The sequence below is a fragment of the Miniopterus schreibersii genome (genome assembly GCF_964146895.1).
Source record: "Miniopterus schreibersii genome assembly, chromosome: 1".
NCBI classification, from domain to species: Eukaryota; Metazoa; Chordata; class Mammalia; order Chiroptera; family Miniopteridae; genus Miniopterus; species Miniopterus schreibersii.
In genome coordinates this window covers 105597094-105715499 of record NC_138101.1, presented here as the reverse complement: position 1 = coordinate 105715499, position 118406 = coordinate 105597094, and the positions used below count along the sequence as shown (strand labels likewise).

Here is a 118406-nt window from a genome sequence, read left to right as displayed (position 1 = left end):
ACTCTTGAGCTATGCCTCTCATGTAGAAGTCTTGCTGTCTTTAATCCTCTCAATTACCTAGAAAAATGGAGAGAACAAAAGGTACGTTAAAACTTAAATTAGCTAAATCATCAGACTTAAGTTCTCATGGCCTTAAGTACTATCCTTGGCTCTTAAAATTTTGTGTTCTTCTCCTTCAGGAACTCATAGATTGTCTTCTTATGAAGTGGTCACTGGCAAGACAGGCAGGCCCATATGACTAGGAATCTCTCCACCTATACTTAATTCTAACTTCTTACAGGCAGAGTTGGCTAAATGTTGTAAAGTCTTCACCTAGTATACTCAGCCTTATCACCAATAAGCACAGGCTGAATTCCCTTGCCAGCCACCTAAATGGCTTCTAAATGACCTTAGACAAGGTGATTGGGTATTTTCACAATATTAGAGAAACTCAGACCTTGTTAAGAAGAAAAATAAAGAAGAAAAAAAGGACCTTATCACAAACTCCAAAGGACTGATCTTTGGATTTATGTTACTTAGCTAAAGTGACATTATCCAGGGAACAGTAATAAAAATGAGAAAATTGCACTTACTGGAAATTTTAAACTGAAGTTACTAGAGAGCCACCCCAAAACAGTGATCCTTAGAAGTTGCTACTGAACACAGGAGCCTTGGTACAAGCTGATGACAGTATGAAGTAAGAAGCCTCTATCCAAGAGCCACTGACTGAACTGCCCTTTTTTTCATGCTTTTGTTCTTTGTCCTACTGGCCATAATTTCCCATTCTATATGCTTAAGTTTATATAATTAAAAAGTTATTTTGTAATAATTTAAGACTTATAGAAAAGTTGTAAAATAAATACAAAAAATTCCCATGAGCCAACATCATATTCAATGGGTAAAAACTAAAACTATTTCTCCTAAGAACAGGAGCAAAACAGGGGTGTCTACTTTCACCACTCTTACTCAACATAGTACTGGAAGTCCTAGCCACAGAGATCAGACAAGAAGAAAACTTAAAAGGCATCCAAATTGAAAGGAAGAAGTAAAACTGTCATTATTTGCAGATGACATGATATTGTACATAGAGAATCCTAAAGACTCCAAAAAACTACTAGATTTAATAAATGAACTCAGCAAGGAAGCGGGATACAAAATTAACACCCAGAAATTGATGGCATTTTTATACACCAATAATGAACTCTGAGAAAGAGAAACTAAGAAATCAATCCCGTTTACCATTGCAACTAAAAAAATAAGATACCTAGGAATAAACTTAACCGAATATGTAAAAGGCCTGTACTCGGAAAACTACAGGACACTGAAAAAAGAAATAGAAGAAGATATAAACAAATGGAAAAATATACTATGTTCATGGATTGGAAGATTTAACATCATTAAAATGTCCATACAACCCAAAGTAATCTATAAATTCAATGCAATCCCCATTAAAATACCAACAGCATATTTCACAGATTTAGAACGAACACTTTGAAAATTTATATGGAACCAAAAAAGACCCTGAATAGCCATGGCAATCTTGAGAAAGAAGAACAAAGTTTGAGGGATCACAATACCAGTTATCAAGTTATACTACAAAGCCACTGTAATCAAAACAGCCTGGTACTGGCACAAGAACAGACATATAGATCAGTGGAACAGAACAGAAAACCCAGAAATTGACCCATGCCATTATGGTCAATTAATATTTGACAAAGGAGGCAAGAACATACAATGGAGTAAAGACAGTCTTTTCAATAAATGGTGTTGGGAAAATTGGACAGGTACATGCAAAAAAATGAAACTAGACCACCAACTTACACCATACACAAAAGTAAACTCAAAATGGATAAAAGACTTAAGTGTAAGACATGAAACCATAAAAACCCTAGAGGAAAACATAGGCAGCAAAATCTCAGACATCTCTCATAGCAATATGTTTGTTGATACATCTCCTAGGGCAAGAGAAACTAAGGAGAAAATAAACAAATGGGACTGCATCAAAATAAAAAGCTTCTGCACAGCAAAAGAAACCACCAACAAAACAAAAAGGGAGCCTACTATATGGGAGAACATATTTGCCAATGACACATTGGATAAAGGGTTAATATAAAAAATCTATAAGGAACTCATACAACTTAACAAAAGGAAGACAAACAATCCAATTAAAAAATGGGCAAAGGACCTGAATAGACACTTCTCCAAAGAGGACATACAAATGGCTAAGAGACATATGAAAAAATGCTCAATGTCGCTAATCATCAGAGAGATACAAATTGAAACCACAATGAGGTATCACTTCACACCTGTCAGAATGGCTACCATCAACAAATCAACAAATGACAAGTGCTGGCGAGGGTGTGGAGAGAAAGGAATCTTAGTACACTGCTGGTGAGAATGCAGACTGGTGCAGCTACTGTGGGAAGCAGTATGGAGTTTCCTCAAAAGATTAAAAATTGACCTGCCATTTGACCCAGTGATCCCACTTCTAGGGATATATCCTAAGGAATCCGAAACACCAAGCACAAAGAACTTATGCACCGCTATGTTCCTAACAGCGCAATTTACAATAGCTAAGATCTGGAAATAGCCAAGTGTCAGTCAGTAGATGAGTGGATAAAAAAGCTGTGGCACATTTACACCATGGAATACTATGCAGCTGTAAAAAAGAAGGCTCTTTTATCCTTTGGCACAGCATAGAGAGAACTAGAAAGTATTATGCTAAATGAAATAAGCCAGTCTAAGGACAAGTACCACATGATCCCACTTATATGTGGAATATATTAAAATAAACTGATGAACAAAGTAGATCCAGAGACATGGAAGCATGGAACAGACTGAGGGATCTCAGAGGGAAGGCGGGGAAGGGGGAGTGGTTGGGGAGAGATTAATCAAAGAACTTATATATTTATAGGCATAACCCATGAACACAGACATTGGTATGGGGAAAGCCTGGGAGTGGGATGGATGCAGGGTGGAGGGGATCAATGGGGATAAAAAAGGGACATCTGTAATATTTTTAACAATAAAGAAAAAAAACAAACCCATTTGTCAGAATAATACCAAAAAAAAAAAATTTCCCATGAAACCTCCCCCAAACTCTACAAATGTTACCATTTTACCACATTTGCCTTATCATTCTTTTTTTGTGTTGATTTTTTTAAGAGAGAGAGAGAGAAAGGAAGGGTGAGGGAGAGAGAGAGAAACATCAATGTGAGAGTGAAGAACCGATGGGCTGTCTCCTGCACACTCCCTAACTGGGATCAAGGCTGAAACCTAGGTATGTGTCCTGACCGGGAATTGAATCAGGTACCTTTCAGTGCATGGGACAACACGCCACCAACTGAGCCACACTGGCCAAGGTGCTTTATCATTATCTCTCTGTATCCATATTGTTACCATATTCTGTTAACCATTTGAGAGTAATTTGTTGACCCAATGTCACATTATGCCTAAATATTTTAGTATGTATTTCATAAATACAAGTTCATTTGCCTACATAACCATAGTATAATGATCAAAATCTGGAAATTAACATCGATACAATACATTATCTAATTTATAGCTCATATTCCTATTTTTCCAAATGTCATCAAAATGTACTTCATATCAAAATAAAATAACTTTTTTTCTGGTTCAGATCACACATTGCTTATAAAATTGTCAAGTCTCTTTATTTTCCTTTAAGTCAATAATCTACAGTCTTTGTCTTCTATAACTTTCACATTTTTGAAGAGTACAGGCCTGTTATTTTATACAGTGTCCTTCCGCTTGAGTTTGCCTGATTAAATTGAGGATACACATTACTGGCAGGAAAAATACAGAAGTGGTGTCTTTTTTGTTTATTTTTTGCTTGGTGCATCATATCAGGAGGCATATGACGTCAATATTTATCATTACTGGTGATATTAACTTTGATCATTTGGTTAAAGTGGTGTCTGTGTTTCTCCATTACTCTTTTTCCCTTTGTAATTAATAAGTATTTTATGTGGAGAGATACTGAGACACTATAAAAAATATTTTGTTTCTCATCAACTCTTGTCAACTAGTGTTAGCATCCATTCATGCTTGTGGCCTAAAACAATTATTACTACATTGGTTGCCAAAAGGTAATTTTTCTAATTCAATTCCATAATTCTTTTTACATTTAATAAAATTAGTACAAAGAATTCCCATGAAACCTATCCCCAGACTCCACAAATGGGAATAGTTGGAATTCTACTGTAAGGAACAGTCCTCCCCACTATCTATTGTTATATATTCATTTCTTTCTTTATTTATAAATATGAACTAATGGATTCTTATTTTATTCCAATATAATTATTTTAATTCTCAAAATGGTTCAGATTTGGTTATTGGGAGCCTTTTCAAGCTGTCTTCTGTGTTATTTTGAGCACTTTCTGAAAGAACATCTTGTACCTTCTCTGGACTTACCCATTTCTACAAAAATCCCTGGTTCCTTTAGTGGAGAATAGTATATAAGAGGACAAGATCTGAATTATTCATGTGGTGTTATTGTGTTGTTGCTTTTAGGCCCTCTCAACAGATAGAGCCAGGAAATTATATATAGTATAATTAACATAATTATAAATTTAATATTTATTAATTTATATATAAAATGTATACATATATGTATGTATATATCTCTCCCTACCTATTAAAAACATGAATAAATATTGACGTCTCTAATTTTCAGTTCAACACCACTGGGTTAATACTTGTCTTTAATTTTCCCATGTTTGTAATGCTCTTGAGCAGTGAGAAACCTGGCTCTCATTCTCCACAATATATTTATTTGCTCAGTCCTAGAATACACATAAAGTAGCTTCAAAATTATAACCCATACCACTGTGAAAAACAAACACACTAACTAGAGTTCAATATTGCTTTCCAGTTTTTTCGGTAGGTTATTTTGGTCTTTAGCCTCAGAGTATATAGTCAACATACTATGTTCAAAAGTTAGGTTTCTCCCCTTCATTGTAGTTACTCATTTGAAAATGCAGATGCGTCACATGTTATATTCCATTTGGGGGCCCCACCCCCCCCAGCCTTAGTGATTTCCTTTTTTGAGTATTTGAGACACTAACGTGGTTCTAAAACTCTGAACTATACAAAAAGGTATGCGTATTCAGAGAGGTGCCCCTCTCTCCATCCCTTCCAGTCTGTTTCCATCTCCTTTTCTCTCCATCCCACTATCACCATCTCCTGTAGGCAACCAATCTCATTAGTTTTCAGTTTATCTATCTTGTTTTTTTCTGTACAAATAAATATATACATGTATATTTTTCTAATTTCTCCCCCTTTTATTTCTTTTTAAAATTTTTTATTGATTAATTTTTTAGAGAGAGAGAAAGAAAAAGAAACATTGTTTTGTTGTTCCATTCACTTATGCATTCATTGGTTGATTCTTGTATGTGCCCTGATCCAGGATCAAACCCCAAACCTTAATGTATCTGGATGATGCTTTAACTAACTGAGCTACTGGGACAGGGCTTTTATTTCTTACCCAGAAGGTAGGATACAATAAAACTACACAGCTTTTAATATGCTAAGGCTTCTTTCAACATGGGCTTTTTCTGTTTCTGTTGTTGGCACTCTTGCCTTTAGTGAACTCTATCCATCAAACAGTTGTGCACAATTAGGCCATAGTGTAGCTAGATCTAGTTGCTGGGCTCCACTCATTTTCCTTTAGATCATATAAGTCCCTTATAAATAATATCAATGAATTCATAAGCAATAAAGTCTTTTTAAAAAATTCTTGTTTTTCTTTCTTTCTTTTTAATCCTCACCCAAGGATATTTTTTCCATTGATTTTTAGAGATAGTGGAAGGGGGAAAGAAGGGGGGGAGAGAAAAAGAAACATCAATATGAGAGAAACACATTGATTGGTTGCCTGTATGTCCCAACCAGGGCCGGGGATAGAACCTGCAACCCAGGTAAGTGCTCTTGACTGAGAATTGAACCCTCAACCCTTTGGTGTGTGGGCAAATGCTCTAACCACTGAGCGCACTGGCCAGGGCAAACAATAAGCTCTTTTTAAAAATTATTGTTTATTTACTTTAAATATATCTTTATTGATTTCAGAGAGAGGAAGGGAGAGGGAGAGAATCATCAATGATGAGAGAGTCATCACTGATCGGCCGCCTCCTGCACGTTCCCTACTGGGAACTGAGCCCACAACCCAGGCATGTGCCCTGACCGGGAATCGAACTGTGATCTCCTGGATCTTACTTAGGTCAATGCTCAACAGCTGAGCCATGCCTGGCCGGGCAAGCAATAAACTCTTAATAACTGATAACCACCATCACAAATCTAACAATGCCAAGCTGCCAATACCATTGATTATCATGCCTAGAATAGGACAATTTTGTTTACACAAAAATCAAACTAAAGAGTCTAAGGCGGGGACCACTTTGTGTGATCAAACTTACAGAATTGACAGCCCAGTGGAAGAATCATTGGCATGGTTCGTCCAAAATATGCTTAATCTGTGGAGCTCTTATTACAGAGGCATACTAAAGCATTCTTTCAGACATTTTAAATTAGTTTAAAATGGAAATATTCTCAGGTCCACTAACCTTACCAGGATCCATAATGAGAATTCTGGATTATTCAGGCCTGAACCCAGTTCCAAGATAGCTCCTAATGAGTGGTACTTGATTTGTGGAATAAAGGCCTCCTGATTACTCCTTGCAAATTGGCAGTAAGTTTCTATTTATGGCACTGTTGGCTGCATTCATTCATACATCCATTTATTTATTTAGAATGTTCATGGCAACTTAATTTATTATAGCAATTGACTGACAGAAAACAAATATCCTTCAAAAAGAGTGATACAGTTGATCACCGTTATTCATGAATTCCACATTAGCAAATTCATCTACTCACTAAAATTTATTTCTAACCCCAAAATAAATATTTGTGGTGCTTTCAAGGTCATTCGCAGACAAGTACATGTATGCCCAAAGCAGTGAAAAATCTGAGTCACCCAGAGCACATGTTCCCAGCTGAGGTGGAAGCATATGCCTGCATTTAGAATAATTCAGGACTTCACTCAAAGACCCTTTTCCCTTCAGTCCTGATATATGTGAGCAAACCTTGCCATAATGGCTAAGGACATAGGTGTGAATTTAACTTGGAGACAGACTACTGAAAGAGAATTTGGAAAGTATTTTTTTACCCCGAGGCAACTTCACAGCATGCCTTGCAGGGAATAAAGTTTAGGAGAGTTCTTCAAGTGTATGGCTCCACAAATGACTGAAAGCTTAACAAAGACCTCTCAAGCTTTCCTTTTGTTATTGCAAGAAGTCACTAAAATAGAACAGGGAATAAGCCAAAATAGGGTGGCCTTAGACATCCCCCTTATCTCACAAAAAGGAACTTCTACTGCACTAAAGGTAAAATGTTACAGTTATAGTCCCAAAGATCTTTCAGAGAGATTTTCTATATCAAAAAAGTTAGGGAAACTATAAAATCTTTCACCCTGGAAGAGGTACCATAATCACATCTAGTCTAGATCTAGAGTTCTAAACCTGGGATTGGCAAACTGTGACCTATGGGTCAAATCTGGCCCACCACCTATTTTTGTAAATAAAGTTTTATTGCAACATAGTTGTTATACATTTACATATTGTCTATGCTGCTTCTGTGCTGCTCCAGCAGAGTTGAGTAATTATGACAGAGCCAGTATCTTTTACCAAGCATAAAACATTTACCCGCTAGTGCTTTACAGAAAACAACAACAAACCCATCCCTGTTTAGCCTCCCTTTCTTCCATGACTTATCAAAGAGGACCAAAAGGGAGATGAGAATGGAAAATTCCACTCTTGCCTGAAGGTAATTCTCTGCCCTCAGGTACTTAGACTGGACACTGTCAGATCAGTCAATATCAGTCTTGGGCTGAATTACCCAGACACCAAACCCTGCTCCCATAGATCTGCTCTTGAAACCCATCCAATCATGACTAACTCCACTTCACTTTGAGCCAATCAAAAGCAATCATTGATATTTAACCTATATCCCATATTTCCCCCAAGCCCCATATAAACCCTATCTTATATTTAGTTCACAGAGATTACGTGTCTCCTTGCAGTTCTCTCTTGCCTAGCAAGAAATAACCCTACCTTTGCTTTTTCAGATTTGAAAGATTTATGATTGCTTTAATACAAGCAAACTTAAAATTTAATGATTTAACAAAATAGAGTTTTCTTTCCTGCTCACATAGTAGTCTTGCACAGGTCTTTAGCTTGATGGGGTAGCTCTCATTCTTGCTGTCTTTCATGGACCCAGCTTCCTTCTGTTATCTTTTGTGCCCTGTCACCATCTGCATCCAGCTTTGGGCGGGGGTGGGGGTGGGGTGGTTACTAGGCCAGTGCTGGAAGTGGCACCCATCATATTAACCCTAACCCATGTCACATTCCATTGGAGAGAATTTAATCTAAAGGCTATATCAAATTGCAAGAAACACTGGGAAACATAGCTTAGCTTTGTGCCTAAAGGAGAGAAGGTCTATCAGTAGGGAACTTAGAGGTCTCCACTATAGGGTGGAAAGCACCTTAATTTTTGTCTTCCACTGGCCCATTAATTTATTCTCAGGTGCTAGTTTTCCTTTGCCCCTTAGATGAAACCTTTGTCAAACCCCTCAACTTTTCTGATCACTCATGTATTAAAAGTCCTCCTGTCACATTTGTCTTCCAAAGAGCATCAGTTAAGTAACAAAAATGCCTGGTCCCCTCTAATAGTCATCACTTAAAAATTTATTTAAAATGAAGGCTTTTCCCTCTCTCCCAGCTTGGGTCTCTATGAGGTGGGTCACCTCCTACAGAAAAGGATTGCTGACTAGTTCCACTCTCTCTTCATTCAGTGCTTCCCCTCCTCCTTCATCCTGCTAGCTACTGTCTCTGATCCCTTCAAGCTGGGTGGCTACTAGTCCATCTGGTATCTTTGTATACATCAAAGAAAGGTTCCCATTTTGGGTGGATGCAACCCTGTGGTGAGAGGGCTGAACCTCTGTGTCAGGTTGAAAAAAGCAACTCTTCCTCCAAGTGGACACAACCCTGCCAGGGCATATGGTTAGGAGAGTGAAAAGCAGGCTGGATTTCAGCCCTCATTTGCACCTGCATCCAGGCACCCTTTTCAGTGAATGACTTATACAACCATAAGGCCTGTTTAAGGTTGCATATGGAGGAAGTAATAGGAGAGACAGTAAAGTTTGTACTTGTCTAATACTGTCATGAGTGGCACCTGCATGCTTTGGGGTTTGCAGATGTTTAAGGCTTACTATTTTTTATGTGGAAGGGAAGCTGTATTCCTGAGTTCTTTAAAGCTCATTCCTCCCATCACAAGGGCCTTCATCTCTGCAGTTTCTTCCCCATAGATGAATGTTTTGCTTTTAGTCATTTGTTTACAACCCCTTCTCAGGACCCTGGCCATCTGGTGATATGCCTCCACCTTCCTTCTGCTGAAGTCCACTCACTTCTTAGGCAGCTTTCTTGAACAGTATCCAAGACAGTTCTTCTCCAGAGCTCATGCATGAGCTCATGCATACCATATTTAAGCTAGAGGAAATATCCCAAACCATAGCCTCATCTCTACCCCACAGGATGCCAGAACCAGCCATTCACCCTTCACTACATCCTGGGCATAATTCAGACATCGGCGGCTGTGTGTTTCAAATAGGAAGCAACACATGTTATATACTTCTGTGTGATCTCAGTAAAGTGTGAGGTGAGAGCATACACTTCTTATGGTGAAGTTATAGGTGGTGGCAATGACGCAGAACACCAATAGCTTTCTCTAAAAACCTTTAACCTCTTATCCTTTTCAATCTCTTCCAGATATTTTGTAGGCTGGAGATGGGTGGTGAACTAAGAGTGAAAAGCTGGTTTTCTACAATCTCTTGCTGCAAATCCTGTGTTGGTGGATTTGCATCTAACTTTATTTATTTTTTAATTTCATTTTTGTTAAAAATATTACAGATGTCCCTTTTTCTCCCCAATGACCCGTTCCACCCCGCCCCATCCCCCTCCCCAGTTCCTCTCCCCACCATTGTCCATGTCCTTGGATTGTGCATATATGCATATAAATTCTTTGGTTACTCTCTCCCCCTCCACCCACCCACCCACCCTCCTCCATCCCTCTGATATTGGTCAGTCTCATCTATGCTTCCATGTCATTGAATCTATTCTGTTCATCAGTTTATTAAGTTCTTTAGATTCCACGTATAAGCGAGATCATGTGATATTTGTCTTTCTCTGCCTGGCTTATTTCACTTAGCATAATATTCTCCAGGTCCATCCATACTGTCCCAAAGGGTATGAGATTCTTCTTCTTTACAGCTGCATAGTATTCCATGGTGTAAATGTCCCACAGCTTTTTTATCCACTCATCTACTGATGGGCGCTGGGCTGTTTCCAGATCTTAGCTATTGTAAACTGTGCTGCTATGAACATAGGGGTGCATATATTCTTTCTGATTAGTGTTTCAGGATTCTTAGGATACATTCCTAAGAGTGGAATGACTGGGTCAAAAGGCAGCTCCATTTTTAATTTTTTGAGGAAACTTCATACTGTTTTCCATAGTGGTTGCACCAGTCTGCATTCCCACCAGCAGTGTACTAGGGTTCCCCTTTCTCCACATCCTCCCCAGCACATGTCATTTGTTGATTTGTTGATGGTAGCCATGCTTACAAGTATGAAGTGATACCTCATTGTGGTTTTAATTTGCATCTCTCTGATGATTACTGATGCTGAGCATTTTCTCATATGTCTCTTGGCCATCTGTATGTCCTCTTTGGAGCAGTCTCTATTCAGGTTGCATGTAACTTTAAATATGACTTTACTGTTTTGGGGTGTCAGCCAAACCTGAGACTAATTGAGGTTCATTCAAGCACCTTATGTATAACGTATCTCTGGAACAGGAAATATTGGTTACTTTTGGTGGGAAGTATATTGGCTCAGGGAAGTTGTGGGAGGGAGAAGTTTCACATATAGTCTTTTGAACTGTTTTAGTTTTTAACTATATGTGTGTAGTACCTATTCAATAAATTTAAATGAATAAATATACCTTCTAAATATATTAAAGTACATTATACAATAGGGACTTTCCAAATCTTAAGGAGAATGAGCTATGCCTTTTTTTAAAAAAAGAATTTTAAAAATTGATTTTAGAGAGAGAGGAAGGGCAAGAGAGAGAGAGAGATATCGATTTGTTATTCCACTTATTTATGCATTCATTGGCTGATTCTTGTATGTGCCCTGACTGGGGATCAAAGCCACAACCTTGGTATAGCAGGATGATGCTCTAACCAACTGAGCTACCAAGGCAGAGTGAGCTATATATTATGATGTAGAAAAATATCAAAGATATTGTTAGGTAAGAAAAGGAAGATACAGAATATTGCATAATATATCTATATACAGCCAATAAAATTATGCTGAAAATACATATTTTTAATATGTGAGAAAAGTATTCCAGAAAATTTTTTTTAAAAAAAAATATCTTTATTGATTTCAGAGAGAGGAGAAGAGAGAGAGAGAGAGAGAGAGAGAGAGAGAGAGAGAGATAGAAACATCAATGATGAGAGAGTCATTGATCAAGCCCGCAACTGGGGATGTGCCCTGACCAGGAATCGAACCCCGATCGCCTGGATCCTAGGTCGATGCTCAACCGCTGAGCCACGCCCAGCCGGGCTCCAGAAAAATTTTATCAGGATAGGCTAAATCATGTTGTAGCAACACATTAAACTTGAAATATCAGTTGCTTACCACAGCAAAGACCTCTATTTCTTGTACATGCGTGTGTCCAGTGCAAGGTGGGATACTCTTTAGAGCAGCTGTTCTCTATGTGGTGACTCAGGGATCCAGGTTGTTTCTATCTTGTGGCTTCACCATCTAAAGGCAAGTCCTCCACAATTGCTGTAGCAAGGGAAGAGAGAGCTGGGGAGCCATACACTGGCTCTAAATGCTTTGACCCAGGAGGACACTTCTGTTCATGGCCCTTGAGCCAGATCTAGTCTTATGGGCCCAACCTCACTGCAAGGCAGCGTATGAAACATTGTCACCCTTCAGGCCCAGGAAGAAGAGAGTAAAGTGGATTTTAGTATCATGTGCCACAGCTCTGTGCCACTGGATACACAAACAACAGGAAACGGGAGGAGGGAGTCTGAGGATTTGATCTCAGAAGACTTACTTTTCACTGTACTGTTCAATATAGTCACTATGTTGTTTGGATCTTTTAACCACTGGGTCATATATATGTTTTCAATGAAAAAAATTAGTAATTTTAGCATCAATGAATACTAAAACTAGTGGGTGAAAGTTTTATGAGGAATAGGATATAGTATGAAAATGCCCCTCCAACACGGTATTTATTAATTACAAATGGACAAAAAATAAGTTTATAATAGAAAACTTGGCAGACACCACCTTAATCTAGGAATCAGTTAATTAGCATCTCCAGTAATGGTACAAATACCATCATGTGCCTCCTAATCTAATGAACCAAAAAGGACAGAGCATTGCTTTTGTGATATTCCTGCCCAAACGCATAGCCTAAATTTAAATTTAAGGACTTTGTACAAAATATCTGGCCTATACTCTTCAAGTGTCGAAGTAAAGGAAGTCAAAGAAAGACTGAGGAGTTATTCTAGATTCAAGGAAACTAGAGACTTGTCAGCTAAACGCAATATATGATCCTAGACGAGAATATTTTTTTTCTTTGCTATAAAGAACACTATTAAGACAATCGATGATATCTGAATAAGATCTGTAGTTAGATAGTATTATTGTATCAATGCTATTTTTTAATTTTATAATTTGATATTTATTTTTATGTAAAAGAATAAACTTGTTTTAGGATACACATACTCAAAGATTTAGGGGTAAAAGGGCATTATATCTGCATTTACTCTCAATTAGTTCAGGAAATAATTATATATTTATATTATATATTATACATTATATAATATATTACATACAATATATTACATACAATATACAATATATTATACAATACATATTATATTATATATGTGTTGGGGTGGGGTGCTGGCAGAAGATGGTGTGTGTGTAATTTGTGGCAAGCCCCAGAAGGGTCCTTTGGGTTCTGAGGCAAGCCCATGCAATTAGCAGCACAGAATTAAACACCCTTTGAAAAGTATATACACATACTATAATACTAAAAATCAATAAGGAAAACCAGACAGCTCAATTAAGAAAAGGACAAAAGACATGAGCCAGCACTTCACAAAAGAGAATATGCAATTGACCGATGAACATGAAAAATTTTCAACCTCATGTCATCAGGAAAATACAAATTAAAATCACATTGAGATGCCACTTTATACCAATGAGAATGGTTAAAATGAAAATGACTGATGGTATCAAGTGTTGTTGAGGATGTGAAACAAATGGGACATTTATTCAGTGTCCTGAGAGGGTAAATTGGTACAGCCAATTGAAAAACTATGTGGCAGTACCTAGTAAAACAAAATATACATAACAGCATTTAACTCCTAGGTGTATATAACCTCAGAAATGCATACATGTGGACACTAGAAGACACAAACAAAAATATTCATACCAGCAATATTCATAATAGCTAAAACCTGTAAACAACTTCAAGTGCCCATCAATGGTAGACTAGATAAGCAAATTGGGGTGTGATCATACAATGAAATACTATATATCAATGAGAAAGAATAAACTGTTGCTATATACAATAAGATGGATAAATTTTACAAACATAATGTAGGAAAGAAACTAGCCACAAAAGAATACACATGGTGAGAGGAAACAAGATGGTGGTGTAGGTAACAGCTGTGCCCGCCGCCTCCCACAACCACATCAAAATTACAACTAAAATACAGAACCGCCATTACTCAGAACCTCCTGAAATCTGGCTGAACAGAAGCCCCACAGCCAGGGACCTGAAGAAGCATCCAGAAGGGTAGGAGGGGTGGAGACGCGGGCGGACCAGGGCTGGTTCACCGAGAGTTGGTGGTGGTTTAAACCCCGGAGGGACATCTAGGTGGTGGACGTTTCCTGGAGGAGCGAGGGGTCCCAGCCCCACATCAGGTCCCCAGCCCAGGGCTCCAGGGCTGGGAAGAGAAGTCCCCACAACTTCAGGCTGTGAAAACCAGGGGGGACTGTGGCTGAGGGTCCCGGAGGCTGCGGGAGCCCCAGCAGCTCCTCTTAAAGGGCCTGCACATGGACTCACTTGGATGCCCTCCCTCTAAGCCCCAGCGCCGGGCAGCAGCAGCTTGAAAGGAACCTGAACACTTGGGGAGGAACTAACCTGCCTGAAATCGGGGTGAGAGGTGGAGGAGCAGCTTTCTCCCAGGCAGAAGAGCTGGCAGAAGCCATTGCTCCTTTGGCGAGTCCTCCTTCCATAGTGCCGGCAGGCAGGCACCATATTTGAGTCTCCAGCACCTGACTCATACCTTTCACCCTGGCCTGGTGATTCCCAGAGGCCCCGCCCCTCCCTACCTGCAAGCTCATCCAAGCCATTTACAGTGGCTTTTCTGTGCAAATGGCCTCTGGAGCCTTATGCTTAGGACTTCCCTAAAATCTCTCAAACAAGCAGCAGCGTGTCCCACACAGCCTGATAAGTGGCCCCAGGCACCAGCGGCAGCCTGCATTAGTTCTTAGCTTGGCCTCTCCTGGACACCGCCAAACCCAGCACAAGTACCAGCCAGCTATGGTTTGCTGTGTAGCTCATGCTGGGTGGCCCTGGGCAAGGCACTGGCAGAGGCTGACTTTGCACCTCCTGGGAGGCCCCAGAGACATTGCACTTGGTGGTCGGACTTGACCACGCTGGATTACAACCCTACCAGATCCACGAGTGACACACTCAAGTGGCACACTTGGTGAATACCAAAGCCCCACTGAAGTAAATCCTGCTCCATAGGGGTGTGTCCAGCACAGCAGCTCTTTGGCCGTAGTTGCAGCTGGTTCTCACAGCCAATTGGCCTGGGGTGTCAATTCCTCCCAGTGACACCAATAGCAACCAAGGCTCAACTACAACAGGACAGTGCACACAGCCCACACAGGGGAGCACCTAGAAGGCCCAGCTCAGGTGACTGGGGAGGCTGAGCCACTGGACCCTACAGGACACCTACTACACAAAGCCGCTCCACAAATTCCGGGAGATGTAGCAGCTCTACGTAATACATAAAAGCAAACACCAGGAAGCAGCCAAAATGCAGAGGCAAAGAAACATGTCACAAAGGAAAGAACAGAAGAAATCTCTAGAAGAGGGACTAAATGAAATAGATCCAAGTAAGCTAACAGATAGAGTTCAGAATCTTGTTTATAAGGATGCTCAAGTATATTATTACGAAAACAACTGAGAAAATTGATGACATAATAAAGTACCAAATTTGAGGCTACATGAACTGAAATGAAGAATAATTTACAGGGTATTAACAGTAGAGTAGAGGACGCTGAGAATCAAATCAGCAATTTGGAACATGAGGAAACAAAAAACACCCAACCAGAAGAGCAAAAAGGAAAAAGAATCCAGAAATATGAAGATAGTATAAGGAGCCTCTGGGACAACTTTAAGAGGCCCACCATTCATATTATTGGGGTGCCAGAAGTAGAAGAAAGAGAGCAAGAAATTGAAAACCTATTTGAAAAAATAATTACAGAAAACTTCCCCTACCTGGGGAAAGAAATAGACTTACAAGTCCAGGAAGCACAGAGGGTCCCAAACAAGAGGAACCCAAAGAAGCCCACAGCAAGACACATCATAATTAAAATGCCAAAGGTTAAAGACAAAGAGAGAATCTTAAAAGCAGCAAAAGAAAAGCAGTTAGTTACCTACAAGGGAGCACACATAAGACTGTCAGCTGATTTCTCAACAGAAACTTTGCAGGGTAGAAGGGAGTGGCAAAAATTTTCAAAGTGAGAAAAACAAGAACCTACAACCAATTGCTCTATCCAGCAAAGCTATCATTTAGAACTGAAGGTCAGATAAAGAGCTTCACAGATAAGAAAAAGCTAAAGGAGTTCATCACCACCAGTACTACATGAAATGTTGAAGGGTCTTCTTTAAGAATAAGCTAATGTCCTGGCCAGGCCTGGCTCAAGGGTTGAGCATTGACCTAGGATCCAGGAGACTGAGGTTCAATTTCCAGTTGACGAACATGCCCTGGTTGTGGGCTTGATCCCTGGTCAGGAGCCGGTCAGGGGCGTGTAGGAAGCAGCTGATCAATGACCCTCTCATCATTGATGTTTCTATTTCTCTCTCCCTCTCCCTTCCTCTCTCTGAAATCAATAAAGACATATTTAAAAAAAAAAAAAGAATAAGCTAATGAACAAAAAATGTGACGATCTAAATAGATCCAGACATTGACACATGCAACAGACGATCATATTTCAGAGGAAAGAGGGAAGTGAGGTGGAGGGTGGGAGGAGATTAACCAAAGAAGTTATATGCATATAACCCATGGACACAGTCAATAATGGGGTGAAGGCCTGGGGAGGGGGTGGGAGTGAAGTGGAGGGGGTCAATTGGGGGGGAAAAATGGGACACCTGTAATACTTTCAACAATAAAGATAAGTTAAAAAGAAAGAATACACATGGTATAATTTATTTCATTTATATAAAATTTCAAAGCAGGAAAACAAGTACACTCATATTTATAAATATTCATAATAGCCAAAAGGTGGAAGAAAAACAAGTGTCCATTAACAGATGAATGGATAAACAAAGTAAGGTAAACACATGCAGTGGAATACTATGCAGCTTTAAAAAAGAAGGGAATTCTGACCCATGCTGCAACATGGAACCTTTGAGGGCATTCTGCTAAGTGAACTAAGCATTTACAAAAATTCAAATACTTTATGATTCCACTTATATGAAGTATCTAGATTATTCACATTCATAGAGACAAGGTAGAATGGTGGCTACCAGGGGCTGGGGGGAAGAAGGAATGCAGAGTTGTTTAAAGAGTATAGTGGATCACTTTTGCAAAATGAAAAGAGTTCTGGAAATTGGTTGTGCAGCAATGTGAATGTACTTAACACTATCGAACTGTGTACTAAAATGGCTAAGATGGTAAATATTATGTTATGTGTATTTGACCACAGTTAAAAAAATTTTAAAGCAGGTAAATGAGTGTATGGTGATTTAAAAAAAAAGGATAGTTACGTTTGGGGAGATACACTGACTGAGAAAAGGGTAAATGGGGCTTCTGTGGTGCTGCTGGTAATGTCTATTTCTTGAGCTGGGGGATGGTTACCTGGGTGAGTGCACCAAACTATACACTCAGGATTTATGTACTTCCATGTTACTGTGAGACTCAGGGTGGCTGCTGCCCAGCTGCAGGGAGAGTGGTCAGCAGTCTCCAGCTGTCAGCTCCTTCAGAATCTTCAGAAGGCCATCTTGCCTGAGGTCATGTCCTTCCTAGGACAGCCTGAATCTGGTGACTGAACAAAGTAGAGATGTAAGGTCCAGCCATTTAGACTTGATGCTGGACAACTCTGATGGAACTTCCCACTCCAGAGTGACCTGCTGATTGCCCCGAACCTTTGTTGAGTTTTTGTTACAGATTGACTTCTTCACCATCCCACTGCCAGAGAAAAGCCCAATCCTGCTTTTGCTCCCTCTTTTCACAGGCGTGGGTCTCTAATAATTGTTTTGCATTTTAAACTCAATCTCTTTCATGAAAACCTGAACTAGATAGTTCATACCAGAGTAAATGAGAAAGCAGATGATAAGATGGGGTTTTTGGAGCTGGATCACTACCCATCTGACAATGAGGATTCCATTACTGGAGGAAGGTGGAAGCCAGACAACCAATGGTGAATTGGGAGAGTAGAGCAATAGAATGGAATGTTCTAGATAGAAAGCACAATGTATCAGATACTTGGGGTATATGGGGGGAATAGTAGCTATAAGGATGATGGAATTGGGTGGCTATTGCCAAGCTCCGTGGATGTGCTATAAGATAATTAACAACTTAGGGCCAGTAACAGACAATTGAAAACCAGGTGTGAAAATCTGAGGGCCACCTTTTCTATGCTACCCAGGGAGGGGCCCATATAGCATTGTTCTCGGTTCCCACATAACTTAGATGGAAACTTTCACAGTGTCTGGAGCCCTTGATGTCCTGTGAATAAAGGAGAAGGATGTCCTCAAATTTCGTGCAGCAGGAACCCACTCAGGTGGTATGAGCCTTGACTTCCAAATGGAACAGTACATCTACAAAAGGAAAAGTGATGGCATCTGCATCATAAATCTGAAGAGAACCTGGGAGAAGCTTCTGCTGGCAGCTCGTGCCATTGAAAACCCCATGATGTCAGTGTCATTATCAGCCAGCGAGCTGTGCTGAAGTTTGCGGCTGCTGCTGGAGCCACTCCTATTGCCGGCTGCTTCACTCCTGGAACCTTTACTAACCAGATCCAGGCAGCCTTCTGGGAGACAAGACTTCAATAGTTACTGATCCCAGGGCTGACCACCAGCCTCTCACAGAGGCATCTTACGTTTACCTGCTTACCATTGCTTTGTATAACACAGACTCTCCTCTGCACAGTGTGGACATTGCCATCTTCTGCAACAACAAGGGGGCTCACTCAGTAGGTCTGAGGTGGTGGATGTTGGCCCAGGAAGTACTGTGCATGCGTGGCACCATCTCCCATGAACACCCATGGGAAGTCATGCCTGATCTTTACTTCTATAGAGACACTGAAGAGATTGAAAAGAAAGAGCAGACCGCTGCTGAAAAGGCTGTGAGCAAGGAGGAAGTTTAGGGTGAATGGACTGCTCTGGCTCCCAAGGTCACTGCTGCTCAGCCTGAGGTGCAGATTGGTCTGAAGGCGCCGGTGCCCTCTGTGCCTGTCCAGCAATTCCTGACTGAAGCCTGGAGCGCTCAGCCTGCCACTGAAGACTGGTCTGCAGCCCTCAGTGCTCAGGCCACTGAGTGGTAAGGAACCACCACTGCTTGGTCTTAAGCTGTCCTTCCATAGACACTTAACAGAATGGAAATAAGGCTGGCAGAAATTAAATAGTTTCTAAAAGAAAAAAAAATCAGAGGGCCTTTTGGTTCACACAGGAAACCCACATCTCCTGCAGTGAGAGGATGGAGAAGCCAAGGACTTAATCGCCTGAGGGACAGACTTCAAAGACAGGCCAGTGCCAAATAAGGCAGATAGATCTCTTATGTTAAAGTTAGGGTTCTGGTTGAAAAAACCTGGGACCCTGACGCATGGAATGGATATATCAGGGTGGATGCCTGAAAATTTTGATGCCACAAATTCCTCTGAATCTCTGAGTCTGCTGAAGTTGCCCACAACTCCCTAGTAAGAGCCAGAACACCCTATCTTCTGGAAGACAATGCAGATGCCTCTACCTCACAAAGCAACAGCTACCCCACCTTCCCTCCTAGCTGCTAGGCCTATACTAGATTAGCTGCAGCATAACCCTAGGTTAGTGCTGGGCTTGGTAAGGGAGAAAAAGGAACTATATGCCATAGGAGTGGCAAGGCTTAACCAGAATGTACTGGCAGGAGCCAGAGATGACACACATGGAACTGAATTCTAAGGGTACTTTATGAAGGGAGAAAGAATATAAAATTGGAAAGGGAAGAGTCTAGCCCTGGCCAATGTGCTCAGTGGTTAGAGCATTGGCCTGCTCACCGAAGGGTCTTGGGTTTGATTCCCAGTCAAGGACACGCACCTGGTTATGGGTTCACTCCTTGCCCCTGGTCAGGACACTTGTGGGAGGCAACTGTCGATGTGTCTCTTTCTCATCTATGGTTCTCTCCCTCTCTCCCTTCTCTCCTTCTCTTCCACTCTTTCTGAAAAAGCAATGGAAAAAATATCCTCAAGTGAGGATTAACAACAACAACAACAAAATAATAAAAATAAAAAATAAAAGAAAGGGAAGAGTTAGGATCTCTCGAGTTACAGAATTCAATATCCAAGCAAGCACAAGGAGAGATGGTGTGAACTCACCACTAGGATGGCTCCTAGAAGCATGGAAAAAGCAATGACCCATGCTGAAGCAAGCTTAAATGCTAGAATTGCTATGGCTGATGGTGAAAGTGGGATGGAAAGACTCAAGTAAGTGGATATGCTGGAATGGACTATGGATAACCAGAAGATCTGTCAGATAAGTATGTTATGGAGAAGCCCAGAAGACACACTATTTACCAAGGCCATAAAGAATTTGCTGGTGAGAGGTACACAGAATCTCTAAAGAATTAAGTGGTAGCTGTCCTCTGTAGACCAAAGCTGACGGTAAAACAGACTGTTACAGAACTTGGCTCACTGACAGTAATGGAGACAACTGGGCCCTGAAATGATATAGGCCAGGTGGCACTGCTTAACTTCCAGAAGCTAGGGAATGACAATTATCTTAATGATAGTGAGGTTGGAGTGGCAGCCAGAAGGACCTGGCCCACAGAAAGTTATGGAGATGGTTAATAGAGCAAAGCATCTCTAGTGGCAAAATAGACAATTGTCAAGGGTACCACTTAGCTTGTACCAGCAGAAGAAATTCAAGATATGTGACTAGAAGACTGAAGGTAGTAGCCCCAATAAAAAGTCACAATCCCTTACCCAGTATCTAGACTTGAGCCAGTTTTTAGATCTGGAATTCCATGACTGAAGAGGTGGCCAGGTCCTTAGGTGGAGGAACACTCAACACTACAGCAAAAATACATGGTAATGTGGAACAGACTGAAGAATCTCAGAGGGAAGGATGGGGGGGTGAGGGGTAAGGAGAGATTAACCAAAGAACTTATATGCATGTATGCACAAGTCATGGACACAGACAATAGTATGGTGAAGGCCTGGAGAGGGAGCAGGGTGGAGGGGTTAAATGGGGAAAAAGTGGGGCATCTGTAATACTTTCAACAATAAAGACAAATTAAAAAAACACACATGGCAATGATTTCCCCAGTCCTTTCCCAAAGAACTCTCTGGCCATTTACTTGGATAACTGCACTGGGAAAAAGGGAATACCTGGACATATCAAGATCTGTTGCACATAGGGTCTATGTTGACATTGATACTGGAGACTTGAAGTGTCATCTGCCCCCACACCCGCAGTTGAAGCTGGAGAGGCAAATGGGTGCAGGTAATAATTGGAATCCTGTCTTAGGTTTAGCTTATTTTGGGTCACTGGGTGCTTGGACCCACTCAATGGTCATTTCCCAATCCGAGTGTATAATTGGAATTGGCTTACCCCTGCGTGTCAGCATAGAAAAGTGCTGTGAGTGGGGGTAACAGAGATAAGTTTCATCCTTAAGGATCTAAAGGATGCAGGATGGCAGTTTCCATCATAACCCTGTTTAATTAGCCATTCTCACCTCTGCAGAGCCCACATGATCCTGGAAGGTGACTGTAGACTACCATGAGCTCAACCAGGTAATATAGTCTTGATTATGTCTGTTGTGCCAGATGTGGTAACTGGCTGGAGATGTTACTTTGGCCTAAAGTGTGTACTATACAACCATTGATTTGAAAACTGTGTTAATTTCTATCCTAATCAGAAAAGAAAAAAAAAGAGATAGAAAACCTATGCATTTACATGGAATGGACAACAGTATACACTTAAAGTTTTCTCCCAGAGCAATGTCTCTTACCCTATGTCATAATATAGCCTGAAGAGATTCAGCCTATCGCAGCGTACTGCAGAGCATCACACTGATCCATCACATCAGTGACACTATGTTAACGGGCCAGGTGAACAAGGGTAGGTAGTACACTGGAGGCATATGCATTCCAGAGGGAGCTCTGAAGAGTCTTGGCCTTTGATATGCATAAAATTTTTAGGAATCCAGTTGTCAGGGGTATGACAACCCCACTCCAAAGTAAAAGATAATTTATTACCATCTTACCTCTACCACAAAGAAGGAAGCACACCACCTGGTGGGCCTCTTCAGGTCCTAGAGTCAATGTATGGCACACCTAGGGAGACTGCTCCAATCTATGGCACCAAAGGCTGACTGTTTTGAGTGAACCTAAAGCAGGTCCAGAACACACTGGCCCTTTTCCATCGCAGAAGAGCCAGCAGTTCACTCTCACAGGAACAAACACATATTCCAGGAATGGGTTGCCTTTCCTGCCCGCAGGGTCTCAGCCAGTACCACTCATCAAGGACTTATTGAGTACTTCATCCACTATCATAGGATCCCACTTAGCAGTCCAGGGGCCCACTTTGCAGCAAAGAAATTGTGGGAGTAGGCCCATGACTATGGTATTAATGGTCATATCCTATGCTGTACCTGATATAAGAAGATGCTTTCTTGCCCTGGCTGGTTTGGCTCAGTGGTTAGAGTTTGGGCCCACAGACTGAGGGGTCCCGGGTTCCATTCCAACTAAGGGCATATACCTTGGTTGCAGGCTCCATCCCCAGCCCTGATCAAGGTGCGTGCCTGGGAGGCAACCAGTCGATGTGTCTCTCTCACATTGATGCTTCTCTCTCTCTCTCTCTCTCTCTCTCTCTCTCCCCCCTCCTTCCACTCTCTGAAAAGCAATGGAAAAAATATCCTCAAGTGAGGATTAAAAAAAAAGAAAAGAAAAGAAAAAAAGAAAATTCTGGCTTGGCAGCATGCTGGGGCAGTCTGCTAAAGGCACAGCTGAATAGAGGCAATTCTCCATAAAGATGGGATGCCATTCTGTAGGACACATTGAATCAATATGACAGGAGAGATGTGCCACAGTGTGTGGAATTATGCTGGAATGGATAACATGGATTACTGGTATGGGTGACCAAAAATTGGCTTTCCATGTCCAATACTCTTTTCTCTCTAGAAATACATCAAATCATTCTTTCTATAAGTTGACAATTATTTTGTGTTGAAGTGTGTATATGTGTACACCAAAAAATGTGAATTAGAATTGTACCTGTGCAATTTTGTTTTGTTTCTTCTCCCACCCCCCATTGGATCAGTGGTTCAAACAAGATTTATTTCCTTTCTTTTTATTTTGAAATAATTCTAAACTTACAGAAAAATTGCAAAACTAGAGCAACCAACTTTTTCATCCTGAGCCATTTATGAGTATGTTGCCAGCAACATGCCCTGTCAATCACACACATATTGTGTGTATTTCCTACAGACAACATTCTCTTACATTAAGTACACAACCATCAGAACAGGACATGACAATTGTGCTTCAATACAACCTACTCCACAGTCCTCATTCACATTTCCCCAATGGTCCCAACAATGTCCTTGCAAAAGAATCCAACCCAGGATCACACCTTGTTTTGGTTTTCATCCCTTTTTAGTTTCCTTTCATCTGGAATATTTCCTCAGTCTTTTCTTGACCTTCATGATCACTTTTGATAACAGGTCTGTTATTTTGTAGAACGTGCCTTGATCTGGATTTGTCTGCTGTATCCTCACATGTAGATTCAAGTTACGCACTTTGGTAGGAATATCACGAAGCGGTTCTGTGTTCCACCCCTTGCATCCTGTCAGGTGGGGCATAATTTCAATTTGTTGCATTACTCGTGATGTTAACTTTGATTACTTGATTTATTTGATTAAGATGGTCTCTGCCAAGCTTCTTAGCATTCAGCATCTAAATGATGGGTGCTAAGTGGGCTCCTTGCTTTTGCATTTATTGGTTGATTCTTATATGTGCCCTGACTGGGGATTGAACCCTCAACCTTGGTGTATTGGGACAAAATATAACCAACTGAGCTACCTAGCGAAGGCTGTCCTTTCATGTTTATTTATTTTTTAATCCTCACCCAAGGACATGCTTAAAGAAGGGAAGAGGAAGGGAGAGAGAGGGAGAGAGACAGACATAGGTGTGAGAGAAAAACATTGATTGGTTGACTTCCGTATGTGCCCCAACTGGGCACTGAACCAGCAACCTTTCAGTGCACAGGACAATGCTCCATCCAACTGAGGCACTGCAGCCAGCTGTCCTTTCACTTGTTAAACTGAGGAACTTGGCTCCCATTATCTCATTATCCTCAAAATACTGTACTTACTTGATCAGTCCTTTGCATCTTCTGTGCTGCCACTGCTCTGCCCCTTCATGAACTCTCTTCTCTCCTCACCTGGCTTGGACGCTGACATTCCCAGCTGGGCAGCTGTTGCCACATCTGCGTTCCCCTGTGGAAACTCACCTTGTGCTCGGGCTCCCACACCTCAGTCTTATTCACTACCGAGCCCGCTCTTCCCACACTGACTACCTCCTCACTCTGTTTGGTCCCAGCCATGAAATGACATTTTTTAAAAGAAAGGGGAAGAAGGGAGGGAGAAAGAAAGAAAAAATAATAATAAAGGAAAGGGATTAAACATGTGCACTATAAATGTGATGAAATCAGTCATATGTTTTTATAGAAGTATGAGGACAAAATTAACAATATTTGAACTTATGTTATGTAGTACCAACTACATTCTAGCATTTAATTTATGTGGCGCTTATTTTTGTAAATAGTATAAAATAGGGGTCCAATTTTTTCCCCCTGGTAAATAATACCAGCATGATTTACTATATAATCATCCTTTCCCCACTGAATTAAAATGTCATCTTTCAAAAAAAAAAAAAAGTCATCTTTCATATGTTATATTCTTATAAAGAGATTTTTCTAGTCTGTCACATTGATTCATTTGTCTCTTCCCATGCCAATATCATATGGATTTTATTATGGTAACTTTATCTGGTAAGGTGCATGAACCCTTAGTGTATTCTTCCTACATATATTGGCTATTCACAGATACTTTATTCTTTCCAAATGAATTTTAAGATAATTTAATCAAATTAAAAAGAAATCTGTAAAGATTATAATTGGAATTTTATTAATTTTGTATAAATTTGTAGAGTTGATAATTTTATTACATCAAGTTTTGATATTTGAGAGTGAGACAGTGAAAACCATACAATGTCTGTTCATTGTTCAGACCTTACTTCATTTATTTATTTATTTTTAATTTTTTTCTTTTTTTAATTTTTTTATTAATGTATTTTTTTTGTTGTTGTTAAATTTCTTTGTATTTTTTTCCTGTAAGACTTGGTGTTGGAGGCATTGTTGTAGTTTAACTTCAATCCCAAATTCCAGAAGTAACAGAAATCAGAAGTAAAGATTGAGAGGGAGGAAGGAAGGAGGCAGGCCAAGGAGTAAATAGAGTTTGACTAGAAAAAAAAGAAGAGGGTGTGTGTGTGGTGGGCATTCCCAGGCAAGGCCATTCTTTGAGGGAGGGGTTTGGCAGGTAGCTTCCTCTGCCTCATGCAAGGGAGGGAGGAAAGATCCCCTGGGGACCTTACAGTCCCCTCTTCCTAGGGCTTCCTGCCCCCAGGGGAAAAAGCTAGTACCAAGGATCAGCCACAACCTCAAACAGGGCTCTCCACCCACCTCTGCCCTGCCTGGAAAGTGTATGATAGATTGGCTTCCTGTGATCCTCTCCTGTTTACCCATTTCACAAGATTCTGATATGATTCGGGAAGAGATATAACCCACTTAGACATTAAGCTTGTCACAACTTTTGCTGCCCTGTGAGCTCCTGTTAACTAGTCTGGTTCCATTCCTCAAGACTGCCTCCCTCAACACAACTGCCAGAGTTGCAGAGTGGGGTCCTTGCTCTTGCTTCGTTCATTTATTCAACAAATATTTTTTAGTACCTACTACATACTAAGCACTGTTCAAGATGCTGAGGATACAACTGTGAACAAAACAGACCAGGTTCTTGCTGTTTTGAAGTATACATTCTAGTAGGGAGACACAGGCAATAAATACATAATATAATATATAACAAGTAAATAGGCAATATGTCAGATGATGTTAAATGCTATGACAAAAAAAGCATCTGGTTGAGGGGGATATAGAATGATGGGAGGTGGGCTTTTTTTTGTTTTGTTTTGCTTTGTTTCTAAATTTAGGGTGACAAGGTGATGTGGTGACATTTGAGCATAGCCATGAAGGAGTAACCCAGGCAGTCCAAGTAGAAGACATAACAAACGCAAGATAGGAGCTTGCTTGTTGTGTTATACTGGCAGAGGAAGAGCAAGCACCCCAGTGTGGCTACAGTGGAGTAAGGGGCAAACAAGTGGGGGTAAGGGGGTAGTGAAGACTTTGGCTTACTCTGAGTGAGAAGGAAAGTTACTTCTGAGTTTTGAACAGAGGAATAACATGATCTGATGAAGGTTTTAAAAGATCATTCTTGTGGACAGGAGTGGAAGGAGGAAGACCAATTAGGAATCTCTTAGGATAATTCTTGCCTGAAATGATGGTGCTTCCTTGGACCCAGGCGGTAGAAGTGGGAAAAAGTGGATTCTCATCGGCCTGGCTGAAGTGCCACCATAGTCCACTAGAGGGCAGTACATATGTGTCCTGGTGAAGCTGGCTGTGACAGACTGCCCTTTTTCACTCTCCCATAATGGTAGGTTGTGAAATCTACCCACATAACAGCCACCACTCCGCCTTTGCTACTAGAACTTAGATTTCACTCAGGACTGTGGTGTGCCCAGCCTCAAAGAATGAATCATAATGGTGTAAGCACCATCTCCATCTCCATGATGTTGGCCATCTAATGTCATTCATGAACTTCCTTTACTTCCGAGACCCTCCAACCTCTCCCATACATGTGCGTGCATCAACTAGGGTAGTAAAGTAGTCTTGGAAAACAGGTTTGCTGAGTATAACTAAGATTTCTCTCCTTTGCCATTATTTCTTATGGAAATATTGCCTTTTTAAAACTAGTGTTGAATGAAAAAATAAATGTTTTTAAAAATTCAATTCATGTACACGTAAAAAACTTTGAGACAAAAGAGTTTACAGCAGCACTGTCCAATAAAACTATAGTAAGAGCTACAACTAAATTTAAGCTACAAATGTAACCAAATTTTTGAAAAGTAAAAAGAAACAAGTTGAAATTAAGGCTAATGATATATCTTATTTAATCCACTATATAAAAAATGTTATTTCAAAATGTAATAAATACAAAGTATACTTAATGAGATATTTTACATTTCTTTTATTCATACTAGGTCTTCTAAATCTAGTGGGTATTTTATACTTTCAGGTCATCTCATTTTGAATGGGCCACATTTTAAGTACTTAATACTCACATGTGGCCATTGTCCACAATATTGGTTAGTGTAGGTTTATAGAATAAGGAAGGAGATCTTATTTCCGCAGTACTCATTCTTCTCTTTCTTTCATGTAGACACAGCACCCCCCCCCCCCGCCCCGGAATTTAACAATGCACACGAATGGCCAGCTGGAGACACCAAACTTCCTAAGAATTATTTGTAGCTATGTGTATTCATTTTCTATTGAAGTATAACAAGCTACCATAAACTTGGGAGCTTAAAACAATACCACTTGCTATCTCAGAATTCTGTAGGTCAGAAGTCTGGGCTTGGTTGGGTTTTCTGCTGAGGGTCCCACAAGGCTTAAGTCAGTGTGTCCACTGGGTTGGGCTCTTTTCTGGCAGCTCTAGGAAGAACCTGCTTCTAAACTCAGGTTGTTGGCAGAATCTAGTTCATTGTAGTGATGGATTTGAGGTCCTGTTTCCTTACTCTAAGCTGGGGACTGCTCCCTGCTCCTCGAGGCTGACTGGACTCCTTCTCATGAGATCCCCTCTATCTTTAAAGCAGCAACAGGAGAGGAATGTGGCATGAGAGATCCCCTTGGCCTCTCTCCCTGAAACTCTAACACGTTGATTAACTATAACTCAGCAAAGGGTTCCCTGCTCAATATAGAAGCACGCCTAAGAGATTCGCACATTGAAGCATCTAAATACGGGCAGCTGGGAATAAAAGGGGAGGTGAGAAGGGAGGAGAGCACATGGATGCAGCCTTGCACCCCGGAGCTGGTGACCAGCTTCGCCCAAAGAGGGGAGGAAGCCAGTGGTAGCAGGTGCTTCCTTTGGCCTGGAGGAACAGAGAGTCTCGGTGGGCTTTCCAACAAGACAAACGAGCAGTGTGAACAGCATTTGAACCAGCAGAGATGCGTAGGCAAGGATACAGTATAGAGGTTCTGCCAAGGCTGTCCACTGTCGAATGGTGGTGTTACAGACAAAGAAATGTGGCCACAGAGCCCTGCTGCCCTTGGACCCCCAAAACTCACCTCCAGTTGCTCTTGGTGTCAGGTAGAGGAGCACATTATCTGCAAATAGGGAGAAATTGAGGTAGAATTGCTGTTTCCCTCTGTGTTTGATCCCCAGGTGGGGAGAGAACCCTGAGGTGGTCCAGTGTTGTCATTACTGTGAGTGCAAAACAAATCCCACCCCCAGGCAGCAAGGCTGTACAGTTAGACCAAACATGAGGTAAGCTCTGGGAGGTCACAGAAGTAAAAACCTTGTGATTCACCACCACCTACTGGAAAACAGTAGAAAGATCTCTTCACAGAAAGCTGCTAGAGAAAGGTGAACAAAACAATAGATGCCTACACAGAGGACACCAGCAAATACCATGAATAACCAAGATAACGAGGAAGGTCAGAAAGAAAATGAAAAATCTCCAGAAAGCAAGTTGGAACATGTGGAAATATGTTATATAAATGACAGAGAATTCAAGATTGCAGTTCTGAAAATACTCAATGAGATGTAAGAAAATACAGACAGGCAATTCAGTGCACTCAGAAAACAAATCAATGAACAAAATGAGTACTCTACCAAAGAGATTGAAACTTTAAAAAAGAACCAATCAGAAATCCTGGAGACTTTTGCAATTAAGGAGATTAGGAATGAGCTACTGAGCATAGAAAACAGAGACAACCAGATGAAGGAAGGGATTAATGATATCAAAGACAGGAATCTAGAAATGACACAGAGGGAAGAAGAGAGAGACCTGAGGATAAGCTAAATAAAAGGGCTCTACAAGAACTGGCTACATTAGAAAAAGCAATATAAGAATAACAGGCATCTAACACTAGCCATCCTGCATTCTAAAGACTCTACAGAAGACTCTGGAGTAAGACCAGGCAACTACAAGGTTGCAAAACAGCTGACAAGAGGAGGTGTTCCACAGAGAGCCTCAGATCAACCATCTACCTAAGGACACCAGAGCCAAACCTAGACGGCTCCTCACATTGGGTGATACACAAGTACCTCCCAGGAGAACTGAAATCACAAAAAACAGTGACCCTCAGACAACATAAGCTGCCCAGAAGAAACTCACCTGATTGACTGTCTTTCCCCCCCCCCTTCTCTTTTCCCTTAGGAGGAGGAGAAAGGGGGGGGGGATTATTTGTTTTTTCTTCTTTTTAAATTTTATAATTAAAAATTTTTAAAAAATTTTTTTAAAGAATTTTGTTTTGCTTATCTTGTTTTTTTGTTGTTGTTGTTGTTTCTTTGTTTTGTTCTGTTTATTTGCTTTGTTTGCTTTATCCTTGCTTCTACTATCAAGACTTTCTTGATATTCCTGCTTAATTGCTGGGACCTTATCATTATAACCAACAAGTTTACTGCTTTTCTCTATAGTTTCCCCCAAATCTCTTATTGGACTCCCTCCCTGCCCTGGACTTATCTCTCTCTCCTCTTGAGCCATTGGCATAACTTTTTCTTCTTCTTCCTCCTCTTCTTCTTTTCTTCTTTCTTTCTTTCTTTCTTTCTTTCTTTCTTTCTTTCTTTCTTTCTTTCTTTCTTTCTTTTTTTATTTTTCTCCCTTCTGTCTTTCTGTCTTTTTTTTTGATTGTTAGTTTCTCTTATTCTTTTTATTGTATTTTTATTTTCTCATTTTCAACTATTATCCTAATTCCTATTCTCTCCCTTAATTTTTTGCTGGACCTTCTTTCAGAATTGTTTCTCTGCCTCTATTTTCTCCCAGTAGCTTCTCTATTTTTTATATTTTAGTTTAGTTTATTATTATTATTTTCTAAATTTTCATCACTATTAACAACACTATACTTTTCCCTCTTTAAGATTTACTTCTCTTTCTCTCTTTCTTTCTTTTTTTTCTTTCTAGAATTTGTGTTGTCCCTTCATTCTCCCAGTTCTATTTTCACTTGGGTTGTTCTCATTGTGATTGTCAAGATATTTTGTAAGATACCCCTTGTTTCCTGAAAGTATAGTTGTGTATTGTCCTGCCTTGCCAGCACCCAAACAACAGCTTACACAGTGAGGTTGGGGCTAAGAAACACAGTTAGCCAACCTGAGAGGAGAGTCCTCCCAAGGATGGGTCAACAATAATCTAGACCCAACCATAACAGGAGAGCCAAAGAACCCACAAAAGGGACAGCCACAAAAGAGACATGCCTAGAGCAAAGAGCTCAGAAGTATAAGGAATACACACCTGTGTGCTCCACTGGATCCACAACACAAAATCCCACCCCACAAGACTGGGAGACAGGAAATATATCTAATATATAGATAAAGACACTAAGAGCCACCAAAATGGGGAGACAAAGAAACAACCCCCAAATTGAAGAAAAGGAAAAATTGCCAGAAAAAGACTTTGATGAGATGGAGTTAAGCAAGTTATCAGAAACAGAGTTCAGTGTAAGGATTATAAAGATGTTCAAGGAAATTAATGAGAAAAACAAGGCACTAGATGATAAGATCAAGAATCTTAGTGAAAACATGAAGAAAAAAAAAAGATACATAACATAAACAAAAATCAGACAGAAATAAAAAATGATGTATCTGATATCAAGAATACACTGGAAAGAATTAAAAGCAGGCTCAATGAAGCAGAGGATAGAATAAGTGACTTAGAAGAAAAGGTAGAAAAAAAATCACTCAATCAGAGCAGCAAAAAGAAAAAACACTTAAAAAGCATAAGGATAGTCTAAGGGAGCTTTGGGACAACATGGAGCAAAACAGCATTCACATTTTAGGAGTGCCAGAGGGGGAGAAAAGAGATCAAGGGATAGAGAACTTGGTGGAGGAAATAATGACAGAAAACTTCCCTATGCTGGTGAGGGAGAAAGCCACACAAGTTCAGGAAGCACAGAGGGTGCAAAACAAGAGGGACCCAAAGAGATCCACTCCAAGACACATCATAATTAAAATGGCAAATGTCAAGGACAAAGAGAGAATATTAAGGGCTGCAAGAGAGATAAGCAGTGTCCTACAAGGGAACCTCCATAAGGCTGACATCAGATCTCTCAACAGAAACTCTTCAGGCCAGAAGGGAGTGGCATGAAGTTCTCAAAGTAGTGAAAAGCAAGAACATGCAACCAAGATTGCTTTATCCAGCAAGGTTATCATTTAAAATTGAAGGTGAAATAAAGAGCTTCCCAGACAAAAAAGGCTAAAGAAGTTCAGTACCACCAAATCAGCATTGCAAGAAATGCTAAAAGGACTGCTCTAAGAAAAAGAAGGAATAGCAAGAGAAAGGTACATTAGCATAAAAGGAACATTAACATTGGCATTAAATAAGTATATATCAGTAATAACCTTAAATGTAAACAGAATAAATGGTCCAATCAAGAGACATAGAGTAGCTGAATGGGTAAGAAAACAGGACCCAAATATCTGCTGTCTACAGGAGACAAACCTGAGAGTAAAAGATTCACACAGGCTAAAAGTGAAGGGATGAAATAAAATATTCCATGCAAATGGAAAGAAAAAGAAAGCTGGAGTAGCAATACTTATTTCTGACAAAATAGACTTCAAAATAAATACCTTAACAAGAGACAAAGATGGTCACTATATAATACTAATGGGATCAATCTAACAGGAGGAAATAACCCTTATAAACATTTATGCACCCAATATAGGAGCATCTAAATATATAAAAAATTTCTTGGTGGACTTTAAGAGGGACATTGGGAGCAACACAATCATAGTGGGGAACTTTAACACCCCACTGTCAGCACTGGACAGATCATCAAGACAAAAAATCAACAAGGAAACACAGACCTTAAATTACCCACTAGACCTAATGGATTTAATTGACATTTACAGAACATTTCATCCCAAAGCAGCAAAATACACATTCTTCTCAAGTACACATGGAACATTCTCAAAAATAAACCACATGTTAGGGCACAGGGCAAGCCTCTACAAATATAAGAAGATTGAAATCATATCAAGCATCTTCTTGGATCACAATGCCATGAAACTAGAAATCAACCACTATAAAAAAAACCTCAAAAATATTCAAACACATAGAGGCTAAATAGCATGTTATTAGACAATGAATGGGTTACCAAGGAGATCAAGGAAGAAATCAAACACTTCACGGAAAGTAACGAAAATGAAAAGAAAACAACCCAAAATCTATGGAACACGGTGCAAGCAGTCCTGAGAGGAAAATTCATAGCATTACAGGCCTATCTCAAGAAACAAGAAAAAGCTCTAATGAATCAACTAACACAACAACTAAAAGAACTAGAATGAGAACAGCAAGAAAAGCCCCAAGGAAGTAGAAGGAAGGAAATAATAAAGATGAGAGCAGAAATTAATGACATAGAAACTAAGAAAAAAATACAAAAAAATCAATGAAACCAAAAGCTGGTTCTTTGAAAAGATAAATAAGATTGATGCACCTTTAGCCAGACTCACTAAGAAACAAAGAGAGAGGACCCAAATAAATAAAATCAGAAATGAAAGAGGCAATATAACAACCAACCCAACAGTAGTACAAAGGATTTTAAGAAAATATTATGAGCAACTATATGCCAACAAACTGGACAACCTGGGTGAAATGGACAAATTCCTAGAAGCATACAACCTTCCAAAGCTGAATTAGAAAGAAAACCTGAATAGGCTGACAACTAATGAAACAAGCAGTAATCAAAAACTCCGAGTAACAAAAGTCCTGGACCAGATGAATTTCCAGGTGAGTTTTACCAAACATTCAAAGAAGAATTAACACCTATTCTATTCAAACTATTCCAGAAAATTCAAGAGGAGGGAAAACTCCCAAACTCTTTTTATGAGGCCAGCATCACCCTAATCCCCAAACCAGATAAAGACACTACAAAGAAAGAAAATTACAGGCCAATATCCCTGAGGAACATACATAGCTGCTAAAATACTCACTAAAATATTAGCAAACTGGATCCAGCAATACGTTAAAAAGATCATACACCACGACCAAGTGGGATTTACTCTGGGGATGCAAGGCTGGCATAACATCCACAAATCAATAAATGTGTTTCACCACATAAACAAAATGAAGGACAAAAATTACATGATCATATCAATAGATGCAGAAAAAGCATTTGGCAAAATCCAGCACCCATTTTGGGAAAAAACTCTCAGCAAAGTGGGAATAGAGGGATCATACCTCAACATAAAGGCCATATATGACAAACCTACAGCCAACATCATACTCAATGGGCAAAAACTACAACCATTTCCCTTAAAAGCAGGAACAAGACTTGGATGTCCACTTCCACCACACTTATTCAACATAGTACTGGAAGTCCTCGCCATAGCCATCAGACAGGAAGAAACATAAAAGGCATCCAAACTGGAAGGAGGAAGTAAAACTGTCATTATTTGCAGATGACGTGATATTGTTCATAGAAAACCGTAAAGACTCCATCAAAGTACTACCAGATTTGATAAATGATTTTGGCAATGTAGCTGGATACAAAATCAACATTTGGAAATCAATGGCATTCTTTTATACCAACAATGAACTTTCAGAGAGAAAAGCTTAAAAAAAATACCATTTACCATTGCAACTAAAAAAATAAGATACTTAGGAATAAACTTTACCAAGGATGTAAAAGACCTGTACTAGGAAAATTACCTGACACTTAAAAAAGAAATAGAGGAAGATATAAACAACTGGAAAAATATATCATGCTCATGGACTGGAAGAATTAATATAATTAAAATGTCCTTACTAACCAAAGCAACTTATAAATTCAATGCAATTCCTATTAAAATACCAACAGCATATTTCACAGATCCAGAACAAACATTTCAAAAATTTATATGGAACCAAAAAAGACCCCGAATAGCTGCAGCCATCTTGAGAAAAAAGAGCAGAGTGGGAGGGATCACTTTACCAGACATTGAACTGTACTATAAAGCCATTGTAATCAAAAGAGCCTGGTATTGGTACAACAACAGGCATGTAGATCGATGGAACAGAACAGAGACCTCAGAAATAGACCCACGCCACTATGGTCAGTTAATATTTGACAAAGGAGGTGAGAGCATACAATGGAGTAAAGACAGTCTCCTCAATAAGTGGTACTGGGAAAACTGGACAGATACATGTAAAAAAATGAAACTAGACCACCAACTTTCACCATACACAAAAATAAACTCAAAATGGATAAAAGACTTAAATGTAAGTCTCAAAACCATAAAAATCCTGGAAGAAAACATGGGTAGTAAAGTCACAGACATCCCACGTAGTGGGATTTTCACTGATACATGTCCTAGGGCAAGAGAAACAAAAGAAAAAATAAATAAATGGGACTATATCAAACTAAAAAGCTTCTGCACAGCAAAAGAAAACAGCCTCAAAATACAAAGGAACCCCACAGTCTGGGAAAACATATTTGTTGGGGATGTGTCTGATAAGGGGCTAATTTCCAAAGTGTACAAAGAACTCATACTTCTCAGCAAGAGGAAGACAAACAACCCAATTAAAAAATGAGCAAAGGACCTGAATAGACACTTCTCCAAAGAGGACATACAGATGGCCAAGAGACATATAAGAAAATGCTCAGCATCACTAATCATCAGAGAGATGCAAATTAAAACCACAATGAGGTATCACTTCACACCTGTCAGAATGGCTGCCATCAACAAATCAACAAACGACATGTGCTGGGGAGGGTGTGGAGAAAGGGGAACCCTAGTACACTGCTGGTGGGAATGCAGACTGGTGCAACCACTATGGAAAACAGTATGGAGTTTTCTCAAAAAATTAAAAATGGAGCTGCCTTTTGACCCAGTGATCCCACTTCTTGGAATATATCCTAAGAATCCTGAAACACTAATCAGAAAGAATATATGCCATATATGTTCATAGCAGCACAATTTACAATAGCTAAGATCTGGAAACAGCCCAAGTGCCCATCAGTAGATGAGTGGATAAAAAAACTGTGGGACATTTACACCATGGAATACTATGCAGCTGTAAAGAGGAAGGATCTTGTACCCTCTGGGACAGCATGGATGGACCTGGAGAATATTATGCTAAGTGAAATAAGCCAGGCAGAGAAAGACAAACATCACATGATCTCACTTATATATGGAATCTAAATAACTTAAACTGATGAACAGAAGAGATTCAATGACATGGAAGCATGGATCAGACTGACGAATGTCAGAGGGATGGTGGAGGGCAGGTGGGGAAAGGGAGAGAGATTAATCAAAGAATTTATAAACATATATGCACAACCCAGGAACATGGACAATGGTGTGGTGAGGGACTGGGGAGGGGGGTGGGATGGGGTGGAATGGGTCATTGGGGAGAAAAAGGGACATCTGTAATATTTTAAACAAAAACAAACAAACAAAGAAAAAGAATAATAGGCATCTAGAAGAAGAAGAGAGAGAGAAGGCAATGGAGAGTCTGTTCAAACAAATAGTAGATGAGAACTTCCAAAACCTATGGAAAGAACTAGATCTTCAAATCCAAGAAGCAAACAGAATACCTCAATCCAAAGAGGCTCTCTCCAAGGCACATTGTTTTAAAACTTTCAAAAATTAATAACGGGGTTGGGGGGTGGGGGTGGCTGCTGGGTGGAGGGGATCAATGGGGGTAATAAGGGGACATCTGTAATACTTTCAACAATAATTTAAAAAGGAAAAAAATTAATGACAAAGGCCCTGGCCAGTGTGGCTCAGTTGACTGGGTGTCTTCCCCTGCACTGAAAGGTTGCTATTCGATACCTGATCAGGTCACATACCCAGGTTTTAGACTTGATCCCCAGTTAGGGGGTGTGCAGGGAGCAGCCAATCAATGTTTCTCACATTGATATTTGTGGCTCTTTCTCTCTCTCCCTTTCTCTCTAAAAATCAATAAAGAATCTTGAAAAAAAGTTAATGACAAAGAAAAAAATTCTTAAAGCAGCCAAGGAAAAGAAGGAAGTGATCTACAAAGGAAAACCCATTAGAATGTCATCTGACTTCTCAGTAGAAACTCTACAAGCCAGAAGAGAGTTGAACCAAATATTCAAATGACTGAGAGAAATTACCAGCCATGAATAATATACCCAGAAAAGTTATTGTTTAAAGATGAAGGAGAAATGCTTTCCCAGAATTAGAGATGCTGAGGGATTTTTTTTTTCACCAGGAAATACTCAAGGGAGTTATTCTACCTGAAACAAAGAGCATAAGGTTACAAGGCTATGAGTAAGATCACCAAAAAACTTACAGCACAAGCAGGGATAATTTGTGACAACAAAAACATAAAAGGAGGGGGTAAAGGTCTGAACTGGCAAAGGAGGATGAACATCAGATGCACTCAAAAGAAAAAATACTATTGTATACATGCCGCTTTATGTTTTATAAACTTAATGGTAAACACACACACAAATCCCCAAACCAGGACACATAGCTTAAAAAAAAGAACACAGAGGAAAGAAGTATGAAACACGACTAAGCATAAACATCAAACAGAAGTACTAAGGAAAAGAACCAGTGGAGGCACAGAGCTACCAGAAGATGAAAGATAAATGGCTATAGGAAATCCTCATACGACAATAATTACCCTAAATGTAAATGGTCTGAATTCACCAATAAAAAGGCACATAGTAGCAGAGTGGACCTAAAAACAAAACCCAACCATATGCTGCCTTCAAGAGACATATCTAAGCTGCAAACACAAAGGTAAATTCAAAGTGAAAGGGTGGAAAATTATTCTCCAAGCAAATAACATCCGCCAAAAAGCAGGTGTAGCCATACTTATATCTGACAAAATAGATTTCAAGATAACAAAGATAACAAGAGACAAATATGGACATTTTATAATGTTAAAGGGGACATTACATCAAGAAAACATAAAAACTTCTTGCCCTGGCCAGTGTTGCTCAGTGGTTAGAATGTCAGCCCATGAACCAAAGGATCTCGGGCTTGATTCCCAGGCAAGGGCGTGTACCTGGGTTGCAGGTTCGATCCTGTGTGCAGGAGGCAACCAATCAATGTGTTTCTCTCACATCAATGTTCTTCTCTCTCTCTCTCTCTCTCTCTCTCTCTCTCTCTCTCTCTCTCTCTCTTGTTCCCTCCCTCCCTTCCACTCTCTCTTTAAAAAAAAAGACTTATTTATTTATTTATTTATTTATTTTTAAATCCTCACTGGAAGATATATATATTTTTAAATCCTCAGCCAAGGATTTTTTTCCATTGTTTTTCAGAGTGAGTGGAAGGGCGAGAGGGAGAGAGAGAGAAACATCAATGTGAGAGAAACACATTGATTGGTTGCCTCCTGCTCTTGCCCCTACTGGGGCAAAACCTGCAACCTAGGTATGTGCTCTTGACCAGAATTGAACCCAGGACCCTTCAGGCCTCTGGCCGATGCTCCAACCACTGAGTCAAACTGGCCAGGGCCACAGGATTTTTTTTTTTTTCCAATTTCTTTTCAGAGAGAGTGGAAAGGAGAGAGAGAAACATGGATGTAAGAGAGACACGTTGATTGGTCCACTCCTGCACATAACCAGGACTGGGGATGGAGCCTGCAACCAAGGTATGTGCCTTGGCCAGGATCAAACCTGGGACCCTTCAGTCTGTGGGCTGATGCTCTAACCACTGAGCAAAACCAGCCAGGGCAACACTTCTTAATATATCTGCACCTGATCAGGTAGCACTGAAATATATAAAGCAACTACTCACAGAACTAAAGGAAGAAACAGAAACAGATCAAAACACAATCATAGTTGGGTACCTTAATACTCCATTGACAGCTCTAGACAGATCATCCAAACAGAAAATCAGTTAAGAAATATTGGCCTTTGTCTGGCTGGTGTGACTCAGAAGTTGAGCATTGACCAATGAACCAGGAGATTGTGGTTCGATTCCCAGTCAGGGCACAAGCCAGGGTTGCAGGCTCGATCACCAGTGTGGGGCATGCAGGAGGCAGCACATCAATGACTCTCTCATCATTGATGTTTCTCTCTCTCTCTCTCTCTCTCTCTCTCTCTCTCTCCCCCCCCTTCCTCTCTCTGAAATCAATAAAGACATATTTTTAAAAAAACTGACCTTAAATGACACACTGGACCAAATGGACATAACTGACATTTACAGAGTCTTTCATCCCAGAACATCAGATTATACTTTCTTCTCCAGTGCACATGGAACATTCTCATATATAGATCATATGTTGGGTCACAGAACTAGCACCAATAAATTCAAGAAGATTGAAATAATACCAAGCATATTCTCTGACCACGATGCCTTGAAATTAGAAATCTACTGCAAGAAGAAATCAACTGTAAAGAAACCCACAAAAACATGGAGATTAAACAGCATACTGCTAAAAAATGACTGAGTCAAAGAAAAAATAAAAGATGAGATCAAAAGATACATAGAGGCAAATGAAAATGACAATACAACATATAAAAACTTCTGTGGTGTAGCAAAGGCAGTAATAAGGGGGACGTTTATATCATTACAGGCCTGTCTCAAGAAATGAGAAATCCCAAGTAAATACCCTAACATCACACCTTAAAGAACTAGAAAAAGAAGATCAAAAGCAACCCAAAGTCAGCAGAAGAAAGGAAATCATAAAAATTAGAGAATTGAATGAAATAGAAAACAAAAAGACTATACAAAAAAATTAATAAAAAAAAGAGCTGGTTCTTTGAAAAGATTAATAAAATTGACAAACCCCTGGCTAGATTCACTAAGGAAAAAAGGGAAAATACCCATATAAACAAAGTCAGAAATGAGGGAGGAGAAGTCACCACAGATATCACATATATACAAAGAATCACACTAGAATGTTATGAAAGACTATATGCTACCAAATTCAATAACCTAGAAGAAATGGTAAGTTCCTAGAAACATATAACCTTCCTAGACTAAATTCATGGAGAACTGGAAAATCTAAATAGACCAATTAGTAGTGAGGAAATTGAAACAACCATCAAAAACCTCCCAAAAGACCTGACTAGTTTGGCTCAGTGGTTAGAGCATTGGCCCATGGACCAAAGGGTCTTGGGTTGGATTACTGGTCAAGGACATGTACCTGGGTTGCAGGTTTGATCCCCAGCTCTGGTCAGGGTGAGTGCAGAAGGCAACTAATCGATGCTTCTCTCTCACATCAATGTTTCTCTCTCTCTCTCTCTCTCTCTCTCTCTCTCTCTCTCTCTCTCTCGCCTCCTCTCTCCCTTTCACTCTCTCTAGAAATCTAAAAATATCCTTGGGTAAGGATTAACAAAAAACAAAACAAAACAAAACAAAAAAACACTCCCAAAAAACAAAAGTCCAGGATCAGATGGCTTCACCAGTGAATTTTACCAAATGTTCAAAGATTTAAAACCTCTCCTTTTCAAACTCTTCCAAAAAATTAAAGAAGAAGCAATACTTCCTAACACATTTGATGAGACCAATATAACCCTGATACCAAAACCAGGCAAGGATAACACAAAAAATAAAACTACAGACCAATCAATATCTCTGATGAATACAGATACAAAAATCCTAACCAAAATATTAGTAAATGGAATATAACAATACATAAAAAAAACCCCAAAACATTATGATCAAGTGGGGTTCATTCCTGGGCACAAAGATGGTTCAAAATATGCAAATCAATGTAATATACCACATCAACAAAAGAAAGGATAAAAATCATGATCTTATCAATAGATACAGAAAAGGCATTTGATATGATATAACATCAATTTATGATTAAAACACTATCCCTGGCTGGTTTGGCTCAGTGGTTAGAGCATCAGCCCTCAGACCAAAGGGTCTTGGGTTTGATTCTCTGTCAAGGGCACCTACCTAGATTGCAACTTCCATTCCCAACCCTGGTCAGGGTGTGGGTGGAAGGCAACCAACTGATGTGTCTTTCTCACATCATTGTTTTTTTCTCTCCCCCATCCACTCTCTCTAAAAATCAATGGAAAAAATATCCTCAGGTGAGGATTAACAACAGCAACAAAAAACACCCAAAGACACACACACACACACACACAAAACACTAAATAAAATAAGAACAGAAGAAAAGTACCTCAACATAATAAAGGCCATATATGATAAACCCTCAGCTAATATTATACTCACTGGTGAAAAACTGAAAGCTTTTCCTCTAAAATCAGGAACAAGACAAGGTTGCCCATTCTCACCACTCTTTTTCAACATAATTCTGGAGGTCCTAGCCAGAACAATAAGGCAAGAGAAAGAAATAAAAGGCATCCAAATTTGGAAGGAAGAAGTAAAGCTGTCACTTTTTGCAGACAATATGATTCTGTATATTGAAAATCCTGAAGACTCCACCAAAAAAATATTAGAAATAATAAACAAATACAGTAAAGTTGCAGGACACAAAATCAATGTACAAAAATCCACTGCTTTCCTGTATACTAACAAAAACACTTCAGAAAAAGAAATGAAAAGGCAATTCCTTTTGCAATTGCAACTAAAAGAATAAAATACCTAGGAATAAACTTAACAAAGGATGTGAAGGACCTATATACTAAAAATTACAAAGCTTTATTAAAAGAGATTGAAAGAGACACAACAAAATGGAAAAATATCCTGTGTTCATGGATTAGAAGAATCAACAGAGTTAAAAGGCCATATTACCCAAAGCAATACACAGATTTAATGCAATTCCCATAAAAATACCAATGTCATTTTTCAAAGAAATAGAATGAGAAATCACCAGTTTTGTATGGAAACACAAAAGACCCCAAATAGCCAAAGCAATCTTGAGAAAAAAGAATGAAGCCAGAGATATCACACTACCTGACTTCAAATTATACTACAGAGCTACACTAACCAAAACAGCATGGTACTGGCACAGAAACACACACAGATCAGTGGAACAGAATAGAGAGCCCAAATATAAAACCACATACACAGATAATTTTTGACAAAGGAACCAGGAACACACAATGGAGTAAAGATAGTCTGTTCAATAAATGGTGAAAACCGGAAAGCCACATGCAAAAGGATGAAACTAGATTATATTTGGCCCCATGGACAAAAATTAACTCAAAATGGATCAAAGACCTAAATGTGAGACCCGAAACAATAAGTTACATAGAAGAAAACATAGGTACCAAACTTATGGACCTTGGTCGTAGAGAACATTTTATGAACTTGATCCCAAAGGCAAGGGAATTAAAGGCAAAAATAAATGAATGGGACTATATCAAACTAAAAAGTTTCTGCACAGCCAAAGAAACTGACAACAAAACAAAGAGGCAACCAACCAGATGGGAGATGATATTTGCAAATAATAGCTCTGACAAAGGTTTAATATCCAGAGTATATAAAGAACCCATATAACTCAACACCAAACAAACAACCCAATTAAAAAATGGGCAGAGGACCTGAACAGACACCTCTCCGAAGAAGACATACAAAGAGCCAACAGATATATGAAAAGATGTTCAACCTCGCTAGCAATTAAGGAAATGCAAATAAAAACTACAATGAAACACCACCTCACACCTGTTAGAGTGGCTATTATCAACAAGACAAGTAATAATAAGTGTTAGAGAGGCTGTGGAGAAAAGGGAACCTTCATTCACTGCTGGTAGGTATGTAGACTTGTACAGTCCCTATGGAAAGCAGTCTGGCAATTCCTCAAAAAATTAAGAATAGAGCTACCATTGGCCCAGCAACCCCTCTCCTGGGTATATACCTGAAAAACTCAAAAACATGTATTTGCAAAAATATATGCGCCCCTATGTTGATTGCAACATTATTCATGGTGGCTAAGACATGGAAACAACCAAAGTGTCCTGCGATAGAGGACTGGATAAAGATGTGGTACATGTTTAACCTAGTCTTTTGTGTCTGGTTTCTTTCATTAAGCATTATATTAATAAGAGTGTTCCAGTTTGTTGTGAATAGCAGTAGTTCCTTCATTTTTATTGCTTTATAGTATAGCATGGGGTGGATATATTTATAACATCTATACATGGGATGTATTTATTAATATGTGGAATGTCTTTATTAATTCTATGTTGACATACATTTGGATTTTTCCCCAGTTAGAACTATTGGGAATAATGCTGTGATGAATATTCTCATATTTGAAGATTCCATTTAGAAGTTCAAGAGATGCAAAAACTCATCTATGGTGTTAGATGCCAAGATAACAGTTACCTCACTGTGGAAAGAAAAAAGCAGTGGGGAAGAAACGCAAATTTGTGCAGGCAGGAGGGGGAAGATGTGGAGGCCTTTTTAAAAACCCGCACAAAACAACTCTGACTCAGGTTGCAGGCCTGATGGAACCACTGAAAGCTCTTGAGCTGGAGAGCAAGGTGAACAGGCCTCTAGCTGCGGAGGATGAAGAAATGGAAAGGACAAGCTGTCCACAGGTCCTGCTCCCATTCCCCTCATTGTCCACCTGGGCCACATGGGGTAGACAAAACCACAGGGCTTGAACCCGGTCTCTACCACTTCCTGGCTTATTGACCCTGACAAGTTCCAGAAATGATGCTCACCCCCACACTTACTGAGAGCAGCAAAGAGAACAGAATGAAGCAGACAGCTGTGCTCAAAGACATGCAATAAAACCCGATCCCTTGGGTCTTCCACTTAGCTGCTAAGGTGACCATGCCATGAAGCAGAGCAGATGGTGTCACTCCCTGCTTAAAACCTCCCACGGCTCCTTAGTGATTACTGGATCAAGCCTAATCACCTTACCCAGGCACTCTGGTCCTTACACTCAGGCAGGCGCCAGCTCTCCTTTACTCTGGCTCCACATCTCAGGATGTTCTCCAAGAGGAAACTGCCTCAGGCCTTGTAGTTCTGAGTTTGTCACATGTCCCTCCACACATGCCTGGACACCATCCTCCACCCCAAACACCCCCTTCCCTGCCTGGCTAACCTCTCACTAATTCTTTGACAATCAGCTTAAACACCCCTTTCTCAGAAAAGTTTTGCCTGACCTAGGCCATCACCTCAAGCCTGGGGCGGGCTTCTTGCTCTGTTACTCCCCAAGTTCAGTAACTAACTGCCTGATGCCCCTCTGTGGCAGGAATGAGGACGGCTCATCTCTACACCAGGTACAGGACCCAGGTCCAGGCTCAGTATTTACATGCTCAGTGCTCAGACAATGCTCACAGAATGAATGAATTGACCAAAACTGCCATAAGTATCCAAGCCAGGTGGTCAGTGGAGTCAGGCCATGGTCACTGGGTGCAGGAATGGAAGTCACAGGGACGACTGCCCCTGCTGGGAGTATCTTCCTGTTACACCGCCATGCCCGGGCTGTTCCTGGAGTGAAGCATGCCAAGTGGGAAGGCCCTCCAGAGAGCAGAAAAAAGCTCAGTATCCAAAGTAACCAGAAAAGCCGCATGGATACCAGGAGCGGGGAAGACTGACCTGAAGGCTGGGCTGCCCAGAGGCCTGCAGGGCATGCTGTAGGGCTTGGCTGAAGAGATCATTGGTGATGGGTGTCCCTGACTGGACACTGGACATTGGCGAGGTCCCTGAGGAATGGCCCTAGAGACAAACCAGTAGTCAAGGCCACCCTCAGAGCCACCTCAGTCTCCCAGCACATACCCACTGCTGTCACATCACCTCACGGTGCTCCCGGGGTGCTCAACTACTGCCTCCCAACAGGGGCCTGCATGAAATAACCACACAGAGGTACCTAAAAGCTCGTTAGGTGGACAGGAAGGGCTCCATTCTTTTCCGCTCTAGAGAAATGGAATCGAGCCCCCGGCCTAGCCTTGGACCCTAGTACTGGAAGCTGCAGTAACTACCACTAGGAGTCTTAAGCCATTTCAGGCTGGGCCTCGTCAGGGATGTCAGGAATGGGGAAGCACACTTTATGTGAGGGGAGGTTCTGCTGAACTACTAAGAGGAGGAATCAATCAGGACTGTGCTACACCCTGGTCGTTTGAGCCCTAAAGGCAAGTGAGAAGAAGGTCTCACAGTGAGAAATCTGCGAGGGTCCAGGCAGAGTTCAGCTCAAATCAGATCTAGCACCAGGGTCAGCAAGGGCAAATCCATTCTACTGTTGGGGAGCATCTCTCCTGGGGGCCCGGCCTCCATCTTCCCGCCCTCTCTCCATACCTGGGTGCCAGGAGTTGGCGTGTGAGAGCTGCTTTCTGGAGTACTGGCCAGGGCCAGGGCAGTGGCCAGCTCACTCTGGGTGATGGGCCGGGGTCCAGCAGCTCCACTGTACCCCAGGGAGGCTGGGCGGGAGCTGGGTGTGCTGCTAGAGGGTGTGGACCTGGCCCTCTGGAGAAGGGAGGCACCCAGAATTAGCAAAGTGGCCCTGTGACAATCCCAGACAACCCCTCAACCCCCCGCTGCCAGGTTCAGAAAGCAATAGTATGACATAGACTTGGCCACTAAAGGCCTATGACCACCTCACAGCTTGGGCTCCAGGTCCCAGGGAGGAGGGCATCCCTGGCACCACATTCCCCAAAGAACAGGCAGCCAGGACACTTACTGGGTGAAAGTCATCCTCATCATCAGAGAGCCCTTCAAACAGGAAGCCACCTGGAGGAGGGAGAACAGATCTCAGGAGGAAGAACAGAAAGGCACAAGCGCAGCTCCAGAATCTCAGCTCAGATACTCTCCAAATTCATATTTTCATCTTTCTCCTTGGAAAATTACAGGACAGATGCACTCCCTGACTCAAACTGAGAATTCCCGAGGAACACCCTCTGCCAGTGCTATACATAGCTGCTGAGTAAAGCATTTTCCTGGGCCACTGCCGGTTCCCGAGGGGGCCTGCATGACACTTTCCTGAGACTTACCTGGCATGTCCCGGTAAGAGCTGGAGGGCGTGCTCCCGGAAGAGGAGTCTGCCCTTGTGCTGAGGGCAAAATAGGATCCACTTAGCTAGAGCTCCATCTGCACAGCCTGCTCCCCGCAGGGTTCTTATAGCTCAAGTGTGCCACCACTCACACTTACCACACTCACACTCATCCAGATCCACCCTCTCTCCCTCCTCCCCAGGAGCACAGAACCTCTGGCAGGCACTCCCTCTGGTGCCACACACTCTGTGCCCCTCTACCCTGCTGCATTGGATTTCACACTCCACCTTCCTCGTGGATCCATTAAACTTTCCAGACAGTGGAAATGTGGGTCCACTCCTCAGGTGACCTTGGATGTTGTTGGCCACCCAGAGCAGTGCAGTAGCAGCCACAGCAGGAGCCTAGACTCAGGAAATCGGCGAAGAATGTGCCAGCACACCAAGCCAGGGAAGGGTGCCGCGGTCTAGCCACAGCAGGAGTCAGGGGTCCCGAAGGCGGGTAAGGCATTGGCGCTGGGAGAGAGTAGACTACACGACTCAGAGGTGGTGTGACACTGTTCCACTTTATTGATATTCTACACAATTTTTTATACTTTCTTTTTTTGGCTACAATTATATTTTTTCAGTTAGCAAGCAAGAAATATTATTCATAGGTTAAACTACAAGTTTCGATTTCATTAGAATGAAACGATTTTGACTTTTATTTTTTAGAATAGAGGAGAAAGGAAAAATCAGTGATCTATAAAGTGATAGATGTGGCTTTGTCTGCAGCAGCAATATATTAGCTTGTGAGACAGATATTTTATATAATACTTGCCTGTGGTTACTACTTCTTGTGGTTATATTTTAACTATGGACCTATTCATAAGCTATTATATTCGTCTTGCCATTTTCTTCTAAGAAAAGAGTGCCTTTTGCCATAGCTATTGATTAACTGCTTAAGAATGCTCTTCTTTTGTTTCTTTGGGAGCGAGCACCAGCGTGGCGACTGCCTTGCCAAGCGTTTCATGAAGGGCAAGTTCTCATACTGAACATGCCTTCCATTTACATTAACTATTCTGATGCCGTTTTCATTCTAAGCATCTGTCTAAGGCAGAGAGGGTCTGGTAGCCTTTTCATACTGTTAGCCCTTTCAGGGGATGCCACAATCTGCCATTTATTCTATATGCTACCCAGGGTGGTCCTTGTCCAGTAGGCAAGGGGCGATGGCCTTTTTCCTGTCCTCGACTAATCTCGCATTCATAGGCGGGGGCACTTGAGTACAGGTGGCTGCGTGAGCTCAGCTTTCTCTAGTTCCTCCATAAATTCCTTACTGGGGGCGCCAGGGGGAGTTTTCCTGGCTACTTCTAATAACAATTTGTTAAAGCATCCGGCACATGTGGTAGTGACTGGACTTGGGGGAATCGGGATTTCTTCAGAAGTGAGAACGTTGTTTACCATTCCCAGGTTAGTTATTGATTTTACGGCCCAAAATCCCCCTCCAAGGAGGAGAAGGGATATTCCCATTAAGCCAGTAACTTCCACCCACATGCCACGTCCTCTCCCCAGAAGACGCCTTCCTTGAAGCTTCCTCTCCACGTCCGGACCTTGTCAGATGACATGGTTGGAAGAGGACATGGCAGAAGGGCATTCAGCCTGTGGCAGTGTCATCCTGAAACCAGACACAGTGGGTCCAGGCTGCCTGTCACTACTTCAGCCAATTAAGCAGAGAGAAGGTTGAATCACATATGAGCATTTATTCCAATAATGCCAGCAGTATGAGAGAGCAACAGGGTCATCCACATAAAATCTGCTCTATCCTCCCCACCCCCACCCCTGCACCATAAGCCAGCTGCTTATATTGGGTAGAAGGACAAAGATTACATGGGGAATTGGGCAAAAGAAATAAGAATGGGCGTAATGGTTACAGGCTACAGGAAATGGGGGCTGGGGTGTGCAAAAGGGTGGGGCACCTCCAGGAGCCCTTTGATCTGGCAACAAGGTTGTTAATTTTTCCATGATGATAGGCAGTTAAGGAGAATAGATCACATTCTGAATGTGCGGAGGCGTACAACTGTCAGGCAGGTTAGAATGTGCTTTTTCTAATCCAAACAGAACAATCATGGTTAACAGAGCATGATCAATATTTCTGCCCCTAGTAATCCCAGCCCAAGTGACAGCAGCGAGCAGTGGAGGTTGATCCAGCACCAGAACACAGGCTGATACCAGCAGGAAGAGTTAGAGTCAAATGCCTGACCCCACCATGCCCCTGCTCTGCCCCTTGTAGCCTTTCTCCCCTCTGGCAACCCAAGAGGGCCCACAGTACCCACTGCCAGGGGAATCTTGGTCATCCCCTCCTGGGCAGTTCCACAGGAGAACCCAGGCAGACCAGGACAGGACAGACTTGTGGTCTACTGTATTCCTGTTACTGGCCAGATATGAGACCTCTGTTCTTGCCTTCTTGAAGGGAAGATTTCAATCAAGAGACAAAGTGCAACTCTAGCCAGTTTTACTCAGTGATTAGAGCATCGGCCAGCAAACTGACAGGTCCCAGGTTGAATTCTGGCCAAGGGCATGTATGTCAGCTGCAGGCTCGATCCTCAGCCCCGGCTAGGTCACATGTGGGAGGCAACCAAGCGATGTGTCTCTCTCACATCGATGTTTCTCTCTCTCCCCGTCCCTTCCACTCTCTCTAAAAAATCAATGGAAAAACTATTCTTGGGAGAGGATTAACACCACCAACAAAAAGACACAAAGTGCAGCAAAGCAAGCAAGAATTTATTGGCCACAGCAAAAACAGAATAATGAAACAAGAAAGGGCTTAGAAGAAGCAACAGGAGAGCCTAGGCTGGGCTGCTTTAGCTCACTGAGAAGTCAGAGAAAAGGGGGCCTTAGAGACAGGTTCAGGGGGTTAGCTTGGGATGAGCTGCTGCTGTCCTTGCTCCCTTGGTGAATGACGTGGGCATGCTGAGGGGGAGGCAGAGCTCGAGCTGGGTCCTTTGTGTTGAGGGTACTTATTTCTCTCTTGTAGGTGGGAATCTTGGAGGAGGTCTTAGGGGAGAGTCTCAATAGAATATTGATCTGTTTTCCAGGTGTGCTTTTTTAGGGTCATGGTCTCCACTGATTGGTCAGCACCAGGGCAGGGGGTCATTAGTCAATGCAGCTGGTCCTGAGGCAGCCAGGGCATTGCTTATCCAGTTTTGTTGCTTTTCTGGGCCTGGAACTGAAATACAACTGAAGCCTAGATGTTATCTTTAGGGAGAAAAAGGTCAGGGGGTATAAACCACATGACCAATGATATGAAATTTCAGGGGTCTAAACTGCATGACCAATGATATGCTAGGGGAGGAAATGTTACCCTGGGGATGAGGTCCTTGTTTTCTCAGTCTTGCCTCTTGGTAGGGCTTTCTGATCTGGACCTTCTGTACCTGGCCCATCATACTTGCTCTGCTCATGTCTGTCTAACTGCTTATAACAATCCACCATAGTCCTGGTTCCCTCTCAGGGCCTCAGATTCACTCCCTCTAGCCAATGAAAAGATTTGGCATAGAAGTTGGGGATGACCTCTCTGAGGTACAGACAAGTCTACCAGGCAACCTCGCTAATGGCCAGCTCAGTGGTTTGGACCCTGAAGGCTGTGGCTCTCAGAGGGTAGGTTGGCACGAGTGGACATGTCTCCCTCTGGGCCTATAAGCAGGAGCAAGATGCTTCCCCCTAAGGTGGGTGAATGGCAGAGGGTGATGAACTGTGGGAAGCACTCAGCACCCCATCATTGCTCTGCTGTGAAAAGGTGAATTTTCATCTTGGCCTGGTTTCTTCTCCTCCCTTTCCTCTCCTCCCCGCTTCCCCAGCCAGGAGCCTTCTGGGCTGCCTCCCCGCAGCCAGCTGGTGTATGCTCAGAAAATCCAAACTATTTCCATGTGAGTTCAGGGGGATATAGTTAAGAAGGCCTCTTTTATTATGTTGAGGCAGTTTCCTTCTATTGCTAGTTTGTTATCTTTTTTATCTTGAGAGAAAGTTGAATTTTTTCAATTCCTTTTCAATCTTGAGATGCTCATGTGTTTTTCCTTCATTTTGCTGATATGGTATATTATATTGATCAAGTTTTTTTGTTTGTTTGTTTTTTAAGATATCTTTATTGATTTCAGAGAGAGGAAGGGAGAGGGAGAGAGAGAGAGATAGAAACATCAATGATGAGAGAGTCATTGATCGGCTGTCTCCTGTATGCCCCTGACTGGGGATCGAGCCCGCAACCCGGGCATGTGCCCTGACCGGGAATCAAACCCCGATCGCCTGGATCCTAGGTCAACACTTAACTGCTGAGCCATGCCCAGCCAGGCTATTGATCAGTTTTTATATGTTGTACCATCCTTGCATTCCAGGAATAAATCTCACTTTTTTTTTTTTTAATACATCTTTATTGATTTCAGAGAGAGGAAAGGAGAGGGAGAGAGAGAGATAGAAACATCAATGATGAGAGAGTAATTGATTGAGCCCACAACCCGGGCATGTGCCCTGACCAGGAATTGAACCCCGATCACCTGGATCCTAGGTTGATGCTCAACCATTGAGCCATGCCCAGCTGGGCTCACTTCTTCTTGTGTAATAGCTTTTTAATATGTTGCTAAATTCTCTTTGCTAATGGTATCGTTATAATGAACCCTGTTATTAATTAATAACAGGAAAGGAACAAAGGGAAGCTGCAATTTAGATGCATGCCCAGTAAAGTCTAAATGACATAGAGAGGGTGCTTACCTGTCAGTCATACCTGGGAGTGGGGTATTGGCCAAAATAGGCAAGGCCACTCAAGGGCATGAAATCTGAGATACATAAGCTCTTAAAGAAAGAGAGTTCTCACTCTTGGCCTTCTTTCTCTCTTGGGATTCTTGTTGCAGGGAGTGTGCTCTCATGCTCTGCACTTGCCCACATGACCCATAGGCATGTGGACCCCCACACATAATGGACTAATGGACCATGACTAACCTGATGCTATGCCGGACTCAGCTCCACCATGAAATGGAAACTCTGGACACTGGCTTTGATTTTTAGCTCTGCTGGACCCCAGCTGCACATTTTCCAGGACTGGTTTAAGAGAAATGGGACTTTGGAAACTGAGGGATATAATAACACCCAAATAAAAATCACTCATTCTCCCTTAGGAGTCTTAGAAACTTCTTTTTCTCAAGATATCGTAAGAACCCCATTCCAACTAGCAATGGAGAAATTCCACCCATGCAATTCTCCAATAACACTAGTATTTTGTTGAGGAATGTTCATTTGGGATATTGGTCTGTAGTTTCCTTTTCCTATAGTGTCTCTCTCTGGCTTTGGTATTAGGGTAATCCTGCCCTTGTAAAATGAGTTAGGAAGTGTTCCCTTCTCTTCATTTTTTTGAGAAATTTTTGAAAAGGATTGATACTAGTTCTTCTTTAAAGATTTTGTAGAATTCACCAATGAAGCCATTAGGTCCAGGTCTTTTCTTTGTTGGTAGATTTTTGATTACTGGTAAAATCTCCTTACTAGTGATAGTTTTAATCAGATCTTGCATTTCTCTGTGATTTAGTCTTGGTAGGTTTTGTGTTTCTAGGAATTTGTCCAATTTGTTGGAGACAATTGTTCATAGTACTCTCTTAGAATTCTTTTTATTTCTGTAGAACTGGTAGTAATGTCCCTACTTTCATTTCTGATTTTTAGTAATTTAAGTCTTCTCTCTCTTTTTTTTTCTTAGTTCATTTAGCTAAAGGGCTATCAATTTCGTTGATCTTTTCAAAGAACCAGCTTTTGGGTGTATTGATTTTTCTCTATTGTTTTTCTTTTCTCTGTTTTATTTATCTCTACTATAATTTCTATTATTTCCTCCCTTTTGCTAGAATGGGTTTAACTTGTTCTTCTTTTTCTAGTTCCTTAGTTAACTTTAGTTAGGTTGTTGATTTGAGATCTTTTTATAAAAATTATAATTGACATACAATATTATATTAAGTGTACAACATAGTGAGTCAACATTATATACCTTATAAAATGATCATCATAAGTTTAGTAACCATCTATCATCATACAAAGTTACTATGATATTATTGATTATATTCCTTATGCTGTACATTATATCCCTGTGACTTATTTATTTTATAACTGGAAGCTTGCACCTCTTAATCCCCTTAACCTTTTCCACCTATACCTACTCACCTCCTCTCTGGCAACCTTCAGTTTTTTCTCTGTATTTATGAGTTTATTTCTGTTTTGTTTGTTGGGTTTTTTTAGATTCCACATATAAGTGAGGTCATACAATATTTATCTTTCTCTGTCTGACTTACGTCACTTAGCATAATACTCTCTAAGTCCATCCATGTTGTCAGAAATGGCAAAATTTCATTCTTTTTTGTGGCTGAATAATATTCCATTGCATATACATACACCAAATCTTCTTTTCCCATTCACTTATCGATAGATACTTAGGTTGCTTCCATATCTTGGCTATTGTAAATAGTGTTGCAGTAAACAGAAGGGTGCATATATCTTTTTGAATTAGTGTTTCATTTTTTTCAGATAGATACCCTGAAGTGGAATGGCCGGGTCATAAGGTAGTTCTATTTTTAATTTTTTGAGGAACCTCTATATTGCTTTCCATACTGTCTACACCAATTTCCATTCCCACCAACAATGCATGAGGTTGCCTTTTTTCCATATTCTCTCCAACACTTGCTATTTTTTTTTTTTTTACTTTTTATCTTTATTGTTGAGAGTATTACAGGTATCCCATCCCGCCCCCCCCCCCCAATTGATCCCCTCCACTTCCCTCCCACCCCCTTCCCAGGCCTTCACCCCATTATTAACTGTTATGCATATAACTTCTTTGGTTAATCTCTTCCCACCCTCCTCCCCCTTCCCTCTTTCCTCTGAAATATGATCATCTGTTGCATGTGTCAATGTCTCTGGATTTATTTAGTTCATTAGATTCTTTTGTTCATTAGCTTTTTCTTAAAGAAGACCCTTCAACTTTTCCTGTAGTGCTGGTCTGATGGTGATGAACTCCTTTAGCTTTTCCTTGTCTGAGAAGCTCTTTATCTGACCTTCAATTCCAAATGATAGCTTTGCTGGGTAGAGCAATCTTGGTTGTAGTTCCATGTTTTTGATCACTTTGAATATTTCTTGCCACTCCCTTCTAGCCTGCAAAGTTTCTGTTGAGAAATCAGCTGACAGTTGTATGGGTGCCCCTTTGTAGGTAACTAACTGCTTTTCTCTTGCTGCTTTTAAGATTCTCTCTTTGCCTTTAACCTTTGACATTTTAATTATGATGTGTCTTGCTGTGGGCCTCTTTGGGTTCCTCTTGTTTGGGACTCTCTGTGCTTCCTGGACTTGTAAGTCTGTTTCTTTCCCCAGGTAGAGGAAGTTTTCTGTAATTATTTTTTCAAATAGGTTTTCAATTCCTTGGTCTCTTTCTTCCCCTTCTGGCACCCCAATAATACGAATGTTGGGCCTCTTGAAGTTCTCCCAGAGGCTCCTTATACTATCTTTATATTTCTGGATTTTTTTTTCCTTTTTGCTCTTCTGGTTGGGTGTTTTTTGTTTCCTCATGTTCCAAATTGCTGATTTGATTTTCAGTGTCCTCTACTCTACTGTTGATTCCATGTAAATTATTCTTCATTTCAGTTTGTGTAGCCTTTATTTCAAATTGGTACTTTATTATGTTATCGATTTTCTCAGTTATTTCCCTAACAATCTGCTTAAACATCCTTATAATCATTATTCTGAACTCTGTATCTATTAGCTTGCTTGGATCTATTTCATTTAGTTCCTCTTCTAGAGATTTCTTCTGTTCTTTTCTTTGTGACATGTTTCTTTGCCTCCACATTTTGGCTGCTTCCTGGTGTTTGTTTCTATGTATTAGGTAGAGCTGCTATGTCTTCTGGAATTTGTAGAGTGGCTTTGTGTAGTAGGTGTCCTGTAGGGTCCAGTGGCTCAGCCTCCCCAGTCACCTGAGCTGGGCCTTCTAGGTGCTCCCCTGTGTGGGCTGTGTGCACTGTCCTGTTGTAGTTGAGCCTTGGTTGCTGTTGGCATCCTGGGAGGAACTGACCCCCAGGCCAGTCAGCTGTGAGGACAAGCTGCAAATACAGCCAAAGAGATGCTGTGCTGGAGACGCCCTATGGATCAGGATTTACTTCAGTGGAGATTTGGTATTCACCAAGTGCGCGCCTTGAGTGTCACTCCTGGATGTGTTAGGGTTGTAATCCAGCATGGTCAAGTCTGAGCACCAGGTGCACTGTCTGGGGCCTCCCAGGAGGGTAAAGTCAGCCTGTGCCAGTGCCTTGCTCAGGGCTACCCAGCATGAGCTACCCAGCAAACCGTAGTTGGGTGCTACTTGTGCTGGGCTTGGCAGCGTCCAGGAGAGGACAAACTATGAAACAATGCAGGCTGCCACTAGTGCCAGGCCTGGGGCCACTTATCAAGCTGTATGGGGATGCTGTTGCTTGTTTGAGAGATTTTAGGAAAGTCCTTAGCATGAGGCTTTAGAGGCCACTTGCACAGAAAAGCCACTGGAAATGGCCTGGATGAGCTGCAGGTGGGGAGGGGAGGGGCCTCGGGAATCTCAGGGTGGGGCCAAAGGTGTGAGTCAGGTGCTGGCGATTCAAATATGGTGCCTGCCTGCTGGCTGTGTGCGGGGAGGACTCACCAAAGGAGCCATGGCTTTCGTCAGCCCTTCTGCCTGGGAGAAAGCTGCCCCTCCACCTCTCACCCCGATTTCAGGCAGGGTAGTTCCTCCCCAAGTGTCCCAGGTTCCTTTCAAGCTGCTGGCTGGTGCTGGGGCTCAGAGTGGGTCCCAGTGAGTCCATGCTCGGGCCCTTTAAGAGGAGCTGCTGGGGCTCCCTCAGCCTCCATGACCCTCAGGGACAGTCCCCGCTGGTTTCACAGCCTGAAGTTGTGGGGACGCCTCTTCCCAGCCTGGAGCCCTGGGCTGAGGGCCTGCTGTGGGGATGGACCCCTCCCTCCTTCCTCCTAGGGGAAACCTCTGCCCCTGAGATTCCCTTCCGGGTTTCAACCATGGCACCGTGTCTGGGCCCGGGGCCAGGTCTCCGTGATTCAGCTCCGTTCTGCCCGTGTCTCCTTGTCTCTGCCCCTCCTACCGCTCTCAGTGCTTCTTCAGCTCCCTGGTTGTAGGGCTTCTGTTCAGCCAGATTTCAGGAGGCTCTAAGTGATGGTGGTTCTGTATTTTAGTTGTAATTTTGGTGTGGTTGTAGGAGGCAGCAGGTGCAGCTGTTACCTTCACCGCCATCTTGTTTCTCCTCATTTGTTGTTTTTTGATAATAGCTATCTGACTGGAGTGAAGTGATATCTCATTGTGATTTTGATTTGCATTCCCTGATGATTAGTTATGTTGAACATCATTTCATGTGTCTGTTGGCCATTTGTATGTCTTCTTTGGAGAAGTGTCTATTCAGGTCCTCTGCACATTTTCAAATTGGATTTTTTTTTTTTTTTTGATGTTGCATTGTATGAGTTCTTTATGTATTTTGGATATTAACCCTTTATCAACTATATCACTTGCAAATATCTTCTCACATTCAATAGACTGCCTTTTCATTTTGTTGATGGTTTCCTTCACTGTGCAAAAGCTTTTATTTTGATGTAGTCCCATTTGCTTATTTTTGCTTTTGTTGTCCTTACCCAAGATGTTTAAATGTAAGCATTTATAACTATAAATTTCCCCCTTAGCATCACTTTTGCTGCATCCCATAAATTTTGGTATGTTTTGTTTTTGTTTCATTTATCTCTAAGTATTTTCTAATTTCATTTGTGATTTTTTTCCTTTGATCCACTGGTTGTTAAAAATGTGTTGGTTAGCCCTGGCTGGGTGGCTCAGTTGGTTGGAGCCATCCCATACACCAAAAAGGTTGAAAGTTTGATTCTTGGCCAGGGCATATACCTAGGTGTGGGTTCAATCCTCATTTGGGGTGTATATAGGAGGCAACCAATTGATGTTTCCCTCTCACATCGATGTTTCTCTCTCTCTCTCTCCCTTCCTCTCTCTAAAATCAATAAACATATCCTTAGGTGAGGATTAAATTTTTTAAAAAGTGTGTTGTTTAGTTTCCACAATATTTTGCACCTTCCAGTTTTATTATTGATTTCTAACTTCATTCCATTGTGGTCAGAGAAAATACTTTATATGATATCTATTTTAAAAAACTACTCAGACTTAATTTGTGCCTAACATATGATCTTGTGGCAGGATAGTAAGAAACGAGGGAAATTCTTTCACAAGTAGAATAAGGGAAACTGTTAAAATAATGAAACAAGGCCAAATGATTTGAGCAATTTATAGCTAGCTAATGAATCACAAGGTTTTATCTTCCTTAACCAAGGGAACTTAGGAACAAATAGTTTACACATTCCAGATCTTCCTGGGACAGAATGGCCTCAGTCCTGGTCTCTTTTCAGTGACGCTCTTGATGACATTTTAAAAACATGAAACTTACTGGGCTGGCCGGTGTGGCTCAGTGGTGGAGCATCAACCTATGCACCAACAGGTCACTGGTTCAATTCCAGGTCAGGGCATGTGCCTGGGTTTCAGGCTCCATACCCAGAATGAGGTGTGCAGGAGGCAGTTGATTGATGTTGATGTGTCGTTGTTTCTCTCCCTCTCCCTTCTTTTCTCCCTGAAATCAATAAACACATTTAAAAAATGAAACTAACCAGAAAATAACCCCTAGCCCACATCTTGATGAATCAACAACATATTGAAGGACACACCTAAAAAGCTAATGAATATTCTGTTCAGACTCTCCCTTGAGACCTTCCCTAGGATTTCAGCTGGCCAAAGAAAGATGAAAAGCCTCAAAACAAAGAACCCACGGTGCACTTTCGCTAGAGCATGCCCACACCTTATATCTCTGTTCTCTTTCTCAAGGGTCCCCATGAGACTCGCAACCAGGAGAGCAGTGGGCAGTGGCAGCTCATCCTGCATTTACCCTCTGAACCTGTCTTCAAGGCCTCCTTTTTCTCTGACTTTCTCTCTCCTGTTGCTTCTTCTACCTTAAGCCCTTCCTTTGTTTCACTATCCCCAGCTGTTATAAACATACTCTACCCATAGTGTACTCTCACTAGAACACATCCACACCTTGTATCTCTGCTTTTTTTCTTCTAAACTCTAAGGGACCACACAAAACTTGCAACCAGGGAAGCAGCAGGCAGCAGCAGCTTGTCCCAGGCTAACTCCCTGAACCTGTCCACAAGGCACCCTTTTTTGTGACTTCCCAGTGAGCTCACTTCTGTCACTGTGACTTATTTCTCAGTGAGCCAAGCAGCTTCACCTAGGCTTGCCCCTGTTGTTTCTTCTACCCTAAGCTAAGCCCTTCCTTTATTTCACTGTCCCCAGCTTTAATAAACATACTCTCAAAATCACCTGGTCTTGTGTTGTGAAATCTTTCCTACACCAAGTCAAGAACCCACACATTACCAGCAGGCCCGAGGCAGACCAACCCTGGGCCTAGACTCTGTCTGGAAGATGACCCATGTGCACTTGAGAAAAATATGTATGCTGTTGTTATTGGGTGAAGTGTTCTGTATATTTCTGTTAGATCTATGAGTTGGTTTATTTTGTTGTGTTTTTGTGTTTATTAACCAAATTTGTTGGTTTATTGTGTTTAGCCCTCTGTTTTCTTACTCGTGTCCAATCCGTTAGATAGAATGGATAAAATCAAGTATTGAAATCTCCAACTATTATTGTAGAGCTATTTCTCTCTTTGATTTTGTCATTTTTTGTTTCATATCTTTTGATGATCTGTCATTAGGTATGTCAATATTTACAATAGTTATATCTTCTTGTGTTTTGACCCTTTTATTAATTTATAATATTCTTTGTCTCTTGTAATCTTTTTTTTAAATTTAAAGTGTATTTTGTCTGATATTAGTGTAGTCAGCCCTGTTCTCTTTTGGTTGCTATTTGCATGGAATGTTTTTCCACCCTTTCACTTTAAATCTATTTGTGTCTTTGGATCTAAAGTGGATCTCTTATAGACAGCATATGATTGGATCTTGTGTTTTTAATCATTCTACCATTCTCTGTCTTTTGATTGGAGAGTTTAACCCATTTACATTTAAAGTAAGTACTGATAATGAAGGGCTTATTGTCATTTTGTTCTTTGTTTTTTATATGCCTTATAACTTTTTTTGTCCCTCAGTCACTGCTTTACTGCTTTATTTTGTGTTCAGTTGATTTTTTTTTTTTGTAGTGAAACATTTAAATTCTCATTTCCTTTAAAAATATTCTGTAGCTATATTCTTTGTGGTTACTATGGGGATTACATTTTACATTCTGAAGTTATAATGCTCTTACTTGAATTTATAGCAGCTTAACTTCAGCAACATACAAAAACTCCTTTACAGTTCCTTTCCCACCTCTTTCTGTTAATGATGTCACAAAATTACATCTTTATACATTGCGTGTCCCAAAACAAAATATAATTCTTTTAAATGCATTAGTCTCTCAAATTATGTAGGAAAAAAAACATGAGTTACAAACCAGTTACAACTTAATAATTTATAAAAATAAGTCTCAAATTATGTGGAAAACAAAAAGTGGAATTACAGGAGTTAGGGGGGTAGAAAAGGGTATATGGGGGATAAATGGTGATGGAAGGGGACTTGACTTGGGGTGGTGATATACTGATGATGTATTCTAGAATTGTACACCTGAAAACTATATAATTTTAACAAATGTCACCCCAATAAATTCAATAAAAAAGTAAAAAAAAAAAATGTGGAGGAGTTAGAACCCATTGTTACTATATTACTTTTATAATTGTCTATGTATTAACCTTTACTGAGATCTTTATTTCTTCATACAGCTTTATGTCACTATCTAGTTAGAATCCCTTCATTCTGCCCTTTAGCGTTTCTTAAATGGCAGGTCTAGTAGTAACAAACTTCCTCAGCTTTTGGAAAAATCTTGGAATATCTTAATTTCTTCCTCACTTTTCAAAAACAGGTTTACTGGATATAGGATTCTTGGTTGAAAGGTTTTTTTGGTCTTTTATCACTTTGAATATATTGGCCCCCTGCCTTCTGGTCTTCAAAGTTTCTGATGAGAAATCTGCTTATAACCTTACTGAGAATCTCTTGTATGAGATGAATTGCTTCTTCTCTTACTGTTTTGAAGATTTCTCCTTTATCTTTTGGTTTTGAAAGTTTGATTATAAAGCATCTTGTTGTGGGTCTCTTTGAGGTAATCTTAAGTTTGTTAAACTTCTTGGATGTTTATATTTATTTATTTTCAAATTTGGAAAGTTATCAGCTATTATTTTCTCAAATATTCTCTCTGCCCCTTTCTTTCCTCTCTGGGCCTCTCACAATGTGTATGCTTTTCTTCTTGATTAGTGTCCAACAGCTCTGTTAGGTTCTGTTTGCTTTTCTTCAATATTTTTTCTTTTTGTTCCTCAGACTTGATAATTTCCATTGTCCTATCTTCAAGTTTGTTGTTTCCTTCTTTTGCACTCTCAAATATATCTTTGAATCACTCTAGTGACTTTTTCATTTCAGTTATTGTACTTTCAAGCTTCAGATTTTCTCTACATATCCCTCTAGTTCTCTGAACATCTTTAAGATAGTTGTTTTAAAGTCTTTGTCTAGCCCTGGCCAGTGTGGGTCAGTTGGTTGAGCATCATCCTATGCACTAAAAGGCCATGGGTTCAATTCCTGGCCAGGGTACATGCCCAGGTTGTGGGCTTGATCTGATCCTTGGTCAGGGTGTGGGAGGCAGCTGATCAATCTTTTTCTCCCTCTCCATTTCTAAAATCAATTTATAAATAAATAAATAAATCTTTGTCTAGTAGATCTCCCACCAGGTCTTTTACATGAACAGTTTCTGTTTATTTTTTTATCCTTTGAATGGGCCATACTTTTCTGTTTTTGTATGTTTCATGATTTTTTGTTGTTGTTGAAAACTGTACAGTTGAATCTAATGTGGTATTTCTTCAAATCAGATTCTCCCCCTTCCCTAGCATTTGTTTATTTTTGTTACTATCATTATTACTTTAATCTTCACCTGGGTATACTTTTTTATTGGTTTTAGAGACAGAGAAAGGGAGAGAGAGGAAGAGAAAGAGAGGGAAACATCGATGTGAGAAACATTGATCAGTTGCTTTCTGTACACACCCATAACCTGGGTATGTGCCCTGACCAGGAATTGAACCGGCAACCTTTTGGTGCATGTGATGATGCTCAAACAACTGAGCTACACCAACCAGGGTATCTTAGTCTTTCTTAAAGGCTTGATATCTTCTTTAGTGTCTTCGATAAATTTTATGATTATTTTATTTCCCTTTTAAAATTTACTTCCTTATGTCTGACATTCTTGGTATTGTGATTGGTTTGTCCTTATTGTTCTTTCTTACAAAGATAAATTCCCATGAAAATTTGTTAATTCTATTTTTGTTGTTGTTGTTGTTAATCCTCATGAGGATATTTTTTAAGTTGATTTTTTAAAAAATTATCTTTATTGTTGAAAGTATTGCCAATGTCCCCCTTTTTTCCCCATTGATCCCCTCCACCCTGCACCCCCCACCCCAGCCTTCACCACACTATTGTCTGTGTCCATGGGTTATACATATATACATATAAGTTCTTAGGTTAATCTCTCCCCATTCCCTCCTTTCCTCCGAGATTCCTCAGTCTGTTCTGTGCTTCTATGTCTCTGGATCTATTTTGTTCATTGGTTTGTTGTGTTCATTAGATTCCACATATGAGTGAGATCATGTGTTACTTGACTTTCTCTGACTATCTTCTTTTGTTTAACATAATACCCTCCAGGTCCCTTCATGCTGTCTCAAAGGGCAAGATATCCTTCTTTTTTACAGCTGCATTGTATTCCATGGTGAAGATTTACTACAGCTTTTTTATCCACTCATCTACTGATGGGTTTCCAGATCTTAGCTATTGTAAATTGCACTGTCATGAACACAGGGGTGCATAAATTCTTTCTGACTGGTATTTCAGGTTTCTTAGGATCTATTCCTAGAAGTGGGATAACTGGGTCAAAGGCAGGTCCATATATAATTTTTTGAGGAAACTTCATACTGTTTTCCATAGTGGCTGCACCAGTTTGCATTCCCACCAGCAGTTTATCTGAAAAGAGGTTTGATATAACTTCAATCTTCTTGAACTTGTAGAGACTTGTTTTGTGTCCTAACATGTGGTCTGCCTTTGAGAATATCCCATGGGCACTTGAGAAGAATGTATATTCTGCAGCTTTGGGGCGAAATATTCTGTAAATGTCAATCACTCCATCTGATCTAGTGTGTTATATAGAGTCACAGTTTCCTTGTTGATTTTTTGTCTGGAAGATCTATCCAGTGAAGTCAGTGGGGTGTTAAAGTTTGCTATGACTGTATTGCTGTTGATCTCTTCCTTAAAGTCCTCCAGAAGTTTTTTTCAGCCTGAGATGTTTGTTCTGAGGTGGGCCTCTTATAGACAGCATATATTTGGGTCATGTTTTTTTTCTTTCTTTTTTTAAAAAAATCCTCACCTGAGGACATCTTTTCCATTGATTTTTTTTAGAGAGAGTGGAGGAGAGGGGAGAGGGAGGGTGGGGGGAGAGACATCAATGTGATGGAGACACATCCATTGGTTGTCTCCCACTCACACCCCAGCCAGGGCTGGGAATTGAGCCTGAAACTGAAGTACCTGCCCTTGACAGGGAATCAAACCTGGGACACTTTGGTCCTTGGGTCAATGCTCTAACCACTGAGAAACCGGCTAGGATGGGTCATGTTTTCTTATCTATTTATCTATGTCTTTTGATTGGAGCATTTAATCCATTTACACTTAAGGTTATTATTGATAGGTACTTATCTATTGCTATTTTAATTCTTCATGTCTATGTTTCTCTATTTCTTTTATTACTATTATTATTTTTAAATTTTTGTTCAAAATACTACAGATGTCCCTTTTTCTCCCCATTGATCCATTCCATTCCACCCCACTCCCCTCCCCAGTCCCTCACCACACCACTGTCCATGTCCTTGGGTTATGCACATATGCATATAAGTTCTTTGGGTAATCTCTCCCCCTCGACCCATCCACTCCCCTCCATCCCTCTGAGATTCATCAGTCTGATCCATGCTTCCATGTCATCGAATCATTTCTGTTCATCAGCTTATTAAGTTCTTTAGATTCCACATATAAGTGAGATCATGTGATGTTTGTCTTTGCCTGGATTATTTCACTTAGCATAATATTCTCCAGGTCCCACCATACTGTCCCAAACAGTATGAGGTCCTTTTTTACAGCTGCATAGTATTCAGTGGTGTAAATGCTCTCTATTTCTCTTCTTATTACAGCAGTCCCTTTAACATTTCTTGCAGTGCTGGTTTGGTGGTGATAAACTCCTTAGCCTTTTTTTGGTCTTGGAAGCTCTTTATTTTACCATTTAGTTTTAATGATAGCATTGCTAGATACTTTTGGTTTCAGAGCCTTGCTTTTCATTACCTTGAATACTTCATGCCATTTCCTTCTGACCTGTAGAGTTTCTGGAGAAATCAGCTGAAAGCCTTATGGGAGCTCCTTTGTAGGTAACAAATTGCTTTTCTCTTGCTGCTTTTAAGATCCTTACTGCCTGGCCAGGCGTGGCTCAGCTGTTGAGTGTCGACCTAGGATCCAGGCGATCGGAGTTCGATTCCCGGTCAGGGCACATGCCCAGGTTGCAGGCTCGATCCCCAGTCTGGGGCATGCAGGAGGCAGCCGATCAATGACTCTCTCATCATTGATGTTTCTCTCTCTCTCTCCCTCTCCTTTCCTCTCTCTGAAGTCAATAAAGATATATATATATATAAAGAGTGTAAGTTGATGCCTACATTAGCATTAAAAAAAAGAGATTCTTACTTTGTCTTGAATTTTTGGCATTTTCATTATAATGTGTCTGGGCGTTGGCCTCTTTGGGTTGCTCTCGCTTGGGACTCTCTGTGCCTCCTGAACTTGTGTGACTTTTTCCCGCACCAGATTAGGGAAGTTTTCTGCAATTATTTCTTCAAACAAGTTCTCTATCCCTTGCTTACTTTCTTTCCCTTCTGGCACTCCTATAATGCAAATATTGTTATGTGTCATGTTATTCCACAGCTCCCTTAAACTGTCCCCGTTTTTTAATTATTTTTTCTTTTTGGTTCTCTGAGTGACTTTTTTTTCTACCCTGTCTTCTAATTTGCTGATTTGATCCTCAGCTTCCTCTAATCTGCTGTTTATTCCTTCCAATGTATTTTTTTTTTTTTTTAATCTTCATCCAAGGATTTTTTTCCATTGCTTTTCAGAGAGAGTGGAAGGGAAAGAGAGAGGAGGAGAGAGAAACATTGATGTGAATGAGACACATTGATTGGTTGCCTCCCACACATAGCCCAGGGTCCGAAGCCTGCAACCAAGGTAAGTGCCCTTGGCTGGAATTGAACCTGGGACTCTTCAGTCTGCAGGCCAACACTCTAACCACTGAACCAAACCTGTTAGGGCCAATGTAGTTTTTTATTTCTACTATGTCATTTATAATTTCCTTCATAGTTTCCATATCTTTTCTCATGCATTGAGAATCCTTATGATCAATATTCTGAATGCTATATCTGACAGATTGCTTATCTCCATTTCATTTCTCTCTTCTTCTGGAGAATTCTCTTCTTTCATTTGGGGCTTGTTTTTTTTGTCTCCCCATTTTGGCAGCCTATTTGGGTTTGTTTCTATGTATTACGTAGACCTGCTACAACTCCCAGTCGTTTTGGAGGGACCCTGGGGCAGGACAACGTCAGATGCTGTTTGTGCCTGGCCCTGAGTACCTTGTTTGGAGGTACCAACACTCCACAGCTTGTGGCTCCCTCTGCTGGGGTTGGGTGTCTTTGGAAAGGGCCAAAGTGATCTGCTTTTCCAAACCCCTGGTCCAGAAGCAGATCAAAGACTCAAAGCATCCAAAGACCAATCTTTGCCTGCAGGCTGCTTGTTATTTTAATAAGCCCCAGGTTGTAGGCCACAGCAAGGCATAAACTCCACAGGGTGGAGAAAGAGGTTTTCAAGAGAGTGGGGCAATTGCTTTCCCTTCATGAAGGTAAAGGTCTGCCTGAGAAATATGTCCTCTGCAGTATGGGGGCATGAGTCAGCACAGAAATCCAGGTTGCCACCCTCCAAACTCTGTTTCCAGAGCCAGCACCCATGGGTTCTCCTCACATACCTGTCCCATTCTGCCCTCTCTCCACCAAAACCCAAGGTGAGTGGTTGCACGTGAAATTTTGTGTATTGGCCCTTAAGAGGATGCCTGCATATCCAGCCATCTCTCCCTGGTAGACAGAAATCCTGGTGCTTTTCACAGCCAGTTGTTCTGTGAGCACTTGTCTCAGTTCTGGTGCTCTGGGCTGGGGAGCCCAGTTTGGAGTTTAGGCCCCAGAGTTCTCAGTGGGAGCTCCCCATAGCTGAGATATCCTTGTGGAACTTCAGCTGGGTGTGTGTGGGAACCCAGCCAGCCCTCTCATGCCTCCATACTTCCTACCAGTCTCTATGCAGTCTCCAGTTTATGTCCTTGGATATAAGGGTGCTCTCCAGTTAGTCTTCAGTTGATTATTCAAGATGGATTTTCTATATTTTAGTTATAATTCCAGTTTAGTCCTAGGAGAGTGCCAATATAGCTTCCTCTTAATCCACAGCCTTCTTGGAATCTCCTGTATTGATTTTCTAGGAAGACTGGCAGGGAGGGAGGGGGATGGGGAGGGGGGGAGAGGGGGAGAGAGAGAGCAAGAGAAGGAGGGAGACATCAATGTAATAGAGACACATTGATTGGTTGCCTCCTGCACACACCCCAACCAGGGCTGGGGACCAACCCTGCAACCCAGGTACATGCCCTTGACCAGGAATCAAACCCCCAAACCTTTTGTGCAGGGGGTCGATGCTCTAACCACTGAGCAACATTGGCCATTTCTAATTCTTTGTGTAAAATCTTCACTTATCTTTCTTCTTTCCTGTTGGATGACGTTGGTTTTGGTAGTGTTGCTCCAAAGAGGATTTATATTTGCTTTACAAAGAGCCGCAGGACCAATTTTTAAAAAGTGTACACTTTATTGTATGTAAATTATTTCTAAATAAAGTTGACTTACAAAACTACAGGTAATACTTAATCAAGACAACACTTTGAACATCCTAACTTAATTATTTTCATGCCTTTAGTCTACACATTTTTATTCATAAAGATCTGGGTTTTGTTGCTTTTCTAAATGAATGAATTCAAAGTTTAAATTTATAGACACTCAAATAACATGTTATTTGCCTTTCCTCCCATATTAATTAGCAATAATAGTGCCTTATATAAACCTCATTGGCTATGATACTGCCACTGCACAAAGCTTCCCCCTTATTAAATAGCAAACCTTAGCCTAATCAAGTTCACTAACACAAAACCCTCACAAGTATACATTTTGTCTTGTCACTGAATCTTTAATCTTTTAATAGAATGTCTCAGTTTCTGCATCTGTTCATTGGACATTATATATTTCTGTTATTGTATGTTAAAATGCAGACCCCAGAACCAATTTTGGATGTTTCTGGGAAAGTATGACCACAAACCTGGGGTTTTAGACTATTGGAAGACTATTCTTTCCCAAATCAACTCCACTTTCACTGTATTGCCCTCAGAGCCAAGTAGAGAAAAATTTTCTTGTCTTCTTAGTGCCGATCCATGACTTTTTGTAGTCCTCCCTTTGAGGTAGGTTGCATATGTTTTAAATGTTTCAACTTTATGCAGTGGTGTCAGTTTCAGTTTCTGAGGGGCCTAATGGTTTGGTGTTAAAGGTACATCAGGGTTTCCAGGACCACTGATCTCTCTGGAGAAGTGCCATTAGCTTTCAAGCTCACTGCCTTGTTTCCAGTTAGCCTTTCATTTCCCATTTCTCCTGACTACAGCTATATGATTTTTAATAAATGTATTATTTTCTACATTTGTTTGTAGCAAGAGTATTTACAGATGATTTTCATTTGCTATCTTGTTAGACCCAGATCTCCAAATATTATTTTTATAACAAGTTATTTTAAAAATGCAAATGTGGCCTGGCTGGCATGGCTCAAGGTTTGATTCCCTGTCAGGGCACATGCCTGGGTATCAGGCCCGATCCCCAGCAGGGGGCATGTAGGAGGTTGCGGATCAATGACTCTCTCCCTTCCTCTCTCGGAAATCAATTTAAAAAAACATTAAAAAATGCAAATGTGCATTCTTATCATTTGTTTTCCAATGGTTACTGGTTGGCCTGAGGGTTTAATGAATAGTTGTCTACCACTGTCTCGTAGATGGTTAATGAGAGTATCAATGTCTCCAAATATGGACTGGCTGAAGGACAGGTCCCGGACGCTTTTCTCCTTACCACTTCTCTGGTCATCCATCTTTGCTTGGTGTCCGGGTTTCTAATTTTCTCTAGAATCTGTCCTTTGATTCTGAGCACAGCTCCTATTTGGTAAATTGGTTCTCAAAGAACTTATCTGGTATCGGGTTATTCCTTCATTCATTTGCAGAATTTAGGTTTACCTCCTCTCTGTGGAGCAAAAAGCTTTAGTAAGACAGCCACATTTGGTAGATAGCTCATTCAACACATATTTATTGCTCACCTACTGTGTGCTTGTCCAAGGTCAACTGCTGAATATAGAATACACCATAGTCAATATCCATTCCCCTATGGAGATTATAATGAAATTAATCAAAACAAGACATTCATGAGCACCTAGTATCTCAGATCCACTTTTGAGGAAAACAAAAAGAAGACAGGCTCCCTGCTTTCTTCTGCAGGTAGTTAAGGCACAATATTGAACAAAATTTAAAACCAAATTACGTCAATCAGGTGCAAGTACCTTAGTAGATAGGAAAGAAGGGAATCTAAAGAAGGCCGGATAGTTAGAAGGATTTCTAAATGTGAGTAGGATGGGGAAACGGTGCTCTGAGGACAGTCATGAGGAACCTGGACTTAAGTCTGAAGACGGAGACAGACGTTGCAAAACTCTCCACATAATAGAACAGTAGAGGGGTGGTTGGCCTCCAATGTTAGGCCCTTCAGGACCCTGCAGTTTGCTCTCTTCAGTGAAGCTAGTCTGCTCAGTGGTTGCCCTAGTCCTAGGCATTGGGATGTTCGAATTATGCTTTTACATGTGGGCACATAGGATCAGCCTTTAGCTACTATGATCTACCTCATTTTGTTATACTCACTTTTTTTTCTTTGCTTGATTAGAGTTCAATTAGAAGTAGCCCTCCTCTTCAACATTTTAGCTAATCCTAACTTCTGTGCAAACACAATCCAATTCTAACTGGGAAGCTAAAATACGCAGTTTTCTCTGAGGGTTCTGCGGAAATTCCCTCTCCCCCCGAAACTGATTCTATGAATGATTGTTATATAAACCCCACCACCGCATTTGAGCGTACCAAAAACCCGACTTAGTAACTCCCCTCGATGAACCCACGTTCCCCGTCTGCCCCCATAGGTAGCTAAGCCGCGAGAAGTTGTGGCAAGGAACATAAAGTGTGACTTCACCAAGGGCACCCGATTTCCTAGTGAGGACTGCAAAGAACGGGGGTGGGGGTGGTGGTGGTGGTGGTGGTGGGTGTGTGTGTGTGTGTGTGTCTGAAGAAGCCGCTAAGGCAAGGGTCTTCACGGACGGAGGGTCGGAGAGAAAGGGGACTTGGGTCCGCCGTCTGGCCTAGGGTCCCACAGCTCGCGTTACCGTCTGCGGCGCTGTAACAGCCCAGCGCGACCGACCGACTCTGCAAGCTTCCCAGGACCGCGCAGGAGTCACAGGGCTGTCTGTACACGCCACATTAAGCAGCTCTCTCGAGACTCGCGCACCGGAACACCAACAAGAAACAGGAATCCGGGGCTAAACCCCCAAGAAGCCCTCGCACAGGAAATTTCAAACGATCCCTAAGCCGCACCCTCCCCGGAACCGGAAGTTTTGCCACCAGCGCCACTTGTCCCCCCCCCCCCACTATTTATAAGGGGCGGGGCAGCAGCGGGAACTGCAACTCCCAGAATGCAGCGCGGAGCTTCCTGTTTCCGGCGAGAGGACCGGAGTGAGTGCTTAGCCCGGCAGCTCTGCGGCCGGGTTCTTTCCGCGGGACGGGTGAGGGCGCTGGGCCCCGGGCCGCGTGGGCTCGATGTGTATTGACAAGTTAGCTGGTTCCGTAGGAGCGGTAGGGTCGCCGCCAAAGAGATAGTTGTCCTCCCTACTACTAGCTATCTGTGACCGTGTGCCAGTGACTTTCTGGGTCTTTGTTGCCGGGTTTGTAATATGTGGACGATAATGTCTCCTCAGGGAACGATTGTGAGGATTAAATGAGATACGGTATGTAAAAAAAACCTGTTCCCTCTCCTGTCATGAATCTGGAGATGGGAGGTACCCTGAGGATGGCTTGGGGCCTGTTGAGCAGCCTGCCAACCTCACAACCTTTTCTAGCCTCGTCCCTACTAGCGGCCACTTTGGAAGCAATAGTGATTGTAACAAGGGCTTTTCTGGCCTCACAAGGTTATTCTACCCTCAGAATTTCTGCTTCATTTTTTGGGCACCTATATGTGCCAGGCACTGGGGCAGTAAAGGAAAAAAATTCTAGTCTCTGCTTTCAAGGTCCTCCAAGAATGGGTTAGGGGAGGGGGGAGATTGGAAAGTAGATATTTGTAACTCTGCCTTGAAGGAATGTGGGGACAACAGGAAAGGGAGAGGGAACAGATGAGGTGGTATTTTGGTTGGTCTTGGTAGGAGTTTGCTGTTTTGCTGAGAGGCCAAAGAGGAGAGGAATTACAGGCCGAGTTAGATGAGCGGAGGTGTAAAGCAGGGGAGCTTTGTTTTGAATGGAGGCTTGGTGGGGGTGGGACAGGTTTTGTTGGCAGGAAGGCCGGCAGAGGGAAGATATAAATGTTTTTGTAAGCCAGGCTGTGGAGTTTAGACTTATTCATAGAGGTGGTTTAGAGTTATTGGAGTTCCACTCAGAGGAGTAACTTGATCAGATCTGTGTTTTTACCTGAGTTGGGTGGCAGCATGGATGTTTGATAGGGAGAGGCAAGAGTCAGGGAACTTGTTATAAATCTCTTGTAATAGTTCAAGCAAGAGGTGTGAAGAAAATCAGAAATGAGGAATGTACATAAGGGAAATGGTTGGATGATCTCATTTGAACCTCACAACATTACTATTAGGTGGGCTGGTGTTTTTATGTCTACTTTAAAGATAGAGAAACTGAGGCCTAGAGAGCTGAAGTTCCGTGCTGGCCATCATAGAATGAGTAAAGAGAGGACCCCAGATTCTAGTTCTGGCTTGATGCTGCATCCTGTGCTTTTCCAGCAGTGTCACACTGAATTGTCTCTCAGCCTCTTGGTGGGGTGTGGGTGGAGTAGGATGGTGGTCTGTCCTTTAACCACAAAGGGCTCATTTCCTTTACAGGGAGAAAGAGAGAGCGTGAAAGAGAGAGGATGTCTCTCTCAGATTGGCACCTGGCGGTGAAACTGGCTGACCAGCCACTTGCCCCAAAGTCTATTCTTCGGTTGCCAGAGACAGAGCTGGGAGAATACTCACTGGGGAGCTATAGTATTTCATTTCTGAAGCAGCTCATTGCTGGCAAACTCCAGGAGTCAGTTCCAGACCCTGAGCTGATTGGTGAGTCTCTGTGAACTAGGGATGGGCTGTTCCTCTGGCCTCTTTTGGGGGAGGATACTTCTGGGATTACTAGGGTAAATTAAGAATTTGGGATTAGCTGCCTCCTAATATTAACCCTCCAGGGAAGTGAGTTTTGGGTGAAAAGAAACACAAATCAAATAATGAAGCTATTGATTGTCATTTTAGTTGTGTATTATTCTGAACTACTTTATCACAAATTCCTTAACTATGATGTTGAATTCTTTCTGTGAAAGAGCAAGAATTTGTGGTGGAATAGGGAAGGAGGAGCTGGTCAGGGAAAGCCCTCCAGTATGTGGCATTTTGAGGTTGGTCCTAAGGGATGATGAAAAGGATTTTTGTTTGGTTAGTTAGAGAGAAGGCAGTAAAAAAGGAAAGGAAGATGGCAAGGATATTCTAGGTGGAGGAAGAAGGAATTAAATATAACAACTAAATTATATTATAAAGGTAATTTGTAATAGCTAAGGGATCCAACTGGCAAAATGTGTGTTTTCAGTCATAAAAACACTGGATTCCTCTTTTTTGATTGTTGCATTTTCCCATTCATTTAAGTTGAGCAGTCTCCACAATGTAAGCTCTAGAGCTTTCTTGTACATAGATCCTGTATTTATTTTATGAGTTTGTGCTTGCTAACAATTGTTATTAATATGTATTTATTAAGTAAGACTACTTTGTAAGCCTATATCATTCTCCAGTTATTTGTCTAATCAAAATAAGGTTCCTAGGAGACAGAAACCATCTAAATGGTTTTAAGGAGCAAAGTATAAATGGACAGTTCTTTTTTTTTAGATCTGATCTACTGTGGCCGAAAGCTAAAAGATGACCAGACCCTTGACTTCTATGGTATTCAACCTGGGTCCACAGTCCATGTTCTGCGAAAGTCTTGGCCAGAGCCTGATCAGAAACCAGGTGAGTAATAGTTGGCCCTTAGTCAGACAGGCAGATCTTCAGTAGTATCAAGGGAAGAAGGGTCTGTGAGTTTTTGAGGCACAGGCCTGGGTGGATGGAACAAAGGAGTGATTTACTGAAGTGATAATAGAGGCTGTCTTTATTATCTATTGGGCTAGACCACAGTGATAAAGTGCAGGTTGGGTTTTTTTTGTGTTTGTTTTTTTTTGTTTTAAAAATATATCTTTATTGATTTCAGAGGGAGGAAGGGAGAGAGAGAGAGAGATAGAAACATCAGTGATGAGAGAGGGTCATTGATTGGCTGGCTCCTGCACGCCCCCAGTTAGGGATCAAGCCTGCAACCTGGGCATGTGCCCTGACCAGGAACTGAACCATGATCTCCTGGATCCTAGGTTGATGCTTAACCACTGAGCCACACCCAGCTGGGCCAAAGTGCAGTTTTGATCTTGTGGCCAACACCACTAACAAATGGGGATTTCTCTACTTTTTAAGTTCATTATCCACTGTTTTAATGGGGTGGGAAGTATGTGTCTATTTAAACTCCTTTAGGTTAACACTTTATTTCTCAGTGAACTTTGTATCTTTTTGTTATTGTTCATGTGAGAAAATAGCTGGGGCCCTGGTTGGGTAGTTCAGTTGGTTAGAGTGTTGTCCCAGTATGTCAGGGTTACGGTTTCAATCCCTGGTCAGGGCACATACAAGAATCAACCAAGGAATACATAAATACGTGGAACAACAAATCGATGTTTCTCTTCCCCTCAAATCAATAAATAAAAAAGAAAAGCCTGGCTGGGCGTGGCTCAGCGGTTGAACATCGACCTAGGATCCAGGTGATCAGGGTTTGATTCCTGGTCAGGGCACATGCCCGGGTTGCAGGCTCGATCATTGATGTTTCTCTCTCTCTCTCCCTCTCCTTTCCTCTCTCTGAAATCAATAAAGATATATTAAAAAAAAAAAAAAAAAAAGCTGGGGACTCCTTGCATTCCTCTAATGCAGCTACTTTCAACCAGTGTGCCACAAGAATTTTTAAAATATGCAGTACCTGACTATTTAGTTAGGGGCACTGACCTATTTTCCCTTAGATTGTGAAATAAGAAAAATGACAACAGCCAACACAACAGCCATCTGGTGTGAATGAATCACAATTACACAGGGGTGGGCAAAAGTAGGTTTACAGTTGTTCATGTGGAAAAATCTATAATGCAAGAATAAATAATAAGACAAAAAGTAAACTGTTTTGTGTACTCACAACTGCAAACCTACTTTTGCCCATCCCTTTGCCTTTTTTTGTGTGTGTGTCAGATCAGCAAAAAATATAGTATATTTTTTGGTGTGCTGCAGAATTTTAGGAATTAGTTTATGTGTGCCATGAGATGAAAAGGGTTGAAAATCGCTGCTCCAATGCCGTAGTTTGTTCTCCTGTAGCCAATCTTCCAGCAAACTGCCTCAGGCAGTGACTTGTTCAGTCAGCTCACTTCTTCCTGCTATAGTGGTAATTTATTTTTCTGAAACTTGAAAATATTCGAGCAGTATTTAATAGCTCCTGGAGAAAACATACAAAACCTCTAATGCCTTTTGGATTTATTAATAAAAGGTGCTACTTGGAATTTATAATTTAAATTTTACATCTGTGTTTTAAAAGCTAATCTATATAAACTGTTAAACTGACAGTTTGACATTTTTATAATGTTCATGATTGCTATGACTGGTTATCAGCTTGAAATTTACCCTCTTTTCAATTCCACACATAAAGGAGAAAGATATTTTGTACACTGATGGGAGGTGAGAAAGAGAAAGGCAGTCTTCGATATCCAGAGGTTGGCCTGGCCCTCAGCTAGGCCTTGGAACATTAACCATTTCATAGATCACCAACATTTACAAGGCCACTCAGAGACTAGTGGATCAAGACAAAAACAAGAGCCCTCTCATTTACCTGAACATTGTCCCACCACAAAATCACAAAATATCCCTCTGTTGTGGCTATTATGAGTGACTGCTGCTTCTTTCCAAGTATACTTTTTGCCTTGCTCTAGTTTTCCTTCTAGGTAAGAATTATTAAGACACCCAATCATAAAATCACCCCCACTTCTTGACAGCATCCAGTCCAAAGCAAAATCCTACTTCCTAAATATTCCCCCCAAATCACCCAGCCAAAGCCCAAATCCTCTAATAAGTCCTTTCTAACATCCTCTTATTGAGATGGAATAAGAGGAATCCAGGAATCCAGGTGTGCATTCTCTTCTGTAAGGAGTAGTAAGTTCAACTTGTGTAACTGCAAGGGAGCCCCTGTGGTCTTTGGCTTGAGGATATTGACAGAAGGAAAGTAGCATTTGTTGCTTCTTCCAGCCAGATTGTGTCTCCTTGATATCTCATTTCATAATTACAGTGGCCCTGCAGGATAGATAACAAAATTAGCATTTTATAGATGAGGAAAAAGAGGATTAGAAAGGTATTTATTCAAGGTCACCTACTTAGAAAATGAATGCAAGAGCTGGGATGTGAATGCAGATTTTTCTGGCTTCAAGAGGCCATGCGTTTTTTACTGGGCTGGCTGCCTTCTACTTTCAAAAAGTGAGATTAGCTCAGAGATGTCATAGAGACAACCATGACTCTTAACTGATTATTGGTTTAAAATAGTAAGAGTTCTTTTTCTCCCCCCTTCCGCCTGGAGATTTATTTTGGAAACAAATGGACTTTTTATTAGAAGGTAAAAAACTTTTAGACCTGGAAAGAAACTGTTTTGTGACAGCATTTTAGAGTTTTAAAAATATTTTATCTTGAGTGCTCTTCCAAAAGGAAGCACATTTCTTTGTCTCCCACTAGATTAGCACCTGTAGGAGGAGAATCTGTCAGACCTTCCCTTCCCACCTGGATCCCTTTGGTGGTTCTCCATGGAGGCTTACAAATACTTTCAGGATCTCTGTGAGCCTCCTATTTGAGCAGGAATGTGTACCCCAAGTTCCACCCACAAGAGACTTGCTGTTCCTTCAGAGCATCTCATTTTATTCCTTTATGCCTTTACACATGTTCTTGCTTAAACCTGGACTACCTTCTCTTCCTAGTAAACATCAGCTCTACCTTAAATACCTTCTCAAATGGCCTGTCCTGGAAGACAGCTCTGTGTCCTAGCTGTCCCTCTTAGTAATGGCTATCTGCCTCCTGTTCCTAGTGCTGGCGTCCGCATCTCTGCTGAGGTCCTCAGCGTGGTATTTTGTAGTAGTGTGGTTTTTGTTTGATGTAGTCTTGTTTCTCCTGTTGTCCTAAGAGTTCCTTGATGTCAAGAACTCTTTATTTTTTACGTTCTTGTGCCAGTGCCTAAAACCAAGCATGCTTAGTATATGTTTGTTGAATGAATAAATTAGGTAATTTACTTAAGATGAATATTTTTTGGGAGAGATAGTCCTCACAATTAGAACTATAGGTAAGGATGTGGTGGTTCCACATGGAACCACAGGGATGCCATTCACTTTTTTTGGGCAATGGTGCCCCTGGAGTTGGGCAGTACACAGTCTACACAATCATTAGTAGTTATCCTAGGTGAAGGTAACCACACTTTTAAAAGTGTGACCCAAGGTCCAGCCAGTGTGGCTCAGTGGTTGAGTGTTGACCAATGAACCAGGAGGTCACAGTTTGATTCCCAGTCAGGGCACATGCCTGGATTGTGGGCTCGATCCCCAGTAGGGGGCGCACAGAAGGCAGCTGATCAATGATTCTCTCTCATCATTGATGTTTCTATCTCTCTCTCTCCCTCTCCCTTCCTCTCTCTGAAATCAATAAAAACATATTTTAAAAATATTTAAAAGTGTGACCCAGGGTGAACTTCTTACTCCCCCTTCTTTTACCTACATTTCTTCACCTCTGAAATGGGCTGATGCCGTAGGTAGTAAAGCAACCAAGTAAAACTAAGACAACTGCTAAACTTTCCTATAGGTAGGAATCATAGTGTCCAAAAATCAAAAAGGAACTTTGAGTCTCAGTGAAACACTGAGTATGTGATCAGAGTTTGTTAAGAACCCTAGAAGTACAGTGTGTTTTATTGGTCTCTCTTGTGTTTTTTTAAAATTCAAAATAATATTAAGGAAGCATGAAAGAAAATATCAAAGAGAAAACAATTACCCCAGATTCTACTAAGTGCTGTTCTTCCCCTTAACCCCTCTAGCCTTGGACCACTCGCACACTGACACATTTTATGTGGTTTTACTAGAGAATGCACATTCAACTTTATGTTCTATGTTCTATTTCTCTTCACATATTGTTCAGATGGCTTGCAGCACTTACTTTAAAGCATTGTATAAAAATCTACTGAGTTACTTAGACCTTTTGAAGTGTAAGAAGTCTAGAATTCCTGCAGTGGGATGTTGATCAGAGCAGTCTCTTTCATGTGATAAGATTTCCCTCTGTGGGAACTTGACTTTGATTATCTACTGAAGATGCTTAAAAGTGCAATTTTCACATCTGTGTCATAAAAGGGTTTTCCTGAAGGGGCATTTACATTCTTAGTGGGATGATGAGGGAGGGAACCTGCAGACCAAGCTGCACCTGGACACATGCTGAAATGATATTCTGTGTCTGCCACACGAGCAGGGCCTTGGCTGTAGGGTAACTGTGTGTTTTATCCACAGAACCTGTGGACAAAGTGGCTGCCCTGCGGGAGTTCCGGGTGCTACACACCGCCTTGCACAGCAGCTCCTCCTACAGGGAGGCGGTGAGTTTGTGCTGCAGCCCCCTGCCTGAGACTCTTCCCAGGCCTGTAAGAGAGAGTGTGAACACTGGAGAGTGGTATAGAGTGGGAGCTGGGAGCCCGTTGCCATGGCTATGAAGAGTTCCTTGAGGAGTTTTTGCCATGTCTGTGGGTCTCAGTAGAGCCCTCTCTGTCTTCCCCCAAAGAGCCTATATCAGCTAGGTATTATTGATTTCCATCTAATGATAATGATACAACCTTTCCTGATATTGGCCTCACAGAATGAATGATTACGCCGAAGGATCTGTAGATGGTTTCTGCTGGGCCTCATTCTTGGAATTTGGCTGAACTGCCTGCCCACTGCTCCTTACCTGGATTTCCTCACTGGGAGATACACTGATGTCTTTCTATAGGAGAGTTGATAAGCAAAATTAATACAGCTGCAAACTTCCCAATATATATGAATATGAAATGATAATTCTACAGAGGTTAAAAAGAACTTGGGACCTAAAGAAACCTTCATTATTGGCTTGTAACGAGAGCTTTTATTTTGGAAGCTTTAGAAGTATAGATGGGGGAAGGACTAGAGATGGAAGGTTTACTGTGATAAACCTTTTAAAATTGTTTCCCCTCCAGTAAGCCATGATCTCAGAGAAGGAAGAAGTTCATCTGTGTTTTGGGGCTGTTGTTTTATTGTGGTGGTGTATGTGTAGCACTTAGAGGGAGGAAGTACTTCAGCAGTGTGGGAATTTGCTGAGTGGATTGAGCTGGTTGGAGTACTCAGCCCTCCCCATTTCTCCTGCAGGTCTTTAAGATGCTCAGCAATAAGGAATCTTTGGATCAGATCATTGTGGCTACCCCAGGCCTCAGCAGTGATCCCATTGCTCTTGGTAAGTACAGAACTGAACTTGAGGAAATAGGAGTTGTTGGAGAAGCAGAAACCAGAAGAAGGCAATCACCCTAAAGAGATTGACCATCCTTTGAAGAATCATTGGTCTTGTGGGAGGAGGGGAAAACCAAGATGTGTTCCATATACCTAGCCCTCCAAGAGCTGTTAGCCCTTCAGAGAAATCATGGCCTAACTAACATCATAAACGAGACCATAAGGATGTCAGGTGAGGGCAGCAGTTAGCCCAAACCACAGTAATCAGGGAAGACTTCCTACATACCTTGATGGATAAGGGGAAAAGAGATTTGGGGAAAAGAGGCTGCCGTGTTGGCACACAGTATATGACTTAAGTGCAGGGAGGGTGGCAAGCAGGGAACAAGATGGGGAGCACTCATGTGCTGCTTGGTGCTTTGTTTCTTCTACTTCTTACATGGGGTGCTTTGTGGTCATGTGTCCCTGTTGAGCCAGTTGCTCTGAAGCCCAACACCTCTACTTCTGGATCTGGTTAGGTTTCAGTCTCTGAGGTGAGTCCTGTTGTCCTTAGGGGTTCTCCAGGACAAGGACCTTTTCTCTGTCTTTGCTGATCCCAACATGCTTGATACGTAAGTATACACATCTTACTAAAGAGTTGCATGTTTCTCCTCATGGTTGGGCCAGAGACTAATTGTTGCTCTGGATTCTGCTCTTGGAGCCCAGTCCCTGTATACCCTTAAGTTTACCTTCTAAATATGTCAGGAGGTGAGAACTAGCAGGAGTGCTGTGTGGGAATGACAAGACCAAGGGCAGGAACACTATTGCTTTGGAGGTGAAGCAGGGCCTGAGGCCTTGGGGCCAGGCTCAGTTTAGCTCTTTTTCAATAGCTGTGAAGGATTCTTTGTAGCATGTGAAGCTGGGAAAGGAAGCAGATGCATAGATCTTTTTTGTTTTAGAGCCGGAAGGGACAGCAGAGGTTATGTCTCTTAGTTTGCAAGTCAAGAAAACAGCTCCTTGCCCCCGCCCACGCCCCCAAGGGAAGAGTAGGGACCTGTCAAAGATAGCTCAGGGAAGTAGTGATAGAGTTGAGACCGGAGACTGACTCCTGAGCCTCCCAGGCTGTCCTGTTATGCCCAAGGGAAGGTGAGACATCTATAATGGATCCCAGGACTGAAGGCCTTGCCACTGTTGCTAGGGGCCGAGCAGAAGAGGACAGAGTGAACCGGGAGGAGGTGCTGAAGACTGAGGAATTTAAGGGCAGGCACAGGTGGCTTGATAGTTCTGAGGGCCACCCAGACTTTTGTCATGGCGAGGGTGCCCTTTTTATTCACATTTGGGCTTCTTCATGCCCCTCTTCCAGGTTGATACCTGCTCACCCAGCCCTAGTCAATGCCATTGTCCTGGTTCTGCACTCAGTGGCAGGCAGCACGCCACTACCGGGGGCGGACTCCTCTTCCCGGAGCACACCCTCCAGCTCTTACCGGGACATGCCAGGTAAGTCTCAGGAAAGTGTCATGCAGGCCCCCTCGGGAACCGGCAGTGGCCCAGGAAAATGCTTTACTCAGCAGCTATGTATAGCACTGGCAGAGGGTGTTCCTCGGGAATTCTCAGTTTGAGTCAGGGAGTGCATCTGTCCTGTAATTTTCCAAGGAGAAAGATGAAAATATGAATTTGGAGAGTATCTGAGCTGAGATTCTGGAGCTGCGCTTGTGCCTTTCTGTTCTTCCTCCTGAGATCTGTTCTCCCTCCTCCAGGTGGCTTCCTGTTTGAAGGGCTCTCTGATGATGAGGATGACTTTCACCCAGTAAGTGTCCTGGCTGCCTGTTCTTTGGGGAATGTGGTGCCAGGGATGCCCTCCTCCCTGGGACCTGGAGCCCAAGCTGTGAGGTGGTCATAGGCCTTTAGTGGCCAAGTCTATGTCATACTATTGCTTTCTGAACCTGGCAGCGGGGGGTTGAGGGGTTGTCTGGGATTGTCACAGGGCCACTTTGCTAATTTTGGGTGCCTCCCTTCTCCAGAGGGCCAGGTCCACACCCTCTAGCAGCACACCCAGCTCCCGCCCAGCCTCCCTGGGGTACAGTGGAGCTGCTGGACCCCGGCCCATCACCCAGAGTGAGCTGGCCACTGCCCTGGCCCTGGCCAGTACTCCAGAAAGCAGCTCTCACACGCCAACTCCTGGCACCCAGGTATGGAGAGAGGGCGGGAAGATGGAGGCCGGGCCCCCAGGAGAGATGCTCCCCAACAGTAGAATGGATTTGCCCTTGCTGACCCTGGTGCTAGATCTGATTTGAGCTGAACTCTGCCTGGACCCTCGCAGATTTCTCACTGTGAGACCTTCTTCTCACTTGCCTTTAGGGCTCAAACGACCAGGGTGTAGCACAGTCCTGATTGATTCCTCCTCTTAGTAGTTCAGCAGAACCTCCCCTCACATAAAGTGTGCTTCCCCATTCCTGACATCCCTGACGAGGCCCAGCCTGAAATGGCTTAAGACTCCTAGTGGTAGTTACTGCAGCTTCCAGTACTAGGGTCCAAGGCTAGGCCGGGGGCTCGATTCCATTTCTCTAGAGCGGAAAAGAATGGAGCCCTTCCTGTCCACCTAACGAGCTTTTAGGTACCTCTGTGTGGTTATTTCATGCAGGCCCCTGTTGGGAGGCAGTAGTTGAGCACCCCGGGAGCACCGTGAGGTGATGTGACAGCAGTGGGTATGTGCTGGGAGACTGAGGTGGCTCTGAGGGTGGCCTTGACTACTGGTTTGTCTCTAGGGCCATTCCTCAGGGACCTCGCCAATGTCCAGTGTCCAGTCAGGGACACCCATCACCAATGATCTCTTCAGCCAAGCCCTACAGCATGCCCTGCAGGCCTCTGGGCAGCCCAGCCTTCAGGTCAGTCTTCCCCGCTCCTGGTATCCATGCGGCTTTTCTGGTTACTTTGGATACTGAGCTTTTTTCTGCTCTCTGGAGGGCCTTCCCACTTGGCATGCTTCACTCCAGGAACAGCCCGGGCATGGCGGTGTAACAGGAAGATACTCCCAGCAGGGGCAGTCGTCCCTGTGACTTCCATTCCTGCACCCAGTGACCATGGCCTGACTCCACTGACCACCTGGCTTGGATACTTATGGCAGTTTTGGTCAATTCATTCATTCTGTGAGCATTGTCTGAGCACTGAGCATGTAAATACTGAGCCTGGACCTGGGTCCTGTACCTGGTGTAGAGATGAGCCGTCCTCATTCCTGCCACAGAGGGGCATCAGGCAGTTAGTTACTGAACTTGGGGAGTAACAGAGCAAGAAGCCCGCCCCAGGCTTGAGGTGATGGCCTAGGTCAGGCAAAACTTTTCTGAGAAAGGGGTGTTTAAGCTGATTGTCAAAGAATTAGTGAGAGGTTAGCCAGGCAGGGAAGGGGGTGTTTGGGGTGGAGGATGGTGTCCAGGCATGTGTGGAGGGACATGTGACAAACTCAGAACTACAAGGCCTGAGGCAGTTTCCTCTTGGAGAACATCCTGAGATGTGGAGCCAGAGTAAAGGAGAGCTGGCGCCTGCCTGAGTGTAAGGACCAGAGTGCCTGGGTAAGGTGATTAGGCTTGATCCAGTAATCACTAAGGAGCCGTGGGAGGTTTTAAGCAGGGAATGACACCATCTGCTCTGCTTCATGGCATGGTCACCTTAGCAGCTAAGTGGAAGACCCAAGGGATCGGGTTTTATTGCATGTCTTTGAGCACAGCTGTCTGCTTCATTCTGTTCTCTTTGCTGCTCTCAGTAAGTGTGGGGGTGAGCATCATTTCTGGAACTTGTCAGGGTCAATAAGCCAGGAAGTGGTAGAGACCGGGTTCAAGCCCTGTGGTTTTGTCTACCCCATGTGGCCCAGGTGGACAATGAGGGGAATGGGAGCAGGACCTGTGGACAGCTTGTCCTTTCCATTTCTTCATCCTCCGCAGCTAGAGGCCTGTTCACCTTGCTCTCCAGCTCAAGAGCTTTCAGTGGTTCCATCAGGCCTGCAACCTGAGTCAGAGTTGTTTTGTGCGGGTTTTTAAAAAGGCCTCCACACCTTCCCCCTCCTGCCTGCATGAATTTGCATTCCTTCCCTACTGCCTTCTCCTGCCCACAGTGTGAACACATCATTTTCCCTAAGTTGTGCACTTACCTCTTTCATGAGGTAGAGATATTAATGAAGCTTTGAAAGTACTGAAAGAAAATGTGAGTTAATTTCTTTAAACCCTTACTTTTGAGAAGACCTTCATAACTGAAAGTCAAAATCCAGGAGCCATTATATAAAGAGTAATACATTTTGAGTTTGTTAAAGTGAAAATTTATGCATAGCAATCCTAACCAAACAAATAGAAAAACAGGCAGCCCGGCCAGGCGTGGTTCAGCGGTTGAGTGTCTACCTAGGATCCAGGCGATCAGGGTTCGATTCCTGGTCAGGGCACATGCCCGGGTTGCGGGCTCGATCAATGACTCTCTCATCATTGATGTTTCTGTCTCTCTCTCTCTCCGTCTCCTTTCCTCTCTCTGCAATCAATAAAGATATGTTTTAAAAAAAAAAAAGAAAAAAGAAAAACAGGCAGAGTTGAATGCTAACATCAAATTGGGGAAAAATCTGTAACACATACCAGACAACAGGAAACCTCCCCGGTACATAGTTGTTCCAGTAAATTAGTACCAAGAACTACATAGAAAAAAGGGGAGAGGTCATGAACGGACTTCATGGAAGTACAGTACAGATGACCCCTAAGCCATGTAATTTCTCGCAGTCTCATTTCTCAGAGTTTATCCTGGAGATGTTTATGCATGAAGAAAGTGACATTTGTACAGAGTCAGTCACTGCAGTGTCGTTTATGTCTGTTTATACATATAGTAGGAGAAAGAAAGTAATCTTTTGAACTTTAGACATTGAGTAGTTTGTGCTTTTGATCCTTATGTTAAAATTTCCCCTTTTTTATTGGATAAATTTTTAATTTGTTCTCTGAATCCTCAGCCTCTCTTGTCTTATTAGAAACCCTATGTGCTATGGAACTTCAAATCAGCAGGTTCACAGTAGGAACCCTCCCTTTTCTCTCCTCTCAAAGGATAGACGTACTTGAAGTCACTGTAGGATCCCAACTAACAGCTTTTCCCTGGTCCTGTCTTTCTGCAGAGCCAGTGGCAGCCCCAGCTGCAGCAGCTGCGTGACATGGGAATTCAGGACGATGAGCTGAGCCTGCGGGCCCTGCAGGCCACTGGGGGGGACATCCAAGCAGCTCTGGAGCTCATCTTTGCCGGAGGAGCCCCATGAACTCCCTGCTCTTCCTGAACCCCCAACAAACTGCCAAGGTGGCTGCCTGTGGGAGGCACTCCTGGAGGTGCCCCATCTCTCCTCTCCTCAATACACCTGATGGTTGACCTTCGCTTTGTCCAGTGCTTAGCCATTCTTGCTGATCCATGCTGGTGGAGGCAGTGGGGCAAGCATGGTGTGTAGATCTTGATGTTGTGATATCATGGAGTACGGCTGGCCCCTGCTTCTGGGCCCTGGGTGGGCAATTTTAGTCCCATGTCTTGGGATGCTGTGCGATGCCCACATTCTCTTTCTGGAGAAGTTTTCCGTGATAGTCCCCAGACTCTTTGGTACTCTGGGATGCAGCATCCTCAGGATGTGCCTAAGGCTGGAGCAAGGCTGCTGCCCAGTCTCCAGAGTGTCTGCTGTGTTACTGCTATCGCCAGAAAAGGTTTGTGCTTCTGAGATGACGACAGTTTCAGCAGGGGCCAGGTGCACTTTCAGAGGAGCAGGTAGGGGCAGCTTAACCTCCACAGTAATTCCTCTCCTAGAGGCTTCCAAAAGATTCCTTGTCCCTCCCCCAGCCTAGTCTCACCAGGCATTCTTTGACGCTATTCTCTAGTGATGCCAGAATCCAGGCCTAAGCTGTGCCAGGAGGCAAGGCCCTCTTCTCTGTCCTGAAGGCATAAATACAAGAGCAGTTAAATAACAGTATTAAACAGCACCACCAACAGGCACAGGTCTCAGGTTTCATATTGAAGAGAGGGCACCAACACTGAGGTGCTGTTCCATCTGTCCGAGCTTTCCCCTTGGCACGGCATTCCTTGCTGCACTCCAGACATGTCCAAGTGGAAAGAGTGGGTTTCATGTGCTTTGACTACTTTGTCAGGAGAAAAATTCTTCCCGTCAGATTGTGTTTCAGTAGGAAGTTACTCAGAGGTCTGCCCTTGCCCTGTGCCTTTGGCAGGTGTTTGTTCCATTCATAGCATCACAGTCATGGTCATTGACTTCTGCTTGTCACCTGGGACAAAAGGTTTGCCACTTATAAGGACTGCTTCCTCTGCCCTTTGTTTCCCAGCCTTTACCCCTTTCTGCCCCGAGGGAGCACACAGGGCAAGCCTGTTCCCTCTGCTTCACTAGCACTGCTTCAGTTAAGGAGACTGTGATTCACTTGCTCCTTGACCTCCAGTTTTGGTCCCCTCAGAACAGCATATCCTGTTCTCTCTGGATGACCTCCAGCTTATCAGTGATACTCCTAAAGGGAGATACTCAGGAGGACCCACTATTCCAGAAATAGCCTGAACAGCACAGTGTGCTTTCCTTTCTCCAGAAAATGTGAAGTCTCTCCACATTTCCCTCAATCCTAGAATTAATGTTGAGAGGTGTTTGCATTGGCTGAGAAGACAGACTGAACTCACCAAGGGCCAAGCCCGTTTGTGCCTCAGTGGGCTGTCTAGAGCCCAACAACCTCTTGTGGTTGGGACAAAGACCAGGAAACCCTGTCTTTGAACCCAATATCTCTGGCTTGTTTGTGGTAGAAATGGGCCAGTTCCATCCTCATGGGCTTGCCTTAGCCAAATGGGGCTGACACAGCCCTTCTTGTCCCCCTAGAGGTGGTTTCCTTTCTGCCACATCTCGCCCGCTGCTCCCAGGGACTGCCTTCAAAGACACTGGAGCTCAGTAACTTCCTGCCTTTTATGCTGTGGAACATTTGAGTAACCCTGCCCTATCCTTGGGACCAACCTCCAAATACCAGTTATACTGCTTCCCAGAATTGAGCCATCCCCACAATTTCTCTTTCCCTTCTTTGTCAGCTCTTTCCTCCAGGGTTTTGGCAAGTTGGCATTGCTTCCTGTGGCAGGAAGCATTACGTATGTATTACATATGGTTAGCCTGATAAGTGCCTCTACTGAGCCTGGGTTTTCCATGCGCCAAGGACTCCTTCCTTACTATTGTCCCCTTCACCCTTTCAACAAACATTCAGCCTCTATTTTGTGCCAAGTGAAAAAGGATCATCTGATCCTTGCTCTCCCAGAAGCAGGTCATTGGTAAGAGAGACAAAGTTTATGCTAACATCTGATGAGACCCGGGCCAGGCTGGTCCAGCAGGCATGGGACTCGTAGATAGGGGAGCTAACTTGGGTTAGGGTTAGGGGCTGTGTGTGTGAGGGAGAGTTTCTTGGAGAAAGCGACATCTAAGCTGAGACCTGAAGGGTGAGGAGGAATTGAGCAGGAAGGTGTACATGCTGAGGTGGGCTGGATGTGGGGAGAACACAGCTCCTGTAGCCCTGTGTGTGAGGGTGGGTTGTGAAGTAGAGATCATTTTAAGCCATGCAAGGAGTTTGGACTTACCCTAAGGACAGTGGGGAGTCACAAGACAATTTGAGAGAGTCAGGTTTGCATGTTAGAAAGGATATTGGTTGCTGTGTGTGAACAGATGGGGAGTGGGCCAAGCTTGAGGGAGGGGGACCAGTGGGGAAGTTGTGGTCCACTTAGAACTGATGGTGGGCTGACCTGGCAGTTGGGGAGGAGAGGAGAGTTGTGGGTGGGAAGAGACTAGGAATTGGTAATACCACATCTTGAGAAAGCTAAGTAGTATTACTATCTCTACTTGTTGGATTGGAAGGGACACTGAGGTTAAGAGGTAAGATCATCTGTCCATAATCTCATGGTTAGGCAGTGGACAAGTTGTCCTTAGAAACTCAGGTCTGCCTTATACCAAAGCTGGCATCCTTCCCACTGCAGCCTGTGGCTTCTGAGTGTGGAGGAGTAGGAGATGGTGCAGGGTCTGATCAGGCTGAGAATCTTGGGTTTAGTCTTGAGGGCAAAGAGCACCCTGTGGATGGCTTTAGGCAGGGCAGTGGGGGACCAGAAGTGTGTATGAGACAATCTGACAGCTGCGTGGAGGCTGGATTTGTGGAAAGTAAGGCTGGGATTGGGAGACCAGCTAGGAGGCTTGCTGCCACCAGATGGAACATGGTAGAGCCTGAACTAGAGCTGTAGCAGGGGGAGCTGGGATGAGAAGAGGAATGTGAGACGTGAAAGACAGACTGGGTGGAAGGAGAGGGAGGAGGCAGGATGTGAATGTGTAGATGGGTGGTGCAACAAGAACAAGGGACCGGGGTTAGAATTTGGAATGCAAGTCCAGTTTTGGACATGTTGAGCTTGAGGTGCTATGGGACAGCCATGTGGGATGTCATAGACAGTTGGATGTTTCTAGGGAGGAGATAATGATCAGGAAGTTTTAAGTTGAAGATTGGGCCTGTGTCATGTGAGAAGAGAATTCAGCTTTTCAGGCAAAGGGAGAAGGCGCACCCACTTTATAGGAAATGGTGACTGATGGACATGGAACATGTAAGGGAGTGGGATCTGCTGCTTCTGGAAAGGCAAGAGCAGGAGTCATTTGAGCTGATGAAGTGGAAGGATCTGGACAGAGAAGGCTTGTTCAGTGGTGTGAGACCACAGAGAAACCTAGTAACAATGGCTAACCTTGGACTTGCTGACTTGAGCCATGGTGACCTTGGGGATATGCTACAGTGGAACCGGAGTCCAGTTGCAGGGGTTGAGGCCTGCACAAGTGGGGGCAGTGGAAGTAGGGAGGGCTGAGAACTCTAGTTGGTAGTCGAGGAGAGAGGGAGCTGAGAGCGAGCTTTTGTGGTTCAGCAGAGGTAAAGTTGGAATTGATCATGAGAACTTTTCTAAGAAGCTAAGGGGGGAGGGGAGAGGAAGAGACCCTGAAATAGAATATGCAAATATCCAGAGATGGGTGAATTTTCTGAACAGATCCCTTCTCCTGATATAACTCAAATTTGGCTGGGCTGGCACAGCTTGTTGGGCACATGGGCCCTGGTTCTGCTCTTCTCAGCCCCATCTGGCCTGGGCCCCAGACCAAGCTTCCAGAGCCCTACCCTGAGGTGGCCCCATTGCCTGTGCCTTGGCAGTAAATGTTTGGTGAGGATGTGTGTGGTGGGGGTTATTTAGGCCTCCCTCTATCTGTTTACCCCCTCTCGCCCTGGGCTGGGGTTAGGTCACTTTGGCTGTGCCCCTCGTTTCCCTGGACCTGTCCCTGTCTGGCTTCTGTAGGCTCTGCAGTTGCTGGTAACAGGACTCAGCTTCCTCTGCTTGAAATGCCTTCTGCAGAGACCCAGACACTGCCCTCCTCTACCTTGGCAAAAGTGGCTAACAGCATTGCAGTATAATAGTGCTCATTTATTAAGTACCCTCTGTGCCAGCCATTGAGCTAGGTGCTCACATATGCCATCTCAGTTGATCCTGAGAAGTAGATATTATCTCCATTTACAGATAAGTGCTTCCTGTTAACAGGACATGACTGTGCTGGGAAACTGGCCTTTCCAGAGCCTGGGTGGGATTGTATCAGCGCAATCCCATCAGTGTACCCACCTGGCCTTCTGCCTGGCTGGTGGTCCTGGTAGCCACTCAAAGGGGTGAAGGGTCTGCTCACCACTCATCCATCCTGGAAGTGGCAGCTTGAATCTTGGAGGGGAATCAGGCTTCTAAGTCAAACCCACTGAGGTTATGATCTCTTCCACAGACACCCTAGCCTCTTAGGGCCTCAGTTGTGTCCTGTTTGAAAATTTCCTCAATTGGGATGACCATTTTTATATCAGAGATGCCAGACACTCAGAGCTGGACTGGTGAATGTTCTAGATGACTAACAGAGTCAGGATCCTGACAACAAAGCAACCCTAACAAATGTGACAAGGACAATCTATGGTCCTGTGATGGGGACTAGAAAACCAGTTGTTCTCATGGAGGATGGTGTCTCATTTCTTCTCCTGGGTTCAGATTCAAACTCAGTCTTTCTCACCTGGTGTCCCAGAAAGCCACTACTGGATGGGAATTAGCCCAAGGATGACCCTGGGCTAAGATCAACAGAATTTAACAACCTGGTGTCTCAGCTCAATATGGCAGTGCCTTTGGAGGGATTGTAATCAGGAGGGAAGAGGTCAGCCTTTCTAGCCCTCTTACTGCTCAGTTTTTCCTCTAGCTGTTGCATTCTGATCCAATACTAGATCTTTGAAGGAAGTGGACACAAACCAGGCTGCCTAGCACCTAGGAGGGTCTCAGTAGAAGTTTGTTAAATGATTGATATCCTAGGAATCAAGCAGGATTAGAGAGAACAAGCAAAGCCCCATGAGGGACCTACTTGGAACTGGGGTTATTTATGAAAAAGTAGATTTAGAAGAGTATGGCTTCTGTGTTGAAATCCCCAAACGGCTCTATTCCAGGAATAGAGATTATACATGGTCTTTGTGGCCTTGGAGGACAGATTTAGGACTGCTGGGGGAAGGGGGTGTCTTCCTCTGGGGAGAAGGCTTTGTGTCAGAGCTAAACAAGATGGGCCAGATTGCCATGAGGGCGAGTTCATTGTCACTGGAGGTATGTAAGCAGTGGCTTCATGACCACCATAAAGGCTGCTGTAAGGGGCTCCCAGGTTGGACTGAATGACCTCTGAGAATTCTAATCTCAAGAATAGGGCTTCTTCGATCACCATATCCATGAAAGAAAGTGAATGTTTGTGGGAGACCATGTGGTTGCATGCATTTCTTTTCCTCACTCAGGTGGCCCCAGCAGGCCCAAGGATCACATCAGGGCTGGGAGGGTCTTGGGATACCTTCTATCCTGCAGGGATAGTTTTAAAGTATATTTATTTCAACCTACAAACCAGAAGGCAGTGCAGAAGATAGAAAACTTTGTGTATCTCTGGCCTAGATAAGAGATAGACCTGAAGAAGAACTGTTTTAGCTCCTCTTTCTCAGTTTGTAAATAAAGAAATGGAGGCCTGGGCAGGAGCAGGGCCTTGCTTAACTTGGGTCCGTGGCCAAGCTGGGACTTGTTTTTGGCCTCCCAGCCATATCTAGTCAGGAGACTTTGTTAGTCTAGATGGCTTCCACATGGCTCCCACGAGATCCTGCTGTGCCTCAGGCCTTGGGCCCTGAGAATGGAGGCTCTGAGATGGATTTAGGGTTGGAGGTGGGGGGGAGGGAGGAGTTTGTCTCCAGAAAGATTTGAGAGTATATACAAAGTTTATCTATCTACACTCTCTGCTAAGTTGCTGCTCTGTATGTTAGTGGCCACCAGGTGGCGCACGTGCCGCAATCTCAATGCCCTGTAGGCTGGAACGGTAGCAACTGCCCTGTAGACAAAGCCTGTGCCCTGTCACGGCTCCCACCCCCACCAGAGTTGCCGTTGGTAGTAGTAGCCAGAAGGTCTGGGTGGGCATCGAACTCTGAGGCTTTGTAGCCTGGATGGATCTAGCATGAAGGGCTGTTGTGGGCTTGGGCTCCTTATACCTCCATCCTTAACCTCCCACAGGCCTCTTGTTAGGGGTGGGTTACTCCTTTGAAGACCAAGTGTAGTCATGGAGTCAGGGCTGAGGAGGGTGTCAGAGGAAGCTTGGATAGTGGAAGAATGCTTTGAGTAGGACTCTGAAAGGCTTTGCTTGGAAGGCTGCCTCTGCTGCTTTGAGCTTGTGGACCTCAGGGATGTATGTGTCCATTTCTCTGATTTCCCAAGGAGCCTTATTGGATTTGGCTCTGCCTTAGCTGCCATACAGGGAATAGCCCATCACGGTATTTTTCTCCTAGATAGGAGTCCCCATATCATTGCTTTCTCTTGGCCTCTTCCCTGCAATCCCCCATATTTGGAGTTATGGGGAAGAGGACAGGAGTGTGCCTCCCCTTCAGACCTGTCAGCATCCACATCTGTTGCTTCCTTTGCTGGTCCATTGCCCATTGTTGTCTGGGAGTGGGGATTGTGCCCTGTCGTTGTTTAAGGCCCAGGAGCCAGCCGTGGCTGCCAATGAGGTAGGCAGGTTCCTGTCACCACCTCCTCAGGCAGGGAGGCCACACACAAACACTGGTCCTGTCCTCCCTCCACCTCATAGAGGGGTACCTGCTCTCCTCTATGCCCATAGTCTAGCTGCCCTCTCTTGTGGGTCTAGTTCTTACCTCCCCTGGCTGCCTGTAGTCAAGTAGGAGTAGGCTGCCATCTGGCCCTGGCCCTTTGCCCCTAGACTGGCTGGCTCAGGGATGCCCACTGGTGGTGAAGCAGATGCTGAGCTGGCCATGGAGGAACCCAGCCAGAGGCCTACCCTGGGACATGGGGTGGGATGGTCTTTAGCACTATCCCCTCACCCCTACCCCAGCCTGGGGGGAAAAAAATGCCTGGCATCTGCCCCAGTTTCCATCTGCTGCCTTGTTGCTTGGAAGGCTGAGCTTAGACCCTGGCCTACCCTCCTGCCCAGCACCCGGTAACCTGGGCCCTGTCCCAGTCTTTCGGAGGATCATTTGGATCCAGAATCCAGTCTAATACAGGTGGCAGCAGCAGCAAAAGGGGACATTGCATTAAGAGCATTATGATGTAGAAGGTAAGGGTATAGGCTCCAGAGACACTACTTGAGTGTTAATCTCAACCCTTCTCTAACTAACTGTGACCTTGGGGACATCACATTCCCTCTCTGTTCCCTGGTTTCCTTGTTTGCATAAGGAGCCAAATACTAGCACCCACCTCAAAAGATTCTAAAGGTGAAATAAGTTTAAAATGAGGCTAAGAAACATGCACAGAACATAGTAACCTTAGTCTTAGCTATTGCCATTAGAGTCAGAAAACCCAGGTTTCCATCTTGGCTCCACTAGCTGACCTTGAGTAGATCCCTCCTTCTCTGTGCCTCAGTTTCCTTCTCTAACATGGGGTTATGCTTTCTCACTGAGGGGGAGAATGTAGGACTACAGGGGGAATGTAGGTGGAAGTGGGTTGTGTGTTGTGAGTTGCTGTGCACATGAGTAGCGTTATCATTAATTATGAATTCTCAGTTCTTAAAGGCAGGGGCAGGCAATTTCTTAATTTGCTTATGTTTGCAGAGAGGGCAGATATGGGGCCATAAAGCTCAGCAGATGAGGCCCTAGGCCGGAAACAGTGTCAGTCTTGGAGGCTAGCCTGTGCAGCACACGCCACAGGTGTGGGTGCAGGCCTGGGGAGGGACTCTTGAATTATCCACAGCCTCCCTCTCTTTGGGGCAGTATACCTCTGGACATTATGAAGCTGTTGGCCCCACTCAGTCTACCAGGAACCTAGCCCTGTACTGTCTCTGGTGGCATCTTGATTTACCCTTTTGGCCTATTGGGGTATCTTGGGACTCTTAGGGAAGACAGAGGGGATAGCTGGAAACAAAATTTGGAATGGTAAATCAAAACTTCCTGATAACAATACTTTCCTGGATGTACATCAGGTTAGAGGGCTGGGAGCTGAGACTGGACCAGAGCAGCCTGCTTCCTGTCTTAGCTAGTGTCTCCAGTGTATAAATCAAGTCCAGCTAAGTGTGTGGGTCCTGGAGGCTCACATGCATCTTTGCTACCTCCTCCTCACCCTGTGTCCTCTCAGTGCAGTCCACCTGGGGAGAGACATCTCTTAAGCCCTGGATAAGTGGATTTCCCATCCATGGCTCCTTCAGGCACAAGCCAAGGTGGAATGTCTGGCCCTCTTTAGGCAGAGCTGATGGGAGAACTGCCTGGGCTGCTCAGGTGACTGCAGAGGGACAGGAACTGGGCCTGAACCTTGCAGGGGATCACCAGGTTGTCTTCAGTAGCTCAGCCCTATGTAGCTGGTAAGCAGAGATCCCCTAGAGCTTGTCTGACTCTTCCTCCTCACAGTGAGTCCTAAGCATTCATGATGCTCCCTCTCTTCCTGCTTGGGTAAGGGGCCTTGTTGATTATATCCCCCTGCACTCACATGGAAATTAGTTTGGATTTTCTGAGCACACACCAGCTGGCTGCGGGGAGGCAGCCCAGAAGGCTGCTGGTTTGGGAAGGGAGAGAGAGGGAAGGGAAGGGAGGGAACCAGGCCAAGATGAAAATTCCACCTTTTCACAGCAGAGCAATGATGGGGTGCTGAGTGCTTCCCACAGTTCATCACCCTCTGCCATTCACCCACCTTAGGGGGAAGCATCTTGCTCCTGCTTATAGGCTCAGAGGGAGACGTCCACTCAGGCCAACCTACCCTCTGAGAGCCACAGCCTTCAGGGTCCAAACCACTGAGCTGGCCATTAGCGAGGTTGCCTGGTAAACTTGTCTGTACCTCAGGGAGGTCATCCCCAACTTCTATGCCAAATCTTTTCATTGGCTAGAGGGAGTGAATCTGAGGCCCTGAGAGGGAACAGGACTACCTTGGATCACGGAAGACCACAAGTCTGTCTTGTCTCGGTTGCCCGGGTTTTCCCGTGGAACGGCCAGATAGGGGATGAGGAAGGTTCCCCTGGCGGTGGGCACTGCTTCCCGCTGGGGTAGCCGGAGGCGAGTAAGGCTGTGAAGGGCGGGGGAGGGGTGGGGTGGGGTCAGGCGTTTGACTCCGCCTCTTGGTGCTAGTATCAGCCAGTGCTCCGGTGCAGGCTCAGTCTCCACTGCTGGCTGCAGTCGCTCGCGGGCCGCGGGATGACACCGCCTCCGCCCGGATGCACCTCCCTCGGAGTCCTGCGCTACTGCATTCCTGGCCCGCTGCGGCTGCTACTGCTGCTGCTCTGGGCAGCGGCCGACACCCAAGGCCACCCGAGGAGCGGACCCCGAATCTCCACTGTCTGGAAAGGTAGGTGGCGCCGCGCGGCGGGTGGAGGGGGGATCCGATGCCTAGCGGGGTGGGTGCAGAGTGTGCCGGCACCGGAGGGAGTGCGTGCGCGAGGCTCTGCGGGTCTGGGCGCTCCTCTCAGAAAGCATGTGGGTCTGGATGAGTGCGCTCTGGCACACTGGAGCTGCTGGAACGCTGCGGGGAGCGGGCGGTGGGGCCGGAACCCCAGCTAAGTGGCTCCAAGTCCGCCAGGGCACAGAGGAAGGGAGCGGGCCCCTCTCTGCGCAGAGGCGCTCGTCGTCCTCCTGCTCCGGGCCTCTGTGCAAGACTCTCCAGCTGGGACCTCCACCCACGTTCTTCCTGAGCTGCGGGCTCCGCTGTCGCAAGGGGCTCAGGCTGGGCCAGAGAGGGGGGCGCGGACCCCTTGCTGCCACTGCTCCGCTCTGGCTGTGGGAACAAAGACCCCGCTGCCTGCCCCCGCCCCCGCCCAGGGCCCAGGGCCCAGGGCCCGGCCGGTAAAGGGGTGGGTACCCTGTCGTGTGCTGGGACTTGGTGCGGTGCGGAAGCTTGGGGCACCTAGGCGCTAGCTATCTCTGCAATGCCCGCACCAGCACCGGCCGATCCCCCCACCTCACCCTGGCCGCACGTGGCCGTTGTTACCAGGAATAGGCGGCAGTGTGGGGGGCACAGCGTTGGATGGGGCGCGGCCGTTGGGACCCCGGGCAGCGGATATGGGGGGGGGGCTGCAGCTTTTTGACTGTGGTGGATGTGCAAGCTTGAAGGACCGGAATCTCCCTCTGGGGTGCCTTAGTTTAAAACCCTTATAAAATGGGTCAGAAAGCCGGCTAGGTGGGGTTTGAGGCTTTAACGGTGAGGCACTGAGCTCCCCTCCCCTGCATTGCACACAAATGTTTCCCACCCGCAGGACCAAATTTGGGTTCCTTCCCCAAATTTGGCGGTGCTGCGGCTGCCAGTGATGGAGGTGGACTCAGGGTGGGGGTTGGAGAACATGCCAGGTCTGGCCCTCACAGGGCCCTTTGATGCCTGAGGCGGTTTGCAGGGATTGCCAGAGCCTGAGCATTATCTGGGGCAGGTATTCTTAGCAGAGTGAGGGAACCCCCCCCCCCCCACACACACACACAAAACCAGTGGCCTGAACTGCAGCTGCAGTGGAGAGAATGTGACTTGCCCAAGGTCACTGGGCAACGTTTGAGCTCACAGTGCAGACAAGGGCTCTGATCTGGCACAGGACCAGTGCTAGCACTGCGTTAGGGAGGGGAAATGGATTTAGGCAACTTCTTGGCCATGAAGGAGGAACTCTGGGGGCCAGCTCTGTTACCCAGCCAGAAGTGTTCCTGCAGCAGGCAGGTGGACCTCCAACCCAGGCTTCCTGAGAGGAGGATCCTCCTGGCCTTGCTGTAGTATAGGCCTAGGCCATCCCAGCATCTTTGCCTTGGGTCAGACCCTTGGCTCTCCTGGACAGCATTTGGGCCCTCCCAAGGGGATAAATGACATGTCTAAGTGTTCTAGCATCTCCCCCTGCTCCAAACCCCTGCATTCGGCTCTGCTTGCCTCCATTCCCCAAGACTTCCCAAGACCCCTCCGCCCACATATTTAAGGCACACCTATTTCTTAGCACTTAATATGTACCTCCCCATCTTGGGCACTTAGTCTTTCCACCCTGAGGCTATTTGAAGCTGCTTTCAGTTCTTTTGCCCACTTTTCAAAGCTCCCAACCCAGCTCCACCTCTCTTTCCCCTGCACACACTTCACTGTAATAGCCACTCTGGCTGTGCCCTCTGCTTGGTAATATACTAATGTCCCCTGCTGCGGTCTTTCAACCCCTCACTTGTCAACCCCTAGAACAGGCAGCCTGTAGTCTTCTTCATCAGTGCCAGGCACCCCACTGGCCAGGCTGACCCTGCCATCCGCTTGTTCCTCAGGACCACCAGCTGGTGATGGTATGCTTGGCTGACATCTGTCTTCTATTTCCTGTGGGGTGACACATGGACAGAAATGGGCTTGGGCAGGGCAAACCCAGAAGTGGGGTGAGAGGAGGATCCTCCTGGCCTTGCTGTAGTATAGGCCTAGGTTCCTGTCTACCAGTGGGTGGGGGTAGCCTGCAGGAACAACCATATCAAGGATAATGGTGGTTCTGGAGCCACTTCTCTATGAGGCATAGGTTGGGGTTTTAGTTTTAAGCCAAGACAGGTGTGGGGACTGGAACAACTATGGAGGGCTCTTCTTTGTCACTTATTTTCTGCTTCATAGACCCCTACACCCTAGGGAAAGATTAAATTAGGGAGTTCTGGGAGGGCCCCAGCCTTCACTTGTCCAAGGTTGAGACCTCTCCAGCATATTGTGTTCTGGCCCAGCAGCTCTGGGCAGGGAGAGATGTGCCAGCACTAACCTGCTGGGTGCCCTTGAGCTCCACACCTGTCTCTGACCCTCAGAGCTCACCAGAGCAGGAAGGGCTGTGGAAGTTGTCCCGTGAGGGCTGTTACTGGCACATGAGCCTGTCAAAGATAGGACTGTTTGGACCTGACCTTCCCGCAAGCAGGCGCTGGAGAGGAATGGGTTGCAGGTGAAGGCAGGAGATTGGCATGCCTGTGGAAGCTCTGCACCCCTCTCTCATTTCATCCCCAGTTGGAGGAGATGGAGAAGCTCAGGAAGGACCTGACCCCCAAGGTCAGAGATAAACCAGACTGCCCCAAGGAGAAACAGAACCCAAGTCTTCAGTCTCTACCTGCCCAGCCGGTTCTGCCTCTCCCTTGTCCAATTAAACAACAGGATGTTATTGTTGATTTGGAGGCTGCTGGGGAAGCCATTATGGAGCTGCTTCCCAGGGCAGGGGTTGTTGTCACCTCCAAGGGATGAGGCCACAGCTGGGACTCCCTAAGTATCAGCATTTCCGTGAAAATCCTTGCCCCTTTGGGGACTTAGATGTGCTCTTCACCTTCAGGGTGAACCTCCCTGCAGAACAGGGAGGGGTCAGTTCCCAGGAGAAGAGGGGGGATGTCCTAGGCTGGGAGAGATGAGAGAGATGCTCTGTGATGCCCCTAGGAACTTTCTGCCAAGGTCTGTGACCCCTCTGTCCTGAATAGTGAAGGTTCTGAGAGCAGGCTGGCATGGGCCCAACATAACCATGGTGTGAGGGAAAGAGATCCCAGCTCTGGCCTGATTTTCTGTGTGGTTCTGGGCAAGGGCTTGATTTTTTCTGAGCCTCAGTTTCCTCAAATGTGGGTAGAGGAAGGAGTTATACTTATCAGAGCACTAATTCCCTGGGATTCTTGCTTCTTTGGGATGAACAGAGGCTCTGGTGGCCCGTTCAGATCTTAGCTGTGAGGAGAAATTGAAACCTGGGAAGTCAAGGGAAATCCTTAAGTTTTTTTTTATCTTTTTCTTTTCTATCTTTTTCTCTCATGAGCTGAGGATCAGCTGGAGGAAGTGGCGTATTGGTTTGTGGCCTAAAAGGTAGACATAATATTTCAGCATTTTTGATATTTGACATTTGCTGGGGCCAACCTGTACTAGTTATGAGACTGTGCTTGGGGACCCAGGGATGAGAAACTAGACAAGTCCGTAGACTTCTCAGTGTAGACGGGGAAGCAGGCAGGTCAACTTGCAGTTACAATGAAATGTGTCAGAGGGCAGCTGTGGGAGGTACCTAACCCAGTATCGCCAATTAGGGAGGGCTTTCTGAAAGATGGTATGCCATAATGGCAGGTGGAGCAGGAGCCACCTGGGGGAGGGGAGGGACAGGAGGAAGCACCTGGTATGGCAGGATTTCTGACCCTAAAACTTACAACTAGGACCAGGAGAGGAGGAGGCAGTGGGTGGGAGACATTGAGTCAGCCTTGGCCTCCAGGTTTCGGGAAGGTTTCTTGCAGGAGGGGACATCTGAGCTCAGCCACCTGACCTTCCACAGCCAGCCCAGCAGTGGGGAGGAAGGACCATGGCTTTCAGGAAAGATCTCCCCAGTGTCACAGCTTCCTGATGGGAAGCTGGGGCTGGGACCTGGGAGACCAAGGCTTTTCCCTGGTCACCTGACTATGGGGGACAGTTGAGCCCTGTTCCTTGGTAGAGACTTTCCATGGAAGGGAGCCTTGGCACCAGCCTGGTCCTGCTGGGGGGGTAGGGGCAGATGCCCTTCCTCTGACGAGCTGCCCCTTCCAGGAACCTTCACTTCCTTAGTGGGGATAGATCACTCCTCAGGCTGAGAGAAACAGGGAGAGTTGGGCACCCTTCTATGAGGAGGGCCAGGCCAGAGCCCCCAGTATGCAGGTGGGAAGCAGAGGCTCAGCCCAGGGAATGGGGCCCAGTTACCTGGAGGGGACAGTGGTGGGAGTGGGTGGCCCTTGTGTTGATAGCTGGGGCCCCAGCTGATATCCTGTCTTCCTCCCCCTGCCCCATGTCACTCATTTCAGCCACTGCAGGGCTTTCTAGCTGTGTCACAGGAGACTGACCACACTTCCCCTGCTTTAGTTGCCAATTCTGGGGCTAGACACTTCCCCTTCTCTTGGTTTCCTTTTTTGGCAAGGCCTGGCTGCCCCAGAAGCCTTCTGTCTCTCAGAACAGGGGAAGAAGGGATCCTTCTAGGGCATGGAGGAGTGTGGCCCCTGTTTGGCCCCCCCAAAATGGGCTTCCCCCTTCCCTAGCCAGCTCAAGCCATGAGGGACCAGGAGATCCATCCCCTCCCTGTCCCCTGTGGTATGAGGAAGGGGGTGGTTCTCCCCCTCCAGTCAGCCTCTACGTTCTTTTTTCCCCAGCCTTGGCCTGGGCCCTGGCCTCTGTGAGGCTCCTCTATCCTTCTGCGTCACTATGTTGAGAGTTCCTCCTGTGACACACAGAGACAGAGCTGCCACTTCTCCAGTCCTACATGGTATCCTGGCGCCACTCCCACCTTATCTTCCACACTTCTTTCCTCACTATTCACCAGTTCCCCACATTTTCCTGCCTCAGGGCTGTTACCCTACTGGTCAACCCTTCCTGCACACTGTTCACCCTCTAATTCCTCTCTGCCAGTGCTATCTCACTTCCTCCAAGGAGCCTTCTTGCATGACGTGACTTCAACCCACACAACCTGACAGGACAGAGTTTAGGACGTCAGAAAAAAAAAAAAAAATCAGATCAGCTGAGCTAACCACAGGTTCCACAGATGGGGAAACTGAGGACAGTGATAACAGGGACTTGCCCAAGGTCACCTAGTGGGATGAGTATAGCTGGGGTCAGGGCTATGTCTTCTGCTCCTGGCCTCAGCTCTTGGTGTCCCTCCACTTGTCTGTTTGCCTTCATTCTCTGTCCCAGGCTTGGAGTTCCCTGAGTCCCTTTCCTCCTTGGCTGGCTCAGCTGAGCCCAGACTCTTCCTGCCTCGGCATTATCTGCTCCCAGGAGCCTATTGGTCATGACCTTCCTCCCTTCAGGACCTTAGATTTGGGCCAGCTCAATGCACCTCTTCTGGCTTTTTCCTCAGGGCAGCTGGGCCTGGGGTGGGGGTGTTTTAGGGGCAGGTTGATCTGTGTCACAACTTGGGCTAATCTGGGTTTAACCTCCAAAGCAGCCTGGGATTAGGCTGATCTTGAGTGCCTCCTGCACCCCCTGCTTCCAGTCAGGTACTTGGGGGAGCTCTGTGCCAGGAGCCCCAGAGGAGCCCTCATCATGGAGGGCAAGTAGCCCCTGCCCCGTGCGTGCCTAGGTCTATGTTCAGCTCTCCTTGGCGAGAGGGGAGGAGAAGCCCTGGGTCTGTCCTTGGGCAGCACCCAGGTGCCAGGAGAGGTCGGCCTGCTGCCAGTGACTAGGGAGGGTACCAGGAGAGGTCAGGAAGGACCAGTAGATACAGCCAAGGACTGTAATGGGGTGAGAGCAGGAAGGGTCAGTGTGGAGTGGTACAACTGGGGAAGACTTCCTGGGGAGAGGGAGGAACCAAGCTGGGGTCAGGGCCAGGGGTGTGGGGTAGGGGCAGAGTGTGGCACAGAGAGCTGCTTATGTTGTTTGTCTTCTGGGCCTGACTGAGAAAGGAAGGTCACCATGATAAGCTCAGCACACTGTTAGTGCCCTGGGAACCTATTCTAAAATGTCTCCCTATCTGACATGGGATTTAACCTACCTCAGTCCTGGCCCTCCCTACTATCTCATCTGTCCCTACTTGTCCAGCCCTAGCCTTGGCTTGGCCTGGGGATGACAGGGACTTGCCCAGGGCTACCTAGTGAGACAGGCATGGCTGGGACCAGGGCTGTCTTCTGCCTAAGCCTACCCCTGGCCTCAGCTCTTGGCCTCCCTCCACTTGTCTCTCTGCCTTCATGCCCTGTCCTCTGTAAAGGAGGCTGGCCCTGCTGGGATGAGCAGTGGGGAGCCATGGCAGGTTCTTGAACTGAGGAGCCAGGGGTAGAGGTGTTTTTAGAATTTAATTTAAAAAAATTTCAATTACAGTTGACATTCAATATTATATTAGTTTCAAGTGTATAGCATAGTGATTAGACATTTATATAACTTACAAACTGATCGCCCCCTAAGTCTAGTACCCACCTGGCACCATACGTAATTATTATAATATTATTGACCATATTCCCTATGCTGTACTTTACATCCCATGACTGTTTTATAACTACCAATTTGTACTTCTTAATCCCTTCACCTTTTTCACCCAGCCCCCCAACTCCCCTCCGCTCTGGCAACCATCAGTTTATTCTGTATATCTATGAATTTGTTTCTGTTTTGTACGTTCTCTTATTTTTCTTTTTTTAGGTTATACATATAAGCGAAATAATATAGTATTTGTCTTCCTCTGTCTGACTTATTTCACTTAGCATAATACTCTCTAGGTCCATCAATGTGGTAAATGGTAAGATTCCATTCTTTTTTATGGCTGAGTAATATTCCATTGTGTGTATGTCCCACATTGTCTTTATTTAATTGTCCACTGATGGGCACTTAGGTTGCTTCCATATTTTGGCTATTGTATATAACATAGGGGTGCATATATCTTTTTGAAGTAGTGATTTGGGTTTCTTCAGATAAATATCCAGAGGTAGAATTGCTGGGTCATATGGTAGTTCTATTTTTAAATTTTTGAGGAACCTCCATACTGTTTTCCATAGTGGCTGCACTAGTCTGCATTCCCACCAACAATGCACGAGGGTTCCCTTTTCTCCACACCCAAGAGGTGAGTGTTTTTGCCAGTGCTGGCTGGTGGGAACCTTGCTGGGCATGTATTAAAGAAGGGTTTGTGAGTATACCCTGCCCTTCACTGTGGTCTGCCCAAGACCAGAGAGTATGTTCTGTTTCTGGTCAGAGATCTCGGTAGACTTATCTTCCCAATTAGTCATGCTGGTCAGCACTCAGTGCTGTGCTGCACCCCTAGATCTACTCCCACCCCCACATCAGGCCTGTATATCCATGCTCACTTAAACACTCTCCTTAGGGCATCATTGGACGGAGGTCAGGGCTTCATTGGCCAGGAGGTGTCTGAGCAGGCTATACCCTCTCTGTGCCTTAGTCTCCTCATTTGTACGGGAGGGTCTGGCCTGGAAACTTCCAAGGGCCCCTCTATGGAGCACAGAGTTATAAGCACAGGTTCCAGAGTCAGTCTGCCTGAGTTTCAACCTTCTTTCCACCACTTAACGGCGGTGTGATCCTGGGCAAGTTACTCAATTTTTCTTTGTCTTGCTGCCCTCATCTGTAAAATGGGGATAATAAGAGAACTTACCTCGTAAGAGTTCAGTGATTATTAAATGAATTAATATATCCCCAGATCACTAGAATAATGCCTGGCACATAGTGAGTGCTGTGGGAGGTTAGGTGGTAGGTAGAGGTATCACTGCCACCATCATCCTCTTCCTCCTTTGGCAGCCCTGGTTCTGGTGACATGCAGCGCTGGCAGCCCAGCCCCTGCTAGCTCTCCCTCGCCGGCTCCCCTTGCACTGCCTCCTCTACCCACCCATGGCTGGCCCAGGCTATGCTGAGCTGGGAAACCTGTTTCTCAATGGCTTTCTCATCCTGCCTCCCTCCGTCCACTAGCCATCTTCTGCCCTCTCTGCCACCCTTGCCCTGGCTCTGAGCCCAAGGGCAGGCCCTGAAGCTCTGTCTATTGTTTCCTTTGAAGGAGCCACCAGCTGACCTTGGCCTCATTCTGGGGCTTTTAGAACCTGCTGGGCTGACGAACAGGTGGAAGGTAGATAGGACATGATGTTCATCCTGGGCTTCTTGCCTTCCTTGGACATGTTGCCTCCTCTCTGCTCCAGCCGGGTCTCAGTGCTAACCTTCCCTCCCTGAGCCCCTGAATCTGGCTCAGCTCAGTGTCGTCCCCCCCCCCCCCCCCGCTTGCTTTTCAACTGCCCCTTTCCTCCAAGCCTTTGCCTCAGCTGGTCTCCCCACTGGCCAAACCTGATCCTTCGAGCACAGTGGCCCAGAGCTGGTTTGGAAGGGCCTTAGTTTTCCTGTCTATAAAATGGGGACACCTCCACATCAGGCTTGTATACCCACGCTCACTTAAACACTGCAGGGTGGTTGGGGGATTTGATGGGCCAGTTGGTGGGTACAGATGAGGATGTGGCTTCTTCTGCTGCCTCTACCTCCAGAAAGCTGTCTCTCACTTTGGCAGCACTCACAGTCCCACACTTTCCAAAAACGACCTGTAAACTTAACCCTGATTGTTTTGTGATTTATTCCAAGATTGATGGTGCATCATAAAATCATAAAACCTAGACCTTAACAAGTACTAGCCCTTCCGATCCACAGAGGAGGAAACTGAAGTCAGGAAGTCAGGTCCAGCCCCTGGTCATGGTCATAGCCAACAAGCCGCCCAGCTGCCAAAAGGAGCACAAGGCTTCTTGGAGTCAGGGCTTAGTCCACACATGAGATATCCTCCCCTCCCACCCACAGCTGACCTTGGCGGGCAGGAGGATACGCCCCTTAGCCCGGCACACAGCTCCCTGTTCCCAGGCTGATAAAGAGAGGCAGACCTCTCATTTCTCATGAGCTAAGTACCATATCAAGGGCCTGCCACCTGTCTAGTGCATGGCTCTGCCTCTGCCAGGCAGCAGTCTAGAACCTGCCAAATGTCGAATGTCACCAGCACCCCAGCAACAACTATAGCCCCTCCTTAGCATGAGCCGGTGCCATCCTGGAAACTGGGCTTCTGGGTATGAGGAGTAGCCTCTCACACCCTCATCTCTTGCCATAGCAGGAGAGATAAAATTGATGAAACATTTGTTCCTTTGCCTCCATTCATCCCAGTGGAAAGGATTCCCCCCACTGCTCTAACACAGCACTTCGTTCCACCTTTAGTCACTTCTTGGAATTTAAGGCTTTGGTTGCTAAAAGCACCTGGAGATCAGGACGCCACCTGAAGGTAGGTCTGTGGGTGATTCCTGTCAGTTATCAGGTTAGTGCCTTATCGCCTGGTGGCGAGGGAGAGGGTGGAGAGTAGGAGATGACACAGGGAAGTGGAGAGAAGATATACAGCTTTTCACAAATCCAGAGGCTCTCAAGAAAGTCCAGGTGTGGTCTCAGTGCTGGGTACCAGAAACCCTGGGCTGTGGCCTGTCCCTGCCTCTCTTGCTGTGTTCCTTGGGCCAACGACAGAGCCTCTCTTGCCTTTATGCCCCTCAGCTCAATGACTGTTCAGATCTCCTCCCTTCCACCTTGACCTGTGAGGTGTGGGTTCCAAAGGGTAGAGAGGCTGTAGGCTAATTCATAGGCTCCACATGGGCCTTCCCTCTTCTCTCTGCCAGCTGTGGGGGAGGCAAGAGTGAGAGGTGGGTGAGGGTGGGGTGCAGTTCCTGCCAGATGTGGCTGGGTTCCCAGCTGGAGGTTGGCTCGGCTTCTGCTGAGTATCTAAATTCCTGCCATTCTCAGAGCCAACCTCAATACCCACTTTCAAAGGGGTTCTTAGCATTCAAGACCTGTTGGGTCAGTGGGTCAGGTTTAAAGACTCCCTGCTTAGACCAGACCTCGGGGCCTGTCCCTTGTTGCTCCTTTTAGGGACAACACCACCCCCTCCCCATTCCAGCTCCTACTTCACCCTCCCCTTGGGCTACCCTCTTTCACAAGCAATGAAGATATGGGGACAGCGTGGACCGCGTGGTGACAGGACCCAGAGAGTATGAGAGAAGGAATGGTGTTCCACCCGCAGGGCTGCTTTAGGAGAACCCACCCTACAGAAGTCCAGACTTACCCGGCCAACTGGCTGCTGGGACAGTGGTGGGAGGGTGAGGAGCATGAGAAGAGTCAGCTCTCATTGGTTCCAACAGGATCAGAACTTTAGGGACAACCCCACTTGGGGGGCTGTGACTGAGGGAGACTGCGTCCCACACCTAGCCATCTTCTTGACCCTAGTCCTGGTTTGGGCTGGGCCTGGGCCTTGCCAGTCCTGACTGTGAGGTGGGTGGGGACTTAGAGAGGGCCATGGAATCCTGCTGGGTACAGGGCAGCCTGAGTGTGCTCTTCCTTGGTCCAGAAGGAGTAAGGATTGGAATCACATGGGGTGGGGGAGGGGCCTTGTACCAAGCCGCATCTGGGGCCATGCCCATCCTGTGTTTCCCTAGCCCCCTCCCCTGCCTGAGCTACTGGTTATTCTGGGAGCTTTTAGCTACCACTTAGTCAGCCACTAATGCATCAGGCTAGAGAGTGAGGGGGGAGACACGGTGCCAGACAGAGCTCCTTTTAGATATCCAGATGAGAAGCAGAGGGGTCTGGGCAGGCAGAAGAGGTGGAGGGTACTAGGGGGGGCTAGGCTAGAGGAAGGCTGGCTTTCAGGACACTGGCCCTGTTCTTAGGGAGAAAGGGAAGCCTGGAGACTGATGGGCAGCCGCAACACCTCCCCTGCTCCATCACCCAGGTCCTTAGCCTACCTTCCTGATCTTCTCTGTTCAGTTCTCTGTACCCACCATACAGCCAGCTTCTCCACTTTGCTTGGCTGTTTCCCCTGCCTGAAATTCTCTTTCTGCCTGTTCCTGACCCCTCTAGCTTTAATCTGCCTTCCCCATCTCTTTGAATTCATAAGGAAGCAAAAAGACACGTTAGGGATGTGACAATTGATCCCTTGACTGGGTCTTTTTAGGGGCAGCCCTTGGCCTTGCTCTGCATGGGCAGAGTCTTGAAGGCCGACCCCTCCTTGGCCCTTGTTGGTGCCATAGGGCCACGGATCCTGGCCCCAAAGGCTTGGTGCTGCCTTTACTTCCAGGCAGCCCTCCTGCCCCTGAGTCCCCAGGCCCCGCTCCTGCCAACCTGAACAAAGCTTCCTTTCATGTATTCATCGGGCTGTTGCAGCTCAGACACTTCCCCGGCACAATCAGGCTCTTTGAGGGCTTTGGGCTGTGCAGGAGCAGGGCTGGGGCTAGGGTGGAGAATGGGCCAAATTCAGGTCCTGGGGCCAGACTGGTGCCATCCCCTCCATACATATCACCAGGCGCAGAGCAGTGAGGGGCGGGAGCCTGGGGGTCAAGGGAGGCAATGCTCCTGGGTTCCTGTTTGTTCTTCTGCAAAATGGGGCCAGCAGTCCCTGCCTCCCCCGTACTGCAGGGGCTGCAGCCAGGATTTGTGGGGAACAGGGCTCAGGCTTGCAGTTCTGTGCAGGACTGTCCTGGCCCTGATGCTGCAGTCCCCCCACACTGAGCTGCAGCAGCCCTTACCCGCCCTCTGTCCTCAGAAATTCTTTGTGAGCAGCCCTGGGAGCTGCACCTAGACAGTTTTCCGTGAGCATTGTGGAAGCTTACTTTGATGTGGCTGACTCACCCCTCAACTGAATTCCAGAGTAGGGCCAGTTTCCTCTCAGACCTTGCTCCCCGGGGCCAGGCTGCTGCCTCTTCCATAAGACTTCGAAGGGCAAGGACTTTGACTCCCAGACAAAGGCTCCATCAGGGCCCCCTCTGGTGCTTCTTTCCAGGGCCCCCAGCTGTGCCTTGGTTGTGGCCTGGTTGCTGGTGCAGGTTTAGGTGACTGGTAGAGATGGCCAGCGTGGCCTGAGGGTTGGGGATCCTCCCCTTTAGCCTCTGGGGGTGGGGTTCAGAGCTTCTTTCCCAGCCTAACATTACCAGATGCAGACTCATAGCTTTTCCTGGCCCCTGGCTGGCTGGGAGTGTGGGAGGGAAGCTGGGGCTACTGACTATCTGGATCCCAGGCTGGGCTTTGGGCTGTGGGATGGTGGCTGCTGCTCAGGCTGCAGGTGAAAGGGGAGCTGTGGGAGCTGCGTGAGGAAGGCCTTGTTTCTTCCAGCTGTTGACCCTAGCACTCTAATTTTACCCCAGTTGGAAAGGAGGCCCTGCATAGCTGGGACTGATGGGGAGTGAGCCTCTGGATGCAGGGAGTCTGCTTGGGTTGTGTGGAGTGCCCAAGGAAAGCCAGGTGAACCAGAGGCAGTGAACTTAGCAGTCCTCTGTGGCCCACAGTGCTGGCATTTCCCTAAAAGCTCCTGAGAACCAATACTCAGTAATGGACTAGCCAGTCTGTCCAGCCTCCTAGTGTAACCTTGGGCTGGCATGTCCCCAAGGAGCCCTCAGTTTCTACCTCTGCAGTGAGCCAGGCAACGGCTGAGGTGAAGTGACTTGGCCATATAGGGATGTATCTTAAGGAAAGGGAGTGAAGGTGTGGGTTGCACACACCATGTGTTGCGCTCCTTGCCCAGTTGAACGCGGAGCCAGTAGGAGTGGCGCAAATGGCAGCAAGAGGGGTTTGGGGCAGATTTTGGAAATGGCAGTTCTTTTATGTCTGGGCTGGAGTGTGTCCTCCTTGGGTGTCACTGCTAAGCTGGCTGCCCCTGAGTTTGCTGTAGCTCAATAAACAGTGGTCAGGATGAGTTCCTGGGTGAGGCCTTAGGCTAGTCAGAGGTGGGAGGATGTGAGCTGTCCTATCCCTGGAATTTTAGTTCTGCAACCACGACAACCTCAGCAATGTCACCGGAGATGAGACATCTCCCCGGAGGCAGTGTCTGCAGACAGTTTCCTTTTTGGGCAAAATTGCTTGGGTCAGCCCTTTTGTTTAAAGGCCCAGGCTGTGCCCAGCTGGCGTGGCTCAGAGGTTGAGCATTGACCTATGATCCAGGAGATCACTGTTCGACTCCCGGTCAGGGCGCATGCCCAGGTTGCAGGCTCGATCCCCAGCAGGAGGCATCCCATCAGTGACTCTCATCATTGATGTTTCTCTCTCCCTCTCTCTGAAATCAATAAAAATATATTTTAAAAAATAGCCCGGCCAGGCTTGGCTCAGAGGTTGAGCATAGACCTAGGATCCAGACGATTGGGGTTCGATTCCCGGTCAGGGCACATGCTCGGGTTTCAGGCTCGATCCCCAGTCGGGGGCGTGTAGGAGGCAGCCGGTCAATGACTCTTGTCATTGATGTTTCTATCTCTCTCTCTCCCTCTCCTTTCCTCTTTCTGAAATCAATAAAGATATATTAAAATATATATATGTGTGTGTGTGTGTGTGTGTGTGTGTATATATTTATTTTATTTATTTTATTTTATTTTATTTTTTTAAAATAAAAATAAAGGCCCAGGCTGTGCTCTGTGAAGGACCCCCTGTCCCAGAGTTGCTGGCAAGGGAGGATGGACCTTTACTCCTGGGGCTAGCTGGCACCTCCATGAAACCAGGCCAGAGTGGGCCAGGCCAGAGTCCAGCTGCGGGCAGGAGCTTGGGCTCTTGTTCAGGGCCTGCTCCTGACTTTATACCCTTGTGCTGCATCCTCTCTGGGCCTCTGAATTTCCCTCTGTGAAATGGGAGGGAATGGATATTTAGATTCCTTTCCAGCTCTGATCTAAGCTGACCTACTCACTGAGGGGCTGAGGTGGGCCAGGAGGAATTGGAGAGGGCTTCCCAAAGGAGGGGATGGGGTACTGAACAAAGTGATTCCTGGGAACCTGGTCTCTAAGTGGGATGCTTAGAGCACTGCTACCTGCAGGGGACAGAGATGGCTGCTTGCTCTGTTCTGGGCTGCAGAGAGCCTCAAATAGCCTGGAGGTCCTGGTCCCTCTTGCCTGAGCCCAGCCTCTTAGGAATAGCCAAGTGTGTGTGGGGGGGGGGGGAGATTGTTATTCCTAGGGGTCCCTAAATCCTGCTCCTACCCTGAGGTCACATATTGTAGGGTAGGGGCCATGGCTTTGGGGTGAGGACAGCTGTTTGCTAGACCCCACCAGGGTACCCCTCACTTCTCCCACTCGTGGCTCTGAGTCCTGGCACTGCCCCAGCCCAGACCTAAGCTCTAGTTGCCAGGAGGGTGCCAGTGTGCCTGAGAGGAAGGACAGGATCTCCCTGCCCACAGCCCTGCTTCAAGTTTCTGCTAATTCCTCCTCAGGCCACACAGGGAAGGACCGGGTGGATTTTGACTCGGTAGAGCCGCACACCGTGCTTTTCCATGAGCCAGGCAGCGATTCTGTATGGGTCGGTGGACGTGGCAAGGTCTACCTCTTGAACTTCCCCGAGGGCAAGAATGCCTCTGTGCACACGGTGAGCCTGGGGCCCTCAATGCACCTTTCCCCCATTTCTCCCTTTATCTCCCTTCTCGCCTTGGTAAGGGGCCTCAGGGAATTTGGGAGAGGGAGCTGGCATCTCTTCCTAAACTGGTCCGCCTCCCATTATATCCCATAAATGGTCCCTGGGGGAGGCTCCGTGAAGGTAGGAGAAAAGCCTGGAGCTTACCCACCTGGCCAGGTGGGCTACACTGATGGGGTAGGCCTGGGCTGGAAGCTGAGCTCCAGAACCCCATGGCGCCTGGCTTCTGAGATCTCTGGGCTAGCACCTGACCCCTGGGCTAATACCCTCTGGGTATCAGGCCAAGCACCCTGTGTGATCTTGGTGAATCACTCGCCCTCTCAGAGCCCTAGTTGCTCACCTATGATATAAAACGAGCTTGTCCTGGGGGCATATGGACAGCACTTGCAGGGCATCTGACTCCTGACAGGGTGGACTAATGCTACCTGTGCCCCCTCCTCCCAGGTGAACATTGGCTCCACGAAGGGATCCTGCCTGGGCAAGCAGGTGAGTGGAGGAGAGGGAGTGTAGAGGGGAGGCTGGGCCCCTTGGAAAAGGGATGGGAAGTCCCTGGGAGACTGAGGAAGAAGGCATGGCCCTGCCTTGGGAGCCCCAGTCGGAGGAAAGAGGCAGCTCTGCCTTAAGGTCCCCAGTCTGAGTGGGAGACAGTTCTTCTCTGAGGTCCCTGTGTTCTTCCTTTGTTCTTGGAGGGGTTGGAATCACCTGCACCCTTTTAGGCTCTCCTTGGAAGCTGCCTCCATGCTCAGCCTTTTGATACTGTCTTTCCCAAGACTAAGGGTTCTGGTTTGAGGCCTGCCAGGGCCTCCGACCAACCTCTCTTCTTCCCCTTCTTCTGGGCAGGACTGTGAGAACTACATAACACTTCTGGAGAGACAGGGTGGGGCGTTGCTGGCCTGCGGCACCAATGCCCGGCACCCCAGCTGCTGGAGCCTGGTGAGAAGACCCCTACCCATATGCCTGGTCAGATCACCCTTGCTTGAGTGGGCTTCTGCCTCCCAAGGTGGGAAGGAGGTCAGGGGACTCCGAGGCTGGTCTCACCTTGTATAGAATGCTTGGGAGGATGGGGACCCTGTCTGGGAAGCTGGCACCCATGGGAAGCAGTAGTCATGGGATTACGTGGCTGTCTGACCCCATTGGTCTCCCCCAGGTGAATGGCACTGTGGAGTCACTTGGTGAGAGGAGAGGTTATGCCCCCTTCAGCCCGGATGAGAACTCCCTGGTTCTGTTTGACGGTAGGGCTGTGGCTGGAGCACAAGGGTCCCCAGAGGGCTGCTGCCCTAGGCTGGGGGAGGGTGATCAGCTCAGTGTCTGGTGGCCCAGGCCCCAGGGAGGGACTTCCAGGAGCTCTTTGCCCTTACCCATGCCCCTTCCACTGTGCCCAGGGGATGAGGTATACTCTACAATCCGGAAGCAGGAATACAATGGGAAGATCCCTCGGTTCCGCCGCATCCAGGGTGAGATTGAACTGTACACCAGTGACACCGTCATGCAGAGTGAGTCAGGCTCCCGCGGGGCTGGGGTGGACCAGGGTATTAATGCCCAGGGTGGCAGATGGGATCCTCATGTTCCCTGGGAGGGCTCCCCAAGGGCTGCTGGGGCCACAGGTGAGTCAGGAAAATGGGAGCTTGGGACAGGTCTGAGCAGCCAGAGCCGAGGACGTTGGCAGGGAGCAGAGGAACAGCAGAGGCAAAGGTACACAGGCAGGATGGGCTCTCCACACTCTGGTAACAAAATAGAGGAAGCCCCAGACCCAGAGTGGGGTCCCTGGTGTAGTCCTAGTATGTCCCTCTGCTGAGCTCATGTGGGGGCAACACCCCTTGCCTCCTCATTAGGTCTCTGCCAATTAGGCAGAAGTGACATAAAGGCCTGGGGAACTTCCTAGTCCCTAGGCATGAAGTCATTGTTCCTGGGCTGATGACATCTTTGTAGGGGGAGAGCAAAACATGTGGGATGGGGGTGCAGAGTCTCAGGCCCCTTGGGGTGTTGGGCCTGATGTTCTTAGTTTTATTCCAGGTCTGATTTGCTCCAGGTTTGCTTGTGCAGACTTGAGGGGTATGCACAGTCGGAATGGGTCCCCTGAGTGGGCTCCCCTCTGACACCAATTCACATGTGTCCCTGATAGATCCACAGTTCATTAAGGCCACTATTGTGCACCAAGACCAGGCCTATGATGACAAAATCTACTACTTCTTCCGGGAGGACAACCCTGACAAGAATCCTGAGGCCCCTCTCAATGTATCCCGTGTGGCACAGCTGTGCAGGGTGAGTGGGAGGCTGAGTGGGCAAGAGTGTGTGTGTGAGCACGTGTGTGCAAATGTGCATGCCTGTTTGTCTGAAGGAGTGTGTGAAATGTGTGAGTGAGTCTCTGTGTGTGGGATTGTGGGAATAACGTGTATGCACAAGAGTGTCCATGCATCTGTGAGTGGGTAAAGATGGTTGAGCTCATGTGCATGTGCGACAGTGTGCAAGTGTGTGTAGTTGTCTGAGAGTGTGTATGAGTGTGTGTGAGTATGAAAGTGTGTTTACATGTGTGTGTTTCATGTTTCACATGAAAGTGCTGGGATATGTGACTGTATGTGTGAGAATGAGCAAATGTGTGTCTGAGTCCATCTGCTCTGTGGGGACAGACTCAGCACCCTCACTCTGTAGGTCCCCACTGCTGGCCTTGGTCAGTCAGGCCTCTGGCTGGAGCCTGACCCAGGAACCTGGCTTAAGTCGTGGGGCACCTCTGCCTAGTGCCCTGGCAGATCTCTGCCCCTTTCAGAGCCTACCTTCCTCTGAAGCCTGGGTGCTGACATTCCTGGCAGCAGGTGCCTAGCAAGTCCTGAGGGGCCTCCTTTCCCCTACACCCTTTCAGGGGGACCAGGGTGGTGAGAGTTCGCTGTCAGTCTCCAAGTGGAACACCTTCTTGAAAGCCATGCTGGTGTGCAGTGATCCCACCACCAACAAGAACTTCAACAGGCTACAGGACGTCTTCCTACTTCCGGACCCTAATGGCCAGTGGAGGGACACTAGGGTCTATGGCGTTTTCTCCAACCCCTGGTGAGTTACCCTTGTCCTGGACCTGAGACTGTCATTAGTTACGTGTCCAGTAGGGATTGGAGGGCTTGGGCCTTGCTGAAGGGATGGTTGATGTGGCATGAGCAGGGACTCTAGGCTCAAGGGACAGGGCTGTTGCTGGGGCTGGAGTGAGACACAGTTAGTGCTTGGGGAGATGTTTGTGCTGGTATGTTTCTGAGTCATACACACTGGTGTGCACGCATGTACTGTACACACACTCATGGCAGTGCCTGTGTGTCCACCAGCTGTGTGCTCAGGGTGGGTGCTGGCCCCTAGGAAAAGGCTGCTGAGGCCTCATGGAGTGCTGGGTGCTATCACACCCATTCAGGTACTGCCTGCATCTGATAATTCACACCTCTTAATCACTCTCATTGATTGAAAACAAGGCAGGCAAAGGTGTTGGATGTGGGAGGGTTGGAGGGGACAGAGTAGGGAAGCCAAGACCCTGCACTGTGGTTCCCAAGTGGGTGGACCCAGCTGGGCTGGGGAGGGGATGGAGTCTGGCCTCCTTAGGCATCAGCATCCTGCAGCTGTGCCCAGGGAGGTGGGAGAATTGCCCAACAAGGATACACATAGGGGATCCTTCTGCCCTGGGGCTGGCCTCTGAACCCTGCGATCCCATGACAGGTTATGGTTTTAGATTGCAGCAGGTCAAACTTCCTTCCTCCCTCCTGCCTTCAGTGGTGTTTGACAACTCTTAGGCACAGGCTCTACCTCCAGGATAGTCCTGGTCTTCATGGAGCTTACAGGCTGGAGAGCTTGGTTAAAAGGCTGTGGTTGTGCCTTGTATGGCGCTGGGCTAGCCTGGGTGAATGGAGGTGGGTGAGTACTGGGCCCCCCCACTGAGGTGGTCTCTGTCCCCCCAGGAACTACTCAGCTGTCTGTGTATATTCCCTTGGTGACATTGACAAGGTCTTCCGCACTTCCTCACTCAAGGGCTACCACACAGGCCTTCCCACCCCTCGGCCTGGCAAGGTGAGCAGTGACATCCACCATGACCCAGGCCCCTACCCCACTTCCCAGCCACTCAATGACCTGGACCTCCTCTTCTTGCCCAGTGCCTTCCAGACCGGAAGCCAATACCCACAGAGACCTTCCAGGTGGCCGACAGTCACCCTGAGGTGGCACAGAGAGTGGAGCCCATTGGGCCTCTGAAGACGCCACTCTTTCACTCTAAGTACCACTACCAGAAAATAGTTGTCCACCGCATGCACGCCAGCCATGGAGAGACTTTTCACGTGCTTTACCTAACTACAGGTGAGGGACTACCCTGTGACCGCCAGTCTGCCTTGTGAAAATAGATATGAAAGTTATAAGTAATAGTGTAATTAACATATGGTTGGATCTTTATACCTGGAAGGAAGAATTGAGTGACTAAGAGATGTCAGGAGTTAGTATGTGTGGCTGTGGAAGAATCAGGACTGGAGGGCTTCCCAGAGGAGATGGGGGCAGAGGGAAGAGGGGAAGGCATCCTAGGGTGGGAGAAGAGCAGGTTTCAGGATTCAGAGGCAGAAATGTGACTAGTCTGAGCAAAGCCAGGTGCCACTTTGTTCCTAATGTCTGACTCATGCGGATAGGAGGAAGAGATGTGGAAAGCCAGGAGGAAAGATCTGGTCACTGGGTATCCTGTGGGCCTCTGCTAGACAGAATGAGGAAATTGAACCCTCTGCCTGTCTTTGGGATTATGTGGGTGAGGAAACATTTGATGTGGGATGCAAAAAATTTAGTGAGACATGAGGAAGGACTTCCAGATAGCAGAGGCTTTGCAGTCTTGCAGAGAACTGCAGAGGCATCTCCTCTTCCAGGGGGAGCAGGGTCTGGCTGACCTCTGAAGCTGGGTGGAATGCCCTGGGAGATGCCCCTGCATCCTGAGAATCCACTGGCCATAGAAGAACCAGCCCTGAGCTGTGCTTATGGCAGCTTCCTGGTCCCAGCTGTGAGCAAAGGGGACTCCTGGGAGTGAACATGGAGATCAGTGTAGGCAGGCCACAGGTTTTCCTTGAGACCTAGTGGGCAGTCGTGCCATTATAAAATGCAGTGTCTCCCCCCAGGTGCTAGCACCTCTGGGGCCACACAGTCTAGGCCTCAGGCACCCACCCCTCCTCACATGTGACTTCCTGGTGTTGATTCACCTTGGGTCTTCTCAGGGTCACAGTGGCCTTGTCAATTCCTAAGGAGGAGGACCGGGTTTCTGGGTCCTGAGATCGTACCTCTTTGCTCCTCCATTCATCTTGGCTCTACCCATGGGCCCTTGTCCTTTCTGTGTTCCAGCAGTGGCTGGTCTAGCCATTACAGTTAGCCAGGGGATGACAGGGCACTGGTTTGCAACAGAGGAGAGGTCACACAATGGGGTACTGGGAGCAGGAGCCAAGACAGAAGGCTAGGCCCTGAGCCAAGGGAAACATGTGCTCCCTTCCTACAGACCTGGGAGGTGAGCACACTTGAATGACGAGAGTAGTTGTCTCAGTTCTCCCTGAGAGATGCCATTTGGGAGCCTGCAGCAGGAAGAATTGGGACCAGATAAGAAACAGAGCTTTCTGAGCCCTCTTTAAAGAATGGGAGGCTCTCACTGGGCTACTGTGGAAGGAGGTAAAGGGCAGTGACTGGGCTGGGAGCTTGTCAGGCCAAAGATGCATTGGGCCACATCCCAGAGCCTGCGAGAGGGGTTATAGAACTAAAGGAAATGTCCTAGGCAAGTGACCATCTCATCATCTGACTGGTTTTTTGGGGCAAGCAATGCCCTAGGGAATTGGGAGGGAGGGAGGGAGGGAGGGAGAGAGGGAGGGAGAGAGGGAGGGAGAGAGAGGTAGGCTATTCTGGAAACTAGGACAGCGGGTGATGTGGGATTGGGAGGACCTGGGGGTCAGCATGCCCATTAGAGCCAGACAGGTATGACTGGATAGAGCACTGGCCTTGGAGGCAGGCAGCTTTGTATGTGACCTTGGGAATCCCTATGTAGAATATAAGGTTCTTTTCAGATGTAAGATTTTATAAAAATTTAAAAATTCTCTAACACTAAATGCAATGTGGAGTTCTGGATTGGATCCTGGAACAGATAAAGGACACTAGTAGAAAAAAACATGAAATCCCAGTAAAGTCTGTAGTTGAGTTAATAATACTGTGTTGCTCAGTTGTGACAAATGTGCCACAGTTATGTAAGACGGTAGCATTAGGGGAAATTGGGTGAATGTTATATGAATGTTATATGAAAATCTCTGTGCTATATTTGCATTTTTTATATAAATTTGAAATAATCCAAACCAAAAAATTTATTTAAAGAAAACATATTCCTGAAGAGTCAGGAGGCAGGGGAGTTATGGAAGAAGCTGAGGAGTAGGGTTCTGACACCTCTGGATTATAATCACCAGCTGTGTGACCTTGAACAAGCTGCTTAGTCTTTCTGAGTCTCATTGCCTTATCTTGAAAGTGGGGGGAGATAATACCCAGGACCAGGGATGTTGGGGAAAGAAGTAATGCAGATTCAGCACAGTAATTGGATATGCAGGACTGCTGCTTCTGTTCTTCATGCTACAGCTTCCCCTGGGCTTCATGGGTCTCTGGGCTGGCCTTGGAGACTTCCTGGGCTGCCCTCTGACTCTCACATCTCTCAGACTCACCTTACCTAGTCTTGTGACCCTTACCTGAGCCATGATATCCCAGCCTTTCCCACCCATGTCTTTCCTGGTTGGTCCTGCTAGAGGGGGGTTGCCTGTCTCTGAGGTGGGATGCCTGCCTGCTGACCCTCTGCCCACTACCCACAGACAGGGGCACCATCCACAAGGTGGTGAAGTCCGAAGAGTGGGAACACAGCCTCATCTTCAACATCATGGAGATCCAGCCCTTCCGCCGCGCAGCAGCCATCCAGGCCATGTTACTGGACCCTGACCGGGTGAGCCTCCCCACCCCTAGCCCTGCCCTGTGAGGCTACCCAGTTATGGCCAGCTGAGAACAGAGCTCTTTTGCATGTAATTCACATGTCCTTTTCAGAACTTTTGGGCTGTAGGCCAGCTGGGAGTTTAGAACTCAGTGTTGGGGGTGAAAGTCCTAGCCTGACGTGGTCTCTCATTCCAGCGGAAACTGTATGTGAGCTCCCAATGGGAGGTGAGCCAGGTGCCCCTGGACCTGTGTGACATCTATGGTGGGGGCTGCCACGGCTGCCTCATGGCTCGAGACCCATACTGTGGCTGGGGCCAGGGTCACTGTGTCTCCATCTACAGCTCCCAAAGGTATGTTGGCTGTGATCCCTTGTCCCTGGGAGAAAGTGGATACAGGATGTGGGTGGGGTAAATGGGCTGCAGGAGGCATCAGTGCTAGGTGCTGGGCCATTCTGGCCAGACCCTCCTCTTGGTAGACACTGTGGCAGATACTGGGTTAGGGATGAGGACAGGGAAGGGCCAGGTGTGTGGCCTTCTGTCTGCTTAGCCTCTCTCCTCCCAACTCCAGGTCGGTACTGCAGTCTATTAATCCAGCTGAGCCACACAAAGAGTGCCCCAACCCAAAGCCAGGTACCTGATTTAGCCCTGTCAGGGCCCCAGTAAAATGAGGGTAGTACACCATGCCCCGACTGCTCTCTCTGAGGGAAACATGGTCTATTCCTGGGGGCTCCCTAGGTGTGGGGGTGGTTGTAAGAGGGATGGGGTGAGGGAGGCCGGGGAGAATAAGAAGACTGGGTGCTCGGATCCTTGTGTTCATTTAGAAACCTTGGCCTTGGAGGCCTGGGGGAGGACGCAGGCTGCCCTGAGAGCTCTCAGCCCCTTCTCATAGCTGCCTACCCGTCCCCACCAGATGAAGCCCCGCTGCAGAAGGTCTCCTTAGCCCGGAACTCTCGCTACTACCTGAGCTGCCCCATGGAGTCCCGCCATGCCACCTACTCATGGCGTCACGGGAAGAAGGTGGAGCAGAGCTGTGAGCCTGGCCACCAGAGTCCCAACTGTATCCTGTTCATCGAGAACCTCACGGATGGCCACTATGGACACTACTACTGCGAGGCCCAGGAGGGCTCCTACCTCCAGGAGGCACAACATTGGCAGCTGCTGTCTGAGGATGAGGCCAAGGCCCAGCACCTCCTGGGCTGTTCCCATGCCCTTTTGGCCTCCCTCTGGCTAGGGGTCCTGCCAACACTCACTCTTGGTCTGCTGGTTCATTAGGGCCTTCTGGGGCTGGGCATGTTGTAGGCTTCTGCAGCCCAGGGCACTAGAAGTCACACCCAGAGACACCCTGGCTGGGAGCTCCTTGCTCGCCACTGCTTCCAGGGGGACTGCATAGCTCAACAGGGGACGCCAGGCCTGGAGATGGCCAGCCACAGGCAGCTGCTGGGCCTGGGTGGGGTGGGGGCGATGGGGGCCAGAGAATGAAGGCACCGACTATGAAGCTGGGGCTTTGGTGGCCCAAGACTTTATCTTCTGGAGACTATTTTTGAAAAACTTCCTCAAACTTGACCAAATTCAGTGATGCTCCTGGTCCAAGAGCCCATTGGCCAGAGAGGTTGGGAAAGGGGAGCTGGGATCCCGTTTCTGGACCTTCGAATGCTCTATACTCAGATTGCCCCCTCATCCTCTCTCCTGCCATTGCAGGGGGTGGTTGGTGTTTTTGCAGGCCCAGGGCTGCCCTCTGTGGCCCCTCACCAGCCCTGGGTCCCACTAAGGCAGCCTCCTTGCATGTTTATTGAAGGATGTTTGCTTTCCGGACGGAAGGACGGAAAGAGCTCTATTTTTATGTTAGGCTTATTTCATGTACTGCTACTTCCGACTGCATCTGTATGAAAATACCAAAACTACATGCTGGGGGTGGGGTGGGGAAGGGAGGGGCTGGGAAGGGATAGGTTGTGGGGGTTCCCAGTCTGAGGCTCTTGGGCATGGGATAAGAGTCCAGGGACATGGTGGCATGGGTTCAAGGAGGTGGCATGAGCTGGCTCTGCCCTGGGAGCCCAGGCTGAGGGGGACATTGTCCAAGCCCCCCTGTTGGTTATGGGAGGGGGTGGGGTGAGGGAGACAGGGAAAAATGAAGGAAAATCTGAGACCTAGATTCACACATTCATATAGGAGTTGGTCCTCAAGGGGAGGTTCCAGGACTCTGCCCTTGGCATTGGGGAGTGGGAGGTGGGGGCCCCCTCCCCTCCCCTCAATCCCCTTCCCCAGGGGCTGTGCTTCCATGCCCTAGCCTCCCACCTTCAGCTCAGGACATGCTATAACTAAGGCTAAACTGTGAATTCCTGTGGGGACAGTCTGGGCCAAGCTCTGCAGGTGGGTGGGTCGGCCCCAACCCTGTCCATGGATTTCTGTGGAGAGCTGGGCCTTCTCTGGTGTGTCTGGCCAGCCCAGGGCAGGGCCTGGGGCTGGTGACCTTCCAGCTTTGGCCCCTGCATCTTTTTTCAATGCACTTTAATGATGTAACATATTACTAATAAACAAGTTATTTATTTACCTGTGCCTGATCCTTCCCTTCAAAGCCATTCTGGTCATGGGGTGAGGGCTCTTGTTTGTGACTCCACTTCCTGTCTGTGTGAGCATCACCCCCACCCCTGGTCACTGGCCCTCTCAGAGGCTTGAAGGGGAGGACACCCTCAGCAGGGTTTCTAGCTAGTGAGGCAGGAACAGGATTCTAACCCAGTGCTCCTGAGCAGTGCACTGCCTGCTAAGCCATCGACCCTAGAGCCCAGACAGCTCCTGCATCCCACCTCCTCTCACCTTTCCCCTTTCCCAGTCTCCACCCCCCATAGTTCCCCCTTCTTGTCTGGCCATGCTAGAAATAGCCTCAGGTCTCCCTGCCTTCTAGGTGCCCATTCTAGGGAGTAAGCTAATCAGCTAAGAGCTGGTGGGATAAAACTGCGATGATAGAAGGGTGTGTATAGGGGGCTAGAAGGCAGCTGGAAGGGGTGCCTAAATGGAGTGAAGTGCTTACTCCAGGCTTGGCCCACGAGGCAGGGTAGGTGTTGGTCTGCATGCAGAGGGGACAGAGGGATAGTGGGCAGGGTTTGTGTGCTAGCCTGGGGCTCGACCTTTCAACCCCAGGGCAATGACAGGGCTGTGGTGGGATTTGTAACATAGAAGCTCTTGAATTCCCTAAAAGATAAAGCAAATACATTTTACAACCTAGAAGGATGTGTGAAAAGGGGCCCCTGAAGCTGGGGTGGGAAGTGAGGAGAGTTAGAGGCTGTCCAGGGGTATGAGTGGGTGGGTCCAGGGATGAAGGGTAGGGTTAGTGGGGGATTCAGAGAGGAATCTGGATGTCCTCCAGGAGCCTCCCTCCATTTTCTCTCCTCTCCCCTTCATTCCCTTCTCACCTGCCCCTTTTGGCTGGGACCCATGCCTTTTGGGGTTTGCTGGGAAGTTTTCCAGAGCAATAACTGCTGGAGGGGGGATGTGGCAATGGAACTTGGGACAGCTCCCTCTCTGAGTCTGAGTCCAGCTTCTGGGAGGCTCTGGCAGACCCCACAGGGCTGGAATCACCCCCACCCACGGCACTCCCCTTCAGTCTGCCCTGAGATCTCCTGGGCTAGCCCCACATTGAAGATTCTGCCTGGTTCTCTGCTCTCTCACACCCAGCCTTTCTAGGGTGACCAAGGTGGCAGCAGATGCTTGGGCCAGTCCAAGAGTTTGGGGGACCTGGATGAGCACTGGGCTGGGGGCAGAGATCCTGGGCTGCCATCACCTTTTATGATCCTGGGCAGCCCTTGCCTTTCCTAAGCCTCATTCTCCTCATGTAAGAGGTAGGGACTGGACCAGGGCTTCTGGGGGGCACCTTCTGACACACTGTTCTGGGTTATAAGACCAATTTACATTGTCTTGGAAGGAGCTCAGAATCTATATCTTAGGCCCATCTATCTGTTTACCCAGCTCATAGCCAAGCTGCAGAAGAAGCACAGGGGCTTCCCAGGCCCTCCCCACTCCCCCCAAGCAAGCTCCTCAAAGGGAAAGGACAGAGGAAGTGGGTTCCAGGAGCAGCTAGTAAAGAAAGTATGGGCCCGCCTGGATTGCTGGGTGACCTCCTGTGAGGTCTCTGCCTTCTCTGGACTTCAATAGGCCCCCTGTTTCCTGCAGGGATGCTCTTGGTGCCCCATGGGCGTAGGGCAAGGAACTCAAAGGAAAGAACACATTCCTTTGTCTGTACAGAGGCACCAGGAGAGGCCAGGCTGGCAGGTGGGTGGGAAGCCGTGTGCATGGAGGCATGAAATGAGTCCTGTAAATCCATGTGAATGGCCAAGCACAAACCTCCCTCTCTCTGGCTTTCCCCTGACACACAAGCAGCGCAGTGGATGTGGGGCAGCGGTGGGTGCCTGGCCATTAGGCTGGGACTGGGGGCATGGAGATCCACACAATATGGCACCAATATTGGCTTCTTGGGTTCTGGGGCCAGGGCACAGGCCCAGCCTTCTGCCCTCTGTCTTGTGCATCCTCCCCCACCCCAGGGGAGAAGTGGGGTGCAAAACGGGGAGCAAGACTGAAAAACCAAAGCTCAGCTCTCCTGGGAAAGCCAGCAGGGAATGGGAAACTACTTTATGTCTCCCTCAGTTCATAAATTAAAGGGCCACTAAGGCTTACTTTGAGTAGGTCCAAATCTTGCCAACCTATCTCCCTTGGGGGAAGGCCACTGCCTTCTCTCTCCCTGCTGTTGAAACCCTTTAACAGCTCCTTCCATATGCAGACCTGATGTTCTGACCCAGCACTCACAGCCCTGTGCACCCCCTGTCTTCTCCATGCTGTCCCCCTCAGTCCTCCACCTACCTTTGCTGGAAGTACTCTGTACCATTGCTCCTGTGAGGCTTTCCCCTGGGATGCCAGGATAGGATGATCCCAAGCAGAGGTTCCAGAATGACCTTGAATTCTTCAAAGGAGTCCTGGACAAACCCCCCTAATGCCTTTCCTGCTCAGTTCTGAGCTGAGGGTGGGAGATGGAGCTTTGTGGCCAGTTATCTAGAATCAGGCCCTGGGGTACTGGTGAGGGAAAGCACAGCCCCTTCCCTCAAGACCCTCACAGGCTGGTAGGGGAGGCAGATGTGGGGCTGGATGGTGATCATCTGTGTGATGATCCTAGGTGGAAGGGTACCCAACCCATGGGGGGAATCAGGGAAAATTTTGGTGGAGAATTCTCTGAAGAATAGAAGAGGGAACAGCATTCGTGTGTGTGTGAGGGCCTGGAGTGTTATGGGCTTGGCTGGAGTAATGTGACCTCCAAGAAGGCAGAGGCCCTTCTCAGTTTTGGTCACAGCTGCAACTCTATCACTGAGAACAGTGCCTGTATAACCCACCCCTCCATTCTTTTAATATTGTTTCCATTAAAAGTGTTTTTATAAAAGGTGAATTGTTAACTAATATGTAACCCATAGATAAACTGCATATTTGTGTAAGAGTTCAAAGGAAGCTGACTCCAGTAACTGGACGTTCTGGCTCTAGGAGACTTGCTGATGGTCAACCATAAAAACTAGAACAGTTTTGAGGTAATCATCAGAATAGACTGTGCTGACTTACACATGAAAAGCTTTCAACTCCCCTCTCCCCCTGATTTTTTGTTCTGCTTTCCCTGTCCTTCCTAATAAAAACCCTTGCCTGCACTGACATGTGAAGATGGTCTTTTTGTTGGTGTTAATCCTCACCTAGGGATATTTTTTCCATTGATTTTTTTTTTTAGGAGAGTGGACTGGAAGGAGGGGGGGAAAGAGGTGATAATAGATGATAGATAGATAATAGATAGATGATAGATAATAGGTAGATAGATGATGATAGATAGAAAGATAGATAGATATAGATAGATGATAGGTAGATAGATGATGATAGATAGATGAAAGATAGATATAGATAGATGGTTAGATAGATAGATAGATAGATAGATAGATAGATAGATAGATGATAGATAATAGATAGATAATAGATAGATAATAGATAGATAGATGATGATGATAGATAGATAGATGATAGATAGATAGATATAGATAGATGATAGATAGATAGATAGATAGATAGATAGATAGATAGATAGATAGATAGATAGATGATAGATAGATAGATAGATAATAGATAGATGATAGAGACATTGATAGGTTGTCTCCCACACACGCCCCGACCGGATATGTGCCCTTGACCAGGGATGAACCTGAGACCCTTTGGTGCATGGGCCGATGCTTTGAGCCACATCCACCACGGCTGAAGATGGTCTTTAGGATGGGAGTCTGCCATCTTCTCAGGCTGCTGGCACTTGAATAAGCCATCTTTCCTTACATCAGCACCTGTGTCTCAAGTATTGGCTTTTGAAGCAGCAGGTAGCTGAACCTGACTTCAGTATCACCTGTAATATATTTTTGTTGAATGAATGAATAAGATGAGAGAGGGAAGAGTATCTGGAAGTGAGATTGAATGTGTTTCAGCTCCTGGGAGCCAAGGCCCTAGCTCTTTATCCTGCCAGTTATAGGGAGCCATTAAAGAGTTTTGAGCAGGGGTCGGTGGGTGATTATGGCAATGCTAATATGGATAATGGGGGCCTGAGATTAAGTTTTTCTCATACCTCATCCATGCCTGCCTCGCTTCAAGCTCACTCCCTCTCCCATTCTCAGGCATTTCTGGCTGCCTGCACAGCCCAATTTTAGCCTCATTGTCTGGAAAAGCAAAAGGAGACTCTGGGCTGGGCCATCCCAGCAAGGCTTCCGGCCAGGAGGTCTGCAGATGTGGGCTGGTGGAATGGGGCTGGAATGGCTAATTTAGGATCAGGAAACACTTTTATGTTGGTATTGGTTAACATTGGGAAAAAGAGACCTTGGGGGAAAAACAAAAACAAAACTCACATTCCCAGGATGAAGGAAAGAACAGTACCACACCCAGGAGACACTTGCCCAGTTACTGTGCTGGGGACTTTCTGGAGGATGGTGCCCATGCCAGAACTGATTAAAGTCCCAGAAGTCAGACTGGCAGTTTTTTCAGGTTGGGCAAAATGAATGGGCTCAGAAGGGCCTAGGTTGGGCCTGTAACACAGGGGCAGACACACAGCCTGCAACTTTACCCAGCTCCCAGACATGCCCATGCTCATAGCAGACATCACTAATCAATCATCCTTTCTCCTGAGCTCTGGTGAGGGATTTCCTCAGAACTGCATTCTCCAAGGGCCACTGAACCTTTGAAATGCAGCTCATCTGAGCTGATATGTGATGTAAGTATAAGACATACTGAATTTTGAAGATGTAATATGAAAAAAAGAGTTTATCTTATTAATAAATGGTTATATTGATTACACATAGAAATTAAAATGTTTTGGTATATATTGAGTT

General features: G+C 45.5%; 3 protein-coding genes, 1 long non-coding RNA gene and 1 pseudogene across 9 annotated transcripts; 3 read left to right on the top strand and 2 right to left on the bottom strand.

Moving 5' to 3' along the window:
* Positions 1–16545: 16545 nt before the first annotated feature.
* LOC308555683 (ubiquitin-like protein 7) lies at positions 16546–44902 on the bottom strand. The gene is made up of 5 exons (XM_081134062.1): positions 44704–44902; positions 44394–44443; positions 44012–44179; positions 43316–43435; positions 16546–17411 (listed from the first exon to the last, which is right to left on the bottom strand). The coding sequence occupies exons 1-5, from the start codon at positions 44708–44710 to the stop codon at positions 17355–17357; spliced, it is 402 nt and encodes a 133-aa protein (XP_080990188.1). The 5' UTR covers positions 44711–44902; the 3' UTR covers positions 16546–17354.
* LOC308555688 (small ribosomal subunit protein uS2 pseudogene) lies at positions 18083–18935 on the top strand (annotated as a pseudogene). The gene has a single exon. The product of its transcript is annotated as a small ribosomal subunit protein uS2 pseudogene (transcript).
* A 10078-nt stretch (positions 44903–54980) lies between the features above and the next one.
* On the bottom strand, positions 54981–66587 carry LOC308557784. The gene is made up of 4 exons (XR_013998898.1): positions 66393–66587; positions 65289–65353; positions 65048–65215; positions 54981–55333 (listed from the first exon to the last, which is right to left on the bottom strand). It is a non-coding gene; the product is annotated as an uncharacterized lncRNA (long non-coding RNA).
* A 101-nt stretch (positions 66588–66688) lies between these two features.
* UBL7 (ubiquitin like 7) lies at positions 66689–80163 on the top strand. Of its 5 annotated transcripts, none has more exons than XM_081136346.1 (11): positions 66714–66788; positions 68100–68312; positions 69120–69239; positions 73862–73944; positions 74726–74810; positions 75354–75411; positions 76143–76276; positions 76537–76586; positions 76801–76968; positions 77545–77664; positions 79914–80163. In XM_081136346.1, exons 2-11 carry the CDS (start codon positions 68129–68131, stop codon positions 80049–80051), a joined length of 1140 nt encoding a protein of 379 aa, XP_080992472.1. In that variant the 5' UTR covers positions 66714–66788; positions 68100–68128; the 3' UTR covers positions 80052–80163. The 5 variants fall into 5 exon arrangements, with proteins under 5 accessions (XP_080992475.1, XP_080992472.1, XP_080992471.1 ...); XM_081136345.1 differs by having other exon boundaries at positions 66774–67010; XM_081136347.1 differs by lacking the exon at positions 66714–66788 and adding an exon at positions 66804–66858.
* Positions 80164–80221: 58 nt separating this feature from the next.
* Positions 80222–113573, top strand: SEMA7A (semaphorin 7A (JohnMiltonHagen blood group)). Its single transcript, XM_081136221.1, has 15 exons — positions 80222–80226; positions 89413–89629; positions 103896–104047; positions 104537–104578; positions 104933–105025; positions 105240–105324; positions 105475–105585; positions 106215–106354; positions 106950–107134; positions 108019–108127; positions 108211–108409; positions 110914–111041; positions 111224–111378; positions 111596–111657; positions 111938–113573. The coding sequence occupies exons 1-15, from the start codon at positions 80224–80226 to the stop codon at positions 112297–112299; spliced, it is 2043 nt and encodes a 680-aa protein (XP_080992347.1). The 5' UTR covers positions 80222–80223; the 3' UTR covers positions 112300–113573.
* Positions 113574–118406: the final 4833 nt, after the last annotated feature.

Bases quoted from the DNA above. Each gene is read 5' to 3' on its own strand.
- LOC308555683 (XM_081134062.1), bottom strand. The intron at 43,436-44,011 runs GTATGGAGAGAG...GTTTGTCTCTAG, and splicing joins CGCCAACTCCTGGCACCCAG to GGCCATTCCTCAGGGACCTC. The intron at 17,412-43,315 runs GTCAGTCTTCCC...TACTTTGTTCAG, and splicing joins CTGGGCAGCCCAGCCTTCAG to TCACCAGATTCAGGCTGTCC.
- UBL7 (XM_081136345.1), top strand. The intron at 68,313-69,119 runs GTGAGTCTCTGT...CTTTTTTTTTAG, and splicing joins TCCAGACCCTGAGCTGATTG to ATCTGATCTACTGTGGCCGA. The intron at 69,240-73,861 runs GTGAGTAATAGT...TTTTATCCACAG, and splicing joins AGAGCCTGATCAGAAACCAG to AACCTGTGGACAAAGTGGCT.
- SEMA7A (XM_081136221.1), top strand. The intron at 106,355-106,949 runs GTGAGTGGGAGG...ACACCCTTTCAG, and splicing joins GTGTGGCACAGCTGTGCAGG to GGGGACCAGGGTGGTGAGAG. The intron at 108,410-110,913 runs GTGAGGGACTAC...CACTACCCACAG, and splicing joins CGTGCTTTACCTAACTACAG to ACAGGGGCACCATCCACAAG.